Source organism: Phycodurus eques, chromosome 13 (assembly GCF_024500275.1).
Source record: "Phycodurus eques isolate BA_2022a chromosome 13, UOR_Pequ_1.1, whole genome shotgun sequence".
Classification (NCBI taxonomy): Eukaryota; Metazoa; Chordata; class Actinopteri; order Syngnathiformes; family Syngnathidae; genus Phycodurus; species Phycodurus eques.
Genome location: NC_084537.1, coordinates 25332967 through 25454862, shown reverse-complemented (window position 1 = coordinate 25454862; position 121896 = coordinate 25332967). Strand labels below are relative to the sequence as shown.

The 121896-nt window shown below is 43.9% G+C and overlaps 3 protein-coding genes across 4 annotated transcripts; 1 reads left to right on the top strand and 2 right to left on the bottom strand.

Annotated features, from left to right (window-relative positions):
• Positions 1-203: 203 nt before the first annotated feature.
• Positions 204-28267, bottom strand: LOC133411448 (MAGUK p55 subfamily member 7-like). Its single transcript, XM_061693847.1, has 17 exons — positions 28179-28267; positions 27276-27536; positions 24968-25048; positions 23773-23853; positions 21012-21146; positions 18364-18445; positions 17422-17507; positions 15767-15841; positions 15166-15362; positions 15016-15074; positions 13800-13853; positions 10780-10953; positions 6705-6785; positions 6531-6624; positions 6272-6380; positions 3785-3928; positions 204-1214 (listed from the first exon to the last, which is right to left on the bottom strand). The coding sequence occupies exons 2-17, from the start codon at positions 27366-27368 to the stop codon at positions 984-986; spliced, it is 1776 nt and encodes a 591-aa protein (XP_061549831.1). The 5' UTR covers positions 27369-27536; positions 28179-28267; the 3' UTR covers positions 204-983.
• Positions 28268-29151: 884 nt separating this feature from the next.
• LOC133411908 (WW domain-containing adapter protein with coiled-coil-like) lies at positions 29152-45007 on the top strand. 2 transcript variants are annotated; one of them, XM_061694714.1, is made up of 13 exons: positions 29152-29440; positions 29872-29905; positions 30577-30766; positions 31284-31375; positions 33859-33968; positions 34137-34231; positions 36549-36800; positions 38566-38682; positions 40052-40200; positions 40343-40434; positions 40533-40716; positions 41699-41826; positions 41911-45006. In XM_061694714.1, the coding sequence occupies exons 1-13, from the start codon at positions 29400-29402 to the stop codon at positions 41978-41980; spliced, it is 1554 nt and encodes a 517-aa protein (XP_061550698.1). In that variant the 5' UTR covers positions 29152-29399; the 3' UTR covers positions 41981-45006. The 2 variants fall into 2 exon arrangements, with proteins under 2 accessions (XP_061550698.1, XP_061550699.1); XM_061694715.1 differs by lacking the exon at positions 29152-29440 and adding an exon at positions 29473-29737 and having other exon boundaries at positions 41911-45007.
• A 31842-nt stretch (positions 45008-76849) lies between these two features.
• LOC133412078 (vertebrate ancient opsin-like) lies at positions 76850-109241 on the bottom strand. The gene is made up of 4 exons (XM_061695126.1): positions 108696-109241; positions 102457-102785; positions 89183-89416; positions 76850-78287 (listed from the first exon to the last, which is right to left on the bottom strand). Exons 1-4 carry the CDS (start codon positions 109078-109080, stop codon positions 78003-78005), a joined length of 1233 nt encoding a protein of 410 aa, XP_061551110.1. The 5' UTR covers positions 109081-109241; the 3' UTR covers positions 76850-78002.
• Between the last annotated feature and the right edge of the window lie 12655 nt (positions 109242-121896).

The following is a 121896-nucleotide window of genomic DNA, read 5'->3' as shown; positions in this document are numbered from 1 at the left end:
ATTCAAAAGGAGAACAATAACCGAGTGAAGGAATCCAGGCATCAGGAGGATTTCCATGAGGCAGCTCCTGTGAATATGATCAGTAACGTTTGCTAGACCAAAGCCCCAATTTTTGGACACGACAACAACGAGTGAGCAAATTTATTTTGACAGGTCCAAAATGAACACTTTTAGGCAAGATAGCTTTATTTATACAGCACATTTCATACACAAGGTAACTAAATGTCCTTTACATGAATACAATGTAAAAAGCATTTACAAACAAAGTACAGAAATAAAAGACCGCTTACTAAAATTTTCTAGTAGAAATGTTTAGAAGACTCCTCATACTCCCCATGCAATATTAAATGGAATGAGCACGGTCTTCTGCAGGACTTGGGGGAATGTTTTGTTGTTTATGCCTCTAAATTCTACGCCTGCTACTAATATTTCTCTCGTGCACATGACATTATGTTAATTGAAGTGCAGCAACTGTCATAAAAATTCCATGCAAATGTTTGCGACTTGGCAGGGAAAGGTTACGCTCAACCGCAAGCTCTGCAAATCCCACCCAAAACCACTCCTCCCAACTTTTGTTTTCCAATATAATTGTTCGAGCCGACGTTATTTCAGTCAAATGCCAATAGAAAACTGGCACTGCGACATAAATGGCTGGAGTCGTCTGGTTACCTAATTAACTACGTATATGTTCAGGGAAAGCTATGGAACACTCTTCCTGCGATGATCACAGGCCTTGTTTACGAATGGAAAAACTTTTCAAATACGACAGAAATGAATTATACGACGAGCAGAAAGTATTGTACAGTGGACATCTGCATACTCGCAGTTCAGCCCTCGCGGCGTCACCTATTCGCAGATGAATTGTGCCGGATTTTTGCTATTCTCGGTTTGGCCCGGTCTCTAACCGCTGTGTTACTGATTTAACACAATTATAAGTGGTGGTGTTGCGTATTATTTCCCATCATTCCCCTGTGATCTCAAGTTCAAATCCAGCCTGCCAGAAGACCACAGCTCCTCCTCACCTTAGTTGGCGAGGAGCAAAGCCACTCTACGGGAATCCAGCGGACGTCTTCCTCTTGAAGCCGCTGGAGGTCCGCCTTAAGCTCTCTGAAGGCCGTGGCGAGGTCTCCATTAACGATCACCTTGTCAAACATGTGACCGTGCTGGGCTTCCATGGTTTCGGCCAACTGAATCATATCTTCAAAATCATCCTCCTGTGGAAAGAAAACAGCCGACTGTTTATTTCGTTATAAGGATGATAGATTTGCTTATCACTAAGTCAATTAACCTTTGCGCAGGATGTGATTGGTGAGTTCAATAACGAAAAGAAGAAAGGGATCTGAATTGAAGCAGGTCAAAGTACCATGAAGGTCCTGGTGATGGAATAATGACAAGAAAGAAAGCTGTGGCCTAGCCTCAAGGTGAGCAAACATCCTTCTGGAAGTAGTTTTAGAAAGGTATCAAGATGTGGAAGATCCACACAAACATTCATCTATACCAGGAGGGTCAAACTTGTTTTCGTCACAGGTTAGGAATTATGCTCACCCTCAGGGGGGCGGTTACAACAAGCCAATTAAAAATCTGTAATGTCTTGGGGTGTAACGGTGCGTCAAAATCACAATTAGGTACTTTCTCAGGGCATTGAATCGAATGTAACTGGACTGTTCTCTTCGTCTTAGAAGACGTTCGGCCTCTCATCCGAGCGGGCTTCATCAGTCCATGCAACATAGCTTAGTTAGGACGCACGAGCTAGTTTTTGTGTGGGAAAATGCAACTATTTATGCTCCATCTTGGAGGCGTGGCCCACACCACATTTGGTATCATTCTTTTGGAATGCAAAAAAGGGAGCGAGCCGTTAAGATGCCAGACTGAGAGGTCATTGTCAGTCCACGAGAGTCGTTGGGTTGAAACTCCCTCATTCACAATCCATTCAGTAGTAAAGTGGTCGTGGAGTTGCCTAACGGTCAAGGAAGCCGTGCTCTTTGTTGGACCAGAGTTTTGAGTTTCTTTGGAATGGACGAAAGGACAGCATTGTAAGTGGGATATAAGTGATTTCGTAAGCCCCCTCTTCCATGAAGCGATGGTTTTTCCACCTTTGTGTGTATGACCTCTCTCACTCTTCTTTCAAACCATCTGTCTTCCTTGTCCAGAATTTTTGTTTCTTTTGGAGGTGCAGATATAGACAGCTGGGTCTTGACCTCTCGGACAGGCGGCTTAATGGCTCTCCCCTTTTTTGCATTCCAAAAGAATATCATACGTGGTGTGGGGCATGCCTCTAAGCTGGAGCATAAATAGTTGAGTTTTCCTAGTTGCATGAACTGATGAAGCCTGCTCGAATTAGAGGGCAAATGTCTTCTTCTTTTTTTTTTTTTTCTTTTTTTGTCCTGTTCAGCTGTTAGGTCAAGCAGAATGGAAAATCTGTATCCCTTTCATGCCGGAACAGTTTTACTGTGTCACAGTGGCGTTTTTAAGCTTCCGCTGTGGTATTATTATTGAGGTTTATTGAGAATCAGACTTGATCAGTCGAACAGAACAAAGTTTCGAGAAGGGAGAGAGAAATAAAGACAAAAGACAAAGCACTAATTGCAAACAGGATGAGCGAAGTAAATCATTACATTATCTACAACAATGAAACATTAAATATGAGTGTTGCATGGGGCTGTAGTGCTACACTCTGTTATTTGTCGCAGTAAGTGCGTGACCCCACACCCAGTGAAAGAGTCCTAGGGGTGTGTGCCTGCAGATACATGCAAGTGAATTGATACTGTTTTACATGCACAAAGACGGACAGAAGTGTCCTGTAATCGCTGTGGCCGCACCGTGGCAGCTGAGGACCCCACCCGATCAATCGAGGGGCGGGATCGGGATCGGGATCGGGTTCAGGGGTCCACCTGAGAGCAGCCCCGACAACCGGCCACCCAGTGGGGGCCGCAGGGAATTTCTTCTTCTTTGGGGTAAACGGAAGGATAAATTACTCCAGGAACAGTGAACAGTGTAAACTATTATGCGATGAAAACACTAATGGAATTTATTATTGCTTCATCTGAAGAGTTAACAACTATCGACCCATCATATTACATAATAATCCCTGCATTTGATGATGATTATTTTTACGATGGATAACATACAATGACACGGAGGGCGGGATCTGGCACGAGGCCCTTGAGTTTGACACAGATGATGATCTGTACGGACTGGGACATGGCGCATGGCTGCATGCTGAGACTTGAGACCGTTTCCCACCAGCTACGCAAGCAGTTGGAAACACTGCATGGAGAAGATATGCCTGAGGTGTCGCACACTGGCCAACCTCCGCCCGCGCTGCAAGCGCAGGTGTGTGGCCTCCGAGTTTTGACGAGGGTGACGTGGGTAGCCGAGGTCAAACAGTGAAAGGCCAGATGGACATTATAAAAGTCCCCTTTTTATCCCAAACATATGCAAACACACTCTATTTTCTGAGAATAAAATGTTCATGAATATTCCAGCACAGTTATACAGTACATCATTGTGTAATCAAAAAAAAAACAAAAAAAAAACTCACACACTCATTTGAGATAAAATCTTAACAAAATGCATACGCATTATACCACCCACCAAGCAGCCTAATGACGCCCTTGTCTCTTATATGTCAATCATGTGCAAGGTGTGTGCACGATGGGTGTGTTTTGTGTCCATAGATGATGGAATCAGGTCAGGTCATATCGCCCTGCGTTGCACAGGCCCAAGACTTGCACCTGACTGCACAGAACAGCCAGGGCGGCCACGTATTCTGTATTTTTCTTACTGAGAACATCCTGACTTGGTTCGGGTCCTCTTCAGCACAGATGAATTTCGCTCTTCTCCTGGTGAGGCGCAACTCCTCGATATGCGGGGGTTTCACAAATACCACGAATGGTTGGAATTCAAGTGTGTAGACACGCTTCAGTTTCTGGTGTGAAAAAGAGCAAACAAATAGGTATTGGGCTTGTTGTAAAAAAAAAACCAAAAAAAAAAAACCTCATGAAGCAAAGAGAACAGTTCTAGAAATAGTCATTAACTTCGAATTTTATGGCTGCAACACGTTCCAAAAAAGCTGGGACAGGTGGCAAAAAAGACGGAGAACGTTGAGGAATGCTCATCAAACACGTGTTTGGAACATCTCACAGGTGAATAGGCTAATTGGGAACAGGTGGGTGCCCTGATTGGGTGTAAAAGGAGTTTCCCTGAATTGCTCAGTCATTCACAAGCAAAGATGGGGCGAGGTTCACCTCTTTGGGAACAAGTGCGTGAGAAAATAGTCCAACAGTTTAAGGGCAATGTTCCTCAACATACAATTGCAAAGAATTTAGGGATTTCATCATCTACGGTCCATAATATCATCAAAAGGTTCAGAGAATCTGGAGAAATCACTGCATGTAAGCGGCAAGGCCGAAAACAAACATCGAATGCCCGTGACCTTCGATCCCTCAGGCGGCACTGCATCAAAAACCAACATCGATGAGTAAAGGATATCACCACGTGGGCTCAGGAACACTTCAGAAAACCGATGGCTTTTGAACTTTGCGTCCATAACAGTCTGGATGGAAACTGTATTTACTGACATCACCTGTGATGCTATGGGGCTGTGTTAGTGCCAATAGCATGAGTAACTTACACATCTGTGAAGGCACCATTAATGCTGAAAGGTACATACAGGTTTTGGAGAAACATATGATGCCATCCAAGCAACGTCTTTTTCATGGACACCCCTGCTTATTTCAGCAAGACAATGCCAAACCACATTCTGGACGTGTTACAACAGCGTGGCTTTGTAGTAAAAGAGTGCAGGTATGAGACTGGCCCGCCTGCAGTCCAGACCTGTCACCCATTGAAAATGCGTGGCGCATGATGAAGCATAAAATACGACAACGGAGACCCCGGACGGTTGAACAGCTGAAGCTGTACATCGAGCAAGAATGGGAAAGAATTCCACCTACAAAGCTTCAACAATGAGTGTCCTCGGTTCCCAAACGTTGATTGAATGTTGTTAAAGGAAAAGGTGATGTAACACAGTGGTCAACATGACCCTGTCCCAGCTTTTTGAGAACGTGTTGCAGCCATAAAATTCTAAGTTCATGATTATTTGCTAAAAACAATCAAGTTTATCAGTTTGAACATTAACTATCTTGTCTTTGTCGTGCATTCAATTAAATATAGGTTGAACATGATTTGCAAATCCTTGTATTCTGTTTTTATTTATGTTTAACACAACGTCCCCACTTCATTAGAATCGGGGTTGTACAACTATAATGGAAACTCTAAAGTTGAAGTTCCTAAGGGGCCTATATATTAATATGTTTTGGAATTTTGGAATTTGGACGACAAATGTCATGGAGGATGTCACCTTACCCAATTTCAGTCAGCAGAGATTTTGGTTATACGATGTTCTCCTGCATATTCGCGATGTCGCTATGTATGCTTGGCTGCCAAAAGAGTCGCTGATATAACGCCAAGGACCAATCAGAGCAACACTGTTTTCCATATGTAAATGAGAGATATCAGCCATCCAATCAAAGCAGAGATTTACATTTTGAATATTAATAAGAAATCCGGCAGTCTCAAACGCCAGGCGTAAAAGACCAACTAGAATAGGTTGAAAAGGGGCATCCTAACCATTTGCAACCCAAATTATCTTGCAAACCTGATAAAAGGATTTCGAAGATTATAAAAAAAAAAATGGATGGTATGGGACCTTAGAAGAGAATAAAATAATGAACAATTACAGTCTTACCATTGTGTAAGTGTCGTTAGTCAACAAAGTTCATGTAAACGTGTTTGTAGTTTTCACATTTTAACAGTGTTCAAACTCCTTTTTAAACTTGTGTGACAAGTAACAATTGAAAAGCGAGATAGCAAGTCTGTCGTCGGTGGGGTGGGGGGGCCATTTCGAGAGGCCTTTGGGGTGGGGTCTGTAGCGCTGAACATATCTGATTGGAACCTTTTACTTCCAGGAACCAAGAACAAATCGTTCCTGATACTTCTGATGGAAATGTCTGTCGTCTGTGGAATCCTTGTTCTGTTTTTATTTTAGCATTGGTCCAATATGTCATGATCAAAGACACATTTTCACCGTGGAAAGAGAGAGATATCATCTTTGCGAGCGCTTAGCCTTACTGTTAAAAAAAATTAAAATAAAAAATCCACTGCTATACATCATAAAAGCGAGTGATTGTCCAGGCAGATTCCGCTGTCCCTTTAGTTCGAGTATACAGTGAACATTATGACGTTCCTTTCAGTGTAGCTCATTACTTACACAGGGGTGAACATCCAGTAGGCACACTTTGCCCTCTGCTATCACACGGTAAACCGAGTCCAGACTCGTTCCATAGTAGTGGCCTCTGTGTGTCCCATAGTCTATAAACCTGAAGGCAGACATTAACATTGGCAGACAAGGACATAAAAGTCAGAAGAAAAAAAAAAAAAACTTTTAAAACACAGATGAACAGTATAGAATGACCTGCACACATGTCAGACTACAATTTAACGACTTGAGAGAGGAAACGTGCATGTACCTGCGGTTGAGAATGTCCTCTTCGAATTTGTGGACCGATACAAAATGATAATCCATCCCTTCGGTCTCTTGGCTTCTCTTCTCTCGTGTGGTGTCTGGAAGAGAAAATGTTGGCAAGATGATGACAACAGGCAGTCCCAATAATAAAAGGACTCGCAGGAGGAAAACGCCTTACATGGTACGGTTATACCATAGAGGTCAGGATCTGAGATCAGGAGCCTCCTCTTCAGTTCGTTAACGCCAACGCCGCTGGGCCCTCAAGACAGAGCAAAAAAACTTGCTGCATAATTGATGTTTAGGAGTGGTGGACAATCAGCTGGCCTAAACTGCTGGAGTGCACACGGAAAAAAACCCACACAGGCACAAGGAGAACTTGAAAATGCCACGCTGACATCCAAATTGTGAGGCGGATGTGCCAACTGCTCCCCCACCATTAGAATGATGGTTTTTATTGATTTGGTCATGTTATTAGATACATATCATTGCGTAGCTTCAGATGATTTATGCGGCACAGTTTCATGCTGTTTTATTGTATTATTCATGGTCTCTATAATTGGGATATGATAGTAGCGATATTAAGTCGGGTAAGTCGCCACTAAAGGGGCGAGTACCAAATGCACAGCCCACCACTGACGTTTAGGGAATTAAATTCAATTGCATTTCTATTAACTATGCCAAAAAACCCAACTGAGTTCAAAAATGGTGAACACTTCCACAAAGGCAAAGAGTCGAGGAGAGAGACAAAATATCAAGAGGGTTGGCAATACGATGCACACCACAAAAGAGTGTACACACTCGCCAACCACAACATGAGGGATGTATCTACGGAGGAATATTAGGGCCACACTGAAAAATAAATGATGTGACAGTCTTCATTTGGAGAGCAACCGTTCTAATATTCTGGAAAAAAAAAAAATCGCAAGAATACACAGTTTATTACACGGCTGTCACTGCAGTAATGCTCCCCACAACTAAACCATAGCCACACTGCAACCCTCCAAGGAAATAAGAATACTATCCCAAAAACTAATATAATATTATTCTTATTTTTCTTTTTGTTACAAGTCATGATTCGTATGTTTTACAAATAATGAAACGACAGTCTAACAATGTTAACAGTCATTTGTACATTCACGTTTGACTTTGATTGATTTTTAGTCTAAAAAATATGACTTAATTCTTGTAAGATTAGGATTTTACCCACATAGTATTCTTTTTTTTTTTTTTTTTTTTTTTTTTTTTTTTTTAGAATTTTCCTGTTATTTTTCTTTTCAGTGTGGCACTGCTGTTGTCCGGAGAACTGCGTCAGATGATTCCACTCCCGTCGCTTGAAAGGTAAGCAAAGATATTAGAAACAGATGTCCGTAAGATACAGCGCACTTCCACACCAGTGCAAACTACAACAATAATAATAGACATTGACAACAACAACAAAAAACAAAACTGAACATTCGAGATGGACTCTTTGATCGGGTGGATTGGATACATTGGATCTCTTAACATTGTGCAGAATTAGTGTATAATATGAATATATAATTATTCCATCTATCAATGTGCACTAGCGGTTTCTGCAACACTAAATCCAGCGTCACACACATTTGGTGTTCATAGTGGCACATCTGCGTTTGCCATCAAAATAAAAGAAGTCAGACAGACAGAGCTCTGATTTCACGCTGTTTTTAGTCTGAGAATTTTGACTCTTATTTTATTTTTTTATTTTTTTTGTGTCTGCCTGTGCCACGATTAATGCCCCGATACCCTCTGGAAAATCCATAGCATTGCGCATAAATGTAACATCTGCAAAGTTACATGGTATCAATGTCATTATTGTGTAGGATGCACACAGTAGCATCTGGGATTTTCCTCTCAAGTAGGTTTCTGCAGGCCTCGATTGCATCAGACTCCCTGGAGCACATATGAAGAGGAGGATTCCTGACATAGCTGCCTTTCCCATCACAGTCTTGAATGGGCTCAGTACATTACAAAAGAGCCTTTCGCCGCCCTTTCTCAGTGGCTCCGCAGACCCAGAGAGAAGCCACATCCGGGCCATGTAGATTGTGTCCGCTGACCTTTTTCTTGAAGTTACACGACGCTCAACGCCAACCTGCTCGAATATTATCCGTCTGCTCCTACTTTAAGTATCCTTGTTATATTGGCTTTCCTGTCCATATCTCTCAAAGCCGCACAATTCTTAAGGATGACCTTTGGCCTTGAGTGCAGACAGTGACATCCAGTCCAGAGTGCAAGGGGGATCCAAAGCAATTCAAAAAGATTCAAATCCAGGCACCTTAGCTATTCCAGTTAGACGGTGGAGCACCTGGCTGACTGGGAGAAATCTGGGAGGTATTGGAAGTCCACACACCCCTGTCCAAATTCCAGGTTTTTGTGGTATTAAAAGAAAGAATTAGACAAAGAAATCATTTCAAAAAAATGAATGTGACTTATAATCTGTACAACTCAATTGAAAGAAAAACATTTAATAGATTGTCAGCAAAAAATAAAGAAATGAGATCATCTGGTTGCACAAGTGTGCACACCCTCTTATGTGACACCTACCACTATTTAAAGTACCTCTGATTAACCCCAGATAAAGTTCAACTGTTTTCCGGAAATTGACGTAGTCACAAATCCGCAGCATCGGAGCGAGCGCATCGTTCGAAGCTGTCAATCAGAAGGAGGTGCAATTTCTTTTTCCAAGGCATTAAATATAACGGAACAGTTGTCATCAAGTGGAGAAAAGATAACCCAACAGTGACATTACCGAGAACTAGTCCCTCCAAAATTGATAATAGACTAGAAGAGAACTGGTCAGGGAGGCTGCCAACATGCCAGGAGGTCGACAGCAACTTTGAAGTAGCTGTAGGAATTTCTGGCAAGTACTGGCTGTTTAGTACATGTGCCAACAATCACCTGTCGTCTTTGTACACGTATGTCTGAGCTATGCATCTTACAAAGTAACAAAACACACTTGAATCTCCCAAACACATTTGGGAAAATCTGTTATGGTCCGATGACAGGTTGAACTTTTTGGCCCTAATTCCAAAAAGTATGTTTGTCGCAACACAACAACCTTAGTCAAGGTGGAGGGAATTATGAGCAGTTCCAAATACCAGTCAGTGATAGGCTGCCAGCACAAAATCTTCAGGCTTCTGCTAGAAAAAAAAAAAAAAAAAAAACTTTGTTAGGGGTTAATCAAGGGCATTTTAAATTGTGTGCGCGGACTCCCATTTAACATGAGTTTGAATGTGATTGGTTAATTTTGAACATAGCCACATCCCCAGTTATAACAGGGTGTGCACACTTGTGCAACTACCTTCTCAGTTGTTTATTTTTACCTCCCCTAGCTAGAATATTTCATTTCTTTTCACATTACTGTTGAGGAAAGTTTTTTAAAATCATTTTTATTTCACAGTCAGGGGACAAGTTACTGCATGAGCCACTTGACACTAACACTTGTTGTAAGACAATTTGATCAATAATATGTATGTATGGATTTGTTAATGTTTTGTTTCCGGTTGGGCTACGAATATATTTGTGTTTGGTGTTCTCCCCTGTTTCCGATTGTTCCTCCTCCCCTGATGTCATTTTCTGAAGGCGCTGTACAGTTTTTGCGGTCATGCTTCTAAAACCAATTGCACTTTGTGGACAAAAGAAGAAATAAAGTTGAAACTTGATCACAAAAACACGGCAATTCAACAGGTTTGTGTTGACTTTTTGTATTCACTGTATCTGTTTGCCTTTCCTAATTGTTTAAATTTCCTTTTTCTCTCAACTCTTCCTGTTAGTTGTGCGTTCCCCTGGTTCGCGATTACCCACAGTTGGGTTGACGTTAAAAAGACTATCTGCATGGCTTAGTGTAAACTCCCTCGGGACAGCGAGCGCTCAAAACTACACAGAGCAGAGCTGCAGATTTGCCAGAGAAGTGAATCTGGGGTGGGCCACTGAGCAATTTAAAATAAGAACAACTATTCTGACCTGATGTTTTCTGAAAGTGTTTATTTGGTTCTGATGGGAAAGGATCATTCTTAAATTCGAAAGCAATACATCTTAATCAATGCCTGATTCTCCCCTTTGATCAATTTCAGCTGTACTTTGCAGCAAATGGGATCACATGGGGTGAAAATGCAGTGGCGAAATATACAGGTAAGTTAAGTGCAGTTAATTCTAAACAAATTCAATGTCTCGCTGTTAAAAAAACAAACAAAAAAACATTCCGGAGGAATCTGAACCAAAGCTTAATTCATACTTACCAACCAAGACCACCAGACGATGTCTTTCTTTAGGATCTTTCTGGTATGGGATCATCTCTATGTAGGTAGGTGGACAAATGGAGTCACGAACTCCTGAGCTCCACCTTCTGGACCGAGTTGCTTCTTTGACCCAGTTGCTCTTCTTGCCCAAACGGAAACTTCGTCTTAAACCAGCTGACAGAGACAGAGAGAGAGAGAGAGAGAGAGAGAGAGACAGAGACAGAGAGAGAGAGAGAGAGAGAGAGAGATAGAGACCTTGAGCTTTGTCAATCAACTGGTGAGCCCCGCTGTGGGTTAACCACGTCAAAAAGTGTGCCTCTATCCACCCGCCCATCCATACATAACCATCATTAATCGATTGATTGATCCTGTTATGAGTCATGGATGAGCTGGAGTCGCAGGTGACTTTGGGCAAATTAGGTTCAAGAAATCACAGAGCAGCATTGCCATGTTACATTTGCAAGCGTCCCCTCGATTGCTTTTCTTGCCGCAGTCCAAAGAACTGCTTCGTAGGGCATTCTGGCGGGATTTCACACGCAATTGTAGGCACTGGACTTGCAATGCAGCTAAATTTGGAAGAAAATGTGCTCCAAAAGGCAAACAAGAACATTCAACCGAAAAGAAAAATCTCCATGCTCCCTCACCTCTGAGTCTGTACTTTTGATTTCCATTATTTCATTATTGGAGCCTATTCCAACTGAACCGAGAGCCGCTGGAAATTGAGGTAATCTGCATATGATGGCTGTAATTCCTCTTAAATTAAAGATTACATCTACTCATTAATCACATTGTTTGTTTTATTTGGAATCCACTGTGGTGGAAAAATAAATGCGCAGTCACAAACACTTCGATTGCCCCAATACTTCTGGACTTACCCAACTGTTTCAAGTTTCAAGTGGCTATCCAACTTTTATACAAATGTGACCAAAAGACCCGTTTAAAAAGATACAGTAACCTAACGGACCATTACCCACCTAAAACCTGCTCCCGAGCAGAATGTTAAGTCAACAGTCTTGGACACATAAAAAACAAAGTGAATAAATGACAACAGGGGGGATCAGCCCCCCCAGAATAAAAGTGTGCCAACGGTGATTTGTACGCAGTGTGACAGCCAGCGTCTGCCACGCGCTTGTGGTTTGGCCCGTCTTTGTCGGCACGCTCTCTTTCGTGACGTGAAGTACTGCGCCGCAGTGATGCCAGGCTCTCTTTGACTTCGGCTCTAATTTGACTTTGTAAGCGTATCGGTCGGTTTCCTCCCCTTGCACCATGACGCGGTGAGTGGAGATTTCAAACCTTTGTTAACATGGCACTAAAGTTAAAGATCTGACAAAGTGACACTATCGCTCAGAGCCAAACAATTTTACGAAGAAAACATTTTGTTATTGTCAGTTTTAAGTCACTGAATTGCCGTCTGTCACCGAGATGCTGTGAACCGTAAACACTTGTAGAAATTACTGCTGTTGTTTCTATTTTACAGGACGGTGGGACTTAAGAGTTAAGACCCACACAAGGAGCCGGTGAACATGCTGCATGGTAATGTCTGGCTACCGTGTCCTTTCAAGCACACAAATCCAGTTGGAGGTTTGTTTAGCTTAACCAGGAACAACGTGAACCAGAGATTCCAAGATGTTCAAAACAAACGACGAGTAACTCGGCAAAAAGCATAAACGCTCATAAAACTAGAGCTACAATTGTAGATGGGGAAAAAAAAAAAAGAAATTCTCCAATTGTTAAAGCTACTGCAGTATCAAGAGTGTGTTCTCGACATACAGTACAACATTTCGAGGGTACGAAAGCCAGGGCTTGAGAATACGAAATTGCGGCACAGGAAGCCACTCATTTATCGTCATATATATATATATATATATATATATATATATATATATATCGTATTTCTTGGGGAATATCTATGGTCTATGCATTTTTAATACAAAAATGGACTGTCTTTATTTACTATTGCGTTAGCATAAGTTAGTGATAGACTACGGCATGTTCCGACTTCCAATAAATTCAGGTTGCGTCACCATCAGTGGAATGGAACTGAGGACCGTCTTTACGGCTCTATTTTCGTAGATGGCGCATCTGTGGTCTTCCGAGTGCCCTCGTCACGATGCACATCTGTGATCTCCTCCCTCGCCAACTTTACACCAACCGCCCGTGGAGGTCTGCTTGCACTTCCGTATAAACGTACTCGACCGCCCGCCCCTGAGCAAATCGGTTTCTTCTTCCGCCACGTCAAATACGGTCAGTGCGCCACTTGCACTGAGTGTATTTGCATACATGAAATGTAAAAACCAAAATATAAAGGTATACTAAATTTATTTCCGCAAGTGCTGCAAGCCAGTTTTCTTTTTTGATATACCTGTGGATTGTGCTAAGCTTTGTTCTTTTGCAACAACATGCAAAGCTGTCACCTCATATTAACATTCACATTCCAGTCAGACAAGAGAATGATGTACTTTGACTAAACCCCCCCCCCCCAAAATGACTAAAAAGTACTGTATGAGTCCACGGCAATTATATATCAGCATTATTCCAATCTCATTTCTCCATTTATCTAGCTTGACATTTGATTTCGCCGACAGTCCCTGTCACCACCCTGAAACAAAATAATGCAGACTCTTGGACCCATCTGGCTTGAAACTAGATAAAACGCACACTACTATTTGTACGCAGTTATAATATACTGTACAGTTAGTTGTCATATATTAGTTATCATATAACAGTTGCTCATATGACAATATTTCTCTGCTCATGTGCGCTTATGACAATTGGCACAAACATCATTTGCAATGAAGACCGATGGGGAAACTGGTGGGCTCAAACCACATTTGCTGTTCTTGTCCTTTCCTTGAAATCGTTAAACCCATAAAATGCTTCATCGGATGAAGCAGCCCCATGCATCTGTTTTTCTTGGTGACTGTTGTTGTCCAATTGCCCCGACCCTGTATTGTGTTCTATTGCACAAGTCCTCTTTCCAGTATCAGCGGGATTTATGTGGAACAAGTCAAACATCTTACCGATGTAGATTCCAGTTATAGCTCCATAGTCAACATCCTCCTCGACTGGAAAAACTAGAGTGGGGGAAATCATCAACATAAACCTCTGAAATTTCACGCTTAAAGTATTAGCACATGTTCTAACTCAAATGTACAACTGTTTTGCTTTGGAAATTCTAATAATAGTTGGATTGAGAGATGCTATCCAGAATTTAGAAACATTAACTAGCTTACAAAGTGGTTGAAACATTTAACAGAATCCTCCACATGATGGAAAAATGGAGTGGGAACATTGCAAGATGATTTGTTTTGGCAAGTCAAGTCAAACGGTGTCCTAAAATGTACACGGACAGCAGAACCTGAAAAGCCGAAGGCCCCAAAAGCGGTACGATTTTGGAGCTCGACCAACAGTTTTATATGCCCCGAACAGGAAACCAAACTTCAAATCAATCAGACAATACGGCTAAGAGAAGCTTGCTAACAAACAACCAAGTTGCATAACAACGTACACAATAAGATCTATATGTGTTCTTTTACTACTTGCCGACAGACACGCATTCACACTGCCAAAATTCCAAAACTCTGACCTTATTTCTTATTTATGAACTAATCTGATTATACTTAAAATGAGACGCATCACCTCAAAAGTTTCCAGCAAAATTTCATTTGAAATAAGTCGAAACATTTGGCATGATAAGAAGAAAAAAAAATGACTCCACTGACATATTTTGGGGTACTTATTTCAAGTACAAATTAGCTTGCAGCAAATTGAACTCAAAGCAGCATTATTTTAAGTGTAATTAGATTAGGTTTGACTAGATATAAGACATTCTTTGTAAGATTTAGAGTTTTTGCACAGTGCACTTGCTAATCACAGCAAAGCCTGTGAAGCATGACGAGGTGAGAAGAGCGCTCTTCTAACAACTTCCTGTTCTCTCTCTCCATTTGGTGTGTCTCAGTTGTCTTCTAAGAAAGTCAAGCAGCATCACAAAATGGATCGTTTAGATTCACAATCAGTTGTGCAGGTAAATGTATCAAGGAAAGCGACATTACCTTTGCCCTCATTTGCGGCGCGGGTGGAGGAAAACACAACATTGAGTAGAACGGAACAGGTGTTCCTCTGACCTGAACTTTCCCCCACAAGCCAAGCTTTAGTATTTAGTTTGCTGGCCGGAATTTCAAAGCGTTTTGCTCGTTTCACCAGTGATGTGGTGGAACCAAAATGTTCGCTGCTCACCTGCTGCCTTGACTTGCTGGCGCTGGAACAAGGTTTGGGGTCGCTGTAGTGCAACTCTCCTGTAGATTGTTAAATGCCATCGGTGGTTGGTAAAATACAAACAGAAGCAAAATGGTAAAGCGAATGAGTAAAATCTGAAAAAAACATCACCTCTCCTGCAGCTGCTGTGAGGGGACGAGCCCCGCTCGCGTGTTCCTGCAGCCCGCACGGCAGGCCTGCCACCAGGTGTCATCCTCCATGGTGACAATCTGGAGGATGTCGCCTCTTTTAAAAGCAATTGCTGCATCCTTGCATGGGACAGCGGGATCCTCACGTGGGTTGTAGTCAAAGAGAGCCCTTACAAACGGCTAGGAAAAAGACATAAATATCGCAATATCTATATTTAGAGGTATCGCTTACCTTATTTGGCAAATTAGCACTTCATCATTTGATCCTTTTCACATATGTCAGCGTGACGTAGAGAAATAACCGTATTCGTTGACAACGATTTGTCTTAGTCCGTTGCAATGGATCCATTTTTTTTTTTTTAAAAATGAGTTTCCACAAATTGGATCAACCTAATACAAAATGCATGGTGGTCTTTTGTTGACGTCACTGAACAGGCTGTCAAGATGTCGCAGCACCAAACGCATGACATGAGCAATTTTATAATCTCCGTTTACTGTAACCAGATGGGCAGTTGTTGACATAACACCGCAATGCAGGGCTCATGCAAAAGAAATGGCACAAGGGAATATGTCATCTATTGTACCTTTTTATTGACTGACACGTCTTGCTTGGAGAAGGCAGGAACAATTGTGAATGTAACGTCACCCCGGGAGCGTGCCTGCACACAGTTAGTGACACATTAAAGGAACGCATCAAAAGTTGGGAAATATTTCTGGATGCTTTTGTTACTTTGTTACACGAGTCGATCGATACTCCTTCTGTGTTTGGTCGAAAGGGCGTGAAGGTGCAACTGGATGACGTTAGCTTAGCATAAAAAAAAATCAGGCAGACCTCGCTCGATCTATTAGAAATGTCAACAAAAAAAGTCAAATAGTAACCACAGATGGGGAAAAAAATTAAGGAAATAATATTTCAAGGGTCTTTGTAAAGTGCTTGGCCCGCATCAATGTAGCCTGGCATAGTTTCTAAAAGACTACTGCAGATATGAAAAAAAAATATTATTCAAAAGGAATTTGATCATGGTTATGGAGAGTGTAGTGTAACATGTCTGTCTACAATCTGCCATATGCACTCAAAGACAAAAGAATTGTTGACTGTGATCCATATTTCATTAAAATACTGATTCTATCCTTGCAGACATAAAACGTAACATGCAAACATATCTTCAGCACTCCAACAGGTGATTTCTGTCTAACTTGTAGGTAACAAATTTTCTTTTTTTTTTTTTTTTAATAAATGTGGGCTTCCTAAAATATTTTCCATCCATATCATTCTTTTTCTTTGCCTTGCGTCTAAACCTCTGCATTTTCCAAGATCAATAATACACATTCAAGGTCAGTCATAGTTCATGCAAATGATGAGAAATGGCAATTTCTTGGCAAATTCTTTTAAGTTTCAGAATCCATTAAAATGTTTTTTTGTCCACTCAGGGCTAACAATTTCTTGGCTGCGTAGCTTCAAAATTTTAGTTTCATATTTTTGTTGAATCCATTAAGAAGAAGAAGAAGGAAAAAAAAACTAACATGAAATGAATCTTACTGACACGTGTTTGTGTAGCCAAAACAGGAAATACTTCATTGGTCTGTGTTGTGTTGTCCAAAACCTATAAAAACTCAATGAGACATTTTGTTTCATTACACAACTACAGTATATTTTTGTCAAAAGCACTATCCAACGGGCCAAATGGGGATTACTCTTTGGTCAGACGTCATCCATAAGCAAACGCGCTGTGTACTTCTGTTTTTTTTTTTTTTTTTTGGGGTACAGTTTTAAAATTAACACTAAATGTAAAGAAATAATTCAACTTTGTTGTAAATAAATGAAATAAAAATTGTACCTAAATAAATGTTTGAAAATAAAGTTTCCAAAAGATGAATGGCAAATGTATTGTAATTAAGTTAAAAATACACGTGAACTGTACATAACAAATGTACTGGATTAAAAAGAAGCCACTGTAACATTGAGCAAAGGTTGAACATTTCATTCAGTGATTCTTTCTGATACCACTAGAGGGAGGTCATGTAACACTAGTGGTGCTCATACCACACTTTTGAGAATTACTGTTTTAAAGAGGCCAAAAAAGGTCTTGTAAATGTGACACATCGCAGAGAAGTGTTTTTAAAAAGCCTGCCATATCTGAACCAAGTTAAGCCCACTGCCCATTGTGGGTTTGGGAGACACTTTCAAGTAAAAATAGCGCAATGTAAACATAAAGCACGAAAAAGCCGTGAGACTAACCAGCAGAGGAAGAATTTCTTTTGGCTTCCTGCGATCCAGTGAGACGCCGTTGACTTCTTTTAGCTCATCTCCTTCATGAATCAGCCCTTCGCAGTGAAACAGATATTTCATGAACTGAGATGAAGTACATTGGAACCTCCAAAAGTGTTCTTTCTTGAACCACATTTCAATTTTTTTTGTTTTCATCCTGGAAAAAAAACTAACGCCTCAGAGGTTAAATGAAAGTCATTTAGCGGGTTACACACGTACTGGTCATCGGGCAAAATTGTCGCATTTTTATCCCCCTTTGTCTCTAAAAGTTGATCCTGAGTGACAATCCTGCAGTGTGGGGTACGTGTGTGCGGAGTAGTTTTTGCTCGAAAAACAGTCAGAGCCGACAATCAGGTTAAACTTCTCCAATATTTACGATGGCAAATCTTTGTCTGTGGTGAACACAGTGCTTGGATGAGCCACGGACATCGGGAGATGAAATGGAACGATAGCTAATAAGGAATAGAGCAGCGGGTTGTGTTGCAGGTTTGTGCATAAAAATGACAAGAGTTTGCAACCGCATCGTCATTACCAGATAAAAGCTAACAGGTAGCCGAGCTTCTCCTATTTTCTCTACTACCATGACTCTATCGTCTTTTCTGAAACTGCGGCAGTCTACAACAGGTCTTGAGTCCGCCAAAAACTAGAACAGTAAGAACACTTCTGACGATTTATTGCTAGTCATGGAGGGCGCCTCACGTTTCAAACATTGCTTAAGATGTCAAAAACGGGTTTGTGTGTACCCACCTTTACGCTCACGCGTCACCTCTGAGAAGAACAACAAACGTATTTCTTCACTGAAAATAACAACTTTGGAGTCAACCGGGATGCCGCAACAGATTCGAATTTGGAGGCTGTACTCCGCAACATGCATAATTGACACTTTCGGGAACTTGCCGTGCTTAAGCTTACCACTCTTGTAGGCAGCACCTCCTCGCATGACCCTCGCCACAACAATCGCCCCTGTGGATTGATCCCTCTTAATTGTAGCACCCTTAAGGTTGTTGATATGTGGAGGAGCAGATGCGATAAGTACAACAACGGATCGTGAAAGTAACATGTTGAGCTTCATTCCAACGCAGAATTTTTGTATCAAGATGGGACTACTTGGACAGCTGTCATAATGTAACACACAAACCACTGGATAACGTTATCCAAATCTGCATTTTTCTAAATAGACATTGGAAAATGCATCTTGCGCACTTGACGACAATGAGCCCAGACTCGGGTGTAGTCCTGTTGTGTGGAATACTGAAACATGTGGAATCGATCAAAACGAGCCAGGCAAAGGTCACGCACTTTCCAATTAGGTTTTGGGATCGATACAAACTCATGTTCCCCATTATTGGTTTCTATCCTTTCTCGCACAGCAAAGAAAACAACACTCGTTAGGTGAATTACGACTATCAAATGTAGCCTGAATGGTCATCATATTTTTTCATATTGCTCAGTAAATTAAACTTTGAAGAAGTATATTTATAATGAGCATGACCATTTTTAAAAATCCTGTCAACAGATGTCAAAAACATTTAATGGGAAGTAGGACTATATGATAAAGAAACAAATAGTTTACTTTTGATGAGGATCCATGGGGATTAAATATGTTGCTGGGATTTTCTAATGAACTACTGGACCTGCTCATGGAAGAAAATCTGGTAAATGTTACTCACAGCAGACAATCACTATAAGTACTTCATATAGTCCTTGATCCGCATTTAAATCCACAAAATTCAGGTCCTTTTTATTCTAAGGAAAATAACAAATTTAGAGGACATTGTGGCCTTGGTAGATTTGCGTTCTTTGAACTTTCATGCCTGTTCAGTCCAGTTCCACCTGATCCAGGAAATTTCCAGACAAGTGACAATAGTTTTGGAACAAGGCGGAACAAGATGTTCTGGTAGGACCAAGAAAATTAGTCATGATTAAAGACCAGCCTTGGAACTTAATTAATATCAGACGCAGCAGAGGAATGATCTCAGTCAACGTTAATGCTAAGAAATGAACGAGTGAGTTCAACAGTTTTGACCAGACAGATTACTCAAACTCTCCTGTCTATCCTATGAGATCAAAATGAACAGATTTTCATTTTTACTGCGGTACAACATTGGTGAGAGAACATTTCCTTATGCTTCGTTGTGCCTGCTTTCCAGGTCCGAAGCTTTTTTGTGCTTCTTGTCGTGGGATGCATCGGTTTTACTTTGCAGAGCATAATTGCAGCTGTCAAATTTGACTACCTGAGCAGAACACGTGGTACAATTTTAAGCACACAATTATCGTAGTATGTGGCTGTGTGAATGTAACCCCCCCCAAAAAAAATGAAATGGTGTTTAAATGTCTGGTTTGTGTGCATAAGTACAAGTAGCACAAATTTGGAACATCTATTCGCTGTACATGTAGAGCATGATTTACAACCCCAATTCCAATGAAGTTAGGACGTTGTGTTAAACATGAATAAAAACAATACAATGATTTACAAATCATGTTCAAACTATATTTAAGTGAATACACTACAAAGACAAGATATTTCATGTTCAAACTGATCCACTTGATTGTTCTTAGCAAATAATCATGAACTTGGACTTTTACGGCTGCAACACGTTCCAAAACAGTTGGGACAGGTGGCAAAAAAGACAAAGTGAGAAGATTGAGGAATGCTCATCAAACACCTGTTTGGAACATCCCGCAGGTGAACAGGCTCACTGGGAACAGGTGGGCGCCATGATTGGCTAGAAAAGGAGCTTCCCTGAATTGCTCAGTCACTCACAAGCAAAGATGGGGCGAGGTTCACAAGTGCGTGAGAAAATAGTGAACAAGTGCGTGAGAAAATAGTCCAACATTTTAAGGACAATGATCCTTAAAATGGACAATTGCAAGGGAATTGAGGGATTTCATCATCTACGGTCCATAATATCACCAAAAGGTTCAGAGAATCTGGAGAAAGTCATCCAAGCAGCGCCTTTTTCACGGACGCCCCTGCTTATTTCAGCAAGACAATACCAAACCACATTGTTCACGTGTTATAACAGCGTGGCTTCGTAGTAAAAGAGTGCGGGTACTGGACTGGCCCGCCTGCGGTCCAGACCCGTCTCCCGTTGAAAATGTGCGGCGCGTTATGAAGCGTAAAATACGACAACGGAGACCCCGGACGGTTGAACAGCTGAAGCTGTACATCGAGCGAGAATGGGAAAGAATTCCACCTCCAAAGCTTCAACAATTAGTGTCCTCCAGTTTATTGACTGTTGTTCAAAGAAAAGGTGATGGAACACAGTGGTAAACGTGACCCCGTCCCAGCTTTTTGGGAACGTGTTGCAGCCATGAAATTCCAAGTTCATGATTAGTTGCTACAAACAATCAAGTGGATCAGTTTGAACATGAAATATCTTGTCTTTGTAGTGTATTCACTTAAATATAGTTTGAACATGATTTGTAAATCATTGTATTGTTTTTATTTATTATACTTCATTGGAATTGGGGTTGTACTTAAATTCCTAAGGAATAACTTAATTTTTTGACTCTTGTTTTATGTCAAATATAGAGTACATTGACTTGTAACAACTGACCAGTGGCTCCTTGGTTTTGACCAGACTGACAATCTTGACCGAATCGTCGTCTTCGTCAATTATGCCATCAGGCACTCGTGGTAGAGTAGGCTCATAATCCCTCTGAGCTACTGCATCATGGATGTACAAAAGACTCTGGACAACAATAACAAAATAAAAAACACAGTGCAATCAACGTGGAAAGTGATCTTTCTGGAAATATTGTATGATAAAGAAAGGAATGCAGTCATTTTGAACATAAAATGAGGTCATTATCTGCATAGTTCTTGTCAGTGTTGAGCAATTTGTCTTGGTGCACCTAGTTCTTAGTTCAAGGAGGAAGATGTAAAATGGGACTGTACCATTGTTTTCCATACCGCTTATGCTCACGCGGGTCGCGGGGCTGCCGGCGCCTATCCCAGCTGACTGCGAGCGAGAGGCGGGATACACCCTGAACTGGTCGCCAAACAACCATTCGAATTCTCATTCGCACCGACGGGAGTCTTAAGTGAACCAAGCCAGCATGTTTTTGGGATGTGTTCTTCGGAGTACCCGGAGAATTGCACCAAGGCTTGATGCGTTCTTCCACATTGCATATACAGGATGTTAAACAGTATCGTGGAAATCGCTGATCTGTAATCCTGATTACTAACAAGCCAACCAACAAATGCTCATCTGATGTTGACTCTCCCATGTTCCGTGGGTGCTGGGGCGGCCGCCCGGGTCCCCCGTTCTGGCTACTGGTGGGGGCGGCGGGGCCCCCCTGTCACTCCTCGGGCCTCTTCTCTCTGTTTGTTCCTTGCGTCCCGCTGTGGTCGCCTCTTCCTCCTCTCGGGGGGTGGTCCCCTGCGGGCTGTGGGGCCTGCTGTGGAGTTTTCATCCCTGCCTGGTTTTGGGGGGGGTCCACCTCCCACACTTGGGCACGCTTACAAAAAGTTGTTGTCAGTGTCTCTAGTCTAGATATTTCGAACCTGTCGGCATGTAAATTAGAATTGGGTCAGCTTACAAAAAGGCGGCAGGTGCCACTCCAGGAAACCTTCTTGACGAATCAGAGGTGCTCGGGTGGTGACTGAGTGCAAACATTTGAACGTGTTCTCCTGGCCTGTCGGATCCCTTACAGCACATTAGGGCAAATGCAGCACTTTCTGTTAACAATGTGCCAAATGTGATTATGCCTGGAATGTGGAGCCAGCCTGCGGGCCACCTGGAAGAACCCCTGACACCACCAAGTTGCTCTGCTCAAGCATCACCTCTTATGTCATGTGCTAAGTGTAAAACAGTTGAATCTGTACATTACGATCATTGCTCAGACAGGTATTCCGCACGTGCGTCGTCAAAGATCCTGGGTTTGTTGCAGAAAAATCTTCCGTATTGAAAGTAGTCTATGCAAATGTCACTATTTCCATAAATAGTATTTAAATATGTGCCTATAATCATGAACAGTGACTCAGTACTTCTGTCAGTCGCTGTACTTGTTATCCCACTGTCCATCAACACACTGCCATTACCCGAGACGTGTGCCTGTCGCTACGATCGAGTTTTCCAAAAAAACAAACCTTGATAAACACTGCATTGAACTGCGGTGTCTCTCCTTAGTATGCGTGCGTACCTGAGCTTCTGCCAAGAACAAGCAGGTCATTAAGACTGTTCAAACAAACCTGCTAGGTCTCAGTTCACTCAGGACAATTGTGTGAGTCTGGACATGTGTCTGAATAGGCCTCCGCATCAGTTAACACCAATAAACACAACTGAGAGGTCGCGCTTGATCGAAGACAGCGGCCTCTCATTTGGAGAAAGAGGAGCAATCAATTTGAACAAATGTGTTACTTCGCATGACCCATATAAAAGGGAGCTGTCGGAAACCACCAGTTCAAAGCGTTCACTTCAGCGCTGAACACCAACAACGTAGAAGACAAACTCGGCCTTCGGGTACAATGTTTTTGTTAAATACTTCAATTGTTCATTCACCATGAAGCTGTTGTATATGTTGGCGACAGTGTCATAGATGGAATGCCCGCGTCATTATACATCCTTATACGTCCTGGCTTTGATCATGGTGCATTTGAAGGTCACCTTGAAAAATAAACTAACCGGTAAAGGAAATACTAGTTTGTCGGAAGCCAATTTGTGACATTTGGGGGTACTAAAATAAACACACTGTTTGTTGTGCTGCCCGAAGTCTTTTCAAGGATAAAATGAGCCACAGCGCATGCACAGAAGAAGACCATTGTTCAATATGGCCTGGTTTTCTCAGTTTCCCATAGGTACTATTTTGAAGTGGAGATTCGACCGGCCTGCCCCAAACCGAGGAGAGGAGAGCGCAGCAACTCTGCAGTGCGTTATTGGATGCTCGGCGCTACGATTTTACAGCGATGCCATGACATCGTGACAACATCGACTTTGTTGTTTTGGTGAGAAAAGGTGCCTCCGCCACCATAGGCGAGACATGCATACGTACCGTATATACTTCTTTGACTAGGTTTGAAGCAACTAAGAAAGGACTTTGGTTGGTAAAACAAAAAGAACTGCAATTGTTGATCGCAAAATAACAAGCTCGCCCCTCTCGGCATCCTCGTCGGTCACATAATTTACGGATTAAGGAGATTTAAAAGTTTGTTGTGACTGCATTCATTGAGGATCCTAAATAAATATGCTGAGTCCAATACTCCATTGATCACCTGAATGTACCACAGTATCGAATTGACATTTAATTCTTGACATTAAGGAAAAGTATTTTAGGGGAAAAGGCTGCTCGGATCAGCTTCATTGGTGTAAAACGCACCTTGAAGTGAGGCTTAGAAAAGAGGGCGAAAAGTTCTTTGACGTCCTCTCTCCATTTATGGTGGCTCAGATCTTCGAATAACTGGAAACAGAAAAGACAGAGAATGGATACGTAGAATTGGAATTACAGAATTCAGCATGAATAAGCTCAGTTGTCGTACGACTGGAGCCTTGCGTTCAACTCAGCTCGAGGTGCAAAATGGGCGAGGCGGAAACCGGAAGGTTTGGTGAAATTCAGACGACAGTGACACATCATCAGCGTTTGAAACGGCCCCGTTCACCTCGCTGCAACTCATGTTGGCCACTGTAGGAAAAACTAAGCTCGGGCGTCTACAAGGCTGCGCGACAGCTGCGGCGACAGATAAAACGGAGCAGCCTTGACCGACGGGCTTGTCAAGCGTGTTACTGTAATGACTTCTACTGCTTCAAGATGTCCAGGCACACTCTTGAGACACGAAGCATGAAGGTCATTAGTTTCCACTGTGAGCAAACGGGAGCGTCTCTGAGGGGAAACAGGCCCACGTTTTGGCCACTCTAGTTGGTCCTGATGATTTAAGCCAGGCGGAGAGTGGCTGTCGGACCAAATCAGAAGCAAAAAGAGTGAGACGAGGATAGGAGGTGATGGTCAGTGTGGAAAAATGGCAGAAGTTACTACAAAGAGGCTGAATAGGATACACGCTGGAAAGGCCCGTTTGAGATAATGGAGTGCGTAGTTCTTTTGGTTGATGACGGGAAGAATATGGACTGTATCGGTAAGTGCAAATAAAACAGAAAAGAGGTGGCTCCGAAAGATGACGCGCGTCACAGATGGGGTGTGCCACTTTGAATAAACGTGTGCGAGTGTGTGTGGGCGCTGTCACTTGGTCTTAAATGTGAAATTAATTCTATTCCTCCAAAGTGAAACATGACACGGAATGAGTTTAGCAGTCCCCGCACTGTCCTCGGTGACCGAACGCACCGCATCCAGATCACAAATGACGCTGTATCTGCTTCCAGACACAATTCAGAGTTTACAGATACAATTTCCTTTTCAAGTTCCGCGCCCCATCCGTTACTTCGGTGTGCCGGTAAATTGATCTGGACAGACGAGGAAACTATTCAAACCATGACAAATCTTTCCCGATGCCTCTGCAGTCGTCTCGTCGTCTCCAAGCGGTGTGATTGTCTGCAAAAGATGTTTGGGGAGAGTCGCTTACATGCGAGGCCAGACTGGTTGCACGCTCTTGGACGACGGGGGCGGGTCCTCGCTTCACGAAGCGCCGCAGCCGCTCGTGGATCTGCAAAGCCAGTTGAAGTATATCGGTAACGATTCCCCATACACAAAATGGGCCTTGAATGCAACATACACACCCTGTCCTCCTGGTCGCCAGCCAATCGCAGGGCACAGAGCGACAAACAAACATTTACACGCTCTACCCATTCTATACGATCATTTCGAGTCTGCAAAGAGCCTAACATGCATGCATTTGGAACATGCGAGGAAGCCAGAGTACCCGCAGAAAACTTCAAAGCAAGTTAGGCCTACGCGATCAGTGACCCTAATGCAATTTAAACTAGGGACCGACTGATATGAATTTTTTGAGGCAGATGCCGATTCCGATGTTTAGCGGACAATTATTTCCATGACCGACTAATCGGATGAGTAATGTAAAAAAAATATAGATGATGAATCACATCACTTTTTTTGGGTGCCCTATATATATATCCCGATATAGCATTTTCACTTCAAATTTCAGGACATTGATGGCAACGTTCTCATATCTTTTATCCATTTGTTAATAAAATATGCTGTAGAGGAGACACAATCAAATGAATGAATACAATCAAAGACAAATATCCAGTGGCCTAAAACATCCCAAGTAAAATGTGGTTGTACAAGTCCTTTTCATGAAATAAATGCAGCAGCGCTTCAAGTGACACACAGGAATAACTCACACGCAGCGTTTTCGCGCCGTCCGCAAACTTTGAACGTGCCGACACTTTGCCCCTACTAACTCTAACGTCGCCGTCGGAACACAGCTCGTGTCACAGCTGCCTGTCTGATCACGTTATGGCGCTGGTGAGTGGCAAAAACGAGAGCCGAGAAGCACGCCCCGTGGATATGTGACTCGAAGCCCTTTGCTCCAAAAAGCAGGAGCAGACACCGGATGCTGACTTGAACACTTGAATGACAACGAGGAAGGTCATCCATCACTCACGGCCGTGCCCAATGCCACTCGGCATGCTGGGGATTCCAGCGACGCTATAATATCTATGGCGATTACGGTAAAGCTACGTGGTTCCCAGAATGCATTGCAAGGCGCAATGCACTGAATTATTGCATTTGTAAGGATTCGAAGGATGTCAACCCTTGGCATACATGTGTTTATGTTAGCAGTAGTTCGTTGAATGTGTGCCTCATTTGACTGTTTATTTAACGTTTATGGCTGATTTATGTTGCACTGTGTTTTTACCAAACTGTGACTTTAGGTTGTGTGGATTACAATGACGTCCCGGTCAATACACGGGTAGAATTCATAATGCCCAACTGTGCATTCAATGTGAATGCAAAACGAAGGAATCCTTGGTTAACAGTACCTTTTGACAGCTATTGGATACACGAAACCTAAGTTGAAAATACGGGGGTATTATGTTCAATTACTTCAACTGTTTTTATTGACATATCACTACATTTCAATTGTGATCGATTAAAGTTAAAGTAGGGGCAAACAAAATCGGCAGAATGACGGCTGATATTTGCCGATGGACGGCCCGTTAATGGGTCGCGCGCTCATTAAAACTTCAATATTTTAGCACGATACAGTCCGGTTTTACACCGCTGCAAACTACAGCCACGATAAAGAGCTCGTTGCAAAAATCAATCCCTCCCTGATAGTGACAGTTCGGGACGCGCAATTATTATTAGTGTAGAAATGTTTTGTTTTTTTAACATTTGTGATACACAAACGAGATCGCCTGGACAGTACATCATTTTTTTTGCGGCCACTCTGTGCGCCTTGTACAGTACAGTATCAACGGAAAATGAGTTCTCAAAGACGGGCACATTCAGGTGTTACTACTATTTCGAATGGCTTCTTTCAGATGTACAGCTTGACGCGCTGTCGTTTGCTCCGACAGTAGTGCACGAGGCTCTTCGGGTTGCGGTTCGAGCCAGAACTTGTCGTGGTCTACAAACGATGGAAATTGGGCCTGTTTGGCAGAGTTGTCCCACTGGCACCTGCTGAAATGTCCACTGAACTCAGTGCATGTGCAGCATGTATGTGTGTATACATGTTTGCTTTTCTTAGCAATGCAACATGTCATGCAGGGTTTGTGTGTAAATATTTGCCGACAATAAAATGTTGCCGTTCCTCTTCATATTCGATTTTGAGGGCCTTTTACCCGACACGTATGGTCTTTTAAGAAGAATAGCATATGTTTACACATTGAAAATAATAATAAAAAGCTTCTTTTCAGCAATGAAGCGAGTGTGTGAGAATCTGAATCATACAAATGTGTCATCACCTTAAAAAGTAGGTGGAGCTTTTTCTCCATCAACGTGCTGTGGAGGAAGCGGTAGTCCTCCTCTTGGTCGGTTTGTGAGACAGTGCCAGACATCACTGATAACGACAGAGTCAAATTAAGGGTCAACTCTTTCAAGAAGTCCACTTCATTTATTGAGGTGGAGGAGGTGTGGCGATGACGCCCGCAAATGTAACTTCATAGGTGTTGTCTAATGTGGTGTAAATGCTGGCATTCCTCTTTTGCTCCCGCCGAGGAATGATACTGAAAATAAACGAAAATTGAATCAATCATTGAATCAACAATCATGAAATATGCACTCAACAGTCAACGACGGGATCATAGTAAACAAACCAACGTTTGAGATATTACTGCCCCCTGTTGTTTGTGTGAGATATTTCAGCACGAATACGTTGTTGGAATGTTCTTCTGTACAATGATTGGAAATGTCCAATGTGTTTCTTACTAACTGCTTGGCTTTGATCAAATATCAAATACATTCCACAGACTTGGTTTCTTTTAAGATTTATTGTTGTATCTCATAACAACCTATACAGCAAAATTGTTGATCAATTTAGTCCTCACTTTTGGGTGACATTGCTGTTATGGAAAAAACATGTTTGATGTAGTGTTGCAGAACTGCTCTGCATGTCTTGAGTTTCATCATTCAGTATGTAGAGTGCAGTGAGGTTGCACTTTACTAATGTCCACTGCAAACAAAATAATCGACATTTGGCTAAATGTATATCTCTACGGCCATTTCGAGCCAAACTTTGCATTATTACTTGGATAAGGCAGGCTTTTGGCCTTTACTGCATCTATTTTGATAGTGCGTGTTATATTGTGAGGGCTGCTCTGTGTCCATGCAAGGTAAAGTCAGGCAAAATATTGCAAAATCACACTCACCAGTCCCGGTGCGTCGAGGATGCCGCTCGCTTGCACAGAAGACGTTGGAAAGAGTTCCAGCCGGTTTGGGACACACACTCTTATTCGGGCAACAAACCGGATGTCAGCTCTGACCTAAATCAAGCCAGCGGACAATCAATACAGCAAGTATCGGGTAGAGGACACAATAAACTACACTTGTTCACAGTATTTAAAAAAAAAAAAAAGAAGAGGAAGAAGCTTTTAAAGAAATAATGCTTTTATTGAGACTGTCAGGAAGGTATTAAACATTGATGCTTAAGGTTGAAAACAAGGGTAATTGACAACATTGTGGAGTTATTGCGTGGAGTTCACGGGAATCTTGCAAAGGCATTACAATATTCACTCACAGCTGCACAAACCACACAATATTTACTCTCTCAGTAGGAACAGGAAGGCAGAGGGTTACTATTTGAACTTTATCATAATAAGAAACAAACATTCTCCATCTAGAGGCAGTGCAATGACCTGAAATCATAAGTGAGTACCCCCCCCCCCTCCAAATAAAATAAAACCCAGGTCAGAAGACGACGGGTACTGAAATGAGGCGAGCCGACGTGGGCGTGTCGCAGAGAATCGCCACAGAGGCGTCATACGACAAGCTTGCTTTTCACACAGCTCACTTTATCCGGTGGCAGCGACGCAAGCGCCGGAAATACGCTAGTTTTCTTCAACGTAAAGGGCGCTCGAATAACGATCGGTAAGAATATTGCACGGGATTGCATGTACGGTATTATAATAACATACTATTTGTGTTGTGTTGTGTCCCCAGAATTTGACTCAGCATGTCCGCTGTGTCTTTGCGGTTATTATTTTAAATGTACATTGCCAAAATATGCTCAAGAATGCAGGTTTGATCTGTTTTCACGCCCCAATTTGCATCAGTGACACGTGAACGCAATGCGCTTGTTTTTATTTTGAAAGGAAAGAAACGGAACTTGCTTTAGCTAAACCTGACAGTGGAATTAGTCGTCGTCACTGCTGCGTTCTGCTTAGCGACATCGGCCGAGCGGCGTTTATCGTGTCTATATGCCAAATGATGCTCTCGCAGGGTGGTTTTAAGGCAACAGCGCCCGCTGAGTCGCGCCGCATTTAGGTCTTGGTTCGCTTCTCGAAAGGGAGTCCAGGAAGCTTGAGAAAAGAGCGAGACAGGAGGCCACGGTTTCCCCATTTCGCTAACACGCACACATCACTCCGGCCTTGATGGTGATGTATGCAAGGAAACCAGCAAGAGTCAGTGATGGGTAAATGAAGCCCCATCTTCATGGTTTAACGCTTAATGCTTCGGATACATCACATTTAACAGATAGACTGTTATTAGCTCGCCCTATTGTGCTTTCTGGCAGCGGTTAGCCTCCAGTGCTAATGCTAACAGTTGTGCACTCGGTTTAGGCTTGCGGCTGTTTCATTTCGCTTTACCGTTTACCGGGACAAGCTGTATAAATTCCGAAGCTTTGGGCGACTTCGTGGGTAAATAACGATACCGTGTAACGTGTTCGAATGTAGCTAGAAGACCGTGAAATAAACGTTGCCGTCCCGAGGTAAGCTAATGTGGCTATCAGATGTTAGCCCGTTAGGAGCTAAAATTGCTGTTACTTATTATTGCTTAACAACTATTGACTGTGCAAGCAAGCGGTGATTTGTTAACATGATTTTCTTTTTTTTTTCTTTACAGGTGCACCGACAGAAGGGATTTACAGTCCTATCAGGTATGATGAAAAAAAGAAAAAACTATCCATCCGGCAATTACACTCAATATGGCAAATCAAGACAAATAAATGATTAATACGCGTGCTCTACTTACATTTCTAATTTTGTTGGTGTGAATACATTTCAACCATGAAAGCTTGTCAATAGCTACATGTGGATGTATTTGAACATTCTTCCTGTATTTGGGAGCAATACGGTATATGCATAACCTACTTGCGCGTTTGGCAAAACAGGTCAACCGCATCAAAGCAACCATAGGAACTTTCAACGTCCACAGTGTCTTTTAGTAACACAAGATGCCACCAAAGATGACAATATTTGATGTGCAGGCTTAATTGCTTACATCTATCACATCATATTTGTATAAATAAATGATATGCATTTTTGTTTTCGAGGACACCAGCCATAAACAAAGCAAAATTTGACGAAGTTTGGCTCCTTCGTGTAAACAAACTGTAGTCCTGCTCGTTAGCGTAGCATACACAAGAAGTCAACGATCCAGAGTTCCGCGTCGGTCCCATGACGTTCCGCGGGTAGCGGCCTCTACACAGCAATTGTGTATTTTAGCAAACATCGTGCACGGGTGCCCTGAGACTTTGTTTTCTCCTTCAAATACCCAATACACATCAGAATCCAACCGGTGTGTTTCTCACATGTTTGTTCTTTCCAGACCCATAAATCTCAGCCAAAGAGCCAGACCAGCAGCCTTCACCGTTACGACAAGGTGCGCGATGGCTCATCAGAGTCCACGCCCCCTTATAAGATGCTGCGACGCTCGGATGAAAGTCCCGTCAGCAGACATGGAGACCCCTCAGGACATGGCAAGACAAAAATCTCCCACACGGTTCGAGCTAAAAACGGTAAGCCAGAAGCTGGCAGTCATGCACATGCTGTGAGTGTCGGTAAAACAATCTTTGCGTATGTGTTAGTAATGCACCGGTATACCACTTATTTCAGAGAGAGTACAAAGTACATGTACTCGTACTAAGTACTGATACTTAATAATGTCTTGCAATTGTGATGAAAATATCTTTCATTGTAATCGTATGTTCAAAAACACAAACTTAGTACAATATACTAATTACAATATAAGTTTCACTCAACTATAACAATTTTATTTATTTATTTTATAAGATATCTCTACACGACTGACATGGCTCTACCTGGAGAGTACACGTCAAACTGGTGAAGTTATAACATTATTACGAGTAAGGCTACAGACGTACAGTATTAGTTAGTATTTGTGAGAAAAAGGTGGGTTTTATTTTTGTGTTTGTTTTGTTTTATGTGACTGGAATGTTATATATCCCTTTTTCTCCCCTATATAGAGGTGTAGTACTTTGATTTGCTGTTACATCATGAATGGTTTTGTTCCAGGGACCAGCGACTCTCCTCATGAGAACTCTCAAAACAACAGCTCCCACCAGGGTGCCGACTCGCATTCCACTCAGAGCAAGCCTGCAGATCGAGTAAGATGACGTCGAGAATTTCTTCTGAAGCTAGGAACAACAAAGCAATATGCAATTGAAACTTAAATGAACAAGATGAGTTTGAACACAATCTGTTCTGTGATGGTCGTCAACTTAATATTTGGAGTTTGAAACAAATTTTCCCATAGGAAATGCACACATTGTACCCCACCGGGCATCCACCAAATATTTAATACAGCATCACCGACATTGTGACCCAGTAACCCACTGGCCTTTTCTAAAAATAGATCACCAGTGAGGAGACATTGGGAATTCCTAGCATTGTTGTAAGAGTGATAACTATAGAAGTGTTGTACACATGGATAGTTGTAGTTTCCCACTTTAAGTCTTTTTTTTGATAATTATTGTGAGAAAACATTAACATGATCAGTCTTTACATGAATTAAATTTTTTTATGAATAAAAACAAAGGTCATTTGAGCAAATGTATTTTTAGTGTGTATCAAACTGGTAGCACTTGCCTTTAATCTGTACCCAAGAAGTAGCTGTTTCCAAATTGTTGGTGTGCTTTTATGCACCATAATCCAATATTTTGGTACGTCCAATTCTGGATTGTACGTTTTAAGGGGCGTTCAACTGCAGAGGGTCTACCTTAATAAATGATTTTCGTTTCTGTCATCACCACCATACTCCACTATGTGATGACGTGATGCGAATGACATTTTAAATTTTGTAGCCAACTGTGCTATGCTGATAGAGTTAGCTTAAATGTTTCTTTTAGCTAGCTAGTCCTGTACATTTTTATGATGATCAAGTTTTTACAGGAAAATCTTTAAACATATTAACACTACAAGTTGTTTGGTAATGACATGCAATAAAAATATTATGTGACTTAAGGGTACAAATGAGGAATAAACTTAGTCTTCCAGTTATCAAAAATGTCTGACTTCTCTCTGCCCGAGCATGTGCTTGAGTGATAAGACAAAATGACACAGGGAATTCAAGAATCAGATTTTGAATAAACTTTATTGATCTGAAAATGGTCAATATGGCGGTAATGACAGCAACTTTAAGGGACAGACAACTTTTAGTAAAAATAAAAAACAGAATTTGAAATGTTTTGTATATATGATGAGAAATCCTTAATTCTGTTATATTTTAAGGAATTTATGGTAAAAGTTACAACATTTTAGCATTTTTGTTTTGTTTGTTTTAGTAGAAAGCTAGATCTTCATATATCCAAACGCTGTGCTAGGGACAGGGTGAAAACTGTAAGATACCACCATAAAACTGCTAAAATATACTAATATTAACATGAAATTTTAGACAACACTTATAATTAGGCACGCCCACTGCTGGTTATTGAAAAAAGATTTTTTTCTTTAAATTTTACATGAAGGACACAAAATGGCCCACGAGTGAACCAGAGCTAATTCTTTTAGTGGAAAAAAAAAATCACTTGTATAGTTCAGAGAAGATGGAAAATCAATCAAAGCCATTGTACAAACATTTGCCAAAGCCAATGCAACCACTTGGAATGCTTAAAAAAATGATGTATTAACAGGTGTCAAGTGGGTAGATGATGCGGCAGATGATGACAGCAACATTTTGACAGAGGTAAAAAAGACCAGAAACTGTAAACCACTCATTAGAAAGAAGAATCGAAAGGCTATGCTGCAATGTGTTGAAAAGTACAGAAACCAGCCTCTAAAATTCTGGGAGAATGTTTTATTATGGACTGATGGGACAAATATTAACCTGTAGAAAATTGATGGAGAGGCAAAAATTTGGAAAAATGAAGGACCTCTTCATGATCCTCAACATACAAATTCATCTGTGAAACACAATAGCAGTAATGGCATGGCTTCTTCTGGGACAGGCTCACTAATCTTTATTGATGACTGATCACGTGATTGCAGCAGTAAAATAAACTCAGAAGTCTACAAAACTGTTTTGTCTGCCAAAAGAAAGATTCAACCAAGCTCATGTGGAAATCATCATGCAGCAAGCTAAATGAACCAAAACAAAGTAGAGAGTAAAGAGTGGAACGTTTTATATGGGCGAAGTCAATCTCCAGACTTAAACTCTATAGAGCATGTATTTTACCTGCTAAAGATGAGACTGAAGGGCGTAGTCCCGCAAAACGACTTACTGTGAGTGAAAGAAACCTGGGGAAGCATCACTGAAGAAGAATGTAAAGGTTTGCTGATATCAAACTCGATGCAGTGATTGCAAACATCTCTCTTCAGTTGCTCAGCTAAAAAATGTTGTTATAAAATAAACGTATCTTTTAAATTGTGTATCTTTTGACATCAATCTCAAATGTCTACATCTTAACATAGGGATTGGCATCACTCTTCCAATACTTTTGGAGGTGAGTCAGTGTATATAATGTGATTTGTTGTCATGTACGCGTAATCAAACAATACATTCCCCTACAGTGAACATAACATCTGAATTTAGATGTATTCTATTTGGCTCTAATGATGATGTTCAATTATAAATGCTCTGTTTCATAACTAGGACCCAGCAGACGACTGGACAGAACACATCAGCTCTTCTGGGAAAAAGTACTACTACAACTGTAGAACTGAAATCTCCCAGTGGGAGAAGCCCAAGGACCTGTTGGAGAGGCAAGCCACCTTCAATGAAATTTCAACATTAAGTCTAACAAGAGCTTTATTCCCTGGAGTTAGCATGTGACAAGGGCATTGGGTGGACCACTTGACCAGACGTGTGTTTGCGTGAGAACACATTTTTTCTTCCATGTAGTAACTGCTGCTGTTGTGCATCTACCCCAGGGAGCAACGGCAGAAAGACCCGGCCAAGTTGGCGGCAAACAGTTTCCCCAGGGACATGGACTACAGACAGGAGGCCTTGCAGGACAAAGCTACAAGTAAGACACAAACTGACTCGGACATGTTGAGAAATTGCTACCTGACAAAAATGAAATTGCCGTATCAATGGACACGGTCCGAACAAATGTTTTGTAATGTTCTTATAAAATCACAACATTTTTACTTTCTCTTGATAGTAAGTCATTATAACTTTGTTCCCACAAGCAAGCTTTTGCCATACGTACCCACAGCGCTCAACTTTTTTCACATTTTGTCATGTTACAGTGTACATGTACATGTCCTCATTCCAAACAGAAATAAATTAATAAATTGAACACCCCATAATTACAACATGAATTTTTTTGGGTGGGTATTTTTGCTCATTTATTACAAATAAAAAAAAAAAAAAAAAAAAAAAAATCACATGTACATAAGTATTCACAGCCTTTGCCACGAAGTTCAAAATTAAGGTTAGGTGCATCATGTTTCCACTGATCATCCTTGAGAGGTTTCTACAGCTTCATTGGAGTCCACCTGTGGTAAATTCAGTTGCATGCACGTGGTTTGGAATGTATAAGGTCCCACAGGTGACAGTGCATATCAGAGCACAAACCGAGCATGAAGTCAAAGGAATTGTCTGTAGACTTCCGAGACAGGATTGTCTTGAGGCACAAATCTGGGAAAGGGTACAGAAAAATTTCTGCCGCTTCAAAGATTCCAATGAGCACAGCGGCCATAGTCGTCCGTAAACTGAACGAGTTCCGAACCTCCGGGACTCTTCCTAGAGCTGGTCCGATGAGACAAAGATTGAAGTTTGCCGTGAATGCCAGGCGTCGTGTTTGGAGTATGCCACCATGTAGTGATTATGAAAAAGCTGTACACTTTCATTCCAAAATGCTACCGCCACCTAGAGGTTTTGAGAGGTGTACACTTTCATTCTAATATGCCACCGCCACCTAATGGTTATAAAATCGGTGTGGCCTACACTTTCATTCCAATATATCCGGGGTACGGTACGTATGACTGCATATATGTACAGTTGTGCTCATAAGTTTACATACCCTGGCAAGATTTGTGAAATAAGTTTTTTTAAATATGACTGAACAACCATCATTTTTTAATGGTTATGTTTTGTTTAGTGATAATGCTTTTCTGAAATGCTTGACCGTTTAATTTGAATCCCATTAAAATAAAATTAAATGTTTCGCCTGGTCCTTTGTTTTCTTTAAAGAATTGTACCCATCTTACAAATTCTGCCTGGGTAATCAAACATATGAGCACAACTGTGTGTTTTCTAATTTATGAAATGAAAGTAGGGCTGTGAATTTAAAAATAAGAGCACGCAAATTAAAAAAAGGTATTACGTGTTCAAATAAAGTGCTTAACTAAAGAATAATTATTTGAAAGAAAAACTAAAAATACAGATAATACTTAATGTTTTGATCATATGGGTAGAAGCAAAAATCATGCATTGTAAAAATGCATTATACATGGGTAGAAGGGTTTTCCAGAATTTTGAGGTCAACTTTGGGCGTGCGTATTATATTCATGGGTGCGCATTATACGAGAAATTACGGCGTTCCATTTTAGGATGGGGCTGTAACATATAAAATGTGGAAAAAGTGAAACGCTGTCAATTCTTTACAGATGCACTGTATTTTCTGCGACTAAAAGCTACTAGTGCAAAGTACAACCACAATAATACATTAACTCAAAACCAAGCTCTATTATCGATTAGGATGTCATCGTTGCTAGATTGACCGAAAGAAATGATTTTCAATGTACAGTGAGGATAAGCAGAACGGTTGATGAATGAACTCCCAATTCAATTAAAGTTGGGATGTGTGAAACGTAAATAAAAACAGAATACAATGATTTGCAAATCCTTTTCAACCTAAATTAAGAGAATACAACACAAAGACAAAATATTTCATGTTTAAAGAGAGAAAACTTTTTTTTTTTGTGCACATATTCACAAATTATGTATTTGATGCCTTTATTGCAGTAATTATTGTTACTACGGTATTTATTTAGCCCCTTTATTGAAACAGTAAATCGTGCTTGCATGAAGCCGCGGGCGCCCAGTTCAATTGTGCATCTTCCCAAGCGTAACGTGCACGTTGAACAATAAAGAAGGTAGATTTTGCACGTTGTTCAAAATGGCACTAATCTGTTTGTGTGTGTGTGTAGAAATCCTATCTGAAAATGTAATCCTATTTCATCTATCCATAATTGTCTCCATGGTTATAAATGCAGTAAACATCACAATAACCAACCCTCCGTAAGCACACATTTTAAATTATTGTGGCCAAACGTGGATGCTCAGTGATTTTCTGAGCATCTTAAAAGCAAGCGTGTTTATTGTTGTCTTCACAGAAAACACTTCAGGGGACCAATCCAATGCGTCCAATAGCGGCCCCGTGTCCTCTTCCTCGCAGACCCTAATCCCAGTTTCCAGCACATTTACCACATCCTCTTCTTCCTCTACCGGGCAGTCAAGTCAAAGTGCCCAGTCCTCGTCACCGGCACTGCTTCAGGACCCGGCCCTCCTGCGCCAGCTCCTGCCTGCGCTTCAAGCGACTCTGCAGATGAACAACGGCGGGATGGACATGGCCAAGCTCAACGAGGGTAAGAATGGCTAATGTATTGCTCCTAACTTTTAGCATTTTCTTTCATCGATGTCTCCTTCCCACCATTCGGATACTAATAAACACATATTGTGCATCTTGTAAAAATGTAAAAATCTGTTGAATCGATTCACCTCCCAGCCACTGTGAGGCACGGTGCCTGTGGTTTGCGTTGTATGCACGGAAGCCAAACACGATAGCTAATCAGGCAAACAGCGGCTGCCGCAGCGCGAGAGGAGCGACTTCTACTTTAAAATTTGATGTTTGGGTCATTCTGGATTTCCCTGTAAATCCGGAACATAGAAATTGACAACAGACACTCCAACCACGATACGGAATTGCAACACAAAAACACATCAGAAGTCGGTGTCCCGGAACCGTACACGGAGTTAAGACAGCCGTTTTGGTGTCGTTCAAGTCGACAGAAAAGAGCGACTGAGCCCTACGTAGGTAAATATCACTTCATTTTGTTTCTAACGAATGGGAATTGGTGTCAAATGTTGTGCAGACTCGACCTCCCAACACGGAAACCACACAGGGAGAAGGCAATTTGTTGACAGATGCAATAAATTCCCGCATGAACGACCTCCTTACTGAATCGGTATTCAAACATTTAAATCAATATTGAATCGAAGCCCTAGTGAACAAAGAGGCGCTAGTTTATACAAAGACGGTCTGTGTTGCCAAGTTAGTTAGTAACAGACAACATGAGAAGAATCATTTTCCGTACGACAAGAAAGAAAGCTGGTGGAAGGCAATCAAGGAGTCGCTCGCACTGAACAAAGACGGTGGCCATTTGTTGGAAACATTTGTTGGAAACGTTTGAGCCACAGTACGTGCTAGCAAGCTACAAATATTTTGCGAAAGAGCTGGAATAGGGAGATAATTAAGGATATGGGAGCATTTAGTCACTTTTCAATATATATACAGAGAGCCGAAATGAATTTTTCAAGAGGGATTGGCTTGGTGTTGAATAACACATTTATGTTTAATTCTAATTGTAATTCATTCATGTAATTTATTATTGAATGGGCATATTTATTGAATCTTGGAACTTTTAGTGCGGGCGGTGTGCCGTTAGTCTCCGACAACAGACTTATGGACCAGGTGAGCCATGCAGTTTGACCACTCACTTTATGTTGTTTAAATGTTAATTTATTCATGAATGTGTTCCCCCCCGCCAAGATTAATTACTATACATTTACATGTTGAAAAAGAAATCCATTATTTCTGTTGAAGATGATGCAAGTTAATTCTGTGGGAAAATGGTTTGTTTGGTCTGAGGATAAATAAAGCAAATCCAAGACAGGAGGGGGGGAAAAAGCTAAGCTCGTTTAATATAATGTTATAATCTTTGTTTTTCTACAATTAAAGAGAACAAATAAAATCAGAAATAAGATTTTCATGAAAAAAAAATCAATGATTTTATTTTAAGCCATATTGCCCAGCCATAATTCTTACCCGGCGATAGTTTCTCCACCAATTTATACAGTCGTCCAAAGCTTTTTTTTTTTTTTTTTTTCTCTTGTTTTTTTTCTTTTGTTTGTTTGTGTGTTTTTGAACCAGTTTTAGTGGGCGACCACACACACAGGTGTTCCTAACCAGGGAGTGCCATGCAGATAGACACATGCTTGGAAAGGTTGAAATTCTAATCAGCATACTGTTGACATTGACGTTTCTTATTTCCACTGTGTTTTCTAACTTTTGCCGTACTTTGTTGTGTGTCACTCACTTGTGTGTTTGGGTTTCCCCCTTCCTCCCTCCAGTCTTGGCAGCTGCTGTCACCCAAGCTTCCTTGCGGTCTGTGCTTCATAAGCTGCTCACTGCTGGACCCGCTTTCAACATCACTGCTCTGCTCTCAGCTGCTCAGCATGCCAACCAAGGTACGACCTCCACGCTGTTCCTCGCCATCTGCCGGTGTCAACCGAGCACTTTCTCCGAAGGTCCTGTTGTCCTTTATGCCCTGAACTCCATCAAAACCCTCTGTGTTGTCATTGACTTTGAGACACATTTTGCATTTAGTGGAAGTTAACTTTGTACCTATATCACAGGCTGGCATTTGACATATGTTCCAATATCTACAACATGCTCTAGTCAAGTGTGTCCCAACCTTTATTGGGCTAAGGCACATACTTTACATGAGCACATTTTCACAAAAATGTCACAAAAAGTATATGCATTCTTCTGAAATAATGATGGTCTGGTCTCAGTGTACTCACAAATGTACTTATCAGTGTCATATGTAGGCCTGTTAATTGAACGCAATGCTTTTGAGTAGGGTTGGGCATCGTTGTGAGACAACGTTTATGTGAATTTTGTCCCATTTCATTGTGATGTAAATTTGCTACGGTGAGGTTTTATCCCAATGTTCAGTTTATTTTTTTTTTCATCGACGCTTACGTTGGTTTGAAGACTAAAATAAATGATAAAAACCATCAGTGCAAAAGTGCAAGCAACCGTTTACCTTGTTAGCTGTCTCAATGTTGGCATAGATTGATTTTATTGTTTCACTCACCCAATGACTGAGAGTTGACTTGACTTCGCTCCGTGCAGTGAAGGCTGAGGCTCGGAGCGCGACTGGTTAGAGCGTCTGCCTCACAGTTCTGAGGGCCGGGGTTCAATTCCCGGCCCCGCCTGTGTGGAGTTTGCATGTTCTCCTCGTGCCTGTGTGGGTTTTCTCCGGGCACTCCGGTTTCCTCCCACATCCCAAAAACATGCGTGGTAGGTTAATTGAAGACCCTAAATTGCCCGTAGGTGTGACTGTGTGCGAATGGTTGTTTGTTTCTATGTGCCCTGCGATGGGCTGGCAACCGGTTCAGGGTGTACCCCGCCTCTTGCCCGATGATAGCTAGGATAGGTTCCAGCATGCCCTCGACCCTTGTGAGGATAAGTGGCTCAGAGAATGAATGGATGGATGGATGGATGGACGGTTCTGGGAGAACCGGAACGTTAGTCCCACTTCCGATCGGTTCTCGATGCCCAACCCTAGTTTTGAGTGTGTTGGATTAATGGCAACTGGTGGATACACAGGTCAGTTGTACCTTCTGCCATCTAGTGCAAGAGCATTTCATGTTATTTTACATACTTAAGTAAATATGTTCTTTACAATTAAGTGAAGAGTATTTCTGCAGCACACCTGATGATGTCTCACAGAACATTACAGTGGTTGGGAGTCACTGCTCTTCACTTTGATCACGTGACATGAATGCATTACATTACATCTACATTGCTGTCCTGCTCTGACATCTTCAGCCCAGCACTCCAGTCAGTCCCCCGCATCGCTGACGTCAGACGCGTCGTCCCCACGGCCTTACGTGTCGCCGCGGAACGGCACGCCGCAGAGCAATCAGAAAAACCTTCTGAGCGTTCACCCGAGCAGCATTGCGTCTTCGCAGACGAGGGTGCGTAATCCTTTTGGTGCTTCCAGACTGTCACTCTTTAATTTGCATATTGGTGATTGCCCTCATACCTTTTTGTTAGGTATGTTTTCTGTATCACCTGTGTTTTTGGCCATTTGTGGTCCATTTCTTTTTGTCTCTGTAGGGCAGTACATCTTCAGCTAAACAAGGCTCCGCCCCTCTGGCCCAGAACACGGAGAAGCGTCCTGAAGACCCCAGGACTCTCCAGCAAAGAAGGTAGATAGGAGGGAGCACAACAACAAGTGGAATGTGCTGTTCTAATTTATTTGGCAGATATTGTGGAAGCTTTTTGCTTGTCATTACGTCATCCACAGCCAGGAGATTCTCTCCGCGGGATCAAACGCAGCTGGTGCAACGTTGTCCCACCCCACTTCCAGCAGCAGCAGTCAAAGTCAATGTGCCGCTCCCACATCCTTCACCCCCTCCCTGGCAGCTCACTTTGATGAGAATCTCATCAAACATATCCAAGGATGGCCTTCGGAGAACACTGAGAAACAGGTAGAGACAACATTGGCAGACCAGAAGGCTGTCCAACTTCTTGGGTTGGTTTCTGTGTTTCATGTCTAGAACTGACCTGGGTAAAGTACGGCGTGCGGGCGTCATCCGGTCCATTCTCAGTCTCTGATGAGCTCTCACAGTCTATATGAATGAAAAATATACGGTGATATGGAAAGCTGAGCTTTTATCTTGTGAATGTGCGTATGTGGGTGGTGCGAGCAAATATTTGAGTCTCCCTTGCTATATTTTCAACCCCTCTCGTGACTATTTTTCTAAACAAAACGGCAAGCAACAATGCCACCAGTGGTCCTCGTGTCAGCAACATTCTTATTTCGTGCACAGTTGAGGGAAGAAGGGGATTTGCCCTACCAATGATTCGCGAAGCCCAACTCGTACATTATAATCACCAAAATATAGGAAACATTCTTCACATCGGTTTTTTTTTTTGGTGAATCTTGATTTAAGTGATTTGTTAATCTGTATAGTTGTAATTTTGACCGCTTTTAATTTTGTATAACCTGTATTTGCCAATTATAACAACATATCTACACAAGTAAAACAACATTAAAAAGGGAATACAGTTGAGGTCAGCATGTTGGCCGTTGCCCCAGGCAACTGTTCCAGGTTCTCACATGGCCCCTTGAAAAATGAAAGATTAGTTTGTCTTTTTGATTGGATGCCCTGACACAAACCCCAAAGAGTTGAGCGACACCCCTCAAAAAAAAAAACATGTTTTATGAATACTTCTCACACTTGACTGTTTTCCTATAATATGCCCGCCTTTGGTACTGAAATGTGCTCACGCGCCAACATTTTTATCAGACTCTTAACTTTATTGCAATCATTTAAGTTATTAATGTTCTGTACTGCAGCTGTTCCATCACTGGCTGATGGTCCTGTGTGTGTGTGATGCGCTGTTTTGTTTCGTGATTGTGTGATGACGTGAACTGTTGTCCTCCAATCGACGTTGTCTTTGTGCCAGGCGGCCCGGCTGCGTGAGGACGTCCACAACATGGGCAGCCTGTACATGTCGGAACTGTGCACAGAGATGAAAAACCTTCGCTCCCTGGTCAGAGTCAGTGAAATTCAGGCCACGCTGAGGGAACAAAGGTGAGGCAAAGGACTAAATATGAATGGATTAGCACTCGTGCTTCTCAATCGTAGACTGACTCTCCCGTTGCTCCTCAACTGTAGAATCCTGTTTCTGAGGCAGCAGAGCAAAGAGCTGGACAAGCTGAAAAACCAGAACTCTTACATGGTCTGAGGAGAACCGCCCGGGACGGACGGCTTAGAATGTCTTTAAACAGCCGACCGGATGAGCGCGGCTGCTCTTGTCTGTTTATTGCCCCCGCAAGAGCGACCGTTAAGACGGCGAGGGTGAGATGCATCATCCCTAACGTGTCTGCCACGTTTCCTGCCCCCCCAATCGCCATCGCGAGTCGCGTGGTGGCTCACCAAGCTGGAAACCGAGGACCTCAGGCTCTTTTCAAACGGCACCTTTTCGGATCGTGTGTATCGTACGCAATTTGTTTTCAGGTGTGTTTAGATGTGTTGTTGTCAGGAAAAGATTAGGTTGTTTTCTTCAAAAATATCATAACATTATTGGCGAAGTGAGTCGTCTGGATCCGCGCTCTTGTCAGTCGCATCCGCCTTCAAGCCGCTCAAATAGACTTTGATTCAATATGTCCAGTGAGTCATGCATCTAAAATGTTTGGCTTCAGTGGCAGTGATGTTACTAATGTTTTGTTGTTTTTTCTCAGAATAATCAACATTCCTTTCAACTTGCAGCTGATTCTCATGTCACGACATGAGATGGACCCGACATTTAAAAAGTTTATGGGAATTTATGTTCCAGTAATGCCACTGCACTGGGAAATCAGATATCTCCAAACTCCTGATGTATGCAAGCCATTCGGAAAGGGGGAAAAAAAAAAAAAAGCCCACGTTATTGGACCTAAAACAGCTGCTCGCTCGTACGAGAGTCATTTTCATGCAATCACTTCATCAGTTATGTTTTGTAATTGGTCTTTTTCTTTTTTTTCTTTTCGTTTAACTGTCAAACCTTTGTGTTCCCCTCATCCAAATTGGGGAGAAATATTTCATTCCTTTTTTTTGTGCAGGGTAGCAAGTGAGTCTGTAAAAATAGCTAAGTGACTGAATTAACAGTCAAGTAAATTATTGATGATTAAGTTTGTGCTTGTTGTCATAATGCAAAACCTAGTTGGAAATGTGAATGTTTTTTTTTTTTTGTCATTTGAAATTGATTTTCACCTTGTTCTGCCTCAGTGGGTGTTGACCCGCTGCCCTCAATATTCCAATTTGGCTCTCATTTTTTTTTTTTTTTAATGCAGTCTATGAGCAACCCAGAGATCATATTGAACTGCATTTGTATGCACCCAGAAAGCCATTTATTTTCACTCTCTGCTTATTTTTTCTTTAGTAGATTCCCCCAGATGATGTGCACACTTTTTCTTGATGGGGAAAGTGGGCTGGGGCGACTGGAAGAGTCAGTGTTTGGGGCGCAAGGGCTTTGTATTCCATAAAATATGAGATTAAAATATAATGCCACACCTACGCTAACAGTTGTGCTGTTCAAGGCTGTCATTTAGCTCGTGCGTTGTGTATGTGTTCGATGAGAATGCCAGAAAAGTTGACCAGTTTCAGCATGAACATCGTGTTTTTAGGCTTCTCGTATGTCAGTGGTATGACAGCAGTCGGTCTTACTCTGATGACTATTTCACTTGAAGTTTGCTATAGAAAGCGTCAGGAGTTCTAGTAGTTGATACATGTAGATGACAAATCATCCTCTGTCCACTAGGTGGTGACATTGAGCGGCTTAGTGTGCTTCCGTGTATGTTCAAGGCTGCTTCCTCAGGCCTATCAGAAAACCTATTAGTGTTTTATGTCATCTATGGCGAATGTAACCTTACACAAAAGCGGAATGGTATTACAACTCAGTGAAACTGTCCAATGTAATCATAACCCAAATATCTGCTCGTGTGTGGAAGATAAATGATCCCACAGATGCAGAGAGGCTACGTGAAAGTGGCCAGAAATAGCAAATAGCACTTCACCAGTTTTGTGTTTTGTAGAGTGACCATGGCCTCTTCGAGCGCCACAGCAGCGTTTTCCTGCGTGGGTCTGTGGCCAAAACGCGCACTTGAAGCAAATAGCGTTTGCAAGAGTGTGAGTTAGGTTTTAAACTAATTCAAGACAGGGTAGACCTGACCTCCACCATTTCGGCATGCGCAGTGTCAGCATGTTTGGGCAGCAAAATGTTAAAAATAAAAATAAAAAAAATTTCCCCCTCACACTCTTCCTGCACCCAAGTTCCAAAGAAAATGAAAGCGTTTTCATAATCTTGTTAACAATGCATAAACAAAAAACAAATTAACAGTAAAGTACATGATTTAAGGTCCAATGTCCAAAGAAATCAAATGCATTGAGCCACGTTTTTAAACACTTGTGTGTAAATGTTAAATGAATAAAGCACTTCCACAGCGATGATGCTTTTAGCAGATAACCTGTAAGTGGCCAGCGCTAACTGCTGCTAGCGTTAGCAGTCGACTCCAGTGTCTTCAGTCAGTTCAGTGACTGGTGTGCTTGTTCGCTAATATTACAGACAGTTCAGGATATATTCTTTTGAATGCCCCTCGAGGCTGGACCTTTTGTTCTTGGTCTCTCGATAGAAAGCCAAAGAAAATGCAAAACACCTGGCGAAATGGAGCTGTAATCGCAAGTTGACTCATGTTGACGGACCGGCTCAACCTTTTTGAGCGTCCTTTGCAGTGTAATTTCCCACCAAATTTTGGGTTGTCTTGCTAATTGTAGCGCCTCTGGTCCGTTACAATCCCGAGGTACCATTTTGTGTCACTTTTAGACTTCCGTTAGCTGCGTAGCGTCCTATCCATAAATCCAGTTTTATTTGTGCTGAACCACTTGCTGAAGTCAGTTTTCTTGCTTTTCGCTTTCATTCCTCACAGTTGGTCTGAGTTTGAGTTAGTCTATAAATAATATGCATCTCTGGGGAGCATAATGTATGTTATTTAAAGTTTTTAATGCTTTTGTCATGATATTAGAACTGCTACATTGTCGTGTAGTGGTTTGTCATTTTTTTGGAGGTGATACATGAACATGATTAATTACGTTTCTTGCCTTATTATTAATGGTAGACATTAAAAGTGACGAGCAGAGGGACCTGTTTGGACCTTGGAAATGAAACGACCGCAGGCAGCACGCGGCAGCTGCATGAATGCACGAGGTGCGTTCAGGGACACTGCGTAAGCGGGAGTGAATGTGTTCTTCTGTAAGAGTCGAGCCGCTGCTCCTCCACATCGAGAGGAGCCAGATGAGGTGGCTCGGGCATCTGATTGGGATGCCTCCCGGACGCCTCGCCGGTGAGGTGTTCCGGGCACGTCCCACCGGGAGAGACTACGTGGAACGCCTCGGAATCCCCGCGGAAGAGCTGGACGAAGTGGCTGGGGAGAGGGAAGTCTGGCGCGTCCCTGCTAAAGCTACTGACGCGACCTCGGATAAGCATTACAAAATGGATTGATGGATGGATGGGTAAATTGTACTGAACATTTTTAATAACATTCTCCTAACACCCAAGCGCACGGCGTTTCCTTCGAAATCCTATGGAGACATCAGCCTGCAGTTTGGGACGGTCACACTCGAGTAGTCAATGGAGTGTTACCCCAATACAAAGTCCGCTGAAGGATCAGAGCGCGATCGAACATACCATTTGTAAAATGTGTGCAGCTGACGAGCTCTTCACGTGCTCTTTCCGTCTCATGTGCTTCTCCTCCTCTCCGGGGGTCCACCCTGAGCCCAGTCCGGCCATTCTGATAGCCCCACGGTTGCAAATGTCAGCGCAGTGCAAATTCCTCTCCTCTCCTTGAGAACCAGCAAGCCGTGCTTGACAACCGACATCTTTCGAAAGCCGTCAAGACAAGACATCTGCCTCGGATGTCCGAAAACCGTCGTACGACTACCAGCAGCTTGTTGATGATGCCTATACAACCTGGAAATTGGTCATTTTCATATAATTTGATCAATAACGCTAAAGGGACCTGTAAAAGGAAAAAAAAAAATCCCATTTAGAATTTTTTTTTGCTGCCCTTTTTGTTTTCTATGGGTAAATGTCTCCTCCCATGCGGAAACGCGCACGCTTAAAGTCGTTTTTTCAAAACGTTGTTGATGACTTCAAATTGTATGCATTCATAGTAAAAGCAATCCTCATTGACAGAGCAAACGGTGGTGGACCATAAAAATACACGTCTTTTTATAACAGAAAAGACAAAAGTGCATAACGGTAAAGACATCAACGACTTCCTAAAAATGGTCGGAGCGGCCCAATGTGTTGCCCGTCAGTGTGTGCGGATACAATTGCATCAAGGATCCGAACTGCTCATTAAAGTCATTAGACTCTTGTCTTTATACAATCGTAATAACAGAAAAGACATGCAATTGTTTTGACACGTTCACAAATTCGTACATATTCATTCATATCGCTGAAATAACTATTTCTTTTGCTGTCTGCTGTTGTGTGAATGCAAAACGGCTGCCTCATCCTGGCACTTCAGCTCACAGATCCCTCTGGTGTATTGCAAAAACACCACGAGGCTCTCCTCAGTGGCGTTAACGCGAAAGACAGCTTGATTTGAAAAAAGTACCGTTTATAAAAGAAGACAAACGGAGCTCTGTTAGTTTTCATGGAAAAGGCAAATTAAGCAATAGGAGAAAAAGCCGATATTTCCAAAATGTCATGTTGTATCATGTAGAATGAGAACGTCTTTGATCAAATTATATGAAGATGCCCATGTGCACTTCGTTCCCCCCCCAACCCCCCAAATCTGTTCAGTAGTTATTGCTTAATGCTGCTCAATAACAAACAAATGACAATGAAAGCAAAAGCTCCTATACACACACACACACACACACACATACTGCTGTACAGTATATTGGAAGAGTGATCTTCTGTGCCAGTGTCAGCAAGAAGTGAAGATTCTGTCAGCGTACAAGCAATTGCTGTCTTTGCCCCTGAGGCAGTTTCGAAACGGTGCACGTTCAAGCATTCCTCCAGCGACGATCGCCTTGATCACTGTCACCTTATATAAGATACAATATTTCTCCACGGCAGGTGATTGATCGATCCCATCGCTGCTTCCTTCGATTCTCCGCCGCTGCCTTCGGTCCTTCGCCGTTCGCAGCTTACTCGGCACATGTTAAAGGTTATCTGCTTTCAGCGGCCTTGGGGTTTTCCTTTGGAGATTTTGCAGCGTCCGAGGACGCCGAGCCTCAATCGGACGTCCGTCGCTCAGCCCGTGAGAGACACCGGACCGTGCCGCTGTTCGATGAGAGCGTTTGCCTCTAACTCGAACAGTCAAATTAAAACTCTGCTGATTACCTGTCATATAATATTGGCCTTATTTTTCAAGTCATCGTGCCTCCTCTCGAGTCGCTCATGCTTTTTGTTTTGTGAAGCCCGTCGTCCCCTCGCGCTGGCCATCGGCACCGCAGCGTCAGCGTCTAGTACCCGCACTCTTTTACTACGAAGTCACGCTGTGAATGTGGTGAATGTGGTTCGGCGTTGTCTTGCTGAAATAAGCAGGGGGCGTCCATGAAAAAGACGTCGCTTGGATGGCAGCACATGTTTCTCCAAAACCTCTACGTGCCCTGTCAGCATTAATGGTGCCTTCACAGATCAGAATCAGAATCATCTTTATTTGCCAAGTATGTCCAAAACACACAAGGAATTTGTCTCGGGTAGTTGGAGCCGCTCTAGTACGACAGACGGTCAATTTACAGAACACTTTGGGGACATAAAGACATTGACAAAAAACAATTGTGCAAAAAGATGCAGAGTCCTCTAGCACTTAGAGCAGTTCGAATGACTCATATTGCAATAGTCCGGCGCAATGACCATTGCGCAAAGGGCGCCGAGACTTCAAGGAGCGGATGCGGTTTAAAGTGACGAGTCGTGCGATCATCTGGGACAATGTCGGTTGTGCAAATGTTACAGATACTCCTCAATCGGTGTGCAAATGGAGCAGATGTTACTCTGGCACGAGTGGCCGGTATATGCAAATAGTGCAGCGTGGCGAGACAACTGCAGTGAGTGCACGAGTCATACGTAATTGGCCCGACAGAAATGGGACAACGAACTCAAGTCAAAAAAATTCCAGCTTGTTGTCATGGAATTATAGGTTAGGTGTTTAAGAAGTTGATCGCAAGAGGGAAGAAGCTGTCGGAATGTCTACTCGTTCGAGTTTGCGTCGATCGGTAGCGCCGACCTGAGGGAAGGAGCCGGAAGAGCCGGTGACCGGGGTGCGGACGGTCCGAGAGGATTTTGCACGCCCTTGTCTTAGTTCTGGCAGCGTGCGAGTCCTCAAGGGTAGATGTGTAAGTTACCCATGCCATTGGCATCAACACAGCCCCATACCGTCACAGATGCTGGCTTTTGAACTTTGACTCGTCGGACCACAGAACACTATTAGTGTTACCTTGATTCTTGGTTTTTTGGGACTTTGTTCATTTAGTGTTTCGATTTTTGCACGATCCTTGTTTTCCTTTTCTTTTTTGTAAAGAAATACATTTTGGAGACTCGTGATCTCCGGGCTTGTGTCCCTGCTTCCCTGCATTTGGATCCTCCAACTTTTGCCTCTATTCCACCACGCAAACCTGCAAACTCTGACAGAAAGTTGTTTGAGATACAACTGTGGTCACGGAACGAATTAACCTCGTATTGCAAGTCACCACGGCATATTGTAAAGTCAACCTTCAGAAAGCCATTCAAATGTATTCAACCTGCTACTTTTTCAAATGGAACGTGTGCAATAAACACGAGCAGTAAAGATTTTTCAAACACTGCCTGTGTTTGTATGCGTTTTCTCTGGCACTCCGGCTTCCTCCCACCTTCCCAAAAGACTAAAAAGATCAATTTGTGTTCAAGTGAGAAAGCATTTTCTCTGCTCTGTGCTTGATTGGTGTCACTGCACAATCACATAATCAGTGTAATTGGGAGGAAGCTGAGTTGTGACCTTTGGTCTTTCAAGGAGTTGCTCTACAAGAAGCTTGGGCGCATATATATATATATATATATATATATATATATATATATATATATATATATTAGGAATTGGCCTGTTGAGGCTTTATCAAACTACTAGCTTTGTCAATCCATATAACGTAGATTGTCATCTGCAATCCTAAAAAGAGGGATTCAATTAAGATTAAGATCAATTACATTTACCCATCCAATAAGCCCTGAAGCAGCACTTCACATCGAGTGTGCAGCGGTGCAATTAAGAAAGTCGAGCTGACGATATCCCGCGACGGTGCCGCGTGCCGAAACGTGCGACTCTTCGAGATGAATCGCGGCGCTCGGTCCAGACATTTTCAGACGGTTTGGAGTGCCATGAGACCAGACCGATTAGTGCACTGACAGCAATCGGGACGAATTACGTGGTGAAACTGTTATTGTTAAGGTGCAACACAGCCTGTGAAACTAAACTACTCAGTTAGATGAAGGGTCATCTTACTGCGGTAGAAGAAAATGTCATCAATAGCGAGAGTAATGCTCTTTACCCGCGCCGGCTCCTCTGCTTTCAAGTTTTCTTTTTGTTGATGGGCTGAAAGTGTGCTCACATTCATCTTATTGCGATTATAGATTCAACTTCTCATTTGTAAGAGGAAGTTAACTTTAGCTTTCTTAGTGCAACAGTTATTTGCTATTTCTTTAATACGTATAAGCTAATATAGATATAGCTATATATCTATAAATATGTTGTATCTGGTCTTTAATATTGGCTCTTGTCAATGTATTTTATTAAAATAACGCCAGCTTTTAGTCCTTCCTCTCTTAGCGCTTTCACCATATACCAAAAATTCCACGAAATTATTGTACCCCCTCCCCGCCCCAAAAATAATCAAAGGTAGAACTCGAGAAGTTGAACTGAAAAATGGAACTCACAAAAGAAAATGTAAGCACTGTTATTGAAAAGCTTGACAAAAGGAAATCTGAAGACTGTCATTGAAAAACATCATGGCACCAGGATAAAAATATAAAAGCAAAATAGGATATTTTCCAATGTCTGTACAGTAGTTTGCCTTTTTTTGGTCCCTCAATGCTGAATTCTTTTTTCATTGCCCAAACCTAATGGCCGTGAGCGTGGGTTGAAAAACCTTGAGGTGCCTTCGGAAGGAAAGATGAATAGTGTGTGTTTAACGATTGTTTTGGCCACTCGATAACAACAATATTATATACCGGGACACATCGATTGTTGTACGTGCAAAGAGACCACCGCAGAATTCTGCCTGTGCTGGAAGAGCATTGGAACGCTCAAGGCAAATTACAGGCTTGTATGACAATAGGCTGGAATAAACGGCATTTGAACAACAAAACATTTATCCCAGTGGGATACTCCATCTGAAGGACTCGCTAATGTTTGACGTTTGACTGGATGGAATGAGGCTTAAGGACGAAAGGCCAGGCTGTTGTTAGCGTGTGTTTGAGCGACAGAGGCGCTCACGCTGTTTACACAGCTCAGCCATTCCTTCGGGATTCAAGGGAAACCTTAAAGCTCTGTTGCGCTTTTTATTCCCATTTTCGCCCCCATAGGCGTTCGCCACCTGGGCCTTCAGTCGACTGAAGGCAACTCTAATATCACCTAACAAGTGTGCCGTGCGCAGGACCTGGAGCAGTTCAAAATAAGTATTTGTCTGATAACAAGAAAAAAGAAAAAAAAAAAGCATAAAATATGAGAGGCTGCTGACGAAATGTATTCATTTGTGCAGATTGCTACAGATGTGTTTTGCAAGTTGAAGTTGGCTGTAACAGGTTTTTCTCGGTTTTTCTCTCAACCAATCAGAAGACAGAAAAATGCTGACATGATTGTGGGCAATATTTGAAATCTGATTGGTTTAAGAAACAATGCCATTGCTAATATAGTTTAAGTCGCGTCAGTTTGTTGAGATTCCGAAGGTTGTGGGGAGATTCGATACATTTGGCAACACGCACGGGCTGAAATCCGATTGGGCAAAAACTAAACGTCCATTTACATGTACTCGAAGCAGTGCAGCCGAGACAGCAAATCAAGAGAGGAGACTCTGGGGAATATATTATCATATATAATTTGGCTTGTAACTGTGCTTCGGTCGGTGTCCTTACGGCTCACCGCTGCCCACAGCAAATCATTGGAAATTCAATTCATCAGTCAAAGGTTTGCCATCACAAAACCTTTATCGACTGCGCAGCATACATGTAGGCACGATTCCGCGGAAGATTTCATGGTCAAATATTACAAGTCGGATTTCCCCAAAAATCGGCATCAGACAACTTTGGCTATTGCCGCTTCTTAGCTCGAATGTTTTTCTCAACTGTCAGTGAAATTGCACGCAAGGGTCCAAATGTGTCCGATCTCGATTGCGCAGGTGTACCTAATGGAGTGTCCGATAAGTGACAGTCGAAGAGGAACGAAGCTCGGAGGACAAATCTAGTGCCTTGCGGAGGTCACTTAGGATGGAAAGCTTGCGTGTTGTGTCAGTGACGCCCAGTCATCAAGATGACTTTGTCCTCCTAAAGATGGGGAATGTTTACTAAATGAACTATTGATCTACCTGAAGCTGAAAGCCCGCTAGAACAAAAGCGCACGTGAGAAGAGATGCGAGGATGCGTTTGCCTTGTTTACGCCATCGCGCCACATCAGGCCTGCGAAGCACGCGGCGCCGAAGGCGTGGAGGTCAGCTGTGCGGAAAGAGCTGAATATCCGAAAATCCGACTCCACTGTCGTTTGCCCACGATAATCTCTCTTTGATGTGCTGAATGAAAACATCGCTGTCCCTGTCTCCGGCGGCGGTAAAGCTGGCAACCAATGGCCGGCTTTAAATCCAGTATTCGTTTCATGCGGGAGGAAAAGAAAATGGTCCACACTGTCTATATTTATGAATCAGTTACGCTGAGTGCTCAACGTAAGCCCTGAAGGGACGCTTTAGTAAATCTACTGGATGGCATCGGAACAGAAGAAATAGTTTTGGCGCTCAGGAGCAACACTTCCTCAAGATCCCTTCATCTCCGAGCCATGCTCCTGTGTGGTCGAAGGAGCGCAACAACAAATGCTATCGGGGACCAAAATCTACATTTCGATTTTAGAAATAGCTACACCGAAAACATTTTTGAACTAATCTGTCTTTCGTTGAAATAATAACACAAAATTGTTGAAAAATAATTGGTTCGTTCGTTTCAAGTGATTGATGTAAATGTATTTTCTTTCCGCTCATTTGAATGTACAGAGGGGCACCAAACTGAAATATTTCATTTCGACCAAAGGATTTTCTCGAATCGAACGTGATCGGACTTGGGCGGAAGGAGCGACCTTGACATTGGTGAGAAAAATGAATCAAGTTTGCATTTTGGCAACGTTACCGTTACAGTCACGGTTAAAGTCAGTTAAAGTGTTTTGAAAGATATCTCCGCCCTCGACTGGACATGATGTGCAGCCGTCGAATGAGACGCACTGTTGTCCAGATAGCGCAGGCCAGTTAGCCTTCTGGGGACTGGAGGAGCTGCTGCTTCAACGCTTCTATTTCTATCAGCGAAACAAAAAAACCTTGTGTGGGTGTGAATATGCACGTGCACTGAAACTCGCTGCCGTGTTTTGAAACTAAACTAGACTACGCTACACTGGTAATGTTTGTTCCAACATTAAAAGCGGTTTACACGAAATCGAATAAAAGCAACTTTTTGGTTAAACTTTCAGGAAACACGAAACAGGAATCATTTTCATTGAATCAAAGCTAAAATGCTAACTGTGACGAATGAGTTATGCCGTGTTTCATTTTTTCAGTGTTCGGGGACCGAAATATACATTTATCGAGCAATTGCAATGATGTGTGTTTTTAGGTTTTCGATTCTATTTAGTTTAGTTTCATGTCATGTCATGTCATGTCTTGTTTTCTTGTGACCCACGCTCATGTCGTCCTGCCGGTTAGGTTTTGGTTGTCGTCAGGCCCGTCCGTCCTTTATGTCTCCCCATCAGCTCCCTGCAGTCACTCGTGCCGTGTTGTCTCGTCAATTTCTTTGTATTTAGTTCCCTGCTTTCTTTTCGTCCATGTGTTTGAGTAAATCCTGAACTCCTGCCTGCCTCTCTGCTTCGCTGCGCTTGGGTCCACCTTTTGCCTCAAGCCCACAATAATCTCCGGCACGATGACACTAATAGGCAGCAACGTGTAGAAAACTCACAACAGGATACTCCCACACAGCTCTGCGAAACAAACTGCGCACGCACACGGGAGTAAATATTGAGCCCAACCTGAGTAAATGGGTTGGTAACCTTCAGGACTTGTACCAAAGAGAGACGACCGCGTTAAATGGCGTCTACGTATCGGAGACGCGTCGCTCTTTTACTCGCAAACCTGAGGAGAAACGCTCGGCAAGGCGCACTCACACCGCTGTGGCGCTAAATAAATAAAAAGGCCATTACTTTGACGAAAGAAGACGTCGTCCGTCCCTTTTCCCACATTCCCGCAGGCCCTCATCACAGCTAATCCTGTCAGTTACTGCCAGTGGAAAACTACCCGAGGTGCGCGAGACTTAATTGCACTGCGGCCACCAATCTTTCAGCTCAATATACGTCGATACCTTTCACATAACTAAAGGTCTGCAACTCCTCAGTAAGGAAAGTAGCTATTGGCTGCCCTAAAAGTGTCCCGAAGTCATCTCGTATGCATAATTGTTTGCAACGGACCCAGCCGGAGAGAGGAACAGCGTCGTGTGAGTTTTAAAAAAAGTGATCACAACGGCAAATGAGCGTTCTGTTGTCTATAAAAGCCATATTTCATCATTGGCTCTTTTTCGCAAAGACAGCAAAAGTGGCGCTTGCAGGAAGGAAGATCTCGTTTGTTCGGTTTCCTGAACGAGCTCGGGTGCCAACATCTCTTCGTAGCAAACAGAGATATATGAGTGCAGTTGCTAAATGGTTATTAAGTAGACACGAACGCATCGTTTCTCTCTACGGTATGCGGCGAGAGAGAAACAGAGAGAAACGTCAAACAGAAGAATGTTTGAGCTTGAGTTCCACGGTTTTGTCAGAAGACGTCATTGTACTTTACAATGACGCACACTGAGCCTAAACTGCTCGAGATTGTTTTGGGATAGTCTACAGCCGGACTGAAAAATGCAATATTAGACCAGGGGATGAGTACTGACTTAATAGATAACACTTAGTTTCTGCACTGGGAATACTTCCTTCTTCCTATGAGCTTACAAAACCGACACCGCCATGAGGTATTGGAGTCTTTTTTGTAACTTCCTGAGGCTCCTGAAATCTTTTTTTGTTTTTGTTTGTATATGCGTAGACAGTATAATGTTGCTATATATATATATATATATATATATATATATATATAAAGATCCAGATATAGACATTCAATCAGTAGATACACAATCGAAACAAGAGGAAGACAAACAAGCAAGAAAATGCCTTTCTTTCCCTCTCTCGTTTCTTCGTCTGGATGATGAGCGATGCTTAATCATGCTAATTGTTTCATCGCGTCATGGCCAAATTCTAACAATCGACATGTATCTCTTTTCACTTTTTAATGTTTGATTGTATGGGGAACTTGATAGCCTGTAAACCATCGTCTAAAATGATGATTACTCTTTTTTCGATCCCGAGTTAACATATTTCAGCGCATTTCGTCTCATTTCAACGTGCATTTGTATTTGCAAAGTCTAATCATCTCCAACATAAGACGCCCGATTGAATTGCCGTCACGTGAGTGTATTTTACTCTGACGCAAAGCTACACCGCATCTCGCTCCACTTTTCAATTTTGCTGAATTTGAGCGAAGCGAGAGATTTGGAGAGATTTTGAATTTGCACCGGACCGTATTTCGTTTCCCGCGGAGACGGACGGAGTTGTTGCTTCGTCAGCGACTGCGCTGCTGAAAACGAAAGGCTCTGTCCGGGACAAATCTATGTCCGCAGTGGGAGCATTCATATTTGCTCATCGTGAAGAATTGACTTGAAGGAAACCATTCGTAAATGTGATTTTGAAATATGCTTAAGGTAATATCCTCCCCTTTTAATGACCTTCCAATATCTTCACGCCCAATTCGCAGATTGCCAAACCTAATCTACTGCATCATTACCCTCATTATCGATTTGTGATGTTGCCCTCGAATTGATTTGTAGAAAGGTACGTATTCTAATTGTCTTTTTCTTCCGGTCCGCAATCTTTCTGCGTGTGACTGCCGCAGTGAACAGTGAACGCTCGCCTTTTAGGACCCAAAGGTGATTTATGAACCGGGATGAGAGTGAGATTACGTTCCGTACGTTCCTTCATATGGTATGAAGAAGGAGAGCAGCACACGTTGCCGGGTAGGACAAAAGCGCATCAACGAAGAGACGACGAAGCCCACAATTTGCACGTGACATGAAGCCATAGGCCGACGGCTAAGAAAACAAGAGAAATGTTGCTGATGGTGCGATATGGATGATGAATACTTTCTCGTCTAGCGTCTCCCAGAGCGGCGAGACGATCGGGCCGCTAGCCGGTCAGCGCCGCTCAGACCTTTCCCTCTCTCGCTTAAATGTCCGGCCGTCCGATGTGACGATCCGACCGGGCGCCGAGGACCCAGGGGTCTCTCTGACATGTTTTGTAAGTAGCCGAGCCCTTTGATGGATGACTCTTATTTTCTTGTCACCCTGCGACTGCTTTTATGTTCATCTTGATAGCTTCTTGATGGGCTTTCATCCTTATCCAGAACAGAAGTAGACCGGCTGGCAGTCAGTAAGCGGCAAAAGAATGTCAATGGAGGTGGACTAAGAGCAGATTGAAAAGAGCATCGATTGAAAGAAATCGGTATTCATTGTTCAAGGCGTGTATGTTTGAATCATTTATTTTACCGCGATTTGAACAGCTTCCCTTTAACCCCGAGTGGCACTCTCTCTCTCTCTCTCTCTCTCTCTCTCTGTCTCTCTCTCTCTCTCTGTACGTGACGACGATGAAGTCCAGGGAGGAAAGATTGACGCTATCAGATGTAATATTTTATGGAGTCACAACTCGGTGGGCGGAGCCTCCGGGCCGCACCTGTTGCCAATCGGCCTCGGTTTGGTACTTGGGCGCAGCTCCAGCGGAAGGACGTCGTCGAAGTATTGCCTTTCATGCGGCTCATATCTTTTGCTTGTTAGCGGTTGGGTTTCTGTCTTGTTGTTCCGGAGGTACTTAAGCTTTGCTTTTTGGAAGAAGTTTTTTTCTTCTTTCTTATCCAATTTCTATCTAGTAAAGGTAGATTCTGCTTTTGCTGGTTATCAGTGCCTTCTTTCCGCTGCGGCTTCGTCTACTTCCTTCTGTTTGTTACTTGCTGTCTTCGTGTGTTTAGTTTTTTATGACACCTTTTGTCGTCGCGCTGTTGGCTTTTGACCGATGAGCTTCACGGGCGCGCGTTTTCGTTGGAATAAAGCCTTGAGCGATCTGCATTTGTCTGCGCCGTGATCATCCTTCGGCTCTGTGACAATCACAACAAAAGCTCCGATTTGTGCTGTTGTTCATCGACAGGATCGCTTTCACTAGAAAAGCGTGAATTCACGTGACTCATCTTTGCATTCTGGTGCATCCAAAAGAAGGTGAAGCAGTGAGAACAAAAACATCCTAAACAGCTCAGTTTAGATCGCCCGCACGCAGAGGTGGGCGAGAACGCGCTACATGAATTCCGTTACTCCAGTTGCATTTTGGACGAATTGTCAGAGTAGTTTTCATGCAACATACTTTGACTCGAGTATTCATGTTAAGAAATACAACAGCTTATTATTATTATCCTTTTTTAAAAATGAGAATACCTTCTTTCCCTTCCATGAAATTGTGAGCGCCCAAACTGGGATATTTCAGCCCTCGCTTTTCAGCGAAGACACCTCGCGGTAAGTCACAGAGGTTTTGGCTGCGCAACATCAGCTCTATTTTATGCTGTAAACCATTCATCTCGGAACTCGCTTCTGTAATCGCTGTCGCTCGCTCGCCCGCTCAGACTGGCATGCGCGCACACGCACGCATGCTGTCAATACGTTTGGCCAACAAACCGCTTCTTCATTGAGTCCTTTCAGCGACCAAAGCAACAAAGGTTTCTGCTTTCGGTTTTAGGGCTCTTCAAAAATGAAACGCTGGCAGCCTGGCGGCTGAGTGTGCGGACTTCCATGTGAGTTTGCATGCGATTGGTTCCTCCCGAACAACTTAGAAGACGGGCACTCCCTCCCTTGTGCAACCGCATTGATTTGATGACTATTATTGGATTGACACTTTATTTCACCAGGTAAAAGACCAGTTGAGACAGAACATCTCTTTTGCAGTGCCGACCTTTTCACTTCCCCTCTCAAGGTGACTTAAAAAAAGAAAATCAATCAATGCGGTTGTATAAATTCGGTCACGTTGGTGGTGGAACAAGTTTGAAAATGATTTATTCAGTTGGCAGCACAAAAAGCTGGCATTTGAACAGGGGTGTGTTGACTTTTCATAGCCACTGCAGCCTTGTTCCTGTTTGTGTAATCTCCTCCTCTTGAGTCTGTTGCGCTGTTTAACAAGTGGAAACAAAATCATATAAGAGTATTTCCTAATTTGTTATTTTACAAAGGGTTTATTTATCATTTGCTATTCGATTGTATTTTATTTGACGTTCACGCTTGTAAAGCAGCAGTCGCCCTGCTTGACCTCTGCCCTGGCGCCAGCCAACTCTGCGCTCCCTTTGGCACCCGTGCGCTGACGGGTTGCAGGATCGACGAGCTTCCCAGCGCCACAGAGGCCTTCAGCAGTAACGGCCGAAACGCACGGGTGGTAGTCTTTCTTTTCAGTTTGAGGGGACGCAAACGTGTGATTGCGAGCATAATTTCCTTCCGAAGATTCTGAGAAAATTTGAGTTGAAATAACAGTGGCAGAACTGAACTCCACAAACCTTCTGACGCTTTAGAGACAGACACGATGACGGTATGACATCAGATCGTTAGTGTTGTTCAATGAAACATAATGACACTTTTGTACGCATATGACGTACATTTTAACTGTTCCCTTACAGCTTCCCGTCGAGCTTTTTTGAGTCCGCGCGAAGGTAAAGAAAGTCAAATCGACGTCGACTCATCGACGACGTCTCAATTGTTCAGTACATTACTGCAGCGTCCTCTCAGAGGACGGGCGGCGGTTGATCGCTAACCTCTTTTACCGCGAGCCAATTAGCCAATTAACTCTCAGCTGTAACCAGGCCCGAAACATTCATGTCAAAAATAAACAGCAAGACAGCGCTTCCATTGAACCGGTTGAGCAGCCAGTCGCTTGCATTTTCGGAGGGATACGGCCGACGGGATCCCATTGAGACATACTTTTCTTGAACAGATGCATTGGTTTTAATATGTGTTGGCATTTTAGAGAAAACGACATTTAAAGGGACACAAAATTGAAACCTTCTCCTGACGTAAAGGCCTCTGTTACATTAGCCTGACTCTAATAGTCGTCCTCAGGCGCGACCATCTGACGTGTGAATGAATTGTGCACAAGAACGTGGACAACAAACACTGCGTTTCTCAATATTCTACTCCAGAGAGTATAGTACAGTACAAAAGAGTTTCCACACAGCGCTCGCTGACGTTAGGCTCCCGAAGTCTGTTCGAGTTCAAACCGATTGTGTTTGATAGGGTTGAGGTCAGGGCTGTCAATTTGCAACCTTTATGGAATCGGTCTGAAACCGAAACAGGCCTTCGTCAACCCGTCTGTCCGAGAAGGTCGCAAGACAGCACGTGAAAAGTAAGGCGGTGGCATCGGCAACCTGCCTTGCGGGATCCAACACAATCGGCGACAGGAAAGTCACGTTTGAGTCTTCAGATTCAGCAAGTGTGTTGACCTTGAACAGTTTTTTGTTGTTGTTGTTTTTTAAATTGAGAAATGATGCACATTTACAGTATCAGCAGCAAATATGGCAAACAAACAATTGATTTTCTCCTTATCTCACCTTTGACGTGAAACAAACGATGACATTGATTTTCCCTGCCGATCCGTCCCCTCATCCCCTCCGACTTTGTATGAGCGTGAAAAGGCGCCGTTCATCACAAATGACCTGCCACACTCACAGAGGAGAGTTTGTGATTCACCCTCCACGACAAACACGCTCGCCCACTCTCCAAGGACAAAGTTGTCCCCCAGCACGCTCGCTCGCATATCGCAGCTGTGCCCTGCTTCAAAACATTCTTGGAGTTACAACCACACATTTCGAACAATTGCAACAAGGACTGCTTTGTGTTCTGGAGAAAGCACTAACGACATTACACAATTAACAGGGGCCATGGTGGTTCCTTCAGGATTAGGAAAGAAAGATGAACGATACCAACAATTACCTGTTACAAACCAAAACTAACCATTACATATTATCATCTATCTGGCGGCAAAACCCCAAACCCGACACGTTTCTGTCATCGTTTCAGTTGAGGTCAGCGGTATTCGATCACTTGTGTGCCACCCACAAGTATCCTGGCCTGGGGCCCATTCTTAACAAACATTAGGAAATAGTCTACACGTAAAAACCCTCGCACAGGAGCTGCTGTTGGCCGCAGCTCACGGCCAGACGCACTCGTCGCACGCGCGCGTGTCGAACGCTCCAATACTGAAGCATTCAGACTGTGTGGGATGGGTCAAACTGGAGAAAATCTTTTTGCAAAAGTCTTTCTCGACCTTGGATTGTCACCTATCGAAGGAGATACATTCCAGACCACCTGCGGGGATCACTGGCTATAAACTCTAACCTTAATGCGCCTCTTCCCCACCTAACGCAGAGCTGCCAGCGCCAGTCGAAATCTGTTTGCTTACTGCATTTTCTACGGATTCACACCTGTGGAAAGTTGTCCTCGATGTTGTTTAGTACCTATCGAATTGGAGTGTTTACCCCCTGTTCTTCAGAATGCGACAGTCGATTTGTGGATCAGTTCAAGTTCAACTCACTTTCCTGTGTAAATTTGTGTTCGTAAATGAAGTAAAACTAAATTAGCTTCTGAAAGCACCTTTAAATCTCGTGTTTATCTCATGCGACCCAGTGATTTAAAACAAACAAACCCGGATGTTAGCACATGCTTTAGAAAGTAAGTTGGAGCCAAAAAGCTAGAAGCAGTAAGCTTTCGGTGGAAAACTTCCTGCTTCTAGCTTTTTGTCACCAACCGACTTACTTAGTGAATGCTGGTTGCCTCTCAGCCCGAAGGCAAAACAAAATTAACCTGCCGTGTGAAGTCTCCTGCGTGGCGAGCGTGTACTTGGCCGTGAGCGTGTCCATTGACAATGCGGCGGGAATTCAAGGAGTGTGCGGGTCAACGGGGGGGGGGGGGGGGTTCATAGTTCAGTTTTGCCCCTGGGCCCCCTCAAGGGTTTATCCACAATAATAATCAAATCAAATATGAAGACGCTCTGACTCCTCGATCCTGCTGTGCGTGCGCCCTCTTTCTGGCCCCAGCGTAGGTTGCCAAAAGCCAACGAATGCCCAGTAGATGTGGCCTTCAAGACATTCTGCAGATAATTGAGCAGGCAAACGAAATAATGAGCTCCCCATTCAATTATTATCCTCCCTGCTTTCTGTACTTCAAATTTGACAGTTCAGAGCTTATCTATCCAATGTCAACTAATATGATATACCATATATTCAAGTCTCTTTAGGTCTTAAGTGACTTGAGAATCTTTGTTTCATTACAGTGAAAATAATGCTGAAAGAGTAGCCACTGTGTGTTGAGACATTTCCTTTGGAAAAAAAAAATAAAAAATCTTTGCATGCAATATAATTTGACATTATAGAACTTTTTGTCAGAGTGATATAAGGCTTAAAATACAGTTTTACTTCCCTCACGCAATTGCACCAAAAAAAAGCAGTTTTTTTTTTCTCTTCTCTTTTTTTTTGTTTATTGTTTTTTACACAGGGAAAACTTTATTCATTCATTCTCAATTGACATAGCCACTTGGACATATTTCAAGTGTCTGTCAAGCACCCCGGTAAATAACATCTTAAGCCTACTTTAATGACTTGTTGTTCTAACAAAACAAAAATGTGTGTATTTGATCAAAAAGTACAAATGAATTCAATATAAAATGACCAGAATACAGATGTCAATAACCTGTCCTTGTTCACTGAAAGACTTAAATCTGATCCTAAATCTGTCATTGTCCAATCCGTTCCGCTTGTTCATACAACGAACGTCCGTCCTTATTACGGAAAGTGTCACGGTGTGTGTTTTGGTTTGGCCCGTGCTTAGTTTTGTTCCGTGTTTGTCTTGTGTGCTCATTTAGTTATTTGTGTCCACCTGTACTCGTCAACCTGCCTTGTGTCGACCAATCGGCTCTCTCCAGCCACTCGTGCCTTGCCCAGGTGTTCCCCGTTGTCTCGTCAAACTGTTTCTATTTAGTTCCCTGGTTTCGTTCAGTTCTTGTGGCCTCGTTGTCGTCATCAGGTGCCACTGTCCCTGTCTGTTCCCCGTCTTAGTCACCAGTCATAGTTTGTTTCCAGTTTTAGGTTTATTGCAGTGTTTCTCTGCTACTTTGATTATCTGTTGTTGGACTTTGTTTCGTTTTCTTTATCTGTGTTCCTTGTTTGCCTTTTTTTTTTTTTGGGAATGGAATATAATTTTTGGAGACTCCTGCATTCCTGCCTTGCACTTGGATCCTCCACGTTTTTGCCTTGCCTTCCTCGCCTTCGAAAACCCCACGTGACTGGAAGTCCAGTTCCTGTTTTGTCTGCGACCTTGCTCGCACCGGTAAGTGCTGCGTGTACGCTACGTGTGTCCCCGAGTAGCACGCGGAGCCGAAGGACGGAAATACGAAAGCGGTTTTCATCAATGCCGCTAGTAACAATTAGTTAGCGCCGGCTAACGGCACAAAGTCCCGTGCTACTTCGTTAGCCGGAAATGCTTTGTGAACGTCCTGCTTGTGTACACAATGCTGAAGAGGTTTAAAGAGCGAACTTTATGCATGAGCTGAGCTCTTTCGCATATGATTATCATCAGTAGCTGATGATCATAATACATTAATAATAATCACTCATCCACTCCCATTTTAGATGAATTATGAAACATGCGAGTCAATGTGAATCATGTAAGACTTTCTTAATAACTTCAGCTTTTGTTGCATCAAGGCACCTACTTTAGATTAGAAAAATCTCACGGTAAACCACCGAGCAAAAGTATGACTATTGAAATCGTCACAAATGAAATCCGGACCTGTTCAGTTGAACACAAAGCTGACATATCGGAGGAAGCCGCGAGTTATCGTGTCGTAGGAATGACAATAGGTGGATACACGGGTTCGTTGTACCTTCCGCCATCCGATTGTTCTGCCGCTGGCATCGATGCTGTAGATGAGCAGGGTTATATTTCTGACGAATAACTACCGCTATTAGTACTACTGATGATAATAATAGTACTGCATAAACATACTTTCCGTGTTTGCAGACTGTATTAAAAAGCAGGTTGAAAGAACAGCCCAAATCCGACGATGGTCTCAAACTTTGACACTGTTTTGTGTCTTTGTTAAATCTGTCTTAAAACATTTCTCATTATTTGCGAAGTGTTTGTGGAATTCATGCTCGCGTGCTACGTTCGCTCCTGGGGGCGAGGCCCTCTTGTCCGTAACACCTCGTGACGCCACTGCAGAGGCATATTGGCGCCCACTGAAAAGAATTGTGACGTTTGGCCGCGACATCGCCGAACAAGCTGCTAGATTTCAGGGTTGACGCTCGGAGGGCCTTGATGAGCATCCTGAGCCTTAGTTAGCCAATTCGCCCTTCAGCTTCCCATCCAGATCTCGGCCACTCGCTCAGTCCCAACCCCTGACAGTCCAGCGGTCGCCTCGAGGGCTTGTCCTTGTGTTTGCGCGTGCGTACAAAGTTCCACGCACGCGGGCAAGTCAGGATCTAGCTGAGGAGAACGAGCGTCGGCGCGCTGACGGATGGCTCGGTAGCATGTGTCGATGTGGCAGAAACGGCCGGCCGTTACTCATGCCGTGTGACCGCTGCGTCGGCTTGAAGGAGGTAAGGGTACGAGGACGGAAGGGGAGCGAGGAGGCAAAGAGGAGGTTGTCAAAGAAGGGGAAGGAAGGCAAAGCAATAGTCTCCAATGCAGCTATTTGTCATACTGGGGACAAGACGACGAAGTTGCCGTTCGACTGCGCGAGAGCTGGAAAGCGTAAATTTGGTTGCATCGGTTACACGCCGACACAAGCGATGACGTCGTGTCGCGGTAAAAGCCCCAGACGACTCGGCTCCTAGGATCGTTGGGACACACGGACCCCTCCACCACGATAAGGGGACTGCTTCCAGGAGGGAGCTTGCTAACAAGCGGGATGCCATAAATAATAAATCATAAGAAATGGGATGCCACGTTTATGCCGCCTGGCCGATGCTTTTGCCGCGCCTTATGGTGAAGAGCTGCTCGGAAGCGTCTCCTCAGTGCTGCGCTCCGCGTTTCAATTTATCCTTTCGACTTCAGTCCGGTCCCTCTTCTCAGGGATGAAAAATGGGGACGGCAGCAGAGCAGGCGAAGAGGAGCGTCCTCCCTCGGTCAGTCGCTAATGCCTCATTAGGTACTCGGCGGGGCCATTGGTCGCCGTTATCGCCTGGCCGCAACGGGCCTCCTCTGCTGTCGCCGCCTCATCGGACACGTGCGCTCGCATGTACAGTAGTTAGCCACATTGGCACGGCACAATCTGGCACTGTTCAGATGCGCGCATGCACGTACACGCATTTTATTCCTCCGCCATTCGCTCCGCCTGCTCGTCACTGATTCTGATCCGTGAATGCAGCGTCCTCTACAGCTCCATGTAACGACTTTCCATCCTGCGAACATACATGCTAACTCATTCCATCAAGGGAGATTTTCAAATTTGTAGTTGACAAATGTATGCAATTATCATCCATTCCATTACTGGGAGAAAATGTGTGTATTGAAATGAGTTGCTTTTGGAAATTTCCATGATTACAATTTTAGTTACATTTTAACTGTGCTTTTGTTTTTGTTTTTGTTTTGTTCGTATCACTTCCTTCCTCTCATGCCGACGCTTGTGATTGGCTCTCTCTGTTCATGTCTCAAACATGACATATTTTTACAAACATGACCTCAAAATTCCACCATTTGGTGCAATCTGTTAGTCTGAGATTTTGAAAAGGTTAAACTTATAGTTACCCCTTTGAACCGTATCACCTTTGGACTTTTTCTGGAACATTCACTTATCTCATTTGTACAGTACATCTCCTCCGTAAGGAGAACCAACTACATTTCCAAATGTATCATCCCAACACTGATTGAGCTGACATCAGCGGTTCAATACCGGGATTAAATCATTACGCTGATTAGTCAAGGTGCGTCCATTTACAAGCTTTGCAGGGCATCGTCGTGTCAAATTGAGCAGTGCAATTTGAAAAAAGGCAAAGTTGGTGAGATGAAATGTGCCAGTATCAGATCTTGTTCATGTAACCCTCATTCAAATTGGAAATCTATTTTCTAATTTGTCACGTATCATGCTGATGAGCAATATTACTGTCTTTAGTTAAGTTGGCCCAGTGGCCTGTGTAAGGCAAGATGTTTATGTGGCATAATTTATACTCTGGCGATTCAAAGTGCTTTGGAAAAGCAAAGAAATACATTAAGTCAAGGGAAAAGTATTTGTTCTAAAATATAACTACGATAAAAGAAAATTTCTAAGACGAGAGAGTGAAATGAAACGGGAGAGTAAAATAAGGACTTCGTTAGTCAACTAGTGCACAGTTTAGCCTCACAAGTAACTATGTAGTTGTCCTACTAGTTGTCTTCCTACTGTGCAGAACGTTCATACAGCAGTGGAAGGCAAGAATGGGGGGGGGGGGGAAAAAGACACGGCTCCATATGATTGCATTGTTTGTCAAACTTGTATATACCACAATGCAAGTTGACAAGATCTTCTGGCCTTTACCCTTTGACCTTTTAAAGACTTACTGTGATTGCTTCGGATTGTGCTTCTGTTTGGCAGCTGTGTTGCATTGCACTGCATCAAACTGAGCTTCAAAATTGCTCTGTTACACATCACTACGTTGCACGTGTGAACATTATGGAGTGGTCGTTGACCGTATACGCAACGAGGCTAACGTCGCGTGCGCGCGCACACACACACACACGCACACACACACACACGCTCTCCCTGCCTGGGTCACAGTGTCCTTCTCAGCTATGTGCCTCGCTATATTTCAGTGTGACGGGCATGCGACCGCTACTCTGCGGGGTGACGGCGCAAAGGTACGGCACGTGCGCAGCTTTGATTGCGCTCCAATTTCGCACAGCATACTGTACATGAATGGCACAAAGCCGGCCGTTCAGGCCCTCCCGGAGGGGAAGAGCGAACGCTCGGCAAAGCTGGATTAGATGGCCAGCGCGTTGCAAAGTTAATTAAGCCACTTTGTAATACACCCTAGTGCAATCGTGCACAATAACCGCAAGCCTTCAGTGCTTTATTAGACTAAGTTGGCTCGAAAATATAAAGATTGTCTCTCTACAGCACTTTGTGTAAATCTTTAAAACACAACGCGATAGTCGTACAATCGGAATCAAAATCATCTTTATTTGCAAAGTGTGTCCAAAAAACACAAGGAATTTATACTTGTATCCGAGCAAAATAATCGGTGGAGAGCGGGCGTCCTCTTTATGGGAGGAGATGTACTGTACAGGATGGCCGTGTTTATTGACACATATTGAACCAGATGAATTATTGATCCCTTTGGCAGAGTTTGAGGGAGTTGGAGTTTTACTTTCAACACTATTTGGTGAGCATCAACAAGGCTACTGGGGAGAACACAATCAAATAAATCAACTTCAGTTTATTTTCCCGAGTAAAATGCAATCACTGCGATGGCCTGCGAAATACTGTAGAATATGATTTCCTTATGCCCGTATGTGCCATAATATTATTATAACCGCAAAAGACGAGATCAGACGAGTTGTTCCATTTTTAACTTGGATAGGTTCACGTCACAGTTTAGTTTAACATTTCAGAATAAACATCGAAACAATAAAAAAAAATCTTCTGTGTAACATTGTGATGCTGGAAAAAAGCGTAGAAATTATGCATTTGAGTTCTGCGTTAATATTTCAAATGATTGCCTCAGGATCAAATGTAAATTGATATGCTTGAACATTTGACTCCCGTTCTCGAGTGGAATCCACCACTGGCGTAATTCCGCCGCAAATGTCGCTGCCCTTTTTCTTTTTTTTTTTTTTAACTGCAATTGCCATAAAACAGGGCTTGATGGATGTCAAATTTGTTTTTGCCTTAAGTGTCAGTGGCCGGTATCGGCAGCCTTTACCGGTACCCGGTACCTTGAAGTAAGGCCGATTTTTGTTTGTTGTGGTTTTTACACCAGATGCCTTCCTGACGCAACTCAGCCATTTTAATTTATTATTATTTTAAATCCGGGTTTGGAGCCACTGAACAGGATTTGACCCCGCGCCGTCTGCATGAGAAGGAACAGTTTGGAACACTACACCAGTGCCAGAACGTATTTTGGTTCAAGAGGTTTTAAAAGAAATGCTGTACGGCACCGATATTTTAGCGGCTGGCTAGTTGCCGTGCATCCCTCATCTCTTCACGAAGTAATGACCATTGGTACTCGTATCCAAATTTCCCATCAGTACTGAGTGATCGGGTTTACTAATGAGTTGGTCAATCAAGTCATTGGGTCAGAGGCAGGGTGTACCCTTGACAATCCAGCCGTCTACTTCTAATCCTCCAACTTAATCCATAGAATCTTTATCTAACAAAGGCTTAATTGAAAAACGGCAATAGATTTTCTCATTTCAGCAAATTAGACCGAATTTCAAAAAGAATCGAACATGAAGAAGCCATTACGGTAGCAAGATGTTCTTGTAGACACACTTGAGGTCCATCGCCGCTTCTTCTCAGCCTCAGGAGCCCCCGAAATTCATTCAAAGGTCTGCAAATGACAAGCGCTCTTTCTGCCACAGCCACCGTTTTGGCTGCACCTCTGGGAGGCGATATTGATTTCATTGTCGCACACCATGTCCTTCCCAGGATAGTTTGAAAGCTAAGAGGAGACTTTATTTCAAGAAAAAGAAGACTGAGATAGCCTGTGCACATGCCAAAAGTTGGATGCGGGTCTGAGCTCATCTGGTCTAAATTATTAGGCAGAAATTGTTTGTTCATTTTTCTAAATACTCAACGCAATTTATATTGAGTACTTATTTTTCATCAATTGTTGGCTTCGCTTATCTGAATTTTGTTGAACAAAACCACCATAATGACAGTTTTTTGATTTATTGATTTTTTTTTAAAAAAGGATGATGATAAAATTGTGCGCTGGTTTCAAACAAAAAAACCAAATGCAGTAAGTTGAAAAGAACTAAGAACTCTTTTTGCATTACATAGGCTACGTTCCGATCTTTTAATGTAGTCGTTCACATCCCAAAATCAATTACTACTACTGTAGACGCAACGCGTCACGTTGCGCATGCGCACTGACGAGATGCGCCGTGTTGACGGAAGTCAATATGGCCCCGCCCTCGTCTGACGCAGTTGTGGCCATTTTCTGTGCTTGACCTCACCGCTCCCTCCATATATTGAGCAGTTCTAAAGCATCTTCTTTTTCTGTTTTGTCCATACTGCGCTCTCATCGGATGCATACATTTACAATATATACACATACGAAAGAGGCCCTGGTCCCATTGACATGAAAAAATCAGATCAGGGGAGGGAAAAAAAAAAAGGTCTGAATTGACGCGCATTGTGGACATGTCCAAGGAGACCATTTCAAGACCTACAAATTCAAATGTGGTTATTCTGCTCTTAGTTGAATTACCTTCAAGAGTTGCTGTTTGCAGATATCAAAAAAAAAATACAAAATACAATTTTTATTGTATTTTGTTTTTCTTCAGGAAGACCCCACCCGTCCCCCCCACATATGTTTCTTTTGTTTGTTTTTTTTATTTTTATTTTTTTTGACATTTGTCATTTTGACACCTCGGCTGTTGCGTGAGAGTCGACGACAGCGTGCACATTTCATGGGAACAGCGACAGTATCAATATTAGATGTTGATGTATCGTTACTCAATCATGGGAGACAACCGTAAGATTGCGAAATCGATATCGTGTCTCACCTTGAACCGGTACCCCGCCAATGTTTCACAACTGACGAATGAACTGTAGGTCATCTCAAAAATGTGCAAAGTAATGAGTGTCCTCGAAGAAAGTACAACCAGCAGTGAAGGACGACTTCACAAATGGCTCCAGCGAGGGGAGTCTGGCTGCTTGTCATATGTCAAGAAATCAGTTGTCAGGCATGTTCGGAACAACTTTCCCCTACTCCACACTCAGTGTTTCAAAAACAAATGTACTATTTTTGCACGGGCAGCACAGTGGACCCGTGGTTCACCGTTGGTCTGCGTGCCTGACAATTCTGAGGTTTATCTCCCGCGTGAAGTTTGCCTGATCTCCCCGTGCTTTGGGGGGGTTTGCTGCTGGTACTCCGGGCTTCCTCCCACATCCCAAAACTCACCGAAGAGCCCAAAGCTACGCTGCGGAATTATTTTAGCGCTGCATAAAAACGGGCGCGCACCAGCTGGATTGTAAACGGAGCAGGATTTACCATTTTAAATAGTTAATCTTCTCCCCCCCCCCCCCCCCCCCCCCCTTGATTTAGTTTGAAAATGCATAATTTGCTGTCTATTCTATTTTGGGCCGTATTTAATAATAAAATGACCTAATTACACTGACTCGTGGTTACCTAACCTCTTACCAAGGTCTGTTGTAAATAGGCTGCCATTTTGTCAAAAGCATTTGGCCACATATTGAAAATAAAAAGGTTGTGATGGTTCTACACCGTTTTTGCTGTCAGCGTTAATACAGTAGCTGCATATCAACACAGTAAACATATTTACAAGCAACTCCCAAAATGGGCCTCCAGCGAGGAGTTCATGCTGAGGAGGAACACTCGCAAGCGTCTTTGCATCTGCAAAGTTGCGATCACCACTTTTATATTCCGCGTTATAGCGGGGAAACACTATATAATGTATATATTATGAGGGCGGGCGGTAAATTCAACAAAATGTTGTAATGCTTCGTGTACATGTGCCACGCCTCCACTGAGTTTCAAGCAAAACGGCTGTCGATTTTGTGAAATCCTGCTCAACAACAAATTGCACTCAAAACATTTTCACATTTTTGTCCTCCACTTGACGTCAGCAACAATAAAGAAACCATATTAGACTGGTTCACGCAACGGCGCACGCTGATATCACACAAAGGAGGCAAAGCAAAACGCTCTCCAAAAAGAAGTTTCAATGGGAACGCCCAAATCTGCATCACAAGCAGTCCCTTCATAAACTTTTCCCCCCCGCAGATCCATTCTTCTTCCCGGTCAGTTTAGCAGGGAAGGTCACGGAGTGAAGAGCGGTTTGCAACGGAGACCCCATTAGCATACCGCCATGCTGTTTTTTGTCGCCGCTGTCCTTCCCTCAAACGAGAAGTGCATCAAAGTGTAAATGGGACAAAGCGATTTGAATGACATCGTGAGGCAAACATTTTAGAAATGTCCTTCACGTTCTTTGTGTTTTGAAAATGGAGGTGAAATGAAGATTCTTTTAACATAACAAACATTGATTTATTTTTAAAAGCATATGAATCTATTCCAGTGGTTCTCAAAGTGTGGTACGTGGACTCCCTCTAGTCGTACGGGAAAGAATCAATGCGTTTGACCGGGGATGACCGAACTATGGCACGGGGGCCATTTGCGACATAAAAGGGGAATTAAAAAAAAAATAAAATAAAAAAAGATCACAATAAATGTCCTTCCAGCAACTGCTGCATATTGTTCCTGTGATCATTTTTAGTTTTCTTATTCATAAACTTTAAATTGATCCTCCTGAAAATAATCAACACATTAACAATAATTGCAAGAGGAATTTACACATGTAAATTAATGAAAGGAAATGGAAAAATTAATAAACAGATGCGCAGAGGTTTAAAATGACTTCAATCCAATTAAATGTAACTGCACATTCTGTGACACTTTGATCTCTACACAGGGAACTCAAAATGGCATTTTCAGCAACATTTGAAACAACACTTGACTCGTGCTGATAAACGGAGCATATAATTAACAATTATGATCATAATTAGCTCCCACTGACCCCAAGACGACCGTTGTGTAATAGCACATTGTGTTTGTCGTCCCTCCATGTCAACATCGAGAGAACATGCCAGCGAGTCACTGATACATTATGCGATCATTTATTTATTATTTCATTTATTATGCGATCACCTTATGTTCTATGCTTTACATTTTCCCGTCATGGCATTTTGAGCCTTTTCATGCACGACATTAATATGTAATATAGCATAAAATGGGAAGTGACAGTGGAAAGGCTGTGAAAATTGGGAAATTAAAATGTCGTACACTTTTATTTTCTGCGGGGGAAGCATTGAAAGCAACTAGACTGTACCGCCGGTAGATGGGATCCAGGAGAGCACGGTTAATCCCAAATATTGGGAATTTGGAGATATGGCCTCAGTATGTTGACAAAAGAGAAAAAAGGATCACCAGATCAGATGCAAAACAGTTAGGATGATTTTGAATAACACCACAAACTTTTGTTTACTTCGTTGTTTGTTTTTCTGGACTGTCCAATGAGTTTCAAATGGCAAAATGGCTCATGATGGCATCTGTTGAGCAGAAATATTGCTTTTTCCGCGTCTCTTCCGAATCGTCCTCTGTTGCCTGCCGATCCTTCGCTCTGCTTGTGTTTGTTAATCTGATGTCCAGTTGTTGGCAAATGACGGATGGGCATTTTTTAATTTGTCACCGGTGGATATTCCCGAATTCTCATCAATGCTCCCAAAGCCCAAGTGAACGGAACAGGTCGGTGCGAGGTTGCATGCGTGAGCAAACATTTCCAGTTGTGTACATGGGTAAACCGCAGGTATTTGTTCATGGTTAGTCAAAATGAAATTCAGTACCTACATGTATTATTTCATGTTACAAATGAATATTTCTTGCAAACGCATCAAAGTACTGTATATGTTTTGTTCACTGCAAACATACCATGTCGATGTAATGTAATTACTAAATTACGCAGTGCAGTGGTTCAGGACTTGTTTTGTCTAACCCACCATTAGTCCACATTTAATGGTTTCATTAAAGCATGAAGAAACCCCTTTAGCTGTCATTTAGTTTCTCAAATCACCATCATTATCTTTGACCCAGATAGCTGCAGCCTGAGATTAATGCAGTATAGTTCAGATGTTTACAAATTCAGAAAGTTCTGTTTTGATAGGTCTTTATGAGTAAGATGAAGGCGCCAAGGAAGTTCCATCCACCCGTGCCTTTTCTTCCACCGGGTCTTGGTAGCAGAAAGCAGTCTAAGCAGGGATGCTGAGTCTTCTTCTTCTTCGCATCCATCCAATCTCCTTCGTCCATCAGGGGGACACAGAGGTGTTCCCAGCGGTTGACACAAGGCGGTTGGGCAGCTGTGGTGAAGGATGCTTCCTGAAGTCCATGGTCATCTCCGCCGTCTCGAGCGTGTTCAGCTCCAGGTCGTGTCGGCCGCGCCGCAGCTCCAGTCGATACGCAGACCCGTCGCAGTCTTCGATGAGGCCGATGACTGTGTTGTCGTCTGCAAACTTCAGGAGTTAGACAGCCGGGTGCGTTGAGGTGCAGTCGTTTGTGTAGAGAGACGAGGGCAGCGGAGAGGGGACGCGTGCTTGGGGTGCCCCGGTGCTGGTGGTGCGTGTAGATGAGGTGGTGTCCCCCAGCCTCACCTGCTGTGCCCTGCCCTGCCCGTCAGGAAGCTGTAAAACTGTTGGCGAGACACTGAGCTGGAGAGGAGTTCGGGGATGATGGTGTTGAACGCAGAGCCGCTGTCCACGAACAGGATCCTCGCCGAGGTACCCGCGCTGTCGAGGTGTTCTGGGATGAACTGCAGTCCCATGTTGACTGTATCATCACAGACCTGTTTGCTCGGTAGGCAAACTGCAGGGGGTCCAGCAGGGTTCCTGGGCCCGGCCCGCCGCTTTGTTGATTGAAGATGCAGCTCACATCCTGTTCGTGGATGGTCAACGCAGGAGGAGGAGTCGGAGTTGGTTAGAGATTGTAGACCACGTTAGCAGTTAACTGGTTTCCCAGCTTTTCTGAATAAAATTGCCAACAGAAAGTATGTAGAAAAGCTGGAAAAGCAGTTTGTGTTCCGTATTTAATCATGTGAAATAATAATGTTTATTTAATGTAAATCACTCATGTGGTTTTGATTTATCACAGGTGTGTCTCAGATCGTGTCCCTCACGGGCAAAATATCTGAATGAATTCAACGTCACTTGAATGTGCAGTGTAAATTGAACTCCAGTAGAGTTCATCAGATGAAGACCGAGGAAGCGGTATGAGAAAAGACGTCTGCTGCCGGTCCGGTTCAGTCCGGGCTGGTGATTAATGAAGTATGGAGAGCCTCGTGTTTTCCTTTTGGAATTTCTCCTCTCGACTCAGAAAGTGCCCTTCCTCTCACTCCCACGGCCGCTGTGCTTTTCTCATTTCAACATACCTCACTGACCAGTCATTATTGTGAGATTTAAAGCTGATCCGGGAATGCATTTGCGGCATTGGGACAGCGACAATAACACCGATGGCGTACGGGCTCTGAGAACGTAAAAGGCACCGTTGATGAAGTGCTCTGTCATGAAGAGCGAGGACCACGGGGTATGGAGGAGAGCCTTCAAAGATCGCTACGGGCTGGAAACATTCCTGCCATCGCCATCACGAGAGACCACTACAACCATGAACTATCATGAACAATGTCGAAACGGTGACTATTGTTCCCTGTAAAGTCAAGTTTCCAAAGTCTAGTAGTCGGAAGATAAAAAGCAAACAAACAAAAAAGCCATTTTGATGTTTATTGTGCCCCAAGGGAAGATAACTAAAACATTGTGTTGATTCAGAATTGTTCTGTTATTTAATGCGAGCAAACGCCTTTTCTGTTGATGCATTTAATATTCACTGTTAAATGTTACATTTTTTATTTTTTTTCTCTTCCCCCCCCAAAGCGACAAATAAATCAAACATGACGGTCAGCCAGAATGCTGTGTAGAAGAGACGTGCATCTCCGTCATGTCCATGCGCTGCCGGCGATACAATACCATACACTCCAATTAGGATAAAATGCCATTTGACAGAATTAGTAGAGTTCGCGCAGTATGAATCGATGCAATGCAAGACGACCGTGCATAGCTGCAGCTCGCACGCTCTGAGACACTCCTGTAAATTCTACAGTTATTTACCACATAGCTGACAGCAAAATACTTTAAAGTGATTTTACAGTACAGATTTTACTCGCGTTTCCACTGCAACATGGGATTTTGGTTGACGTCACACAGGGAGTTACTGTATTTTGTCGCAGAAGCCACGTGGCTCCCAGGATGCATTGCGCCATAAAATGTTGAACCGTTGCCGTCATAAAGATCCTTAATGTTCATAAACGAGAACGATTAACATGACATTGATCATGTGTTTGTTCGTTCATTCATCTTCGTTGCGCTTCTCCTCACGCGGGTCGCGGGCGTGCAGGCGCCTAACCCAGCCGACTATGGGCGAGAGGCGGGGTACACCCTGAACCGGTCGCCAGCCAATCGCAGGGCACAAAGAAACAAACAATCATTCGCACTCACATTCACACCTACGGGCAAAATGTAGAGACTTCGATCAACCTAGCGCGCATGTTTTTGGGGTGTGGGAGGAAACCGGAGAAAACCCTCGCAGGCACGGGGAGAACATGCACCACTCCACACAGGCGGGGCCGGGATTTGAACCCGCAACCTCGGCACTGTGAACCGCATTAAATACAAACATGTACTTCCTTGTAATTGTTGAAATTGGCCTACTTCTTCTGCAAGCACCACAATGAATAAAAACATTGATTTGACACCGTTGCCGGTAAATGACTGTAATTCAAATTACAGTAATGTACTAGCAACAGTGCTGCCAGGAAGTTACTGTAAGAACGCTATGAAATATAAATTGTACTTTACAAATATGTATAAAATATTTCCTATGATGTAGTGCTGCAGTTCTTCTTCCATCCGTTTCTACGTCAATAGAACATATTTGCTCTTGCATCAAGTTCATGTACATGGAAGTGAAAAATGTCAGCGAAAATCTTGAATGCGTTCGGGTAGCACGGTGATTGACAGGTGATCGGTTCAAGGTGTACGCCAGGTCTCGCGTTAAGTCGGCCGGGATAGGCTCCGGCCACGTCCGGTGGTTTGCAGACAAAAGGAACACACGAGGGAACTGGAAAAGAAAAACAAACAAACGAACGTCAAATTCATCCTTCCTCTGCACATTACTGGAATGGATGCTTTGGCGTAGCGTGAGGTTTGCGCGGATGTTTCGGTGCTCGTCCACATAGGGTGTTGCACTACTGCACTGCCTCATGAGACAGAAACCCGGTCCTCAAAGTGACCTTGTGTTTTCGAAGCTATGCAAGCCCAGTGAGGGGCGAAGTCGAATTGTTCTCACTCGCTGATTGGAGATGCGAGAGGCGTTCGGCGTTGGGGGCAGCGACCACCGTCTGGTGTGCGGGCTGATTTCTCTGGAGGTGTGGCCGCATCACAGGCTGAGCAATCGAGAAAAGCCAAATGTATTTCGCATATCTTACGCCGCGCAGTTTAGGCTTGCGGCTTCGTCGTACGTTGTGTAACGGCGGTAAACGAATTGTGAATTTGTTACACTCTGCTTCGAATTGTGAAACAGAGGTGGAGTAAGGATTATTGGTAATGGGTTATTTATTGACTGTGGCGTTGGGGGGGGGGGAAAAAGTTCTAAATTCTAATTTTCATAAATCAAAGCATATTTTCCCAATATTTGTTGTCCTTTCCTGTAATGTGCTGTGCGCGTGTTTTGGGGAGCATTGACTGCAGACTTGTGCCGTGGATCATAAACAGTCATTTGACTAATTTAACACCATTTATTAAAAATAGAATTAGAACTTGTCCAATAATTGTGTGACTTGGCAGGAGCTCATAGGCCAAGACCAGTGGTGTCAAACATACGGCTCGTGGGCCAGAACCGGCCCGTCGGGGTCCAATCCAGAAATGATCCAGTCGGAACCATGCAAATATTTGGACACCCGTCCGTGCATACCGTATTGAAATCCAAATCCTTCATGCACCAATTAACATGGAGCACGAGTGAAATTATATTTTTCTCATACTATGTGGAGCATTTAAAGCCTCGCATGATATAGTGCATGTCGTGCACCTCGTACTTTGACTTAAAAAAAGTCGCATCGGAGTGTAGTCGGGGTAGAAAGAAGACAAGACAAGTCTGAGACTTTCAGGGCTTTGTTTTTCTGCAGGACATTTTGTTCTTTGTGTAGATAACGCGGATGAAATGATGACACAAGGTCAATAAATACTGTAGCTCTATTTGCAGAGAGTCCGCCGATAAACCTTTTGGACCTGATGGCGTCCACCCGACCTTACCCAAAGATTTCTAGCGGGCCACAAGCCTCTGAAACTTGGCCGCAGTGCTCAAATGATAGAAGTCCGTCACTTTGCAGGTGTGCACCATGGTGTTATTTCAGTTCAGATCTCATGAGCGACCTTTTTCTTTCATGTGCTGTCTTGTCCTTAATGGCTTTTCGTCCTGCGGCGTGATTTAGCCATCATTAGATGGGGCAGAGCAACATTTAAACGCAATCAAATTTTAACAAGGTCATTTTCCACTTTAAAAATGTCATTTCTTGTACCACAACAAATGAAGGGAAGGAGACTTTATTTGTATTAATTTTTGGGTGTGCATTTTCATGCTTCGTTGAGCCCAACATTCATGTTTGTGCAAGCCGGAGTACCCAGAGAAAACCCACATAAGAGAAAATGCAAACGCCACACGGGAGGGTCAGAGCCCAGATTCAAACCCCCACCTCAGAACTGCGAGGCAGACGCGCTGCCCAAGTGATCATCTCTTTGTTGAACCGTAGATGTACAGTGGAACGACCCGCTTTACCAACAATTTGTTCAAAGAAAAAGGAGGTCGGGTTACACGCTATCCTCGATTTACCAACAATCAGCATATTTTTAGTTTGTGTATGGTTAAGTTCCACAATTTACTTTGTCAGTTGTTCAAAGTATTACGCAATAAAGTTTCAACACCAATCAGTAAAGTTTCGGTCTTTGTTGTGTTCCAGTTTTCTCTGTCGCCTGTTTACTTTTGGTTTTTTTCGGTCTCCACGGTCACCTTTGGAAGTGCTGGTGGGTGGAGCTTCGCTGTCACACCTGTTGTCAATTATTGCCATCTATTATTTAATCTCGGTCACAGCGGAAGGAAGGAAGGAAGGTGCCGGATTATTGCGTTAGTTTGCTTGTCACCATAGTTTCTACGATTTGTATTGAATCCGTCCAGTGTGCTTTCTGTCTGTTGTGTAGATTCACTTCTGTTTTTGTATTTAGACCTTGTGTAATGTAGTCACAAATCTACTTAGTGTGAACTTCTGGGTTTGTTTAGTTGAATACAAAGTTGGTATACTGGCAGGGAGCCGTGACCGGCAACCGGTGGAGGCGCCGCTTCATTGTACGTTTTGCCATCCGACAGAAGAGCATTTAAATGGTTGCGCCTGTCGCTAAATGCTGCTAGCATAGATAGCTGAACCAAAATATATTTCTAATGAACAAAAAAAAAAAAAAAAAGATTAAATAACAATAATAATAATAATAATAATAATACCCCAGATGTAATATTAATTGTCTTCAACAACAATTTGGCTTCAACATGTCCCGAACCGAAAACTGTCACCACAAAGCCCAGATACGAACTGAATCGTCCCACCCCGAATATATATTTAAAAAATATAATCATAAAAAAATGTGTGTGTGTGTGTGAGAGAGTTTGGACACCCCTGACTTAGAGTTAAGTCATTTGTAATGTATTGCTTAGCATCTCCTTAATTGTTAATATTCCACCTATTTTAAGACAAAAGGTATGTTGTCAATAAAAACCTTTATTAAGACACCAGCTCTTAAAAAATATGAACATTTCGTTAGCTTTGGTATCAACCTATTTACTATACAACGATATACAGTATACAAGATGTTTATAGCCCATAGAAATAAACAACAGCAAATCTTCTTTTTTTTTTTTCTTGTTTTTAGTAATGACATGACCACAGCACAGAAAGCTTCAACATTCACTGGCCACACAATACTGATGCTCTGCTTTCCAAAACATCACAGTTAGCTTTGCATTGCAAGACAATAAAAAGGTCAAACGAGTTGACCTGGATGCAGACAGGCACATGACAAACAATATATAGAGACCAAAATAATTCTAGTGTCGGACGAATGCGTTGCTATGCTCTAGAAAGAAGTATTGATATGATATATGACGTGGTTCTTTTTGTTCCAAATATACAAGCATGCTGTAAACATTTAAGTGGAAACCGCCCATGTGCCCTTGAGCAAGACACAGTACTGCCAACACTTTCAGTATATGAAGATGGAACCCTGAGCATCTGGTTTAACGAGAAACATTGGATTTCACATTTGTTCGCATTAACTGTACATACAGAAATATGAAATTACAATCATTCTAAGAAGATCATTCATTTTCATGACTTTTTAGGAGGGCAAGGGTACAAAACCACGGAACATTAGCAAATGTCACTGTCAAGTTAAGTGGGATTAAAGATTGCAATCGTATCCCTCCGAAGAGGGATGCAAATGTCGAGTGCACATGCGCGATGCAGCGTGCACTTGAAGCTCACTATTGCACCGAATGTTGCTCGCGGGGCAGCGGTCTTCCATTTGCGATCCCCTTTTATGGTGACACGCCAATTTGGGGAACTTTGATGCATTTGGAAGTCACAAATGATCCATTGAAGACCCCACTGTGCAGTCACTTTGCAATTATTTAAAATATCCGAACATTTGATATTGCACAATGATAATAATCAAGTCCTTTTTTTCCCTTTCTAACATTCTCACATCAAGCGTTGTCCACATTTTGTCTGCAGAAAAATACAGACTACCATTAGAAGTTCAGTACCTGGCAGTTCTGCTCATAATTTCCAGCAGCAAGTCCAATGAAGGGTTCCGTACAGAACCGCTCTGTGCCACCACGGCAGAGTCGATGCAACATCTGCGTTCTCTGGGTCCGAACCGGGAGATTGCTCCTCTGCAGTTTGTGCCGAACGCGGCAAACGGCACCATCGGTGATGAACGCCTTCTGGGCTGGAGACATCCCGGTTCCGCGGTCAGAGCCGGCATTCACCCGTCGAAGTGGGCCACGAGCGAGACTACGACAGGTTGGTTGATGTCTGAAGAAGGGGCTTTGGTGACATCAAGAGTGGGTTCGAGGCTCGGGCTCAGCCGGGGCACGGCGGCCGCTGGCTGACCCAGGGAGGCCACCATGAACAAGAAGTCGTCGGTACGGCGAGGTCCGGTCAACGCGCCGGCCCTCGCCGGCTTGGTGGCGACCTTGGACGAGCTCTTCACGCTGGAACCTCGTCGAGGAGCCTCGCAATGGAGCAATGCTTGGAAGCATCTGTAAAACTAAGGCATACGGGACAACGATTGGACAAAATTGGGTTTTGGGATAAGGTTTCTTCCTGCAGAAAATTGAAAGTGTGCCGTGTAATTTCTCGCATTGCTCTATAGTGAGCTTTTAAGGTAATTGCATATAATTATGACTGATTCAACTCTCTCTGTCTCTCCCCCTTCCTGCTTCTCGCGACACGATTCTGTCATTAGTTATTGCGGCAGCACTTTTACATGTAAAATAGGTCCAGCGACATAATTTATTGGGAAAGTTTCTTAATGAAACATTCTGCTAATTAGATTCTCATTCGGCATTATTGCATTCTCAATTATTCATTTGTTCAGTTGCTGTATTGAGTTGCGGGTGAGAGAGCACAGAGAACGGGCGACGACAATTCCATTTATCTTTCCTTCTGAAAATAACCGTTGCACATTTATGGTCTGTTAATCATTTCCATAGTGACCGTTACCGTCTTTCGGAGTCTGCTGCACAATTCGGCTGTTTGGTTCTACTCGGTTTGTTGACTGCATCTTGCATACATTTAACACTGAAAGATTTGAATCCAGCCATCGAGACCATAAAAAATGTGGAACAAATACTTCAGAAAAAATATTTGGCTACAAAGACTAACGACCCAGTGTGACAAACTTAAAGCCATGTCGTTTGTTCGCCATCCAATCCTTGCGCTTTGTTTTGGCGAGCCAATAAAGAAAAAAAATAAACAATGTCTGATTTGAAGAGGAACGGTGAGGACTACTTGGCTTTAAAGTCATTCTTTTGAAACAAACAAAGGCCAGTGATATGACGGATGGAGTTACTTGGATCCTGTGTTTCGATAAGGATTCATGAACATGAAATCCAACATGTTTAATTCTGTCCTTTTTAAAGGACTTTAAATCAAGTTGCTATTGATAGTTGTCCCTCTGTGTAAAGTGCAGGTTAGCTCTGTGTGAATATGGTTTTCCTTGCCGCGAAGGATGGTGCCACGCTTAACGAGAGAGCGCCGCTCACAACAAAAGTGCTGCTTTAAACACGGTTTTAAAAAAAAAAAAAAAAAAAAAAAAAATCTTTTAATGACCTTTTTTAGGAATCTAGACATAATCGGTAAAGTGAGTGAAGCGCAATTCGAATGAATGAATTGAAATTAATTACGTTGAGTTCACCGTAAATTAAGAATGCAATGCTTTTTTCCCCCCCCGCTATCTATTGTTAAATTGTCCCTTGAAAAGTGCCATATAAATTAAATGCATCATCATGATTAAAAGTGAAGAGAAAACTGAGTAGTAGAATCCCAGTTTTGCTGACCATTCCTCTATGTCCGTTTTAACCATTAAATATGCACATACAATATACCAATAGATGTATTTTTATTGAAATACATGTATCAACTCCTGTAACGGGAATCTGTGTTGTAAGTAAATATTGTCACTGAACTGAAAAAACATTGATCATGATGGCGTTTGACTGGATTACTGTATTATTTGGGAAATAGGAGACAATTGTATTGTGAGTTGCTCTGGAATTCACTATAGTTGACAATGTGATAAAGTAAATTGCAGCACAGATAAAATTAACAGGATTCTGGAAAATACAAAAGAAAATCAAAGGACATTTTGGGGAAGTGCATTATTGCCAATTCCCACCCCTGTAAATCAGAACACGGCCCCGCACGTCTATTCGACGTCCGCCGTCATCTGCTGACTGACAAAAGTTCTTTTTCACGTTTCTATCCGCACGCTACTGAGTGACATTCGATACTAAGACTTTTGCACAGCGGTGTATGAGGCTAACGTCATTATTCAAACTGAGGTTAGCGTAGTCCACACTGAACATTTGCACTGCATAAAGTCAGGGCTTGCAGGTGACACAAATGAAACCACTGTGGAAAGCAAGGACCGGATTTGCACTCTCTTGGCTACACAGAGACGGCAGGGATCTGTGGAAGTATCATAAATAGTCAATGACCCCTTGACCGATTATTCAATCCATGAAAGACACGTGGAAGTTTCCGCATTCTGATTTCATGCAGATCTTCCCGTTTTACACCAACTGCTACACAAGCCAATTCCCCCGGTGGGGCGCAGCTCAAATTCCAGATATCCAGTTGGGCTGATGGACAGATAGGTGGATTCTGAATAATTGAGAACCCCAGCAGCAGTTTGACAGCATAACAATTCGTTCAGGATGATTGGCTGTACTTGAAATTCCAGGCATTTCCAAACATGTCCATCCGCAGAGTGTAGCTTTAAGACTGGAAACACAAGCATCCCACTTTACGCTTTTATACCTACTTTCCAAGTTCACCTTTAAACGTGGAATCTAATAACACGCTTGAGAAAACGTAGTATACTTAGTATACGCAATGAGTTTAATGTATACTTATAGTCTACTACATTTTGTCATGAGTGCAAAATACAGTGAAAGTCGTTCACAGCCTGTTAAGAAAAGCAGAAAGATGCAAGACAAACGTAACATTGCATAAATAAACACAAAATATAGGATTGAGACAAACATTGATCAAAAAGTATGAATAAGATGACAAAAATACATTGGAAAATGCCCCAGCCAATACATTTTATATGGAGGCTGCCATCTTTAAACCTACGAGAATACCGAAATGACCGCATCCTCGACCTCCTCGCACTTTTTGGGGAAAAAAACCCAACAACTTCTGTGAGCCACTGTTTTTCACTTATGGTAATAAAATTGTACTCTGCAGTGTTTTTAGTTGTACAATCCAAAGGAAAATTTAGATGGTAAACATGCCTCACCGTGATTTGAAGCTTGATATAGGCACGACCCGGGAGACTGCAAGACTTACAGTACATAATGTTCAAAAAAGATTTATCGACATTGGGTTTTCATCCAAATGTGGAGTTGTTGTTTGCATGCTAGAAAAAGAGAACTGCAAACGGTTCAAATAAAAAAAAAAATAAACATTTTTTTTTTTTTCAAAATCACATGTTGGGAGTGTGATGGAAACTCGGGCTGGGTATCTGTGGCATGAGGCCGATTTGATGCATATCTAGATACGCAGGTAGCGATTTGATTTAAAAAACGATAAATATTCAGAGAGAGAAAATCGGAGAAAATCGGTAAATAAAAAAAAAAATAGGACGCAACATCTACAGGCACAGTCTTGCATCTATGATAACTGAAATTGTATTAAGTTGAATTCATTGAGAGAAAAATGTTTCAACAGCCTCCAGGGATTCTCAACTGGTGGGTCGGGACCCAAAAGTGGTCAAAGAGCCATTTTGGATGGGCCGCGGACCGGTAGTAAAACATTTACAGTATTGCATAATAATTCAGAGTGTTAAAAGTCTTACAGTTGCTTTGGTCTTCAGCCTTCATTTCCGAAAAGAAGACAAACTATTGTTGTCACATGTTCCTATAAAAGAAGATATTTCTGACCATGAGTTATGTTCATCCTTAATTTCTTAAGGTGCTCTGAAATGCACTTTAAACAAGCGTGAAAACTTATCTTTATATGATATTCATTCAGTCTGTCTTCAAAGGGAATTTTTTGTTTTTAGTTCTTTAGGCGGCACGGTGGCCGACTGGTTAGAGCGTCAGCCTCACAGTTCTGAGGACCGGGGTCCGATCCCCGGCCCCGCCTGTGTGGAGTTTGCATGTTCTCCCCGTGCCTGCGTGGGTTTTCTCCGGGCACTCCGGTTTCCTCCCACATCCCCAAAACATGCGTGCTAGGTTGATTTTGAAGAATTGCAAAAAATTGCCCATAGGTGTGAATGTGAGTGCGAATGGTTGTTTGTTTATATGTGCCCTGCGATTGGCTGGCAAGCAGTTCAGGGTGTAACCCGCTTCCTGCCCGTTGATGGCTGGGATATGCTCCAGCACGCCCGCGACCCGCATGAGGAGAAGCAGTACAGAAAATTGGATGGATGGATGTTCTTTGTTTCTAACTTCTGTAAAAGTGGGTCGCGACTTAGTGATAATAGAAAAATGCGGGTCCCGGGGTGACAACAGTTGTGAAGCATTGGTCTGGATGATAGTATAAGTATAGATGATGCATGGATGGGAAAAAAATAATGGATGGATGGATGGTCGCAAATATGAATGGATGGAAAGCTGAATGATAGATCTGTACCGTCCCAAAAACTTTGGAGTCCTCTGACAGGACGCTGAACTTTGCTGGATGTGCGAGAAATGCCTTAGGATATTCCGAGCAGGAGATTTCGATAAGCAATGCATCGGTCCCCTTTGTGTGTCTGTCAGTAGCCTGCAGCTCATCTAAGAAAGGAGGCAAGCAACATTTCTCCTTAGCTGTCTTAACACACAGACGGGGTTCAGCCGACTAACCGCGCGCACACACATGCACGAAGGTTGGACCGCAAACGGCGAAGACATGCACGAAAACTTCAATGATGGCAGAGAGATGGATGGAACGAGCAGGATGCACTGACGAGGCTCTTCGGGAAGAAAGGTCAGAGGCGTCTCCAAGAGGGTCATCTCAGAATGATCAGATTGCTTTTGGACAGAGCTTTCATCTACAGTACCCGTTCTCATGTTCAGATTTTGCTTCACACTTCCAAGATGTATTGTTTTTGTTTCTAAGTACCGTACAGTGGAACAGAATGTGTCCAACCCTACTTTCCACTTAAACCGACGTTGACAAAATCTGTCAGTTACAGAATTGGCCAATGTTGTTCACTGGCGCTGAGGCGCAATCTCGGCAGAGACTGGGACACAAGTATTTCCGGGTTACAGATACAATATGACTAGATTTCTCCTTTGGTGCATAGGCACAAACAACAGTCAGGACCCGTCCACCCACCCGAAGGCGGAGGGAGGCTACCCTCTCGTCCACCGGGGTTAACCCCAACGTACAGGCAATAAGTATACCCACACCTACTCGGCGCCTCTCACCGTGGGCGACTCCAGAGTGGAAGAGAGTCCAACCCCTCTCGAGAGAACTGGTACCAAAGCCCAAGCTGTGTGTGGAGGCGAGCCAGACTATATCTTGTTGGAACCTCTCTACCTCACACAAAAGCTCGGGCTCCTTCCCTGCCAGAGAAGTGACATTCCACATCCCTCGAGCCAGTTTCTGTAGGATCGCCAAGGTCCCTGCCTTCGGCCACCGCCCGGCTCGCAGTGCACCCCGCCCCTATGGCCCCTCCCACAGGTGGTGAGCCCACGGGAAGGGGGACCCAGGTTACCCTTTCGGGGTTGTGCCCGGCCACCGGGTGCTCGCTTTCGGAAAAAACTAATGGGCATTTTAGGCCACAAAAAAAGCTTTTGTACTGTAGAGTAATATGGCCATGGGGGGAAGTGCTTCAATGTGACAATCGGCTGTAACGGACGACGCCCCGGCCCTTTTAAATCCATTTTGTTTCTGTCCAGAAACCCGAAGTTGACACTTCCGTATATAGAGATACTGCAAAGCTGGTTGCAAATATCATAGGAAGTATTCTGAAGAATGTGTGCTAATTATCTGTGGGGGAAATACAGAATCCGAACTCTCCAGTGGTTTCATAGTTATTTGAATTCTGACTGTCATTTGATTCCTGTTTAATGAATGTAAATGAAGTGATTCCATGCTTGGATGCTTTGTTTGTAGTCATTACTATGATAATAAGATGACTTAATTTGATCCCATAAATTGTGATATTGAGAAGCAGCTCAAAAATCCAAAAAGTGAATAAGTGCGATCTGAGCACTCCAATGAGGAAACAATTTCTGCCACACGCAAGAACAGTACACTCCTTGGATTATAGCTTGGCGGATGCAATATATGGAGTCCAGCTGTGTTTGATTATACTGATTGGACTTGATTCGGAAAGCCACACCCGTGGATATAAGACCTTACAGCTCACAGCGCATATCAGAGCAAATGAGAATCATGAGGTCAAAGGAACTGCCTGAAGAGCTCAGAGACAGAACTGTGACAAGGCACAGATCTGGCCAAGGTTACAAAAAAATGCTGCTGCACTTAAGGTTCCTAAGAGAACAGTGGCCGCCATAATCCTGAAATGGAAGACATTTGGGACGACCAGAACCCTTCCTAGAGGTGGTCTTCCGGCCAAACTGAGCAATCGGGGGAGAAGAGCCTTGGTGAGAGAGCTCAAGAAGAACACAAAGATCACTGTGGCTGAGCTCCAGAGTTCCAGTCGGGAGATGAGAGAAAGTTCTAGACAGCCAACCATCACTGCAGCTCTCCACCAGTCGGGGCTTTATGGCAGAGTGGCCCGACGGAAGCCTCTCCTCAGTGCAAGACACACGGAAGCCCGAGTGGAGTTTGCTAAGAAAAACAAAACAAAACACCTGAAGGACTCCAAGATGGTGAGAAATAAGATTCTCTGGTCTGATGAGACCAAGATATAGACATTGTTGGGCTTAATTCTAAGTGGCATGTGTGGAGAAAATCAGGCACTGCTCATCACATGTCCAATACAGTCCCTACAGTGAAGCACGGTGGTGGCAGCATCATGCTGTGGGGGTGTTTTGGAGCTGCAGGGACAAGGAGACTGGTTGCAATTGAAGAAAAGATGAATGCGGCCAAGTACAGGGATATCCTGGACCAAAACCTTCTCCAGAGTGCTCAGGACCTCAGACTGGGTCCAAGGTTCACCTTAAAAAAAGACAATGACCTTAAGCACACAGCTAAAATAACGAAGGAGTGGCTTCATATGTCATTGTTTTTAAGTTGGGTTGCATCAAGGGTTAAATTATTTTTACAATTCTATGACAATTAAGGTTGTTGAGCTTGTTTTGATTGCAACGACAGTTTAAGCCAGCAATATTTTTTTTCCAATGAGAAAATGGTTTTCTAAATATAAAGCACATTACCAGAGGTGTCAAACTAATTTGTCGTGAGCCACATCAAAGTTAGAGTTCTCCTCACATGACTATGAAAACCATATAAATGTGTCATCACCTCAACATATTATTTCATATACACAATTGCCTCAGCAATTAATTGTTACATATATTAACAACAAATTAAATTTGAAATCCGAAGTCATGGAAAATGGTGGCTCACAAATATAAAGTATACAACTATTGATATCTTTATGTTAAGAAGGTATGTAGTGAAAAAAAATGCTTGCAATATCTGTAAAAAGTATGAAAAGAATAAACGTACTTGGCAAGAAACATGAAGTCGACAGAAATAATAGCTTTAGTGTGTCACAAAAAGTGGTGCGGCAGGCCGGATATGGCCCCTGGGCCTTGAGTTTGACACCTGTACATTAAGGGATGCGTAATCGTGTTTAACCCTGGAAGTTCCACTTCACAAAAACAACTGATGAGAAAACTACAAGTGAAAAGTGACCTTATATTGAATCGCACTTGAAAGCAGATAAAAACAATTTCAACAAAACCTGCGATCATTTGAGTGTCAGCTAATCCAAAGTGTGTTATGACAAAGGTTTGTGGCAGAAATGACGAAGTAAAAAGCGGTATTTATTAATTAAGCTAAGTGGGACATCCTAACTGGATGTGGCATAAGGTGAAAGTTAGAATTTTGATCAGAATGCGAAATGAAAATCAAGACTGAAAATGACCAGATTTTATAATACCCGCCCTCGTTCTTAGCTGCTGAAGGAGATGGTTCAGCAAACCACAGGGCTTGTCAACCTCTCACTCCTAATGAGGCAATTCCAAGCAACAGAATGCATGGAGTAGATTGAAACCTGACCAGCTTGCCAGTATGCTTTCAATATTTATGTTGCAGTTCCTGCACTTATGGGAATTTGGCAGCCGAGTAGAGCTGGTTTGGCTTAATTGGAGCACTTCATGATCCCTTCTCGAATTGAATTGTGCGGCTCTTAATCATTGCAAAGTGTGTTCGAGCGTTCTGCTAAATAAGAGGAGAGAGCAGCGTGTTCCTTTTTTTGGATTTCAAATGTTCATTTCCATTTGAATGAGGCTGCTTAATGTGTGCAAGAAGGTCTCCGAAAGGGAAGACAACTTCAAATGCTGCTCTAAGAATCTGGAGATCGTTCCAAATTGTCAGGCCAGATGTGCGCTGCGCAGCGGGCCGTGATGGGATGCAAGATGTTACAGATGGGCAGAGAGTTAATTAGGCATGGGTAATGTTTCATCTGGACGTTATCCTCTCCGGTGGTTTAGTGTCTGGAACAGACTCTCCCGTCACCTCCAATGACATGCAAAACACCGCTTGTTGACCAGGAATCGAAAAGCGCATTGAGTGAAAACATACCCAGAAGTCCAGCGTCTGGGTGCACGTTCCTGGTGGCCTCTTTGGCTCTCTTGACTACGGGCGCCGCTGATGCACGATGGGAACATTGCACGCCAGCTGTTCCTTGTATCTGTACAGCATTTTTAGTCTTCAACTCGCCTCAACTCACAGTTTCCATAGTAACGGGCTGGGAGGAATTGAAGACTGAAAATGACATACAGGACATTGGAGCGTTCCCGTCAGGCCGTCACAAGTCGCTAAAATGTTTTCTCACACGTTCCGGGAAGGTCGCCCATTTGCGACTCGGCGGAGGTTTTCGGTTGGACAGGTTTAGAGATGGAAAAAAAATGGCTTCTGTTAGATCGCTAATGATTCTGTTTCACAACATACAAACAAAAAAAGTAATGATACAATAACTCGACAAAGTAAATGTATACTTTATCATACACGTTGATGAGTTTGACAAACAACCAGAAAATCTATAATGTAATTAGTTAATAATACTCCAGAATCAGAAATGACCTTAACACCTGAGGTTGATCTGCCTTATCAGGGTTATAGCATGCATGTAGTCACATTGCTTTATAATACAATTCTGACATATTTAGTCTTGTGTATTCCCTAAAATGAAAATGGTAGTCGCCTGCCACTCAGAACACCTGTTGAGAGTTGACATACTTCAGACTTATTTCATTCCGACTGACTGTGCAGCGACATCCGATGCTGAGAGGCTCTGTCGCATAAATACACTTGGAGTGTCTGTATGGGACACCAAGGGATGAGAATGTTCTGGAAATGTAAGCCTCCAGAGTTATCCATTCAACAATATCTGACCTCAAAGCAAATCCTTTTGCGGCAACAGTACAATTTTGCTCATTAAAGCTGATTTTAATTCAACCAAGACTTACAATACACGAAAATAAAACAGTATTCAGAAATGGAGAAGAAAAAATGGATTTCTTACCATTATTATTCTGTGCCGTAAACTCTTACTGGACCTTGAAGTTTAGAGACTGTGGATTGGAATCAATAGTACAAAGATGTAGCATAAGAGTCACACGACTGAACAGAAAGACTGTGTTAACCGCGGCAGTTAATCCACACGCGCGCTTCGAATCCGACGGGGTTCAATGTGTGTTAATCACCGGAGGTCCAACTTGAAGCGTGATCAATGAAACGTCTGTTCAGGTTCACTTCCCGATTTTGTTTGTTTATGTATTTTTGCTTGAATTGTGTCTCTTGTCTCTGACACAGCCCCCAAAAGTACGAGTGCAGCGCTCTGTAGTTTAGTCGGCAATGGCCCTAAACATTTTCCCCTTGTCTGCTAGACCCGTGACAGTTTGCAGTGTTAAAACAACATTTTGGTGCACATTCGTAAGCATGTGACTGAATGAAATAAGAAAACAGCTGTTGCTCTGTGGCTGTGGCAAGACATTTTTCAGAATGTAGACTTTTACAACCATAGGGCATTCTCCTAACAGTTAACAAACTCCACATGCGGTCATGTACTGTGCATCTGCGGAGGGAACTGAACAGCCGCTGGGTAATCAGAAAAAAACAAACATTTTGCGCCATTTTCTATGCCCGTGTGGCATAAAATTGAGTCGCAGCATCCAAAGTACACACTGTCTGGAATGTTGATTTGTGATGTGTGAGGCTTTACCCTCTCATACACCTTAACGAAGGAATGTGCGGCCACAAGGTCAACTTGAACTTCTACTGGAATGGTACAACTGAGATTATATTGGCATTGCTAATCGATTAATTGTGCCACGTGTTAATCATATCCTCATGGGACCTATCTTAAATATTTACCGCTACTCCAAGTGCTGAGGACAGTGCAAGCCCAGGAAAGCGACTTGCCCTGATGGAGTACGGAGGGTACTCCGAGCGCGCGCCGGCGAACTCGCAGGCGTCTTCGCTAAAATCTTCAACCTGCCTCTGTCACAAGCCAGCAGGAGGCTGTTGGAATGGTGGACAGTAAACAAGCTCACACTGAACACCACAAAAACAAAAGCGCTCATTCTTGACTTAACCACTACTCATGGAGGGGTGGATTTCTAGAAAGAATTCACTCTTCCACATTCCTGGGGATGCGCATCTCTGGTCTCCAAACACAACAGCAGTGGCAGCAACTCCCTTTCCCGAATGCTGCTGGAGACCTTCAAGACAGCATCCTGACACGCGCTGGCTTACAGAGCAATTCAGAGAGCATTAAACACAGCCTAGAAGATCACAGGCCGCTCGCTGCCCAATTTCAAGGACTTTACCAGATCTCGCTACCGCAGCAGAGCAGCAAACCTCATCAAGGACAATTCCCAGCCCGGCAAGCACCCGTTTGCTGCCCTCCGGCCGTCTCGACACGGCTCGCGAAAGCCGCGCAATCGGAGGGAGGGCCTTAAACAAAAAGACATCATTCACCACAATACGCTCCTCTGGACTCATCCCTACATTATCCAAGTGCAAGAAGTCCCAAGAACATGATTCATAATATGAATAACATAAGAGTCCAATATTAGTACAACATAAAAATGCAATATCACCATCACGTTACCGCAGCGGATTTTATTTCGTTTTTTTCATTTTTGGTTTTCAACTGACTTCTCCCGCATTTTGCCCATTGGACTTTTTTGTACTACAATTTGAACATGCCTCACGAGAGCCTAGCTCAGTAAGAATCTACAGCTTAGGTCCTCAAAAGGCAGACCGCGTACCAAATCTGAACTTCGACGGCCAGACCTTCCTTACCTGTTTATTCATGAAGACGTATATGACGGGGTTGATGACTGTACTGATCTTGGCCAGGACCGAAGGTACGATGCTGGCTTCGGGCGTGAGCAGGCCCGGCGGTCCGAAAGCGGCCAACAGCGCCATGATCCCGTACGGCAGCCAGCACATAAGGTAGCAGATCACCATGATCACCACCATGAACAAGACTCGCTGCTCCCGTTTCCTGCTCATCGACGCATTGATCCCACTCACCTGGAGAGGGCGAGAGCGTTTAGGGCAGGGCCGTTTCGAGACCCCCAACAACAAAACAGGATGATGGCTAAGCAAAGATTTCTTTTAGTAATTAATGGACATATACAATGAACAGAGATCATTTCACAATGTTTCGTTGTTGACAAGAAGCCCCATTAGGGCGGTTCCCCAATCGTGATGCGTCTCTGCAGCGTCTACGGGGATTTCCAATCGCGTCGTTGGCGTAGACCGACATCAGCCGACTCTCGGGGCCCCTGCTAGCAACGGCGGGTTTGCCGGCGGGTGGTCATCGGCGTGTGTAAAGCGCCGCCAGTGTTTTGTCATTGATGTGGGCCAATGTCAGCAGTCTCTCGGGGGGCCCTTGGCAATTGCCCGGGTGGCCTCGCCGCTTGAGGGGAGGTGAGGGTTTTCACGATCTCCCATGATGAGGAGAGAAGTGGCCGACGCCGAGGAGATGATCAGGGAGAAAGGACGGAGCGACGGGATCGGGAAGCGCCTCAACAGAAACGACTTCATCAGCGAGGCCACAGATTGAATCATCAAAAATGAGATTGTATTTCCTTTATTCTCATCCTCTCCGGATTGTTGGGAAGTGTTGACAGCACAAACCAAATAAAGCCACAAACAAACCAGACAGACACTGATTTTTGTAGTTTTGAGGGTCTCATTAATTAAAGTCATCTGATGGCATCTTTATGTAATTCATATGTTTATTTAGTCAATAAATATACATGCACCATTTATACATTCAACACTTTTGTACAAGGTTTGTACAATTGACCTTTTTAAAGCGGGGGAAACAAATTCAAATAGTTCTAAGTTGAGCTTTTAATATATTGGTGTATAACTTTAACAGGTGCTGCTACATGGGATCTACATTTATATGTGGTTGTTTATGCTGCAAGGCTCTGTAAACTCGTATGTTTGTGCTTTTCTGGCATTATGCATTATTCAGTTTGCCTCCCACTGACCAAGCGAAGTTGCTCCTTTCTGTTGATTCCCTTCCTGTCACTCATTCACTGACATTAATATAAACATATTGTCCTTTTTCTACTACGAATAGTAATATTACAAATAATACTATTCTGTTGCGACACAACGAAAGTCAGTGTTTTCATTACACATCACAAATTGAAAACACGAGAACTTTTTTTTTTAATTTATTTATTTATTTTTTAAGATTATCTTCAAAATAATGTGTCCTTACAAAACATGCCTTGAGTGTCAGTTATAATATCACAAGAAGGTAGGTCATTTCATGTCATGACTAATATGGGTATAATGAGATATTACTTGGGGTTCAAACACCACTGTGCCGTGTGTGTGTGTGTGTGTGTGTGTGTGTGTGTGTGTGTGTGTGTGTGTGTGTGTGTGTGTGTATATGTATAGGGTTTAGTCCCCCCCAGCCCAAAAAAAAAAAATAAAAATAAAAAACCCCATAGACGAAAAGGTGAATCTGTGGATGCCGGACAGTGTATATGCGGGGGTCCACCGTATTTATAGTTGACCTCACGTGCCCAGTATTTGAAACAAAGAGGGTCCGATTTCGTAAGAGGCGTGCAACTGTGCACCAAAGGCGGGTTAGACCCGTGTCGGTAATTTTGTGGATAAGCGCAGCTCCGCTGTGGCCGTGTGTACGGCCGACGTCATCGGCCGCCAAACAAAGCGCCTCCTCTCATTTCCTTCAAATGAGGCACAACTGCAGTCTCGACGACGACGACAACTCTGTGCGGAAGATGACGATGTGTAATCTCAACGATCCGTGCGTGCGTGTAGCATTGTCACTACTCTTGGCCCGTGTGGCAACACACAATGCGAGCGGGTACCCTTATTAAATACATAATGAGCCTGTGAGAACCACTGGTGACTTAAATATGCCCGTGGAGCTCAGGATCTGTCTGTCTGTGCACCAATCAAATGCACCAAAATAACATTAGACCAGGTGTCTTGCGCCAGCATTTAGACGTGGTCTGAACAGGTGTAAATTTAGATCTACTTTCTGCCACCAATTTGTCCCTCCGCCAGGCGCATGTTCAAGGACACTGCCTTGCCGCGGCAGAATGCCCAGCTTGGCTCAGACTGGTCTGCTAATTGGCAAACGCGCAGCGAGCCCTGTCCTAGCGCAAAAATCAGGATCCGCCAGCATTTGCGTTCCGCTGCAGATGCGGCGTCCATAGTGTTTGTGTTGGTAAAAGGTGGGTGGAGAGGAGTATTAAACTGCACATCAGACAAGTTGAATGCCTTTTGCCCCATAACCTAGCTTGTTTGCCATGTGGCACTCCACTGCTGGGCAGTGGCTTCAAGTCGTCTTACATGACATTCGTTCTTTATTTTAATAGTACACACGACACTCATGACATTCGTTCTTTATTTTAATAGTACACACGATAATAGCCGTTTAAAATATAAACGTTTTTTTTTTTTTCATGGCACTTGGCAAATTTGACTGGAAGATTGAGAACCTGACCAGAAAAAGGGCTAGTGTAACCTCTAGTCCAGGGTGTACGGTAGTTCACCTTTATTTATTTATTAAAATGAGAAATTATACGTCAGCAGGGATAGGCTCCAGTGACCTTGAACAAACGATGCATGCAAAATTTGTGGGATGGTGGATGCATGAAGGGTGGATGAGAACAGGAAAATATACATTTGTATCTTGTCTTACAGTGTACAGGGGGAGAGTCGGTGATCATGTGTTGTGAAAAAGTTGCTACTATATATACAGTGCAGGCTTTTTAAATGTGGTTTAATAACCAGAGTCTTCAGGGAGCTTTGGGAAAAGGCCAGCTGAAAAATGAATGTGCTACTCTGGTGGCAAGCAGTTAATTGTTTTTAAAGTTTGTAGGTAAAGGCAGCTGGCACTGAGATTAAGGAGCGTGAACCATTTGAAAGGTGTGAAAGATGTTGTGATTTTTAACAAGGCACCATGCCACCGTTGCTCTTTCTGAGATAGCGGAGTTAAACATTTCAACTCGAGAACTTCAATGTCATTGTCGCAGACAATGTGGCTGCAGTATTGTTTTAATTAGAGCGGCTGTCTTGTGGAATGTTATAGTGAAGAAGAGCAGCCGCAATTAAAGTTGACATTCGACTCTGTTCTCAATATATGTCAACCCTGACCCGCCTGTGGGAAAAGAGCCACATTTACTAATATTATCGAAGAAACCTCATCGGCAGAGGCGAAGGCATATTATTCCATTTTATTGTGCTCTTTTCGCAACATGTTACAAAATTAGGCAAAATCAACTCTTCTTTCTGCCAACCCACATACTGTATGAAGCAACCGCCATTCACAGTGATAGACAACTGAAGAGTCTTCACGTAACCTAACATTATGTTTTCGGAATATAAGGGGAAGCGAAATTACCCGGAGAAACCCATGCAGGCACGAGGAGAACAAGGCGGGCAAATTCCACACAAGAAGGCTGGAGGCAAGTTTGCAACCTTCAACCTCAGAACTGTGAGGTACTTGTGCGAACAGATGATGATTGTGTTGTGGTTACTTTCAGTTTTGACAGGTGGGACAGGGTTTACAGTTTGGGAACAAGGAATGGGAGTTTTATGTTTTTTGAGGACGCCCCAACACGTCCACGAAGATGAGCCAAGTAAAGACATGCCAACCGTGTCCGGTGTGAACTACGGAGTGAACGACATTTGCCCAGGAACTCTCAGATGTGAAAGACAGAGCAAACAAAAAGGCAGATAGTAGGAGAGTACAGTGAGTCGAGTGCGATATATCAGATAAGTTGTTTGAAACATGAAAAAGTGTTCCAAAGTTGGTTAAGTACATTTCCCAGCAGAGGCGAAAGCAAGGAGGACATTCGACATTACCTCCCCCAATTTACATAGCAATTCAGGATTTGAGGCAATTTGGAGAGTCGGGCTCAGACGACGCTGCCGAGGGCCTCAGCTTATACGCTGAAAACCCAAAGTCGAACATTCCAAAAGTACGACTATTTGGAGTCCCGTCAAGATGTTCTCAGCAAATTTCATGAAACTTCAGCTTATGAGAAACATCTCAAGGAGGACCTTTTCATTGGCTTCACTTTTGGGATATTTTGTGAGGACAATATGGAAAAGTGTGATCATAACCACAGAATCGCATTTACTGGCTTCTCACGACAACAGGAGCTTCAAGTCGAGTCAAGTTTTATTTGTGTGGCCCTCAATCACATACGAGTCTCCAAGGTCTTCACAGGGCCCTCAGCTTCACAATTAAGTAAATATCAATTACATACATGATGAAATTTACAAAGCAGATGCTCATGTAATTGGCAAATGACCATAGAGGTTTTTTTTTTGGGTTTTTTTTTTTTTACTTCCGTGAAAATATGTACTGCTTCAATGTTGACTGACAATTTCATGCCAACGAAGCAGCTCATCTTAAATCTCACGATGTGTTCCCATGCTGCCCACTAACAGACATACAAATGATAGCGTATACTGTATATCAAATAGCTTTAAAAGCTACCAAAGTGACCAAGCCACCGGTGGGGCTGGTGGGCGCGTGGTGCCCTATCTGTCGGGCGCCCGGGACCGCTCTCCCTTCCTTTCTGGGTGGGGCCCCTGTCCTCATCGTGCCGGCACAGCATTTCCAGCAGGACACCTCTGATCTTTATTGTGGATGCGAGACGGTGTCTGTCGAGTCCCCCCCCCCAAAAAAATAACGTTTTGAAAATATTAAAGCATCCCAGAACATATTGTGTTTGACTTTAAAAGTACTGCTATAGCTTCAAACGTGGTCAAACTTCAGAAAAAAGCTGTTCTTTGAACTATGTGACACTTTTTTTTTTTTTTTTTTTAACTGCCTCAAACCCACAGACTTTTGGAAAACATAAACCTTTACGCAATCATTTAAAGCAATTAGTATCTACTGAAAAGATGTTTTGCAGGAAGGCAACACTCGTGACTCCAGGGAGAGGTGAGCTCAAGCTTCTTGGTGAGACCGCACGGATTTAGGAGTGGCGCAAACGGAGATGACAGCCCTTGTACAACGATGTTCCCTGTCTGTAAATGGAACATGGAACGCGTTTCATGTTCGTATCAAGTCGAAATAAATGAGTTACACTACATTTAAAGTTGAAATGCTGCAAGCCATTTACTGCATGTGTCTGATTTGAAAGGGAGGGGGAGGGGGGGGGGGGCTTGACAGATAACTTAAGCACATCTCATGCAAAGCTTTTTTTATATATGATCACTTGCATAAACATATCATTTCTGCCATTAATATGTCCTTGAACTTCTGGATTGTGACAGAAAATGTGGGATTTACAAGTACTTCAGGGCAAGCGTTGCACTCTCTAACTCAATTAAAGTGCCACTTTTTGTCTCAGCCATCATTAGAAGTGGAAATGATTCCATATATTTGAAAGTACAACTTTTTTGCTGTTCCTTTTGAATAGTTTGAGCCTTTTTTTGTGTGCCTTTGGTGCAACTTTGACAGCAGCCTCGACATGACAATATCAAAGCTAACCAGACTCTTGACACCACAACATGAACGCATCTCTTCGACGTATCCCAATTTATGGATCTTCCAACATCATCTACTTCACCGCGGGGTAAGTGTGCTGTGTGCACTGATTAAAACAAGACAAACTGTGAGCCACCAACTTAGTGGAGCGGTGCGGCAATGAGGAGGGAGAAACCATTCAATTTTGCTCTGATCCACGTGGCCTTTTTTCCTTCAATTCAGTGCGACAACAATGTAACGTTCACATTTTTTACGGGCTGATAGATATATTTTTTCCCGCTAGGAGGAGGAGGAGGTCTCACATTATCTGGAAAAGTAATTTCATTTCCCATTCTTTCCATTCCCTTAAGAATCGATGCGCACACAGTAGCACTTAGTGGTGCAGTAATCGTTTTTAGATTTTCTGGGCACTCCCCTATAATTCTGAGTTGCATCTAGTAAAGGTGCTCAAAGCGAAAGCGACGGAGTTTTGCGAGGCTTTGGAGTTGTCTTTGTGAGAAACAATCTGTGCTTTATCAAATGACTAAAGCTGTAATCATGTAAATTTCCAAAAGCAACTCATTTCACTGCACATTTCTCCCCTAGTAATGGAATGGACTTGTAATTACATTGCATAATCTTGTTACATGTACAAGCCCATGTCATATACTGCCCCCGTAGCTTCATTATAGTAGCCTGGACGGCTCTTTGCGTCCTCTCTCGCTCCGCCCTCCCCTCTCTGTTTTCAGCACCTGTCTCCGATCAGCCTCATCACCACCGGTGTACATAAGCCTGTTCCAGGAAATCCTCGTCAAAGTATCGCAGTCTCTCCTAGCGGCACCACGACCCACCGTACTCAAGTAAGCCACTTAACTCCTCGTTCCCTCGTTAACTCTTGTGTCTCCCCGTTCCCAGGCGGCTGGCATGACCCACGTCATGCCAGCCGCCTGTTCTGTTCACTGCCTGCCACCTGCTCACGCCGTCGCCGACCGCAGCCTATCCCAGCTATCTTCGGGCGAGAGGCGGGGTACACCCTGAACTGGTCGCCGGCCAATCGCAGAGCGCATAGAAACAAACAACCATTCACACCGACGGGCAATTTCGATTCCTCAATTAAGCTATCACGCATGTTTTTGAGATGTGGGAGAAAAGCCACGCAGGCACGGGGAGAAGATTCAAAGGCCGGGATTTGAACCCCGCAACCTCAGGACTGTGAGGCAGACGTGCTAACCAGTCTTCCACATAAACAGATACTTTAAAAGGGACTGGAATCTTTAACTGGCGAACCATATGAGTGTTGGCGCCGCTCCTTCTCCAATTCAGAATTGTCGGCGGGCATGTCCGATATCTGGAGGAGAGAAACGCATGAACTGAGTGCAGCTGGGGCAGCAGCACAGTCGCACAGAAGCGATCGGACCTCTTGGGCAAGCGACACAATGGCAAAGCAGCCCAGAAAAAGACTTCACTGTTCTTCACTTGACCTTTGTGACAACGTTACGTGTGATTCCACATCCAACCATAAACTGTAAAAAAAAAAAAAAAAATAAAATGTACTTGTGCAAATTGCAAACTGCACGTGAACAAAGCATCTAATATCGCTAGAGGACGGAGGAAGTAAAACGCTTGATTACCACAGTCAGTTCAGAAAAAACATTGATCATGAAACGTGCAGTGAAATGTTTTCTATATTAAGTAGAATGGGACATCAAAATTGAAATGACACTGCGGTCTTATAATTTCTAATACAACCAAAAATGTAAGAGGAAGAATACCCTTCAAAAGTCTCACAGAAACCACTAACGTTCACCACTACTGCCAGACTAGCAAGATGCTATTATTAGCCGCTGTATCTCGATTTTCCGTTGACGAGATGGGTCATTCGTGTGTTTTAATGTATTAATATTAGTGTGTGTAAATCATTCTGACACTTCGCTCAGCCGTTAAGAATGTCAAAATGTGACTTGAAACGGTTTACGAATGGCAGCACCATGGATTCGTTCCAACGGATTCATTGAATTGGACGACGGTCAATCCAATCCAATCTCCAGTTTCCAGTCCATAATTTGCTAATTGTTATCGTTTCAAGTATCTCAATGAGCAGCCTTTACGGGCTGTTGAAGAGTCACATCAAACCGAGAAGCCCACTATATTCCTAATATGTCTTATTGCCAAATGGTTTGCACTTTTCTGCTACTTTGAACTTCTAACTTTCTTTCTTTCGAAAGTCGAGATGAAAGCTTTGGACATTGAAACGTTGAGGTTGTTATTTTCAGACTTTCTGTCCCACTTTGCCATTGGGCCAAATGTGAGGGGAATTAGAAGATGCGCCATATATGGCGTTTTGATGGCAGCTGTCGAAACATCACAGGACTGATGACTTTAGCTCAAGTCGCTTCTAATTAGTGCTTTGACTGACTGGGTCACCAATGCACGTAGGAACACTTTTTTTTTTTTTTTTTTAAACGAACATTATAGTGAATGTATGCCATACGTAAAGTGTAGATTGAGTGTAGAAAATTCCTCTAAATACAAGCGTACCAGAGTAAAGTGGGAGCTGAAATACCACAAGGTTATTTCAATATCCAACTGCTCTCATTCTAATCAGCTTTAATAATTGAAGAGGAGTAAATGGCCCTGGGCCTGCCATCAAATGAGCACATCTCAATTTTGGAGTCCCCTCCTCAAAATGATCCTTCAAAGCCTACAGCTACATGCCACTACAAGTTTGCACTCACAAAAAGACAACACTCGATTTCAGTTCAGTTTAAACTCACGGTGTGACGTCGACAAATACGTCAAAGATCGGGAGCGGCACACTCGCAACCATCATTTAAAAAAAATGATTCGGTTTATAACCGGGCACTGTTGTCCAAAACTGAGCCATGAACAGCAGTCAACAGTCTCAGCGAGCACCAGTCAATTTAGACCAGTTTCACAACCTTTATTGAGCCATGGCAGCCATTTTACATGAGAAAAAAATCTCCACACACCACCAAACAAAAACGTCATGGCTAAAAACATTGGCACCCCAGGGCTCCCAATGTTTTTAGCCATAATAGTATAAAAAGACACATAGTTTTTCCCTCCTGACTGTCTGACATGAAATCAGACTAAACCTTTCCTGTTTTAGGTCAGTTTGGATAACCAGGCTTATTTCTATTTGCTAAACAGCAGAACAATGAGTTTCCCCCCCCCCCCCGTTATATAGTGTATATTATATATATATATATATATATATATATATATATATATATATATATATATATATATATATATATATATATATATATATATATATATATATAATATTGGCATCGCAGGCATGCCAATCTTATGAGCCATGATCATAGACAGTGACTAAGGACGTGGCCTGATTAAGAATAGCGAAAATCTGCAGACAATGACGCCCATTATAATTGCATTGAAAAAAAACAACAGCAGCTTATTATTTTTTTTAACTCCAAAAATTCTTTCCTGCGGCACATCTGGTGCTCTATCGCAGTAATGTGCACATTGAAAAATACACTATGTACTAGTTATTAGATGAAATACATCTTCCCCTTCATTCCTTTTTCTCATTATCGAAATTATATACCATATAGCAAACTAATTTCAATTACTGTACCTGGTGTCACATTGGAATATTTACATATGGCTTAATACATTTATGTCCCTAAAAATGTTGATTTTTCCCCTAAAACACCTGCTATTCTTACTCTCTGATCAGAGTACATCTTGTCGACCTTCCAATGTTGACTGGGAAAAGCTTCGCCATCCAACAACCGGACACAGGATGGATGATGGAATTGAAACAAAGTCCCAAGATTGAAGCATTATCCGGCTTGCAAAGATAAAGCTGGACTCCATCTCTGGTGGCTTTGGGTCACGCTGCCTCAATTGATTTGGCAGAGGAGCACTCCCCCCCCCCACACAATTTTAAAAAGGTCCAACTTGATTACACCTTCTTCCCATGCGATTACATCTGTCTCTCACGGTTTTAAATGGATTTTGTGAGTTGGCTCCACCGACCTCTGCTCGGTAGACGTGTTCCTCACTAACGTTATCAATTAAAGATTCAGCAAAGTTGATAGCGTCTCACAGCTTTATCTGAAGGCGCAGCTGTCCACATTTATGTCCCGCTGGTCTACTGGAGCTGCCCCATTTGGAGCATGGCTGTGACCGGTGATGAAGTGCCGTGAAAAAGTCTTTGCCCCCTCCTCAAATTCTTGTTTTCGTGCATAGTTTCATCATGTTAATGTTTAAGATCGTCAGTCCAATATAACTATCAGACAAAGATAACCCAAGTAAACATATTTTATTTACTAAGAAGGGGAAAACAAACTATTCAAAGCTACCTGCCTCCCCACCTGAATTTTCAAACGGCGAAGGAGGAAACTGAAGCGAGGCAAGCGCGCGTGTGTGTGTGTGTGTGTGTGTGTGTGTGTGTGTGTGTGTGTGTGTGTGTGTGTGTGTGTGTGTGTATATATATGCACGCCACCACAGCCGGTCCGTGAGAAAAATGCCGATTCCTAACCGGTCCGCGGTGCAAAGAAGGTTGGGGACCACTGCTATGAAGGATTGTGGAGTGAGGCGCATCGGGAGCAGAATTGGATATCAATAGATTGTTCGATGCGTAGCTGCCTCACGCTTTAGCCACTAGTTTACTTCGTTAACAAATACAGTTCAGCTCGGCCAACGATATTCTTTTGGCAGTACATCAAACTCATTTGAAACAGCATTTGAAAATATAACTATACATGTATTATGATTATGATTTTTTTTTTAAACAAAACATGTTCTTTGTTGCCGGCACGGCGGTTAAAATCTCTGTGGAGTTTGCTTGTTCTACCCGTGCTTGCGTGGGTTTTCTCCGGGGACTCTGCTTTCCTCCCACATCCCAAAAACATGCGTGGTAGGTTGATTGAAGACACTAAATTGCCCGTAGGTGTGAATGTGAGTGTGAATGGTTGTTTGTTTGTGCCCTGCGATCGGCTGGCGACCGGTTCAGCGTGTACCCCGCCTCCCGCCCGAAGATAGCTGGTATAGGCTCCAGCAGCCCGCGACCCGCGTGAGGATAAGCAGTAAAGAAAATGGATGGATGGATGGATAGATGGATGTTCTTTGTCGTTAACTTCTCCCAAAGTGGATCGCGACGTTGGAACTATAGAAAATGCGGCTCCCGGGGTGATAACAGTTGAATTGCTGCCGTAAAATATCTCCACAAGGCTGACACGGCTTCTACTTCACCTGCCTGGAAGCAAAATGTCAGTCTGGTAAAGTGGAAGCAGTGTCGTAGTATCGCAGCATTTTTTAAATTGTTCTGAGTACAGATGGTCACTGATGGTGTCGCGGTCCACTCGCCTGACTTTGGTGCAGGCGGCGTGGGTTCAGTTCCCACTCAGTGATGGTGTGAATGTGAGTGCAAATGGTTGTCCGTGTCTATGCGTGCCCTGCGACTGACCGGCGACCAGTTCAGGGTGTAGCCCGCCTTTCGCCCGAAGTCAGGTGGGATAGGCTCGGGCGCCCCGCGACACCATCCAGCATAAGCAGCATAAGCAGATGCACAGTATCGGCACGGATACCGATACTGGTATCGGTACATCACGAGAGAGTGGAGAGCACTTTCCCACATAGTGTACATGCGATGATGTCAACTTCACGCAGCTGCGCTATCGGGAGCCTTGGCTAGAGGCGCTATGCTGCCAAGTTGTCCTATTTTCATGAATGGGATGTACTCCTCGATCCCACAAGAGACTTTGCAAATTTGGCACACATTCTTGTGTATGGATGAAATGAATGGATTTTGACTAGCAAAAGTCAAGTGACTGTGAGATGTCCTCCTTTGCAGCCCCCAGAACAGGACAGCTTGGATGGAATTTTATTGCATCCTGGCAGGCCGCCTGCTTGGACCAAGAAACCAACTGATTAGAATTTGGTTTTCAAAGGTCAATGTCAGTGTGGCCAAAACTTAGGAACAACAACATGATACACAAATATGTTGAAGGACAAAATTATGAAGCTTGCAAAACGTCAAATGGTCCGATACAGTAAGTTCAATTCTGACTTTAGCTTATTTAGCGTGCTGAACGAATACTTCTCTGTAAGCGTAACTCACAGCGGTCTGACACAAAACACTCCAAAAAAGAACTACGAACTAGTTCATGTTTGGAACGGCGAACATAAACTAGTTTGCGTAGAAAATGAACTTTCCCATCACTGCTCATAAGAACACTCGTGTTCAAGAGATGGCACGAAAGGCCCGACCTCTCTCACCTGGAAGAAATTATTTTACTTGGCGTAAAGTAGGTGGTTCCATTTTTTTCATCCCAAGAGTACATCATTTGCATTGAAATGTTCTCCAGTACCCTGTGCCTACTTTGGGTGATATGAGAGCGGGTCATTAGCATTACCAAACGGTCTGAGACTGGGCTGGGCAAAATGCTTGTGGCAAATGAATTTACCACACGACTGCTGCAAGGTGCCCGCATTTGATGCGGACCTCACAAAACCAGGGCCCGGCAGTCCCGGCCAGATTCTCAAACTAGCGCCCCGTCCCCTTCTCTTTCATCTCTCTGCCTGCTACGCTTTCTCTTGATATCTTCATTCCCACATCGCACCACACCCCCTCTGCGCTCCACTTCTAACTGTGTCACATAGCCTAAAGGATGTTGGAGATTTTTAGCGCATGAGTGAATTGCTAAAAATCATCAGGGTCTATGAGTTGCATAATTCAGACCATTGGTTTGGGAGCGCACGTGTGAGAACCACAGCTATAACATAAAGTGCCATTGTATTATTATTATTATTATTGTGCATGCTTTTGGTAGCATTATAAGACCTTTTTTTTTTAAATTAAAGAAAAAACTTATTATTGTTATTCTACCGACCTAGGGCAAAGTATAAGCGGTTAATAAGATCAGTCACATTTGGCTGTAATTGAGCTTGATCCCTGAAATACTATTCCTAATGTACATAGCTCACAAAACGTTAGGGATATTCGGCGTTCGGGAGAAATTTTAGGATGAACCAGTTTCGAGGTGGCCGTCCTGGGCTGAAACATTTCACGTAAATGGTAAATAGACGTTCAGAACAATAAATAGCCTCTGACAATACTTGTATAATATTTTATATAAGATTTTCAAAGAAACATTGAAAATGAGTTCGATGCACCGCCAAACGCTTATTCCCCGCCATGACGTCCGCTAGCCAGAGGCTGAGCTGCGCTGTATTTGTTTACAGTGTAAACTAGTGGCTAAAGTGCAAGGAAGCTACACTTCCTGTCGCTTACCTAAGCTAATACGTTCCATGTTCCTCCATCCCGACACCCCCGCCTGCTCTGCCGGGAAGCGACGCTCATCTGCCACTGACCTGCTCTTCATCCCAAACACCAAAATCTGGACTGGAAATCTTCGCTGGCCGAGGCTTCAGTGCCGCAGCCCGCCACCTCTCAATTAAAAATGATATCAAGGTGAGGATACAGTGGAGTGTGCGCGCGGGAGCATTTTGTTTTGACAAGAGGTACGCTTGAGCTCACTTGCATTGATTGTGAGGGTGGCGCAAACCTTCTTCCCCGCGCCCTTTTTTGACTCACCCGTCTGATGGCGCACAGCAGCTTTCCGTAGCAGAACACGATCACCAACAACGGCACAACGAGGCAGAAGATAAACAGACAAATGATGTAAGACACGTTATTCGCCGTCTTGGCTTTCCAGTCCACAGAGCAGGTGGTCCCCGGACCTTCTGGACCATAGCGACTCCAGCCAAAAAGCGGCGGCAGGGTCCAGACGAGGGAATAGAGCCAAGAGAGGGCGATGCCCAGCCCGATCTTACAGTAGTTGGACGAGTCGGCCTCAGTGGGGGTCATCATGGTACTGTAGCGCTCATAGGAGAGGACAGCCAGAGAGATGAGCGAAACAATGCCTACAGTGAGATAATCAATATTTAGACTCATCATACACACCACTGTCAACAAATAGTTCAACAAAATACCACTTAATAGGGTGACTTGTGCCGCAAAGCAACATCGCAGTCCTTCACGTTAAAATAATAGCCTTTGAACAGCGGGCTAGAAAGGTCGTTGTTTTCATTGGAATTTTATGTATCCAAAGTACTCGCGGTATCGGCATCTGTGAGTACTCAATGAGTGAATACTCGTACTGGTCTTGGTCTGAGGGAAACAAACCAAAAAAATAGTATCGAACATCATATATTATCATCAATACACCCGAACGGAGGATTCCCAAATGCGCATTTTACTGCTTCATTGCAATTGCTCATCGGCATTTCACTGCAATGCCAATCAAGTTGTGCCGCTATCTAATCTAATATCCATCCGTTTTCTGTCGCGCTTCTCCTCACGCGGGTCGCGGGCGTGCTGGAGCCCATCCCAGCTGTCATCGGGCAGGAGGCGGGGTACACCCTGAACCGGTTGCCAGCCAATCGCAGGGCACCTACAAACAAACAACCATTCGCACTCACAGTCACACCTACGGGCAATTTAGAGTCTCGGATTAATGCATGTTTTTGGGATGTGGGAGGAAACCGGAGTGCCTGGAGAAAAGCCACGCAGGCACGGGGAGAACACGCAAACTCCACACAGGCGGGGCCGGGGATTGAACCCGGGTCCTCGGAACTGTGAGGCTGATGCTCTAACCAGTCGGCCACTAATCTAATATGCATATCAGAAAACAACAACAACAACAATGTGTTTATTATACAGCCATTGTAGGCAACATTCGGGTATTCATTGTTATATTTAACAATAACAATTACCGGTACATGTTATTTTCCATTGCATTTTATATTTTAAACTGGGTGACATGTTATCTTACATATTAAAGACAATGGTAAAAAGAATCCTATTCAATTTCTTTTGTAAACTTGTGGAAAAAAACAACAACAACAACAAAAGAGGGGGGCGCCATATTGGCTCTGCACTTGATAGCAGCTGCTCTGCAAATCCCAATATTTGAAAAACCGTCTTTGCTGCAGTCAAGAAAACATGCAATGGTCACGACATCCTGTTACCTCTGTAAATCCCTTTTTCATTATTTTCGAGCCGTGGCCACCAGATGCTAAATCTACACCCTTGATTCCTTTGCCTTAGTAGGGTGCCATCTGACATTTGACAATCGCAAAACTATTTTCCCAAGTGTGAAAGTAAACAATGGGATTCTATATTCTTTGTTGTCGAGGTTGTTGCTGTTTTATTATTCTTCGATTTATTTCTTTTTCTTCCTTCTTTTTATTTTCACACATTTGAGATCGGTTTGCATGGTGAAAAGACACATGCATGCTGTGGGGATCTTCTCCTCTTGTCCCTGTGTTCGCTGTTCCGGAATCTGTGGGGGCGGGACTTTTCTTCACTCCTTCCTGATCTCGGGGGTGTGTGTGTGTGTGTGTGTGTGTGTGTGTGGGTGGGGGGGGGGACCACCTCCCGGGGAGTATTGGTGGTGTGATGGTGACTCGCCCATGTTCTGTGGTTGTCTTGCCTGGGCCCCCCGCTCTGGCCGCCGGTGGGGGCGCTGGGGCCCCCCTGTCTCTCCTCGGCCCGAGCACTACAGCCCCTCGCGACACTCATATTTCATTGTTGGAGATAATGGAATGATTTACTTCTCTCGTCCGGTTCACAATTAGTGCTTTGTCTTTTGTCTATGTTTCTCTCTCCCTTCTCGAAACTTTGTTCTGTTCGACTGATCAAGTCTGATTCTCAACAAACCTCAATTAGAATACCACAGCGGAAGCTTCAAAACTCCACCGTGACACAGTAAAACTGTTCCGGCATGAAAGGGAGACAGATTTTCCATTCCGCTTGACCTAACAGCCGAACAGGACAAAAAAAAAAAGAAGAATGATTTAGTGAGCAGATTTTTCAGTCCCCAGATATTGCAAATTGCAAAAGACAGCTGGCTTGTTTATGGCTTGTGCTTCTGTTTGATGTGCTCTGATGGCAACAATTGGCCAACTTATTTCACTTCATTGGAGCCTTTCCCCGTTTGTTCTCTCGCTGTAGTACATCAAAGAGCGGGCAGAGGATTTCTGGCCCAATACGAGAAGAACGTGCGCCTTCTGATATTCCGGCAGATTGTAACTTTAGGCAAAGGTCAAAGTTAAACGCTGCCCACTGCATATAACAAATGTCGTTTCCGACAAATTGATGGTCTGCCTGTGCTTTGATTTGTCGGGCGAGCGTTCTGATGCGTCGGCGCGGAATGTTCTCATCCCCTGATGGCAAATAATGATCCTCCCGCTTGATCAATAGCGCCTTGCATTTGCATGTTTGGAATGTGTCGTATTTTGCTCCTGGCTGGTACCTTTGCCGCAATAGAGCCCAACGTTGCCCGCTATGCTCCCACAAGAACCAGCATAGCAAGTGCAATTGAACTTCGTTTGGGTTTAACCGGTCACCGAACGACAGGAGTTGAAAGCTGCCCACTGAATACGGTTTAACATGAGTTTGTTTCCGCTTAACTCTGCACAGTACACAATATGTAGTGTACTGCTACTAGTAGTAGTCATGCGGTTATCCAATCTATAATCTTTATCATGATTATCCGTAATTATCTAGCAGCAATGAATGATGAATAACTCAAACAGCGTGCCCCTTTCACATTTGAACTTTTGGACCAGGCCGCTCCAACAGTATTACAGACCGCTAAAGTTGCCGATTGCGCCTCAAGTCCGCATGCTCAAATCTACGAATCTAAATGTAATCACTTTTTTCCAGGAATGACATTTTCCTCATTTTCTGTTGTTGTATGCCAGCACTGACTGCCTAAGGCGACGTGCTGTCGTGTCATGCTGAGCCCAACTTCACAGCATCCCAAATCAAAAGGCACCAGCTTCATCCAATTTCCCCAAATCGAGCACATTGTACGACGGGACAAAGACAAGGAAAGGATCTTTATTCGGCCCCGGCTGCGACGCCGCCCCGCGTCTCCGTCTTATGCGATCCAGAGCGCGACGCGTTCGCGCTCTGGATCTCATCTCATCGCCGATACTGTGCGTCAGACATAAAGAGGGACTGAATCCAAAGCACGGGATTGCGCAATGGCCCGCGTCTTGCGATGCAAAACATAACACCGCTGTGATCCCGCTAGGCCAGCCTCCGTTCACATTTGTGTCTCGACTCTCTTTGACCTTTATGACGCTGCGTGATGTTCTTTGTTCTCTCGCCACGTGAAGCTCACTTTTCGCCATCATAACAAATTACACAACACAACCTGTGCCAGGTGTTGTGTCTCCGCAAAGCCCCTCTCGCTCTCCTCTGTGGACGGGCGCATGCTCATCCATCTTTGTGCTGACATTATCGATATCCGGGCGAGTGTGTGCGCATGAAGGCAATCTGACTTCAGTATGCAGCAAGTGGGCTCAGCACTGTCTGCAAGGTTAACCCAGTGACGGCGAGCAGGAGTGCGACAGCATGCACGGACACGCAACGCAGCATCGATGGAATTGAGAAACAAGAGAGGCCACGTCATCAGATGTGATCACGGCAAACGGGAAATACATTCTATGAAATAACAGCCGCGCGTCCGTGGCCCCAAAAATGCCCGGGTTTGTGCTCCTGATCGAATAAGTTCAATCCGCCGCTCGACCGAATGAAAAGAACGCTCGCTGTGAGTCGCAAGACGATCGCAGCCAAATCATCGCGGGACGAGAACACAACAGATCGAGACGACGAGCCGGTCGTTGGCAGCGATGCCCTTGAAACTGATTTCCGGCTTCCGACCACATCAATCGCTTCAAAAGCGAGGAGAGGCTTTGTCAACGCTTAAGCCGACGTGTTCCCATTCCGGTCTTGGACCTCACTGGTCCCTGTGCTGTTTTCATGAGCCCATTCGGGGATAAGTCACCCATAAGCAACGCAGATGCTAACGATGTCTCGGCGTTATCTCGTTCGACATACAGCTCCTGTCAATTGGCTCCTACGGAGGTTAATCAAACGCATCTTCGGTTTCGGTTTCCCAGCAGAGCGCTGGAGTTCGTGAGGTTGTGGCTGCAATCCGGACATTGTCGAGCACGCCGGGTGAACGTTTCGGCGTTTCGCAAGTCAGGCAGCAGAGTGGCCAGCGACGGCGGAAACAAACCGAACTTAACGTTACGATGACTCACACTCGCCCGGCGTCGTCTTTCGTCTCGCCATTTGGGATGTGCGCGTTTCGCCCACTTAGCTCTTGAGCCTTCTTAAAGAAGGCCAAGTGTCGGATTTCAGTGTCACAAATAGTTCCAGCCATGTTTTCAAAATCTGCTTTTTAACGCGCGCTCCTGCCAAAGATTTATGAGCCCTGTCACAAAAGTTGCAGCGGAGGAAAGTTACGATCGGCCAGCGCAGCTTATTGCGAATGCCCCCGGTACGACTTTCTGAAAATGTGTGAATTCTTGATTAAATGTTCCTTTGCGATCCTATTCAAAAGGTCACCGATAAAGGCGACGTGCTTTCATTGTGAAATGTTTCGACGTAGCGAGCGGGAATTTGGGCGGATGGACGGATTCGTCCTGTGTTGCACAAACGAGATAAATGAGGAAGAACAGCGCTGACAGATGCAGACGCTGACATTTTGCGCTTACAACAGTTGTGGGGACGGGGCTTTGTCATACAACCCATTTCATCGCACAATTCCTGACGATGTATTGGTCACTCACTCATATTTGTCGTCTCGAAATGAAGACGATACAGTACGGAGTTATTTCCTCTCGGGCCCTCGCTGGGATTATTGACCGCATACTTTCTAACAAATGGCAAGATTGTTTTTAATGCCGAAGAGTCAAGAAAGGAGTTGTTCAATTGTTGAAATTTCAATTTCCAAACGAGGAGGAGTTCAAATATGAAAGGGTTTATGGGGATCGTCAGGACATTACAAATAAATCAGCAAAGACACTCGCTGTGCAATCCACACGTGACTTGTCGCCCGACAAAACCTAATATTCTGTTTGAGTTTTACAGCAATGTCCCGGACCCCTCCCGCAACAGGTGAAATCCGTCACATGGATATTTCTGCGGATTTTAAAGCTAATTGAACGTCCCCACACTCTTATTCTAGATCTTCCCCACACGCTTATGAACACTTTCTATACCCCTAGAGACTTTTTCAACTCTTACACATTCAGTAATGCACAGTATCACTGTAGCCTATACATTTGATTCCTTGCAACATGTGTTTTAATGACTTTTTCTTTACGGTTTTAATATTTTGGGCTGCCACACACACACACACACACACACACACACAGAAAAAGACAGTTTCGACTCAAAATCCTGCGCCATGCGAATATGAAAGCAAAAAAGTCTGCAATACACTCAATCCGCAATAGGTGGACGGCATAACAGCAAGGGACCGCTGTCATTAAATGGGTTCTTGTTTGCAGCATTTCGACTGGCGCACCACGCAGAAGCTTGTTTTCTTCTCAGCACCTGGGCCAATTTGTTTACGATCCCAGCAAAGGTGCACCGGGGTTCTTATCACAAAGAGTCCCGAGCGAGCATCTCTTGCCTCTCATCTGTTAGCGCACGATAACGTGGATTTAGCGGCCAATTAGGAGCCGAATCATCCGAAGAAGCCAAATAGGCCGCTGATAAGCAAGCACGCAACATGCAGTGCGGAACGAGGAGCCCTCCAATAGGACCAATGCGCAAGACGTCCCGGCGCGGTGCGCAACTGCGGGCTCGATGATTATGATCATGCTGAGCGGTCGTAGCAACAATTAAGCGCAATACAAAGCGCTTTGCCATTTCGTCCACTTTCTAAGAAGGCGACGTCATTTTTGAGCATAGTGGCCGCAAGAAAAGTCGGGGGTGTCAATGCGCAAAGCTTTGATTCGGTGACTTACCGAAGAGCGAGTTGGCGAAGCCGTACCACACGCAGCCCTCGGCCCCGATCAGCCACCGTCCCTGCGTGCTGGCCGCGAAGCTGAACGGCGTGCCCAGCACGCACACCAGCAGGTCGCTGATGCAAATGTTCACCAGGAGCAAGTTGATCGGCGAGCGCAGGATCTTGTAGCGCCAGTAGAGCAGCAGCACCAGCGAGTTGTTGAGCAGTCCCAAAGCGCCGATGGAGCCCAAGCACACGGCCACGATCAGGTGGCCCGTCGGGGTGAGGCTGGAGCGCGCGGTGCCGCCCCCCGGGTCCGCGTGCCCTCCCGCCGCGGCTCCGGCGTGCAGGGCGCCGTTCAGGCTGCTGATCTGCGCGCAGATGCTCGAGTCCGACAAGAGCATCGCGGCGGCGGCGGCGGCGCTGGATGCTAATTAGACGAGCACAATGGCGCCGCACTTGTTGGTGGCCTTTCTCTTTGTGTGTGTGAGTGCACGCAATTCGTTTGGAAAAGAAAGCGGCATTGTTCGCTGGAGAACTTTATTTTCTTGTCACAACTTGTCCAAGTGTGTGAGAGGTGACGGGGGGTGACTGGGGGCGGGGGGTAAAGAAGCCCAAAGTTTGCAAAGGCTTAATTGGCGTGGCAGCGCGCGCGCACACTCGGGCTCGTGCTCCCTTCCCTCTCTGGCCGTGTTTAAATCAGAAGGCTGATGACGTCAGGGGGCGAGAGGGGGGAGAGGGCACCAATCAGACCCTCCTCCTCCTCCTCCTCCTCCTCCTCATCAAGATCCGCTCAACGAACAGCTGGGTGCAGCCAAAAGTCCTCACAGCGACTGTATACTCGCCGGTGGCGCGCTTGTAGAAAATGTTGCTTTATCGGCTTTGCGTTATCCACGACCAAACAAACACCAAAATGACTTCATGTACTGAATCAATAAATCATCAATCATCTTTGCGCGCCAGAAGCTGGTCGTTTTTACATTGACACAAGTCATTCGCTATCCATCATTATTGTTGTATCGAGAACCTACACCAAAAAAAACAAAAAACAAATGGATGGATGGGGAAGATCTTGCTATTCTGAAGCTGTTGCGTCATCGTCGTGCTGCTGCGCGATGTCAAACAAATCCATCGATCCAAAGCTGAACTTGAACTTTACCTGTGCAGGATGAAAAAACTAACAAGACTGCTTGTTAAAGTAAGGAGTCAAAAGTACAGGTAACTTTTGCAAATGTTGGGAGTAAAAGTACAAGTAAAAAAAAAAAAAAAAAAAAAATCATCACAAAAATAAGCACTCAAGTCAAGTACAAATACCTGAAAAATCTAGTAAAGTCCAAAGTATTTGTACGATGTCGTCATCATTTTGTGAGCTGGAGACAGAACTGCTTTGAAACGCTGAAGGAACATTTGGGTTTCGGGAGCTGCTCCTTGCGGAGTCCCACTTGTCTGCAAAACCTCTGCAAGGACAGAGAAACGCATTATCGTGAGCGGGATGACTGATGGGTTCGCCGTCCCTGCAGATCGAGGCCGTCCAATCTTTTGGGACGAATGGACAAACGCGTGTTGTGTAAGCAAATTAACGAGTCGCTGCACATCATTGTGTGTGCTTTCTTTTGCATTACAATTCCCAAGCAAACTGGCCCTGTTTATTTAAAGGGCATGTTTTCTTTTCATCCATAAAAAAATGGTACAATTTCAAATTTCCCAAAATGAAACTAATCCAACCCCCCAAAGTCATAAATACAGCTGTGGAATACGAGCTCATCTTCATTCCAATGACAACGTAGTCAAATTATGCAAAGTTCTATCTGCCTCACCTGCCTTGAGTTCAGTTCAAGAGGAACTCTGCTGTTCATGACTCGGCCCACACAGCTGCTGAGCTCAAGAAGTGCGGCAAATGTCTTGACAACTTCATATATCATTTGCTCCTCAGACGGAAAATAAGGTGAGTCAAAGTAAAGCTCGCACCGGGCAAAGCAATTGGATTATTTTGTCGTGTGCTTTTGGTTTGGTGGATTACTGTTGAGGGATTTTAACATTATTACATGATGTCAGCACAGAAAATCGAATGCAGGCAAAAGGGTGGTCTCCTGCGAGAAACCAAATCACATTGTGAGCGGTGCACCTGGTGGAAAATGTCCAAAGCACACTCAAGTCGCTCCTTAAATTACAGCTAGTAAAGTTAGAGCTTTCAAAATCAGCAGGTGCCATTCTGTCAACATTTTCATGTTAGTTTTTGTCTGCAATGACTACAAATGCATCATTCTTTCTTTCATATTCTTGGGGGGGCCGCAATCATATCGTTGCTGTTTTGTATTTCTTGTTTTTTGTCTTTTGTTTTGGTCAACATTTATGAGTTGATGAGTTATCGTGTTGTCAGTAGCGTCAGTCGGTAAGTGCCGCGATGGGGAGCAACGTCGTTCCGAGGGCCAATGACTGACCGGGGCCATAGAAAAATGTATTTTTCATTTCTAGCATCCAAGTGGCAACTGTAACAGTTTCAACAGTCTTAAGTTATGCTAAAAAAAAAAACACGTTATACTAGCTGTCCGCGACGGCACGGTGGGAAGACCGGTTAGCACATCTGCCTCACAGTTCTGAGGTCTGGGGTTCAATCCCCGGCCCCGCCTGTGTGGAGTTTGCATATTCTCCCCGTGCCTGCGTGGCTTTTCTCCAGGCGCTCCGGTTTCCTCCCAAATCCCCAAAACATGCATGCTAGGTTCATTGACAACTCTAAATTGCCCGTAGGTGTGAATGTGAATGGTTGTTCCTCTATATGTGCCCTGTGATTGGCGGGCGACCAGTTCGGGGTGTATCCCGCCAATCTCGCCTGGAGATAGCCGGGATCGGCGCCAGCACGCCCGCGACCCGCGTGAGGAGACGCGGTACAGAAAATGGATGGATGGATGGAAACCCCCCCCAAATGGCTGCTCCACCCACTTTTGGGTGAGAATCGCTCATGTGGACAAAGAACATTTTATGGCTTTCGCTTAAATGACGTTTTAATTTAGAGGGGGGAAAAGCATGAACTCTTTTTAATTAGGAAGCCCTTGAATATTTCTTTTTTTCCCCCAGAACATCCTTATAAAACAATCATGAATAGTAATGTTCATACAGAAGACACGAGGACCACAGGTGCGAACCATCAAAAGCGGACACTCGTTTACATCGCGGCAGTTATATTATCGGTTTCTCTGTTTTGTCAGCGCAGACAATTCTAACACGGGTCACCAAAGAAAGCAGTGAGGCGCTGGTTCAAGATGTCAACCACTATTTGACAATTAAAAGTGGGCCCGCGGGATCTCAAGCTGACATTTGGTGTTGGAGTGTCCTTCTGAATTATGCGCAACTTTGTAAAAGCAACGTTACAGGGTCAAATGCGAAAAGTCTCTCCAAAGTCTGCAGGAATCGCTGCCCACCGAATAGCACCCTCGAAGCGCTGGAACAAGGTAATTGCCCGGGGAAAATCTTCCGCGACATTTACTCTGACAGCATCTTCTCCATATTCGGTCCTAATTGGCTTGAATTAAGACACTCGGGTTCTGTGGTGAAGATCACCTGCATTTCATCATCTCAGTGGGACTGGGCGCTTGGTATTTTGCCACATTTCAAGGTCAACTCGCTGTTTACATCAGGGACCACGTTGAGATACAGACACGGATGTCACGGCAGCAGAGGGACGCTGCAAGCAGAATGCTTGGAAATGTGACTGGAAATGTTGTTCACTTGTGTTCTTTCTAATCTGCCACCATTAATTGACCAAGCAAGAAATTGCAAATCGACCAAAAATAAATGTATCGTGTACCTTCCAAACAAACCGAGTGTGTGGCGTTTGCTCGTTCTCCACGCGCTTGCTCCCACATTCCAAAACATGCCGCGAAGTAGCGGAGACGTGTCCTCGGGCCGGAGACGTCACGGACACGTCGCGCAGACGTCGAGACTTGGAAATGTCTCCAAAATCTCTGCGAAGTAATTCAGCGCCACTCCCTGACGTCTCCAGGAGCAGGACCGGCGGGGACTCCGCTCTCCGTCGGGCGGCCGACTCGTCTCCAGGCCACTGAGACGGACGGGCCCTTCGCATTCAGTGAAGACTCGAAACGGTCCATGTGTTTGTTGTTTAGATTATATTCAGTTTTTAGTCTTGCTATTGTGGTGCATTTTTAATAGTAGCTTATTTTGGACATTCTCACAGTACAGTTAAAGAGTGAGCGCTTCAACTACGCGGCCTTTGAACTCTCCACTTCAAAGGGACTAATCGCTTTCTAGGGACAGGTTCTTCCCCCCTGCTGTTTACAGGACAATACGTCCGCTAGGTAAGCTCGGAGGCGAGCCGTAAACGTTGTAATATCAAAGAACGCTCACCATTGGGTATAGCGGGCACGCCCCCGCCCGAGACATCCATTTTCCGAGCCGCTCGTCCTGGCGCCGGTCGCTGCCGCGCTGGAGAAAAGCCGCGCGGGCACGGGGAGAACATGCGAACTCCACAGAGGCCAGGCCGGATTTGAACCCGCGACCTCAGACCCGTGAGGCAGACGTGCTCAACGGTCGGACACCCCACCCTAGACATTTCGGCACCAAATGACCTCGCGGGGGCTACGTTCGATTTGCGGGCAGAGAGAGCCACGTTGTGACACCAACTATAGCTAAAGGGGAGTAGCAACTCAGTGCGCCAATCGGGCCGAGGGGCGGTCCTTCAGTGTACGCGCCTTCATAAGCTCGCAAATTTTTAGCGAATCTGATTTTGCAAACAGCTGTTCTTTTCAATAAATCAAATGGAGCCCAAATGCCTGTGTCTCGAAGTATTCTTCCATCATGACATTATCCTGTGCGCCTTGTTTGTGTCTTGTCTTGCTGGTTAGCTGTTTTGCGTCCACCTGTTCTGGTTACTTTCTCGGACGTGTGCCTTTAAGGGGCGTGGCCTAGCGGGCGACATGAGGATCTCCGATTCCAGCCGTTTCCGACGTGGTTACTCGAGCGTTAGCGTCCGCTCGAAGCTCCTCGCGTGACGCCTGACACCTTACCACCTGTGCGACTGTTAAAATCTCTCTCGTTGGTGCCTTACGACTCACTAACCTTGCTAACCTTCTTCTAATCGTTCTGCGATTCATGTCGCGTTTCCTGTTACGTGAGTTTATTCCCCATGTTTGTTTGTTACTTTGCGTCTTGTTTTGGGGGGGGACTTTGTTCAATGGGTGTTTTGAGTTTTACATTTGACCTTTTTTGCCCTTTTCTCAGATAAATGCCTTCAATTGAGATCACTCGCTTGGGTCCACCTATTGCCTCTTCCATGAAAATGCGATTTTGACACATTTGACGATCCATCCTCTTGCATTTTCTGCAGCGCTTGTCCTCATTAGGGTGGAGGGGGGCTGGAGCCTATCTCAGCTGCCACTGGACGAGATGTGGAGTAGACCCTGGCCTGGAACAATGTTTGCGTTTCATGCTTTTCCCCAAGGCGGTCCCCAACATCAAAATGAAAGCCATGCAAAACATTTCCCCAAAATGTCGTATGCACGTGCCATATAATCCGAGAAATCACGATGACATCTCAGATAAGTTTTCCCCACACACGAAGTTTCCTGCTTTGTGCAAGAGGGAAGCTTACCCTGCGACTTCGCTTCCGTCTCCGCTGCCCTCTTCCTCCGACAGTGACCTTGGAAGAGTGGCCGCTGCAGCTCTGCAACTTAATACGCCCGAGGCATTGAGGAAAGCTTAGATGAATTGTGACACCGCGGATCATATAGATTTATTGTCCGCGGGTCCGAAACGAAGGTCCGCCGCATCCCCTCGTTTATCTGGCCACGTGCGTCACTTGAGCTCCGTGTTTTCAAAGCTTTACTCACAGCCTGTCAAAGCATGATACATGAGCAGAAAATATATCTCGGAGGACCGATGAGGAAGCGCCCGTGAGCACTTTGCGAGAGGACACGCAGGCCACTCACGACGCAGCACACCACCTTGTTCCGGACAGACACCTGCCAAATTAGCTCTGTGTCCCTGCAGATGTGTTCTCAAGTCCACAGCGGACCATAACACCATGAAGACCATCTCCAAATCAACACCGTGGGCATTTTGGGGATGGGCTGTTTATTTACACGGGACATTTTCATCTCATTTGGTCTGTAACGGTAAAGACACGGCCCAGGGAATTTCCTTTTGAATTGTACTGAGTTTTTGAATTGTATTGGGCCTTGGGGCGGTGCTGTCCCAGGAAGGGGAAAAAGGGGGCAAGTCAGCACTTACTGCAGCGACGCAACAGTCGTCCGCCCCAAAGATATTTCAGGACCCGACGAGAACTGCTGGCTCTGCGGTGGCTCCGCCCACAGCCGTACAGACGGACGTTCCTCCTGCGCTTCACTCAGCTGGCTCTTCGATTTCCGGGAACCCGAGGCACAGGCGGCCCGATGGAGCCGCCACCGAAAAAAGGCAATGAATTCTCCGATGCGCCTTGACATGAGTTGAGCTCTCGTGAGGACTTGATGTGTGTCCTCGCTTGCTTCTTGGTTTCACGTCAAGAATCTTTTCCAGGTGATGGTTCATCGAGCGGTTTCTCAAATGACTTGTAGACGAACGCGTTTTTTTTTTTTTTTTTTTTTGCATGTTCGTCATGTTTTCTCCTCAGTCGTTTTTGATGACTGCAAAACCAAAATGTGTCCATACTTCGATTTAAGCTTCGCAGGCCGTTCTACTAATTTTGTGCATTTATTTCCATCCATCCATCCATTTTCTGAGCCGCTTCTCCTCACAAGGGTGGCGGGCGCCCTGGAGCCTATCCCAGCTATCATCGGGCAGGAGGCGGGGTACACCCTGAACTGGTTGCCAGCCAATTGCAGGGCACTTACAAACAAACAAACAAACAACCATTTGCACTCACATTCACACCTACGGGCAATTTAGAGTTGTCAATCAACCTACCATGCATGTTTTTGGAAACCGGAGTGCCCGTAGAAAACCCACGCAGGTATAGAGAGAACATGCAAACTCCACACATTTGGACCTCAGAATTGTGAGGCAGACGCTCTAATGTGCATTTATTTTTTTATTCTTTTTGTGCTCCATCATCTTTCCTGCGCTGCACATGCGCACCTTGCATGTTCATGGGAGATGCGGTTTGCTTCTCAGACCGGCCAACGCGGTTCGATACTCCCACGACCCCCTGCGTCGTCACACATGGTCCAATTTAATCAAGTAACCCTTCATGTCTTTTAATGAAAAGTGCGTTAAAAAAATAAAAACGCGTGCATGCATCATGATGAAGTCCATCAAAAGAGCTTAAATCCAATGCGTCATTTAGTAGTATCGATAGAATCGATTGGTTACCTTTGAAAAGGATTTGAAATCGATTTACATCATGCAAATTTACCTCGCACATATCGATATAGTTGGATCGTAGGGGTATGTATTGATACAGCCATATAGTGAATGGATTAGACCCCTACACATTAGTGAGAAGATACGAGTCCATTGATTTGAGGATATGCTTTTGAATCACCTTCAAGCAGGGGGATTGGGCCGGCAAAAGACACAATATACACGAATGGCACGGGTTTCGTTGAAATGAAACGCCCGAAGGAGAATTTGAGCAACTCCGCGGCTCATCGGGAAATCTTGCAAGCAGGAGCGATGTCGCTCAGCTCCTTTCTCACTGGAGCAATGTCCCTCGTGGCAATTGTCATTTGACCGCCATTACTCTTTGTCATGGAAAATATGAAGGGAGACGCCACATGAGCGAAAGAAGAAACGTGCTGCGAGGGCTCTTTCGGTCGGTGCCAGCAGACATCAACATCAACGGCAGTTTTCAAAGTGACAAGCTGACGAAGCGGAAATCGTGTATCAATGCGGTGCAGTTATTCATCATTTTCCCTCAACGAGCTCCTTTGTCACTCCATAAACATGACAGTTATTAGAGAGCATGAAATAACAGAGGGGGCTGCTCTGTTATTTGGCAGGGGCGAAATGAATGATTTGTCAAGAGCGCTGTGAATCTAACTGGGCGCTGAGATTAGCAGTCCTACGATTTGTTGTTGAAGGTCATCAACACAATCTTTCAGAGGGTCCTTTTAATGCCTTTTTAATTTTTCCAATTTTCCAAGTCAGATTTCGATAGTCATGCACTGTTATTCGAGCCATGACTAAGAATCTATTCAAGCTGTAAGCTGGAGTCAAATTACAACTGTATATATTTGTCCATTATTCATTCATGTGATCATACAAGCTGTCTTATGGAATCTTTTCCGCAGTGTAAAAGGTCACACAACTAATAACCGAACCCACTTGAACTGATCCCTTTCAAGGAAGAAAAAAGCCACATAGACAGAATTGAAAATTCTGCTGTACTTCCTGGCTGTTTCACCCAGTCAAGTCATTTGGGTGTTTTTTTTTCTCTGTCTTTTCCCTAAATACATGACATGTTTGAAGTGCTGAAAATGTGCAAAGCTTGAGAACAACTTGGCGCACACATGATGACAGAGATCCTGACTGCCAGTAGTTGAAATTTGTCCTCTGTAGCGGACATTTGTAAACTTGAATTTCCTCCACCCAATGCGTACTTCTGAGTTAACTCCTTTTGCCCTTTATAGAGGATATTTAGAGCCCTTTCAATTATACCAAACGTGAAGGGATGGGGCTTTGCTCCCTAATATGTTTTCTCTCTGGTCGTCAGGGGGATGTAGCATTAAACTGTTTTTCACCACCTCAGTTGTCCGGATTGTAAATATATTGAAATATATTTATCTGGTGTTTTGGCACTTATGAATGTTTAATACGCATGTATTGGCATGCGGCAGGAAGCACCTTGAATTCAAATCCGAAACCTCAGAACTGTGAGGCACACGTGCTAACCGCTAGCTCACCGTGCTGCAGAGATTGATAAATGCTGTACATAGAAAGCTAGATAGAGACGAGGTTGATCCTGTTTACGTATGTACGTATTACATGTATTCCATGACTCCCCAAGCCTGAAAACACGTGATCAGAAATGGATTTAGTGAATAATATATATCAAATCCTCTCTGTGTGTCCTAATATGAGTTTTATTGTTATCTACTCAGTTAGCTTGTCAAGAGAAGAATAGACGCAAGCAGAATCGGAAGCACTGACTTGACGATACAAGAATATCGTCAAAGTAGAACTATCCACCCTGTGATCATGCTTGCGCCATAATGATCCATTTTTCAGTTTTGGTTCAAATCAATCTCGGCATTCCAAAATAAGCCCGTCACCATGACACCCAGCGCAAAACAGCCCAATTTGATTCATCCTACCGAAATAACAATTTGCAGGCCGGGCAGGTTTTCCTTTATTTTTGGTCACAGTGGCTTCTTATGTCTATCCGTTGGTGACAGAAACATTATGTTTCCAGATCTGCTCATTCCAACTTCAGAATGCAATATCTTGGAAAGGCCTTGGGGAGATGTGTAGAAGATTGAACTCAAATCTATCACCACTATCTTTAAAGTAAACCATAGGCCTTGTGCAACTGACTGGCAGAGTCCTAAAATTATTCTTCACGCGTCTCATTTATCACCACATTTGCCTAACTTCATTTGCTTCCCCATCTTTTTTCAGCGTTCCATTTTTCTCGTGTTCTCTCGTTGCTCCGCACATCAGCCCTCTTAGTTCTCATCCATCTTTCTTTCCTCTTTATGTTCCTCTCACCGATTCCATTGCCGAGATCCACTCTGCAGAGTCATTTGGTAGCTAGTGAGTCCTGGGCCAAATCTGTCACTGTGGACGTACTAGCGAGCGACCCAAGTGATTTCCCACAGGGAAAAAAAGACACTTCTAATCACATCCTCAGGGACACAAAGAGACATCGGGCGAATGTGAAGAATAACGAACCAAGTGGCTTAGTGCGAAAAGAGAGGCAAGACCATGAGATAAATACATGGGAATACATGCAAGCTGTAATACATTTGGATATCATTCCAGTCAATTAATCAATTGTGGGAACCGGGATCACAGCTTTCAAGTGTTGGGGTTTGATTGGGCAAACTGTCGGCTTGCTCATTGTATTCACACAAGGTGGAGCACGGACAGACACGAGGTCTCCATTGAACAAATCGGTTTCCAAACTGGGTCAGTCTGAGGACTTCACCAAGCCGTTGTGCGAGGTCCACAGGGTGCAGTGAGGCGATGCACGATGTCTGCCCGCTGAATGCATCGGCGGGAACCCGACAATCACCTTGGAGGATTCCGCTGGGACCTGTAAAACAGCGCTTTGTCTACTTGATGAGTTGTTGGGCAGAAAAGAGTTGAGCGCCCCAGCTGGGCAATGTCTCGATTGGTATATCACAAGAACTCAACTTGAATTGACGGTGGCGGTGCTGGTGGAGCTTTCTGCAGTTATGTTATTTATACCTGCTGTGTGTCATTTATACAGAGAGCATTTGTGTAAATCAGTGGCGGGCGGTGCATTTTTGAACCTGGACGTTCAAGGGGGACTTGCAGTATGTGACCTAATCTGCCCCTTAATACCACCACTGTAGTACAAGCCCGTGTTGTGTGTAGTACTTCCAGGGGAATAACAGCAAGTCAAAAACGACATAAAAACAGGCACGGTGGCCGACTGGTTATAGCGTCAGCCTCACAGTTCTGAGGACCGGGGTTCAATCCCCGGCCCCGCCTGTGTGGAGTTTGCATGTTCTCCCCGTGCCTGCGTGGGTTTTCTCCGGGCACTCCGCTTTCCTCCCGCATCCCAACAACATGCGTGATAGGTTAATTGACGACTCTTAAATTGCCCGTAGGTGTGAATGTGAGTGCGAATGGTTGTTTGTTTATGTGTGCCCTGCGATTGGGTGGCGACCGGTTCAGGGTGTGCCCCGCCCGATGATAGCTGGGATAGGCTCCAGCGCTCCCGCGACCCTTGTGAGGAGAAGCGGCTCGGAAAATGGATGGCTGGATGGATGGATGGTGAGGCGCATGCGTGGTGGGTGGTGCGCCTCCGGCACTAGCGCCCTCTATTTCCAAGTGAGGGTGTTGCTCGGACAGATGACACACTTGAGCGAGGAGTTTCATTTCTGCTCTCGCCACGTGCATGACATCAATCCAGGCTGTTGTGGACAATGTGTGTGTTGCTTTGTTTGAAGGGAGGGGCGACCTCCCCTGTCGACAAGTGCGCGGCTTTACGAAGACTTACGACACGCTGCCCTTCCTGATCAAGAGATTTCAGGCGAAGAGATGGATGAAAATGTTCCCGATGCAGCCGTCTGACAGCCCCGATGAGATGTCCTCTGTGACACGATCAGACGTGGCTTCGTATTGGTATGTTTGAAGCACCGCTAATTGATAAACGTCACACTTCAAGCCACTGCCAAGCAATGTCATGTTGAAAAGTCACATTACTCTCACGGATATTTCTTCGTTACTGTACCCAAGTTGCTTTTTCAGGTATCTGCGCTTTACTTGAGTATTTATTTTTTGAGAGAGTTTTACTTTTACTGTTCCAATTCCAATGAAGTTGGGATGTTGTGTTAAACATCAATTAAAAACAGAATACAATGATTTGCAAACCATGTTCGACCTATATTTAATTGCATACACTACAAAGACAAGATATTTAAAATTCAAACTGATAAACTTGTTTGTTTTTAGCAAATATTCGTGGCACCCACCTGTTCCCAATGAGCCTGTTCACCTGTGGGATGAGCTTTCCTCAACCTTCGCCGTCTTTTCTGCCACCTGTCCCAGCTTTTTTTGGAACGCGTTGCAGCCATAAAAGTCTAAATTCATGATTATTTGCTAAAAACAATGAAGTTGATCAGTTTCTAAATAGCATGCCGGAGAAGACATCTGTACAGAAAGTACATTCCACAAATTATAAACCTTTTTCATACATTTAGCACGTTTGAATTCAATCAACAAAGTGTCAAAACGGTTACTGTGGGCCGTAATCACGCCAAAACAAGAACATGAACTCATTCTTTCTACACATAACATCACTTGTTCAATAGGTCAAAATCTGCCTCTCTATATGCAGTAAAGTGTTTTAAAATTCAGTGTAGAAACCCATAAAACTAGACAGTGATTTAGTTCTTAGTGGCACTTTTATTCAAATGAAATGATGCAACGGAGGTTATTATCATCAGTCCAGCCCAGCGCAGGGCGGACGCAGCGGGACATCCGAAGGTCAGACCGCAGGTGCCAACTATCAACTCTGTCTTAAGTATCGCATTGTCATTCTAATGTGTTCCGTGCGAGCAAGCGGTATGAAATGTAATCTCCATCATGTGTACATTTGCCAACTCGAGCCGCAAACTCATCAAGGGCACAATTTGGGTGTGTAACAGAAAGACGATGTGATCGCATAGTATTTACATGACAATGCTGCAAGGAGATGAAAAGGCACCAGCACTGGCAAATTAATCCGGGTCAGGAAATGGATCCAACAGGTGCAGGCAGACCCATATGAAAATGTTGTTTGTTTGTGTTTGTTGCTTCTTCCCCTCAGAGGCTCTTCTTGTTTGTGGAAATTGGGGCTCAGGCGGAACAAATTTTGCAGCTCGAGACATTGAGCACCACTTGGGTCATTCGGGCCCACAACCCTCTCGCGCTTGCCGAGCTTTGTTTCAGGTCTGCTGCTAAGGGCTGATGCCGGCGGACAAAATTCAAGTCCGCTATTGTGTATCACAATCTCTGATAATTTGACGGTTCCCTCTGTGGGGTTAGTTTAGTCCGTAAGGATTGGCGTTTTGGTATCCGAGGGTCACGCTACGAATCCTACTGCTCGACTGCTTCCCAACTACTATCGAGGCGCCCCCCCACCCCCACTCAGCTCAGCAAACCCTTTGTGGTCCCATCAACTCTTCACGTGTGCCTCACAGTCAGGAGATCCAGCTGCAAAACCTGGTTGGAACATCTCCAGATGCAGACTTGATTGGCTGAGTAAGGTCAGGTGGGATGTCTGAACTCACATGTAATTGGTCTGTACATTTCGTCTTCCACCAAACCCCTCTCGCGAGGTGTACAATGGCTGCGTTGCTTAAAATAAAAGAGCCCCTGTCACGAATGGAGAGGAGCTGGACCCAGGGTGATGAACAGTTTATTAGAGAAGGTAATGGAAGTGGTGCTGGAGGTGCGTCGGCGGGCAGCGGAGGAAGGGACGTGCGGCAGGCAATGGCGAGGACAGACGGCTGGCTTGGCGGCGGGATGGCAGGAATTACGTAGACCAGGAGCACGGGGGAAACACTGAGGATGAGGAGAGACACAGGGGTCATAAAAGG

Bases quoted from the DNA above. Each gene is read 5' to 3' on its own strand.
- LOC133411448 (XM_061693847.1), bottom strand. From the start codon at position 27,368: ATGTCTGGCACTGTCTCACAAACCGACCAAGAGGAGGACTACCGCTTC. The intron at 18,446-21,011 runs GTCAGTTGTTAC...AACAACCTTAAG, and splicing joins TCAAAACCAAGGAGCCACTG to GGTGCTACAATTAAGAGGGA. The intron at 1,215-3,784 runs GTAAGAAAAATA...TTCTTTCCACAG, and splicing joins ACCAAGTCAGGATGTTCTCA to GAGGATGATTTTGAAGATAT.
- LOC133411908 (XM_061694714.1), top strand. From the start codon at position 29,400: ATGGTGATGTATGCAAGGAAACCAGCAAGAGTCAGTGATGG. The intron at 30,767-31,283 runs GTAAGCCAGAAG...GTTTTGTTCCAG, and splicing joins CACGGTTCGAGCTAAAAACG to GGACCAGCGACTCTCCTCAT. The intron at 34,232-36,548 runs GTAAGACACAAA...TTGTCTTCACAG, and splicing joins CTTGCAGGACAAAGCTACAA to AAAACACTTCAGGGGACCAA.
- LOC133412078 (XM_061695126.1), bottom strand. From the start codon at position 109,080: ATGCTCTTGTCGGACTCGAGCATCTGCGCGCAGATCAGCAGCCTGAAC. The intron at 102,786-108,695 runs GTAAGTCACCGA...ATCTCACTGTAG, and splicing joins CTTCGCCAACTCGCTCTTCG to GCATTGTTTCGCTCATCTCT. The intron at 89,417-102,456 runs GTGAGTCAAAAA...CGCCCTCTCCAG, and splicing joins TGCTGTGCGCCATCAGACGG to GTGAGTGGGATCAATGCGTC.